The sequence below is a fragment of the Coloeus monedula genome, assembly GCF_965178545.1.
Source record: "Coloeus monedula genome assembly, chromosome: 2".
Lineage (NCBI taxonomy): Eukaryota > Metazoa > Chordata > Aves > Passeriformes > Corvidae > Coloeus > Coloeus monedula.
The window spans coordinates 94,058,073-94,202,251 of record NC_138782.1 but is presented as its reverse complement, the minus strand read 5'-3'; positions in this window follow the sequence as shown (position 1 = coordinate 94,202,251).

The window sequence follows — 144,179 nt, the reverse complement described above, 5'->3', positions numbered from 1 at the left end:
TTGGCATTTGGTAAGGTATTTGTTGAGCAGATTCCAATGTTGGTGGAAATTGTTCTGAATGTAGGAATCTTTTCATACAGTCCTGAGATTTTCAGTGTTTTGCATCAAGTCTACTTAGGACAGAGTATGATACAGTCTGAAATTACTGGCATTTCCCTTGGAGGCTCTTCTTTTTCTGAGGGAAGCTGTAATATCAAATGCCAGAAGGATGGAAAAACTTTTTCCTGTGTTGTCCTCCCACCTCCACACCTCTGCTGAGATGGTCTGACTACTACAAAAGTTACAAAACCAGGATAAAGAATATGAGGGTTATGGTTATCCATATAACTTTTAGTTTTTATACACAGAGACGTTATCTTTAATTACATAAGCAACGTTTGATGATTAAGGAAGTGGAGTGCTGTTTTGGAAAACTGGGTTTTTTTTTAATCCTGCTTCTATAAGAAAGCTGCTGTGTGGCACGGGGTCAGTGAAATTGTTGGGCCATGATGTGTTTCCAGTGTGTTACACTGAGGGACCAGTCTGCTTAAGTGGATAATATTTAACATCTTAACTGGGCATTGAGCTTGCATAAAATCTGAAGGATCACACTCCTCTTTGGCTAAACTTGGTGATCAGTGATTAATGAAAGCTTTTAGCAATTCTAACTTCACTATCTGTGCCTCAAGTCCCAACTATTCAGTGAAAAGAGCTTAGCATCCGTCTCACAACAACTGCCTTGTGGAGAGAAACTAATTAATGCTTCTAAAGTGTTCAAATGCAGTGCATCTCAAAGGAAAAATCTAGAAGGAAATAAACAATTTTGTGATCTGGGAAAAACCTTTGTATATATATTTAATAAAAAAAGAAGAAAAAAATCTGAATCACAAGCTGAACAAGAAGGTTAAAACAAAATACTGAATAACGACTGCTGTACTGAATGAAGTTGTGATCCCATGGAGAAAATGCAAAGAGGTAATGTAATTAAGGATTAGAAGAGAAGATCAAAGGAGAGCATGCTGAAGGTTTTTAGATGTGTGACAGGCTGATGCAAATCCCTGCTCTTCATGTTGGGATGAGAGTACAGGAAAAACACACAAAAATACGGCAAGAGAAAGACTGGTATGGAAAACTTCCAGGTGTGGAACATTTTCAAATGCAAACATGAGAAATATACAGATTTCCATTCTCCATGTTCTTTGCCAGTTTCTTTCCAGTTTGCTCCTCATTTTTTCTCTCTTCTTGTCATGATAAATTTTGATTTTTGTCTTGTCTAAGCTGAGCTTCTCACCATATCTGTATACATCCTCCTTGCATTTGAAATCTATAAATCTCCCATGGCTTAGTCACATCAATCTGTTGCCTGTACTTTTCTTTTGTCTGTAGGGGAATTGTTTGTGTATTAACCATTAAGAGTTTTTTTGAGGAACTCAGTCTCTTTAACAGGTTTCCTCATTCAAAGAGAAGACTATATCTTGATTTTTTTTTCAATATGTTGAAATCTGTCTTCCTAAATACTGTTTTTTTAGAATTTGCCAACTCTCCTTTCTTTTAAATGTGTCATTTCACTCTATTTTTCCCCAGATACCCTTCCCTTTGGCATTGCAATAACTTCCCCTCTGCTGTGTAGAAACTCCTGAAGATTTTTTGTGCTACTTACTTTCAAAAAAATTGTCTAAAGAATAATCAAAACGTACATTTTCAAAAGATATTATCTGATGGTTTGTCCTGGCTTGGCTCAGTGTGAAAAGCTCCACTGTTACAATATCTGTGGTCTTTTCCCCTTTGAAAGACACTTTCCAACAGGTCAGCTAGTTTTGTTGGTGACCTAGAGAGGTAACATATCCTCCTTGCCATCTTCCCTGATGACAAGGTAATATCTATGTTATATTAAGTAGTCCTGTGACTTCAATTAACCCACAAAATTTCTTATGTGAGTTAAATGATCTTTTAAATAGGCTTGAGCCCAGATTTGTCTTTCAATTTTTGGTGCAAACGTTTATTTTCTTTCTTAGCATAGGTACATTTTGTAATACTTTCCTGTTATCATGGTACCAAGTTTTGTTAACTTTCATGTTACCTATATACTAACAAAAAAAGAAAAAATATTAATTGTTCTCCGATTTCTTCCAAGTAAAAGAGAATAAGAATTAAAAAAAAAAAATAGGAAAAAATTGAGAGAATGAAAATGTGGCTGGCTGGGTGAAAAATGCAAGAGGAATAAGAAAATAGGGTTATGATTAGCCCTTGACCATAACAAGAACATACAGGATTACAGACAGAAATGTCTGTAATCTCCACCCAAATTATTATAAGGAAAACAGACTAAAACAGTGTCTCCGTAATCCTTCATTTGAGCTCACAGTTTGAAGAAGTACTCTGATATCTACAATATATGAAATGAGCCTGAACACAAAGTACTGTTCTCCAGAGGGAAGTATCAAACACAAACACGGAAATAAGTAGACAACAGCACTTCTGATAAAGGCAGGGGATTATAATGCAAGAGGTATATAAGACAGGCTAAGAAACGATGTTGTTGCCAGGAGCCTAATCTCATCCCAGAATTGTTATTATAAGGAAGAGATTATGTCAGACAGGGAAGGTAATTACTGAACTCCACTCCGTGCTAGCGAGGTTATCTGGAGAACCATGTCCATTGTTCTGTACTCAACCTCAGAGAAGTTGTAAACACACTGGATAGCATCCAGAAGAAAATCATTGGCAACTATGAGAAATTTATGAAGCCCAAGCAAGACAAAAAAAAAAAGGTTGAAAGAACTGCGGCTGTCATTTTGAAAGTCTGAAAGACAAAGGAGGGGCTGGGGAATTTTCTGAGATGCTGAAGAGTTTTATAAAGATACATGTGATCAACTATTCTGCATAGTCAGTGGGAAAAAGAAAAAAACCCCAGCAATTTAATTTGAAGGAGAGATGGCTGGAAAGTTTATATCAAAAATTCTTTCTCATTGTTGAAATTGTGGAACTCCAGAAGAGGCTGCTTTAAGGATCTGATGACATCAGAGATTTTGAAGAAGAGCTGAAACAAATGCTGGGGATGCACTAGGACTACTTCAAAATATCTCACCAGGCTTAGTCACCTTCCAGCCCTTCATTCTTATGATTTTTGACTGTCTGTTATCTGTAGTCACAATCTGTAAGTTTAAAAGAAGGCTATGATATCAAATAATTTGCCAAAGAGCCTCATTAAACCTAACATTGCAAGATTGACCATTTTACCATTGGATAAGCTCTGTATAGCCCCAGCTTATTTTTGAGAAAAACTACCTCAGTCATCTCTATCTGGATTACTCCTATTTTTTCATCCCAGAATGAGTATTTCTGCAAGCATGGGTTGGAATCAGAATCATGTTCCCCATGTGCCCTTCAGAATCAGAATTCCCCTCTCTTGCTCTCCGTATTGTTTCTCAGTTCTTCGCATTTTGCTGCAAATGAGACATGAAAAGTGCCTTTAGTTTTGCGTAGGTTTTTTCTTTCTTTTATAGATGCACATGCCTCCTCTCTGGAAGGGAGAGGAGCAGTGATCAGCTCCCCTTTAGGCTGAAAACTGTCAGAGGGGTGTCTCTTCTCTCTGCTTTTGGGAGGTATCCCAATGATAGAGCTGCAGCAAAAAGAAGGGAAGGCACCATTCCTTTCCTTTCATTGTTAGCCTGTTAGTAAGCCATTCTGCAGCAAAATGGAGGATAAAATTACTGGATGCTTGTTAGATCAAGTCTCTTTTGGGCTTGGATTCAAGGATATTTGCTTTGGAAGAAAATCCCAGCCCCCCCTCCTCCCCCCACCCCCCCAAGGTAGACTTCAGTTAATAACCTGTTCAGCCACAATGACAGAGTTTCTAAGCAGTAAAAGACATGGGCATCTGTGTGCAAGATTCTAGTCAGAAAATTTGAGGGGTTTATGGCATTTCAGGCATACAAATGCTATTTTGGATGACAAGCTTACTGACTTATTTTTCTTTTATTTTCTGTACTTTGCAGCAAAGACAGCATCTCCTGCCATGTTATGTGGAATGTCTGCTTATATCTGCAAGGCAAGGGCTGTTTGGATTTTCTCTTTCTTCACATTTATGTAGTAGCACACATATACCCATATTTCTAGAATATGGTACTTATGTCACCCTGTGTCAAGTTGCATAAATATGCTCTGCAGAGAAGGGAAGGTAAGAGATCCAAGCAGTCTTTTTGTATTGAAGTATGAAACACTCAGTCTATAGCCTTCAAAAACCTATTTTAGGGGCCTAGAAAGGATTCCCAGTTTTGCTTAAATTTTCAAGGTTAGTGAGCCTTTCATAATCATCATTGTATGTGTGTAATGAAATTATTATTTTAATCCTGGAATGATTCAAGCTATTATTTTATCTCATTCTTACCAAATTCTTGGGTTTGATTGTTCATTATTCATGTAGTTGAATTTATGAAAATTACTGTATTGTTTTATTTGACAAGAAAATTCATTAATAGCATAAAGAAGTTTTCTGTTTCAAACTGAACAAGAGAATTCAGTCCTAGATGAAAGATAGGCAAAATGAGATATCTGTGATCACTTGTCTTAATCTCTGAGAGCAGGGTTTAGATCTCTGAATGTTTAAAAAATGCATACCAACAATACTTCCTAAATAAAATGAATGGGAATCTAAATATGTATTACTGGGAAGCAGCAAACCTTTTCTGTGTTTAAAGAACAGCTTTCAGTTGCAAATCAAAGTAATAGCTACTGCAGAAGAAGGGAAAAATGCAAACATCTTGGAAAAATAAGTAAACCTAATAAAATAGATAGGACTTGTTTGACTGTTTGGGTAGTGTATAAAGAGTTAAATATTGCAAGTAAACCTCTATTGGCAGACAAAACCCCTGCAAAACTGTGAGGACCTGACCTACTAGCACTAAACTGTGATCCAGCATTCAGAATAGCTGGTTCTGGAAATATAGTTACATACAGAAATAACCTCTGTGATTTCTAGCTGTGAAATAGTCCTAAAATAAATTCTTACAAGATTAGACGGACCTCTGATATAGCATGTTATCAAATTAATACAATGACTATTGTTTCAGTTAAGGTATTGCATTATTTTCTTTGTTTCGCTCCCTAAAACTTCTTTCTCTCTGAAGGAAAGCTGAGCAGTGTGTTACATCAGTTACAACATGGCATGCACCGTGGTCTGGTGTCTGGGATTTGTTTATTGCCTTGTTTTTCAATACTTAACCTTATGAGTCAAGAGCCATTATGTGCCCAATTAACTTTGGTTTATATGCTCTGTGTGTTTTAAGTGTGCAGCGTTGTTTCTTGAGAAAAATTACTTTTCTACAAAACTGTGATAATTTCATCCAGCACAGGCCACACTGAGATGATTACCTTATCATGGGTCAAAAGAGAACAGATGTTGCTACTGAATATAGGGTCGGGAGGGACAGATTTGGTTACGGAAGGCAGTAATACCTTAGCTTCTTTAAAACTGTACCACGTACTTGAATGTTATTCAGGGGCCTCTACAAGATAGAAATAGTCTAAGTTATCTTGGCCTACCACCTTTATTAATTGGACCTACCTTTTAATGGTTGTCATGAAATTTGTAAAGTTGGCGCCTCTAATTTCTTTTGGTCAAGAAACTTGAGAAATCAACTTGGTTGAGAAATCAGACTACAGAAAAGTGCCTTGTATATAAAGTAATTTATTTTTGCATGTTCTTTGTGAAATTTCTTGCTAAGATGATAGCACTTGAAGAAATGTCTTTTAGGAATCTATAAATACAATTTTTATGTTTTTCAATTTCTGCTCTTTCAATGCAGTATTGTGATACAGTCATTAACTGACCATTACTAAGATTTTAGTGAGATGGTCATTACTTGGAATATAAATGCAACTTTTACATAGTACATTTGTTTTGAAACCTGCAGTTCCTTATATTGTCTGAATTTATGTATTTATTTAGATTTTTGGAACAGTAAACATTCATTTGAACCCAGAACTTTTGACATAATATAGAACTTATCATAAGTGCAGCACTGAAAGGCACTCCTGCTGAAAAATCATTCCTTTGAACATTTTCAGTCTCACCCATTCTACTGTGTACAAAGTTCTGAAAAAAATAAGGTTGGGCAATGTAATCTGGAGGTCATCAGAACCAGGCTATTTCAAGGTACAAGGAAAGTATGAATTTTAAAGGTGTGGAGCCTCCCCTAAGAATGGGCTGGATCCTCGTCCTTTACTTTCAGTTTTTGAAGCTACATTCTGATTTCTTCTACTATTTCCGGGTGAGCAAATGTGGCCTCAGAGAATAGACAGTCTCCTTGAGGAAGCCTACACTTGCCAATAAATTTGAGTGCCTAACAATCTAGCCAAATGCTCTACCTCTAGGCCACTCCATCACCATTCTTTTTGCTTTTGGCTACTTGTAATTAAAAGAATTACTCTGTGTATAGTGATGTTTCAGGATTCTTTCCAAATAGCTGCAAGACTAAATATCTTTCCTTTTGAGGGGAATGGTGTAAATGTAAAGATTGTCAGCACCAAAGTGAGTAGCCTGAAGACCTGAAGAACAGACTCATTCCAGTCATAGATAAACCAAAATTTTATTTCTTATCTGTAACAAGACATCCAGCTGAAAAAAATAGAAACAAAACTAGTTGCAAGACACCTTCAGACTCTTTTTCTCCTCTGTGAAATTTAGATGAGAAGTGTCAAAATTATATGTAATGAAACTCTCAGCTAAAAATATGATAATCTTTTTAATGCCACAAAGACTAAGCACATTAAATAGTGTAATAATTTGTCATCCCAAGAGAATGTGTGTGAAAACTCATGGAAATGTGATAATGGATACTGATGCTGATGTATGAACCTTTTCCAAAATTTCTCTTCCTCTGCCATGGAAAGAAACTAGTGAGCATTACATGTTCAGGAAACTGATATAATCCTTGACATAAACATGCTTTTTAAAATTTGGCTAACTCCTTTCTCTTTTTGTTTAACTGTTTTTGTATGTGCTGGGCAATGAAAATTGAGGACATGCCTCCTGAAGAGGAAGCATTTTTCCCCACTGTAGAGCTCTTTGTGCCAATTATAATGTCATACAACTGATCTGTACCTACAATTTGTAAGAAGCAATATATGTGCCTTGGGTATGTAAACAACTTCTCTCAATGAGACAATAGTGAACCTCCATGGTCTCTGCTCTTTTAAGGAAAAGTCACTGGAGAAGTGGTGTTTGTCTTCTCTTTATTGTAGCCAAGTAGCAACTGGGAAACAAGAACATATAGCCACTTCAGAAATACACCCATGAGTCCCAAATCAATGATGAACCAGAACCGTGAAATTTCTCTATGAGAGAAATGTCCTAAAACAAGTGATGAGACAAATTTATAGCTAGACTATAGGTCTAGAACTTGCCATATTGGGTCTTCAGTAAGAACCGTTGTTGCAGTGTGTAGTTTAAGCCTTGGACACTTGCTTAGCAATGGAAAGCTACCAGGCTCTCTAGGTGGATCCTTTCCTTTACCTAATGGAACAGCAATGAGCCATATCTTCAAAAAAAAAAAAAAAAGAAAATAGCACTAAACAAGTAAGGCTTTTGTGATATATGCTGAATTGTGAAGATTTTTAGATTTTTGCAGAATGTTTTACATTCTAACTGAATGCATAGGAAGGTATTTCCTAATCCTAAACAAATAAGCACTCTTGAATTTTAAGTATTTACAGTTATTAAAACCCAATTAGTAGTCAACAAAAATAAAACAAACAAGTATGAAGAAAGGGTAAGTAAGAGGTTTTGTACCACAATCATCCTACATGGCAGTGTTGGTTTACTGATCCTCAAGGACTGTCTAGTCCATAAAGATTTTCACAGTTGCAGAACACATATTAATAGTTACAGGTTTATTTGAAACTTAGCTCAGTGGTGGAACTTATGTTCCCAAAATGACTTTTTTTTTTCGCTGTTGTTTTGTTTTTAATAAAAAAAAAGTCTATAGGGTCTCCTTGTCCAAAATTACTATGGTGACAAAGCAGATCTCTGAGCATAAAAGTGTATCTGTAGCAACCCAACAGGACAGAAGGTTACGTGTTCAGCATTGAATTTCTATTCTAGGCTGACACCATGGGAATGAGTTAATATATTCACATGAAAGTATAAACTACTGTTAAGAGTAGCAGACAAGCCAAACCATGTGTGCTTGGCCTGTGGAGTCCTTAGCACTGCAGAAGGGAGAAGACATCTTATTAGCAATGCTTGTTAAAGTCTGCTGGAATGCAGAAATATAATAAAATACATTAATAACTATACCCAAAAAGAGAACGTGACTTAGCATATTTTATTTCCTTTTATTCCTCACCTTGGAGATGAAGACAAAGTGAAAACTATATCCATAGAGTCACATATTTTACCCTTAAATTGGTCTCTATCAGACATGAAATCTTTTTTACTACATAATCCAGAGCATACCTACCTGCAGTTGTTGTGGGGATGCTATTTTCTTACTTTGTGCCACTTTCAAAGAGAAGGTTTTTGAGCCTGTTGTCTTTGGCTGAATGTGTAAGTGATTTTGGAACCATGGAGAAAAGAGTAGAAAAACACACTTGGTGCAAATGAAACTATTTAACTGGGCCCCCACCTTGTGATTTCAGCTTTCCATTCTTGCTCTTTGCTAACAGACTCCTTTTTGCTTCTGCCTAGACTTGCCCAAACATCACTTCTTAGTACCACTGATTTTCATCATTTGCCTAAGAGTTGACTGGCAATTGCAGAATGTGGATAATTATGTCCTAGTCCCAGGAGTAGCTTAAAAATGTGGAGATGTGGAAGTTTCTATTTTTCTTCCCCTTTTCTTTTTGCTGAAAACTTTCTAAACTATGTCCATCCCTAGAGGGAATATTTCTCAAAAAATGTAATATACATAATTCATCAAGTTGAAATAGAATAGCATAATAAAACTGGGGGAAGAATATTCTCTAATAGAATGCAGGAAAAGCAGTGACATGGTGACATTATTCATATAGACAAGCACTAGTGAAATGGAAGTTTAAAAAGCTGCCTCTTGCTGTAGGCATGTTTTAGTTTGCTGTTCAGTACAGCTTTCCAGTGGTTTTGTTGTTGTTGCTGAAGAACAATAACAAAAATAGCCACTAGGATCATGGGATAGAAAGAAATCTTATATTTTGTCCCCTCTGAGAGACTTCTGATGCCTCACCTGGAGCAGGATCAGTCTGGCTGTGTACCCAACAAGGTGTCTCTCTGCTGCAATTGTGTTTTATTTTAGTAAAGGTGGGTTTTAGCAAAGGTGTCTGTGCATGTGCGTAGGCTGTAGTGACTTTAAAAAAACAAAAATAGTTTTTCATTCCTTCAGGTGTCTAGGTTCTGGCTTTAAGCTTGGCACTTGCAGTCCTGTACTGTTGTCCTCTCAGCCCCTTATTTTCAAGCAATGTTTCAAGTTCCTTTGTCAGGTTTTTGTCAATGTACAGTCTAGTATTTCCCCCAAAGGAGAGACTTTCCATCTTCTTTTGCTACTTTCATTAACTCTATGTGACAAATGTGGTAGGATCCAATGGGTGAAATAATCCTGTTTCCCCATCCCTTGCTCAACCTCCTATATTTGCACAGTGTAGATGCTTATGACTGCCAGACAGCCCACCTCTTGCTCCATTCATCCTTTCATCCATTTCATTATCTCCTGGATAAATGATGGCAGAAGACCTTGTCGCAGGTTCGGTTTGTAACCAGGCAGAAACACCAATTTAGTGTAGTGGTTTGGTCCAAAATACTCATTACTGTTTATCTGCTGTGAGATAAGAATTAGGAGAAATGCAAAGCAGGCACCAAACTTGAAAGAATATAAAGAAGTTTATTAACAGACCTAAAAGAGGAAAAAAAATTATACCACCTTCAGAACTCTCCTCCTCCCCCCACCTTCCTCCCTTCTCCCACTGACAATGTAAAAAAACAACCCTTGAGATGTTCAGTCTGTTTGCCACTTCCATAATAACCTTGTTTAGTCCATTTAGAAAGAGAAGTCTCTTCTTGCTCATGCTATGAAAACATTATCACAACGAGACAGCCGCCCACTTCCAAATATCGTTCAGTCCATTTAGGAAGAGGAGTCTCTCTGCCTGTATGTGAGTCCCTTCCCCTGACTTGCAGCTTTTCCCGCAACTGCTTTCGAGGGTCCACTCTTGAAGTTTTTGGGGTACAATTTTAAGGTTGAGCCGTTCAGAAACAAAAACAGAGGCCCTTCTCCTTCCCTGGGAGCAAAGGGTCTTCATCATCTTCATCTTTAGGACTATCTCTGGGAGCATCTCTAGGGACTGAGGTTTTCTCCTTTCCCATTTGGAGCAAAAGTCCTCATCTGGTTCATCTCTCCCTGTCCAAACTTCTCATGAAATTACAGCTGCGTCAGCATCTGCCTATCTCGGCGCAGGTGCTTTTGCTTACGAGTTGAACACTCCACCCCCCATATCTTCATGAAATTACAACAGGATACTCTGATATATCATAGCTTCACAACAGAATTTCAGCTTTAAGCATCTCCTCTCTCTCTTCCCTCAGGTTTTCAGCTCTTCACAGCACTAAAAGGGTTAATCTCACCTCGGCCTTGCAGCTTTGCAGCTGGAATGTTGAATTTTTCTTATCGCAGTGGAGAGGGGGGAGAGCCGAGCCGCTCCGGCTGCCCACGGCAAGGCAGTGGGGGGGGTTCCATGGCTGGAACAGGTCCATGGCTCCAGGATGGCCGTGGCCTGGCCTGGCCTGGCCCAAGCAGGGCCTGGCCGGGCCCGCTGGCCCCCACACGGGGCCCGCAGCCACCTGTGCCAGCGCCGGAAACGAGAGAGAGCTTGGAGGGGGAGTTTGCCTATTCTTAAATGTGGATCACAGACGCAGTCACAACTTTAAGTGGCTTAAAGAATTGTCCATATTCAAACTGGCCAGCTGATAGGTTCTATCAGGTCCCAGAGGAAACTGTAAGCACCCCTTAGCAAGGACATCCCTTCCAGGACTATGCTTGCTAACCTATGACAACCTCTAATTCCTTTTATTGCATTTATTCTTCCTCTCGTGTCCTCAGAATCATCTTTGAGGACAGAATATTAAGACATGCTTGTAAGTTTATATCTAAGCCATTTTAGAAACCACTGTGTTTGAATTTTCCTGTGTCTGTTACCACTAGTATTCTTGAACCTTCTTTTAACTTCTTCATTTTGCTAAGAAAGTTGGAAGATTTATCTTCCAAGCTTGAAGGGCTTCACTGCCATTTCTATGCCCATTTTTTTTTTTTTTTTTTTTTTGATATTGAGAATGAGGTAAAAGAGAACCAGAAAACAACACTTTAAAGTTTTGAGTGCCCTGTCCACCTCTCCAAAGAATCTGAGAACCCAGAGAGACAGCTGTGTTTTTTCTGTGGAGATTTGTTTTCCATTTGATCAGGCTAAATCCATCAGAGTGAGCAAAAGGTGTTTGAGAAGTAACCCAAAATTTAAACCATGCTTTTATGTGAGCTTGATTTTTTTCCTTGAGGATTTATTTTCTTTAATATTATGAAGGACCAGTAGCACTGTCAACTATAGAAGATTTGATCTTGTGGTGCAATGTGCCAGGTTTTATAGGATCAGGCAGGGCATGGTGAGGATTTTTCTGGTCGCATTTTATCTTCGCAAATTTATAGCATCAGCATTCTGTGCTTGGCTTGAGCAATGAGGGCTCCCAGTTTCCTCTGCATTCTCTCCAGCAGAAGAACAGTCTACCCCTGCAGTATCCTTCTTCTGCTTCCCAGTTCACAAGTTCAGGTGAAAGTCAAATCCTGAAAAACTCTGTGATCTCTGCTGGTTGTCTTTTCTTTAACGGAATTCAACACCAACAATTTGTCAACTTTGGTTTTGTTCACTTATGGAAAAGCAAAATTGGTTCCAGGTTCAATGTGATAACATTTTGCTGCTTGGAAATAATGCAATTTTGATCAATACCATGTTAAAGGAACTTGCCCTGACATAGTAGACTGGCTTCTACTGGTTTTGCTGAAGATTTGAAAACCAGAAAAGTTCAAACATAATACGTATAGAATCTGGGCACAGAACTGTGTCAGTAGATCAGTGACATACTATGTGTTATGGCATGATGGTACTCCTGTAGTGGGTTGACCCAGGCTGGGTGCCAGGACTGGGGAGAGAAAATATAATGGAGGGTTCATGCGTTGGGATAAGGACAGAGAGAGAACACTCACCAAATACTGTCAAAGGCAAAACAGAGCAGAATCAGAGATATTAATTGAATGTATTACTAACAAAATCAGAGCCAGATAATGAGAAGTAGAAACAGATCTAAAAAACATCTTAACTCCACCCCTCCCTCCTTCCCAGCTCTACCTCCTTCCCCAGTGGTGCAGGGAGACAGGGAATAGGGCTTACAACCCCAGTTCATCACAGGTTGTTTCTGCTGCTGCTGCTCAGGGAGAGGAGTCCTTCCCCTTCTCTGTCATGGGGTGCCTCCCATGGGTGACAGTTCTCCATGAATTCTCCAGTGTGAGTCCATCCCACAAGAGACAGTTCTCCGCAAACTACTGCAGCATGGGTCACTCTTCCATGGGGTGCAGTCCTTCAAGGACAGGCTGCTCCAGCATTGGTACCCCACGGGGTCTCAAGCCCTAGCAGGAAACTTGCTGCATCATGGGCTCCTCTCTCCATGGGTCCCCAGGTCCCTGCCAGGATCCTGCTCCAGCATGGGCTTCCCACAGGTTCACAGCCCCCTCTCAGGCATCCAGCTGCTCTGGCACGGGGCTCCTCCCTGGGCTGCAGGTGGATCTCTGCATCCCCTGGTCCTCCTTGGGCTGCAGGGGCAAAGCTGCCTCACCATAGGCTGCACCATGGGCTGCAGGGGAATCTCAGCTCTGGGACCTGGAGCACCTCCTGCCCATCCTTCTGCACTGACCTTGGTGTCTGCAGAGCTTTTCCTCTCATATGTTCTCACTCTGCTCTTCTCAGGATGCAATTATATCTGCATGATAACTTTTTCCCTTCTTCTTAAATATGTTATCACAGAGGCATTACCACAATTTTTGATTGGCCCAGCCTTGGCCAGCGGCACATCCATCTTGAAGCTGCCTGGGTTTGACATGAAGGAAACCTCTGGCAGCTTCTCACAGAAGCCACCTCTGTAAACCCCCTGCTACCAAAACCAATACAATTGGCCACACAAACCCAATAAAATTCTAATCTCAGCTCAGTCCATCTCTGTTATAAAGATGACACATAAATAACAATTATGGAAGAAGAAAGGAAGAAAATGCAGCAGATGCTCATGGTGTGGTAAGAAGAGAATGGAATGATTTGATATTTTTCAGTTAGAATCTGGGGTTCTGGAAATACTTCATGTGCTGGTGAGGGAGGAACAAGTTCATTCTTTTTGTATGGGGGAGATGCTTGAGTTAACTGGGTAAAATCAGCTTCATGATCTAAGGGATTTCTGCTTCCTGTTCCACAGGAGACAAATCTGGTGGCCATGGGGACTGGTTTGCCTTAGTTGCTGGAGGAAAGGAAGGAAAGCCAGATGCTTTAACAGGTTGTGGACTGAGCGGACTACAAAGCTCCTGTTTTTCTTGTCACAGAACTTATTCCAATCCCAAACTTTTATTTTTTCTGCCTTGTCAAGCAGGCTAGGAGCTAAGTGTTGTCACAGTGAATGCTGCTATTTCTGTCCTGTGTGTTAGCTGGGATAACTTTAGACCAATGTCCATTATATTACACAGCTGTCCAGGAGCAGTCATTCCAGTATGACCTTCAGATTGACCAAACTTCTTGTTGCTGGCAGAGTTCCTGTGGGACAAACTGTTGCTGTGTTTTGTGGAGTGTATCATAAGTCTTCCTTCTCTCTGCCTGCTCACCCTACCTGTACCCAGTGTGCTGTGCAGAAATGAACTTATGGGACTACTAGATGTTTCCCCATACATGGAGCATCTTCCACAGAGTCTTATTTCTGTAAAGGGAGCAGAATGAGGCTAAAGTCATGTTTTCTTAATCTATAACAGTCATCAAAATTAATCACGATATCAATGTATGGTGATAAAGTTCTATGGGGAGATAGGTTGCAAATGCTCTCCTCTATTTATCATGTAGTAATTACTCCATATGGACCTACAAGGCTAGGGAATGACCTAATGACACTGTAAACTAGAAGGCATCCATGCCTGTAAAACAATGTTCTTTTTCTCAGACATTTGCAAACATTAACTGGTAACCTCTCATGATGACCCTTTGAGATGCTTTCATCTGTGTTTGACAGAATGGGAAACAGATAAAAAAACTATGAAAGAATGGAAGAAAGGTCAGAGAGTAAAATTTGTGAAATCATGTACATCCCTATTCTATCTTTCTAAGTCAATGACCTTTCCTATGTCCTTCAAAGCAATCCATAGTAGTTTTACTTATATCTTTAATGTTTCATTCAACATAGTATAAGGCCATGAATAATGAAGTTTACACTATACAGGCAGGGTAGCTATTGATTTACACAAGGTATGTCTCATTTATTAATCTGTAAATACTATTCAAATATATGCATGACAAGAAATTAAATCAATACCTGTCACTTCTCTTTTCAGTCTGCATGCTTTCATGAGTGTAAATTTGACATTAATATTAGTTTACAGGAATGTACTTGCTGAGAAAGCAATGATTTACACTGGTGTGCAAATTGCTCATATGAGTGGAGAGTTTTTGAAAACTGTGTGTGTAACCTGGACCTGCTGTCCCATGAGTGCCATTTTACAGATGATCTTAGATCCATTCATTATACTGATTGTTAAAGTATAATGGGGGAAAGGGAAATCTCACTCAATTTTTAACATCTTGTGGATGGTCTCTATCTGAAAGGTAGAAGAATTAAACATCAGGGTTGGGTAGAAAACATGCTGAATAGAGAGTTTTGGCTGGAACTCAGGGACAAAAATAGAGTTTATGACCTTTGGAAGAAGAGGCAGGAAACTCAGGAGGACTACAAGGTTGTCAGGAGGTTATGTGGGAATAAAAATAGGAGGGTGAAAGCCCAACTAGAACTTAATCTGGCCACTGCTATAAAAGACAATAAATAATGTCTTATTAATAACTAATAAATATATCAGCAACAGAAGGAGCACTAAGGAGTATCTCTGTCTTTGATTGAACGTGGGGGGAAACAGTGAAAAAGGATGAGAAAAAGGCTGGGGTACTTAATGCCTTCCTTGCCTCAGTCTTTAATAGTCAGAGCTGGATACCAGCTGTCTGAGCTGGAAGACTGGGATGGGGAGAAGAAGGAAGCCCCCATGATCCACGTGGAAATGGTCAGTGACCTGCTACACCACCTAAATATACAGATGTCTGTGGGGCTGGATGGCATCCACCCAAAGGTACTGAGGAAGCTGACTGAAGTTCTCACTTATCCACTTTCCATCCTTTACCAGCAATCCTGGTTAACTGGGGAGGTTCTGAGTGATTGGAGGTTAGACAGTGTGACACCCATCCATAAGGTGAGTTGGAAGAAGCATCCCAGGAACTACAGGCCTGTCACCATGGCCTTGATGCAGGGGAAGGATATGGAGCAGATCATTCTGAGTGCCATCATGTGGCATGTACAGGACAACCAGGGGATCAGGGACAGCCAGCATGAATTCATACAAGACAGGTCCTTTTTTACTGACTTGATCTCCTTGTTTGACATGCTGGCCTGTTTAGTGGATGAGGGAAAGGCTATGGATGATGCCTGCTTGTACTTTAGTAAAGCCTTTAACGCCATTTCCCAGAGCATTCTTCTGTAGGAACTTATGGCTGCTCACGACTTGGACAGGTGCACTGTTGGTGATGGGAGGTAAACATCTGTAAAGAATTCTAGAAAAAAATATTTTGGGGGTTCTTCCTTGCTCTTTGCTATATAGCTTTGGGCATTTCACTGTTTACAGAATACCTGATAATTTCTTGATATAGAGTGGGACGCTGAGAATCAGTGTCTGAGTAATGACTATTTCGGTGGTAGTATTTATAGCTTTTACTTACTGATATATTAGGGAAGAGGCATTTTCCATATCTGAACATGTTTAAGTTCAAGCATGATCTGATACATGTTTTTTGTGAGAAAATGAATGGCTTTTTTTTTAGATAGTTGTATGTAATGGAATATCTGCTAAAGGAGGGTATTGAGTCATGTGATAGAAACACCATGAACAAATTCAAGATACTTGTTTTTAATAAATGTATGGTTTTATTTCTCTAAGTTGTTTTTTCTTCTTCCATTTTTAAATCAGGTTTTCATCTTAGCACCTTTAGATATTCTGAAACAAGAAAGATAAAAAATTACTGAACTGGAGATTACGGTCTGAGCATTTTCTGCATTACTATGAGATTGAAGTATTGTAAGAAAAAAATCCCCAAATATATTTTTAAAGCACAGCTTTGAGGACTCCAGAGGTTCAGTTAAGCATTCAACATGAACATCTGCAGGTTTGAATCTCAGACTTCCCTAATGTGATGACCTCATTTCTCTACAAATTGGTCTTTGTACTCAGCTGGTTGTAGGTTAGTTAAAATCAACCTCTCTCTGCTAAGAGTTGTACTTCAAAAATTCCGTTAGAAGTTTTCACACTGAATACATTTCCACCTGTCAGTTCACATGAACCCATCCCCATATTCCAGGAACAAAAAAAAATCTGAACTAACTGTTCATAGAGTTTTATGACTCATTGAAGCCCAGAGCTATGTGAAACTGGCTTTAATTTCTAAAAATCAATAATATGTTTAAGCTGTGTGTGCCTCTGATAATCCTACCCCAGTGAAGAAGCAAATGTACTCAATATAAGAGGTGAAAATAGATTTTCATTCAATTTTAGGCTGAAGTAGTGTTTCTGAATATAGCTCTGATAACAAAGCTCAGTTGTTAGGTTTAACTGAAACAGTTGTGTAACACATTGCAGGCAGCTGAGCTGCTGCAATGGAAGAGGAAGGCAAAACCCTTTCGGCAGGGTGTTCAAAATAAAAATTAAGACCTTCTGGAGGTGAATTACTTCCTGATGGGCCAATAATGCTATGAAATCTGTTTGTTTTAAATATTGCTGGTGATAGATGGAGCCCATTGTATGCCACAGCCATTTGATGGTGTGTGATTCACAACACAATTTCCTTCCCACTGCAAGCCTTTTGTGTCAGTCAGAGAAAAGAAATAACAATCTATCCCTGGGTCTGTATTGTCCTGTTTAGACCACTTTGGAAAGCTACAAAGTGTCCTGGATAATATAGACTGAGTGATAGGTTTTCATAGCTTTTTTTCAGATATTGTGAGCTTCTCTTGCAAATCCAGTATACAAAAATAAACATACCTATGTTATTGATATTCTACCATCCCTGCAATGAAAAATTCAGCAAGAACATATATATATCTATAAAAATGTAGACATGTCACATTTCAGAAGTCTGCATTTGCATTGTTCATTCCTCAGTTAAACATTGCAGCACATTTTTGGTGTACATCCCTTACTGGTTTCTTAAAACAGTGAGAATTAACATCCCTGTGGGCTGCACTCATAGAATGATTTTGTCCTTGGCTATCTCCACAGTAGTTTTCAACCCTTGGTCAGATGTCCCTTAAAGCATCCTTCTTGCTTTGATACCAAAAAGAGGTTCTCAATTTGCCACATCTGTCAGTATTTACTTTTTAGCCTGCCAATAACTTTAGCACTTTTAGTTGATTTACCATTGATTCTTCATTACCAGAGGAGTGACAAAAGATCACATGAGTGCACTCTACCAGAGAGTTGTGCCTCTCCTGTAGAATCACCTCTAGACATTGTGGAGGATCTCTGTCTGTCTGTAATGTGTGTTTTTGGTAATTAGAACAAGAATAAGGTTAATAGCAAAACATTGTGATACAACGTGAAAGCATCACTTTTCTGAGGTATTTTTTAGGATATGTTTAATTCTTCAGGCTAACTGACATGAAGTAATTGAAGAAGCAGTGAAAAAGGAGTGAAGCTAAGCATTGTATTGTTGTTTTTTACATTAGGTTTGACATTGTCTAATCTCCAGATGTCACAAAAAGAACAATGCTGCTACAGCAAGAAAGAACTTGTGTTTGCTATAGGGAAGATGATAAACAGTTTTGACTTGAATTCTGTGAATATATGTTTGCATAGGAGTCAAGGAAATTCAGAAACTGCTGGAAGAGTCAGAATATAAAGCTGGTTTGGAGCAGAGTTAATTTCATTACTCCATTAATCTTACTTCTGAGCTTGTTTAAAAGAAGCAGACTTGCAAATGACTTTGAGTTCTGCAGGAAGATAATTTTAATTTTATGGGCCACTTTTACTCAGAAGTAGGCGTTTTGCAGATGAAAGCATATGGTGTTGGAATTCTCCCTTTCTGTCGTGAGGACTGGATGATGCCAGCACACTCTCCTGCCTTCAAATGCTATGGCACTTTGTAGAGTTTCTGCCTGTTAATAATGTACTTTCTTAGAGAAGATCTCACTATAATACCCAGATACTGTGGAAAACTTGTTACTGGATCACAATGAGATTAATAACTACTGTCTAATACTCACCAGCCTCTATTAGCCACTACTGCTCAAGAGCTTTAACAAAGATTAACTGCTTTCTCACGGGCCTCTGAAAGCGCACAATCAAGAGCTGTATATAATTTCGTGGACACAAAATACTAAAGATGCTTCCTTTAGGATTTTAACATCTACCTAGAAACAAACATGCTAGAAAACAGAACTGTGTCTCTTCAAAAGCTCCAGACCTCCTGAGGTTCAAAGGCTGTGAAGGGTTTTGGCATCAGTTTCCCATCCTTTGCAAGAAGTAGCAATTTTAATCATGAATATACTTCATGGAGCCTTCAGGTCTGATCATTCAATGACATATTTTGCCTACTGGTTCAATCATGGGTTTTTACAGTAGTTAAAACTAAAACCAAAAAAGTTCCTCACAATCATGACCTTGCAATAATACCAGACCTTTCCTTTTTCAGTGAAATAGGAAAATGTGGGTAGTACATTGCTAGTACAGGAGCTATTGTAGCTTACTCAAGATATAGGGTTGCAAAGCAAATTTATTCTTGCTCATATTCTTTGTAAAAGTTGTGTTGGGTAGTTTGTTCTGCAGTTCTGTACACTATTTTAGTCTGTTCCAGGCTATGTGATGTTCACATGATATAGTGGCAAGTTTCTGCTATTCAGTTCCTTCAAATAAAATCAGAGGACTGACATGCATTAAGTGCATCTGAATTAATAAAAATAATGTTTTATGGATATACTTAATCCTTCATTTATCAATTAAGAATTCCAAGTGCTGGGATATCTGTAGTGTATCCAATTTAAACTTGTTCTTAAAGAGGAAAAGTTGTTTACTTCTTATATGGATATTTAATAATGGTAAACTGATTATGGAGTTCTTTTCTCTCTTTTCCAGTTAGCTAAATCTTGCCATTATTACTATCTCTCAAAATTGTAACCAAAGCTGCTCTTGCAGATCCTGCCATTCATGAGGAGAATTGATTTCACCTGTACCTTCTAAGTTTTAAAATCAGTATGCATTTTTTATTATCTGTTCTCTTCTATGCCAGTAAAACCTTTCGTTTATACCTTTTTTTAGAAATGCTACAGTAAGACAAATGACTGAGACTATGATTTAATTGGAAACACCAACTGTTTATCTAATATCCTGTTGAAAAAGCAAGACCTATACATTTTCCTTGATTCTTGAGGAACATACATCTGCTTGCTACAATGTCTGGTACATCGTATATTGTGATTGTCATTAGTTGTTTCAGTTGCTGATATCAGAATAACTCTTATAATTATCTGGAAGTACAGAGCTATTCAGTACTTGTACTAAACAGAGAGTATTTGAACACATTAATTTTCAACAAAATCTGTGAATTCATCAGTTTCCTTTATGAATTAGAATCATATATCAAGGAATATCAGTGCTGTTTTGTGGTTTAACTGCTATTATTTAAACAGCTCTTGTGCATTTTGTCTTGAAAACAACTCCAAATGCAAATACACTTTATAGAAAATGGTAAAAAATCCTCTTTGGTCCTGACATGAGGATTCAGCCACAATGAAAAGTAATCTACCTTCTGGGAGAGAATGATTTTTTCTGTATTTTTCTCTAACTTGCATTCTCCCTTCTTGTGCCTATTGAAACTGAGCTGAGTAACAAAGACACCATACACAGCATTCCAGTCATTACTGCTCCTGGTAAAACGTACAAGGCTAATTTATGACCATTTGCCTACATACTTCTGTCTTTAGTGATTTTAATTCCTCTTTAATCAAGTGAGATCTTTTATTCTGAGGAAATCTCTGTCATAAGATGTTGACATAGTTAAGGGGGCCATCACAACACCTTCATGCGATCCCTAAAGCAGTTTGTTCAGTGTTGCATTAGAGTGTGCCATAGCAAGGCAGGAGGTGGTTACACTGGGTGCCAACCCCTCAGGGGCCTGTTTTATTAAGGAGGGCCCTCAATACTCGGTTAACTGAGATCTCAAAATGTTAAGATACAAAGTGGCAGGTCACATGTCAGCAGCCAGAAGGATACACTGCTGTCACCTTTGCTGTTTCCTGCACATGCATATGCACCTGGGGGGTACCAAGTAAGTGCCTCAATAACAATAATAAGTAAGAGATCAGTAAAAATCTTCAGCAAAAACTCTGGCATATTTTTCAGCTCAGCTTTCCTAGGAATTCAAGAAACATTTTGTCTTAGAAAAATTGGCACCAGATTTTCCCCATTCAGCACTAATTCTCTCTCAGTTCTCTCACCTTGTCACCTGCCTTCCCTGCATTTTTACCTGACCATCACCTACACTTGATTAAGAAAAACTGTGGTATCTTAGGTACCATTTTATGGCTGATGATGGTAAGTGCTCCTGGTTTAATCAACATTGTTAACTATTTAGTTTCTTTGCTGGTCATTCTTTGAAGTTTGTGGTAAAGGTTTTAGTTACCAAGGAAACAAACTTTTGGTGAATAAAAAAATGATAATGCAAATATTGTCTTTAATGGGAAAGAAGAAAAGCTATTTTGTAATTTTTGTAGCAAAACTAATAGAAAAGGAGAAGTTATGTAATTATTGTCTCCTACTGTATTTCCACACTGGATAAAGTAGCCATGTTATGTTTCCAACTTTGTGGAAAACAGATGACTAAGTAAAATGGATCATTTTCCTCTTACACTGACTTAAGTGGCACTGCTTGCAAAAGACATTTTTAATCAGCATTAGAAAGGGTGACAGAACCAAGCAAAAAACTGTAGTGCCATGAAGCTATTAGATCATTTTGCATCTTGAAGAGAGAGATCTTCCATTCAAAGGAGGCTGGATTTTAAATTCTTTCTGTTATTTATAGTGACTCTTTCCACAGTATGGTGTGTTTGAAAAAAATTGCTTGTTTAAAAAAAATCATGGGGAGTCAGTACACAATCTGGCATAAGTAACTCCCAATTAAAATAAACAGAACCCTGAGTAGGAGGAAAAGAAATTCAAAGAGGAGAAACTTAAAAAATACATGAAATGAAATTTTAAGCAGTCAGACACTAGTGCAATTAAAATTACTAACCTGAAATTAGCATTCTGCTGAGGGAAATATAGTAATTTAGGGGACCAGATAATTTTTGGTCATGTTAATAGTGTCACATGGTCATGAACCATTCCCTTATCTAATATAGTAACACTCTTGCAATATGGAACACATTTGCCTTTTTAATTACTTAGCTGTTAAAAAAATTACACTTTTATTCCCAGTGGATAGTTAACAAATTGTGACTTTTGCTTTGCTTCATTAGAATTGGGTGAACGTGACCTTGACATACTTCTTGGAGCTTCATCAAATGCACTTATGGCGGAGGAAGGAGTTAATGACTGTGAATTGCTGTGTGAATTTTCCAGCATTCCCCAGAACCTTGTAAACTGGCAGATATTTTTTTTTCACTGTCTCTTCTACTGATGGCTTTTAACTTTCATACTTCTGCTTTTTATGGGACAACTTCAGTTTGGGCGTAATAAAGGGAAAGGTATTATGGAAATAAGATAAGTATGTTTAAAAAACTTAATCCATATCTGCCTTGTGACAAAATAAACCAAACACAAAGCATACTACTGAAATTTCTGCCTGGAGGTGGTACTTAAGAATACAAATTGGCAAAATAAAACCCCAAATGGCTTAGGATAAGCTGGTTTATGGCTTCCACAGTTTGCATAGCCATTTTCAATTGCAATCTGAATAGAAGAAGAATAAAAAAAGGAGTGCCATGCCCACCTACTATAGAACTATATATACCTAGAAAAAAATCCAGTTCATGTAATTAGTCTTTAAAATGCTGCTTAAGAATGAAGCTTTTAACTCTGCATAAACCAAGGCAGGGAGATCTATGATACCATCCCAACAGAATATGACTCTCGTAATTGTATGTGAATGTGCAGTGCTATGGGCTTTCCAGATTATTAAAAGAGCCTCTCTACTGCAACACAGATTCAGGTTATACTTTGACAGGATTAGAAAAAGTTCTCCTTGTCTTATGGCAAAGAACCATGCCCCAGCTGCCTTGCTCAGGCTCTCCTGCTGGTGTCAGAAAGGAGCATATAGGGTCAGTGGGGTGAGATTCAAGCTCTGTTCACCTCACATTGACATTAACAGCATATACGGATTTTGGGATGTGTCACAGGTTTGTCAGATCTGTCAGATCAAGGTTTTTCTCCCACGAGCATCCCCAGATCCCCAGGTGTTATCTGATGCTGAGAGTTTTGCACTCTGCCTCATTTTTTTTCCCCCCTCTGGTTTCATTATAAGTAGCCACATTTTCAAAATGGAGATTGCTCTATTTCTGTCTTCCAGTGTTTTCTGTGGGGGCATGCACACCACCTACTTGCTCCGTGTGATACTGAAAAGATGTAATGAAAGCACAACTCAGATTGGGGCACATAGTACAGGCTTAACGAGGTGGTTCTTCTTTAAAGATTGCTCCAGAAGGGCAGCCATATTTTGCCACAGTGAGTTAAGATAAAACAAAATAAGCAAATGCCTTGATTTCACCAAAAACCCATGTACTCTTGATTGCTGTTGGAACCAATTGGTGATCTTCTGTAAACATTTCAGGATTCAGCTGGAGGAACTTCTAGAAAAGAGACAGTGGTGCCCTAAGTAGTCTTAATTCAGTTTGACATCTAGTAATAGGCAACTACTCCTATCACAGGCATGTGATCAATTCATCCCTTTAGTCCTTCAATTCAGCTCAAACAAACCCCACTTGTGTAAATTCTGTGTTGGAGTTTGTGCTGGGCCATTATCCTCTGTACCTGTCAGCAGCTCAAATGCTGTTTGCCATTGGCTGCTTGTGGTCTCCTGCCCAACCAAAACGCCTCTGTATACAGCTTTTACTTTTTCTCATTGTGGGGGATGGACTTATCCTCTTAACCAGGTTGTTTTAGTGGTCTGTAGCACACCCTGTTATTAGACTGTCTTGACCTTCATTAACACATAGATTAATAAACCGATATGTGCAGAACCTGTTGCACAGTGCCCTCATTTACTCCACAAGAGATGCTTTCTCTTTCATGTAGCACACCATATCACCCACTGACACCTTTTTTCCTCAGACCTATCCCAATGATTTTACCATTCCAATCATTAAAATTGTTCTTTTTTAATTTTAGTGTTGCCAATTAAATCACATTTCTGCTTATCCACTGGATAATATCCATTTCACTCTTCTTGTTACCCTGGCATTTGGTATCCAAGAGACCAAACAATTTCTTGTGTTTGGGTTTGGTGTCTTTATAGTTCTGCTGGTCAGTAGTAAATTGATTGTGACTTTACGTCCCTTTGCAGCCCTCTCTACATGTGTTAGCTGTGTTCCAGCTAGTCTCCAGCTAGGGCTCTACTGCTTACATATATGATGCAAGCTTTGCAGTTCTCACAGGCCTACCATGCATGCTTTCTTTTCTGCTCTGAAAGGAAAATAAAACATAAAGAAGGCAAGTCACAGCAGCTGTCTCCCCAATGGCAATTTTTACTGACTGGTTTAGAGCTATTGCAGAGAAAAGATTAAAGTATCTTTTGCATCTCTCCTGGTGTCTCATTCATCTGCGTTAGGGACCCTCTGTATATTTCTCATCATTACCTTCTTGTGCATTAACAAACAGGGAATCAGATTCCCCAGATTATTTCTTAGTAAATTTATTGAATCCAAATAAAACACCTCCAAGTAATAATATTTGTTTTATATTTATATTTGGGGTTTCTAAAATGTTCAGGTTTTCTGAAACCTCACTTTCTAACTTTTCCTTGCAACAAAAAAAGCTAGAAATCTGTTCAGGCTTTTTTTTTTTTTTTTTTTTTAATGAAAACTGAGACTTTCATTTCAGGAACTGGAGCTTGAAGAAAAATACTATTATCAGGAGATAAATAGCAACAGTGGGGAAGCTGGCAATACTGTTATCTTGTGTGCATCTCAGGAGTCATGGCAATCACATCCCAGCTTCTTCTTCAGAAAAGTTTGCCTGTTGACCAGAACAGATCTTCAGTCTCAGTGTAGCACCTGGTAGCTTGGTGGAACCGATTCAGCTTGGTCAGTTCCCACCTGGGGTGGTCTGGAACCATGCACATACTGAATAAAATTATGAAATTTGGACATTTTCAAACTTGGAACAGCAGTTCTTAGTTCTGGATCTGAATTTCAGGCATGAAATCTGGATCTGAATTTCAGTTTGTATGTCCAAACTGGTTTAAGTCATAGTTCTTGTTATAAACAGATCTAAATCTATGGGGAAGAGAAAGACATATTTGAAATGCAAATGAAAATTCTGTCATTCTAACTCTCCCTAATGAAAATTCAGACCCTGCAGCAAACCCACACAGTTCCAATGCTGTTGAAGAGAGTTTCTTCATGGATCATTGGCAGCTATTCCCCGTAGAAGGATGTTGGTTCAGTGGCAAGAGAAAGTGACTGTCCAGCTTCTCCTTAATACTCCTTTTCATGATAGTACAACTTTATTGTCTCCTCCTTGCTCTTTCCTTGTCTACTGTAGTTTTAGGAAGTTCTTTGCTGTGACCAAACAAAATATGTTACCACTGCTGAATGCCTGGTTCGGATCCTAACGCACTGGCATGCATATTACTTGTGGAAATGTGAAAGCTGACTTGCTGAGAAAAACTAAAGCAGATTTTCTCTGCTCAGTGACAGTGCAAGTGAAGGAAACCAACATACAGAATATGGGAAGTAGGTTTTTTTTTATTGTGCTGGGGACCTGTACCTATGACTTTGACAGTTGAGGGTGCTCAGCTGCTCTGAAAATGAGCCCCAAATCTTCTGCCCTCAGCAAGATTTTATTGCTTTAGCTCTGATTGATGGGTTCAGGGAACTGGAGCCTAAAGATAAGTCTTTAATGGATCACTAAATTGTGACTGCCAAGCAAATTATTGTGTCTGGGTTTTAGAAATTGTGCTACCTAGAAGACAGCATATTTCAGGAGTGAAATTTTACGCTGCAGGGAAAACAAAACAACAGCATTTTCAGTAGTGGTTTTAATGGCTGATTTGCTCAGAATGTTTACTTGCTGCTGTCTCCTTTCTTTGTTCAGTCTTCAGCATCTCTCCTTTCTGCCATATACATGTTAGTGAGGCCATTTTATTACCTTTCTTATATTATTTTGCAACTTTAAGATTTTTTTCCCGTAGTCATTAACACTAAAAAGAGTACAGATAAATTTCTTATTGAAAGAAATATTCACATATGTCATATAAGGGAGTTGTTCTTTATGTGTATTTTGACAGCTTTATGAAGAAATAGCTTGGACACAGAAGTTGTGATCTCTTCTTTTGTCACTGTTATCTTCAGAAACATTTAATGTGCAAAATTTAAAGGCTTAAAATGGCTTTTCTACGCTGGGGTAACACTCACAAACCAAGGTTTTGCAGCACGCTCACAAATCCTTTATCTGGATATGGAAGTTATTTTTATAACAATATTAGTGTCCAATACCTCTTTTTGTGTTGAGCATGTGTTGAATTGCCTTTGACAAGGATTGGAAGCAATTAAGTTTAACAACTGTAATAACGTTTCAGGTATTGCTTGTCTATGAATCGTATCTATTGCTGTATAATAACAAACCTGGAAACAGTACATATCTAAAGAACTCACAGTCATTAATCTCTATATTGACAGGTCTGTTTAAAGGTTCAGAGGATGGCTGGTTGTGTTTTGAGCAATTTTATGTGTGTGTGTGAATTAGATTGCTTCTTTGTCATTATTTTTATGACCTAATTTGTATATCAAAGGTTTTTCCAGTTTTGTGTGATTTATTCCTGATGCAAACTTGTAGCCATAAGAAAACACACTCATTCACGGTTTAGAAATATGTAATGGTGCCCATTAATTGCAATACATAAGAGAAAATATTTTAAAAAATTTAAATTTTTAAAAACCTGAAACCGCAGTTAAATATGCAGGTAGAAAATGAATTTATGGAAGGATTTGAATAAGAAAAACCTGGTAAAAATGTGAAAATGTAAAAGAAAACTTTTCCTCAAAAACATTAGGAAATCAGAAATCAGCATTTGGTAATAAAGCAAAAATAAGAATTTGTAAACTAATTTCCATTTTGCAATAAAAAACAAAAGGCAGGTGTATGTAATGAAGCACATGACAAATTTTGCTACAGATTTTGGCTTAAAAATGGACATGAAGCTGACTTTGATTAGCTAGAGAAAGAGGAATATCTTGCTTCTGCAGTTGAAAATATAATTTTTGTGTTGCTAATGGTAGTATGAGTTTGGATGAGAGAGAAGAAAAAAGGTTGCACAGTCACATTTCATTAAGCCAACAAAATACTGTAAAGAATAACACACATTTTCAAGGGTAGTATAGTAGACTTCTGGGTACCTTAGATGACTTCCAGTTTTACTTTGCTTGGGTAAGCATTTTGTGATCATTACAAAGCCCTCATAGCAATGAAAAGTGCAGAGGAAAATGAGTGTCTGAAATGAAAATCATTAGTTTGCCTGGGATGTCTTCAAGAGAACACAGAGATACTGAGTTTTGCAATGTATTGTCCTCCAAACTATAAAATTTGTGCATAACAGAGGAGTAGTAAGTCCCACTTTTAGCCAGGAAAATGAATCAATTATTAAATGAACAGTGATGGACAGATACATCCTATAGTGGTCATTTTACTTCTGTATCTCGTGCTTTTATTATCAAACGTACTGGGTGATGTGTTGTCTTCTGTGTTAAACCCCCAAAATTATGAGACGCTGTTTTAACTGAGGCAAGGACTTTATAAAATAAAGGTTTAGCTTAACTTTGCTGATGACATGGAATGGTGCCAGACTTTGAAATCTCCATGTCCTTCAAATAGCCTTTTTGTGTTTGCTGGCTTCTGAGGTGGAATAAAAAATATTTTTAGTGCTAGGATTTCTGAATACAGCCTCATGTTCCATAAGGGCTCCTGAAGCATGGATAAAGAAAGAAACTCTTCTTAGACAGCCTTAGAGAGGGGAAAATGTTAGTGGTCTCTCAGCAACAGATGAATCTGACTATTGCAACACTGACTTACTCAGTCTAAGTTCTCCCCAGCTTCACATACAGTATATATAGGCAGATGGAAGAATAAAATTACATTAGAGTGAATACTGCAGAGTAAAAACTGGGAGTGCCAGAGAGGAACTTTTTGTGAAATTCTACTCCTTTATTTTCTCCCAAACCATTTAAACGATATTGTCTTTATAGCTTTAACACTGTTAGTACAGGCAGTTTCATTCCTGGAATGGGCAGGCAAGGTCTGTACGTGCCTAATCAGCAGATAATTTATGTACCCTTCTGAGGACACATAAACCTGAAATATGATACGTGTTGGATGCACACCTGGCTTCTTCAGACAACAGGAAAGAAAGCAAAACTCCTAATAATGCTTATCTAGAAAGTGCAGAGTAACACTGAGTGCAAATAACCCAGATGAAAGACTCCCTGGAAGGAGGTATCTTGACATCTGCTCTACATCCTCTGTCCTACAAGGAAGTTTAGGCTTACATGAAAACAATTAACAAAGACAGACAAGAAGGAGAGATGCACAAGTGAAACCTCACAAAATACAAGAGGAGGGTAAGATGATGGTACAGGCATCACAGCTGCCTTTTTCAAATACAGCTAACACAGATTTTGTTGGAAGAAGGAGAGTTGTCCTAAAAGGAGGTAGGTCACAGTCAAAGATTTTCAGAAGCAAGGAAATCTGTACTGAGATGGAGACCAAGCATGGCATAAGATGAACTACCTGAAAAATCAGTGTTTGCATATAGTATGGTAGCATGCAATAAGAACAAAGAAAGCAAGAAAGCTTCCAAGAATTTCAGTGACGTTTTGGAACATGTTATTACAAATATCTTAATCACATGTTGGAAAATGTTAAAAGACAAAAACCAGGTTGCCTTTAGGATGTCAAAAACTTTCTAAAGAGTTCATATATATTTTCCTGGCACCTGCTCATCACCTGCATGCCCCAAAATGTAAATTTGAAGTGTGTGGCTACGTGCAATCTAGTTTGTTACAGGAACAGTATTATGTCTGGATAAACATTCTACATTAAAGGATCCTGTCCTTTTCACAGCAGCTCCAGGTCTGGGCAGAACTATGTATTATAAAAGGTGCTCAATAGCCCGGGCCAGTCTCACACCAGCACATGGACACCAGAAGGGCCAACCATTAGGGGCATGCCCACTTGTTTCAGCTTGCACCGTTTTGCCGGACTGCTCTTGGGATACTCAAGGTAGCCAGGCCTCATCCATCCAGTCACACTTCCACTAAGTGGCATTGAACGTGGAGTATATAGGAATGTTTCCAGCCTGAGCTCAGGACTGAAAATGCCTAGAGACATCAGGCTGGGAGGTGTGATCAGCTCTAAATACTGCAGAACTAGAGGAGCAGAATGGATTGAGAAGGTCCAGTGCTGTCCATTTCCAAAGAGAAAACCAAATTGCTCCAAACTGTGTTTCTGTCAAATGTTTATGGCTTGGCTAGCCAGCACCTGCACAAAATTCAGCTATTTCTGTGCAGGGATGGGCAGCACCTTCTGCCTCAGAATCCTGTTAGCACTGTGACCTGCATGTAGTGTTAAGTTCTGAGGCAATATTCTGTATCCCAGTAAATACTCTGTTGATTGACTTCTGTGTGTTTGCATACAGGTGGTAAGCAATCCAAAATTAAAGCTATTCTCCACTCTTGCCTTTGACCAATAAAGAAACCTGGTCTCAAGGTGTGCCGGTTTGGTCAAATTTAGAAATATATCCTCTGAGAGAAGGCACAACCACCCCTCCCCCAGGAGGGTTGGGAAAAATAAATTTTCCTTGAAGGAAAGTGAAAGAGATAAAAACTATTTATTTAACACACAAACGGGACAAGGATAATAATGCTAAATAATAAAACCCCTTGCCTGCTGAGAGAAACCTGGGAAAATTTCTGAGTCCTTCCGTAGATCTCTCTCTCCCCCTCCTTGGAGCTGGGATGGGGTGGTGGGCCCACCTCCAGGGCCAAAGCCCCAGTGGAAAGTCCTCCCAATGTATTCTGACGTCGAAACAGTCCAGCAGAGAGAAAAGGAAAAAAAAATGAAGTCCCAGGAAAACAAAAGTTCAGCTCTCTGAAGGAAAAAGAGCTGAGGAAAAAAACCTGCCGAAAGCCGACTGGAAAGGAAGAGCAAGCCGGGTGCTTCCCTTCCCTCTCACTCTCCTGCTGCAGCTGGGAAAAAAGTCTCTATCTCTGTGTGACCTTGGACAAGCTGCAAACTGATTTGAAAAAGTTTTGCTCAGTTTTTCCTCCCCCCTCTCAGGCTCAGTTTAAAGGCATCGAAAGGTACAAAAATTAATTCCTGGGCATAGGGCAGCGATATAGGATACACATCATAAAGTTGTCCCAAGACACAAGGGCATCAGGAGAAGATTTGTTAATAGAACAGAAATGGGAATTATGTTTGTGCCTGTGGTTGTTCATACTCTTTCACAGTGGGCTTCTTTAGTTTCTGTGCTGCATACTGGGTACACAGAGGCCCATGGATGACTGGTCACTCAGCTTTGAAGAAGTTAGCTTTAGCTTGTTTGATCTGGTCCTCCATATGCATAGGGGACAGCCTTTCCAATGATGTAGTTCCACAGTAACAGGTTATTTTTATACTGAGTTATTTTTGAAAGATATTTGATAAGCTAAAACCCCATCACCTTTTGTTCGGAGTTTAGTAATATTCAGAACTTAAAGGGCTTATGTACTGTGCTAAAACCCCCTACTTTATGTTCTTATGAAATGTACAAATACCCCTTGAAGTGAGCCAAACAGCTGAAGGCCAACTGTTCTTTTCTCAGGAAAGATAATTACGTAAATCCATGTATATGTAAAAGAAGAGAGGATGCACATGTGAAAGACAAGGACGATGTCTTTCAACCTGTGATCATAATGGATTTAATAGAGTTAAATATTTATAGACTGTGTTACTTAATAGAGAAGAATAAAATTTGTGTTATTGGAAAGTATAGAAAAAAGGCACCTTTTTACACCACAGAAAGTGTACCTGAGCTGGTGTCTGATTTTGGGAGAGGAAGAGTAATGGGAAACACTGAATCCCAAGACCCTCACACAAGTTATGAATGTGATTTTCTTTCATGTAAAGCTCACAGAAAATTTGCTGCATTTAAGACTGAAAGTTTAAAAATCTACACCATCACCCTCCCCCCGGCAAACAACCGTGTATTAAGTATCACAGACATTTTGAAGTGCTACCAAACATCCTTGTGTAGTTGGCAGTTTCAAATGTCAGATCTTTGCTAGTCCATCATATTTTGAAGCTGGGAAACTCTTGATCAGCTCTTTTGTTCAAACAGTGAATCATTTAATTTTGAGAGTTTGAAAATAAATGAAAGCTGTCTTTAGATAAGACTGAATAAATGTCATCTTTGCACTTAGTAGAATCACCTCTTGCTGCTCAACATGTTGCCTGTCTTGGCTATGCAATGGCCTTTTCTTTTGTTCTCTTTTCATTAACAGCCTATTAGATGTTTTGTTTTTAATGCAATTAACACGGCAGTTGATTTTGGAGATGAAGAAGAAGAATCCAGCCAAGACGAAGGTCAGGCAACATATTGATAAAGATCTCAGTCTAGATTGTTTGTTTATTTCATTAGAAAAGCCTGCAGTATATCCTGGTTAAATCTAAATGTGAATTATAGTCTTCTCTCAGCAGATAGAAATTCTCCTTTGATGTCCAGTTGCTAATTTTTAGCAGAGTTAGCAGCATCAACTATGTCTGTTTGTGCCTCCTGGCTATGGGGGTTGCCCTAATTCTCATGTTAGCAATCAGTAGGTAGAACTGTTGAGATTATCTTCCTTTGGAGTAAATCCATTCTGCTTTTCTTTACTAAGGAAAATGATGTTCCTTGCCCTTGGAGTGGAGTGGAGTGGAGTTCACTTCTGTGCAATTCTGTCTTTAGCTGGATAAATTCAAGTGTTGGTTAAGGCTTAGAAACCTAATGCTTCCCATTGCCTGGACTCTTCACTGCTTTGCTGTTGATTTGTACTGTTATACTGGGTTTAGGCAATGTTAGAAAGATCAATTGAATATCTCTGGGAGTCCTTTACTGGTGTAGCAGCAACTTTTTCTTGGTAGTGAGCATCAAGATACAGCTGGCTGACTAGTTCCAGGTGATTTTAATATACTTTAACTATTTGCTTTAAAAAAAGAGGATTTTTTTCTTCTCATGGCATGAGAAATTAGAAATTTAGATATTAGATATTATTTAGATTTAGAAATTAGATAATAAATTTAGAAATTAGACAATTTAGAAAAGGTGTCTCAAACCAGGACTACTGTATTGGCTTTATTCATGGTCTACCTGGGGGAATTTAGACAGCAAGGGTGCCTACAGACACCTGAATCAGGTGTCTGTAATTAAGGCCAAAGAGAATCTTAACCATTCTATTTGTGGAAAGGCCAGAATCTGGACCATAAAGTCATACACCGAAGCTTCAAGGAAAGCTTGACCTGATATTCAGACTCATGCCTTAAAAAATCTGATCCCTTGGGAAGAAAGAGATAATATTTTTTAAAGTAGGTTTTTATCCTTATCAAAATGTATTTCTGCATTCTGGAGTTCTTATATGCTTGTTTCTAACACTTCTTTTCAGAAAGGACATATCAATTCTCTGCTTCTGGTTTGTTTTCCAGCAGAATTCAGGCTACATGGCTAGAATAATTATGAAGGGCGAGCTACAAAGTTTAATAAAAAAAACAGCTTGGGAAAAAATATTCCTATTGCCTTTGTTTTCTTTCCTGACTAAAAGGTTTTGCAGGTACTCATCATATGAAAGCTGAAGCATTAGACCAGAGGTCCACTGAGCATCAAATTCTCTTTCTGGCAGAAATTAGTTAGCAAATTTTGATACATGCAAAGAAAGGAGAGGAAAAAATGCACCACATCACAGTCAAATGTAATTAGTAGACTTCTGTTTTGGTTCCCATTAATCAACACCAAATTGAAATAAAGGTGATTGTGAAAGACAGTATAAAAGAGTAAAGCTTTAACATGGAAACAAAAGGCTTGATTCAGCACAGTTATCAGTGATTTCATTCTGTATTCTACCATACATCACCATCAGGTTTTGTTATTTGTAATGCAGTTTTGTTTCCTTGCAGTTTGAGCCGTCACTGAGAAGAAACCATTGATGGGCCCTTGAAATCTTTAGAAGAAATATATTACTTGCATTTGGAGAAATTATCAATGATTTAATTCTTAGAAGTGTTCTGTAGTATGGGTTAAAATTTTGTAAAAAGTGCTCACCGCACCCCTGGCAATCCATTATGTAGAGGGCCTGTTGCAGCGGGGATTTCTGCAACATGCATGACAGCGAGGCCCGTGGAAAAGAAATAGGGACCGATTCTTGATAGTTTTCAGAGATCTTTATTCTCCAGCCACATGGCCGGGGTCCAGCCCAAGAACCCTTAATCATGGGACCAGCAGGGTCCTCCCCCGGGCAGGGGAACACAAAAACAACCAAGGGGGAACGAGGCTGACCAGGGAGTAGGGAAACCCCGTGTCTCCACCCCAGGGTCCCCTCCCTCTGGACCCCACGCCAGGGGGGAGGAACCCCAACAAGGGTCCTTTGCAATTTTACTAGAGTTATTCTTTCCAAAATCCCTCAAACACTATTAGACTGAAATATTTTATTCTTGTGAAGAACCACGCCCTGTATATTCTTATAGTCCTATATATTCTGATAGCTGTTAGCTATTACATTAGCTGATCGTAGTTTAACTACAGTTTTCATAATCTAGTATTAATGAATATTTTATTTTATGTGCTATATTACTTTGCCAAATGAAACTGCATTGCAAACGAAACTGTGAAGTTAATTACTGTGCAGGTTTTCTTAAGGTGAAAATGAGAGAAATTGCTTTTGCAGAAAAATTTGTCTATAGAATTTGTTATGTGATTACAGGATAATGCCGACAGCATAATCCCTCAAGAAAGCAAAGCAGTTCTAAGCCTTGTCCTGTTGTTAGGGTGCCTGATTAAGCACTTGTAGAGAGGAATCCTGGCAGGGCAAAAATCCGCAGCTTTGTAATTTAGGCTTCATTCAATTGTAGAATGAATGGTAGACTTCCATAGTCTTTGAAATATCAAGACTTTTTTCATGTTTGTATTTCGACCTACTCAGGTACTAATGCTCATTTGAAAATATATTCTTTCCACACATCCAGCCACTCCAGGCTGCAGTGGCTTTCTGCAGGCAAAATTCAATGGAGGAGGCTCTTTTGCTCTCTACTGCACTCCAGGGATTACTGATGTTGGCAGCTGCTATGTTTTTGGAAACTTCAATCTGCTCATGATGCTGAAAGCAATTTGAGTCCAATTTAAAACATATATTTCTGCCATTACAATTGACATAGGTTTTAATTTCAGACTGAAAGAGCATCGATTTATCATTCGGCTTTTCATAGTGCTTTTATAAAGGCTATGTTCTGCCTGCCCTTCTAGGAGAAGGAGCACTTTGCGAGGCTTTGGGGAAGAATGATAGGTGACTTTGATTCTGAACTGGGACCTACCTGCTAAGAACCCCTCTGTCAGGATGTCTTATCCCTGCATAGCTGGAAGATGGGCTCAGCTGTATCTGGACAGGGAAGAATTTCTGGTCAAGGGATGGCTTCCTGAGAACTTTTTTCAGACTCTGTGTAGACTATTCTGTGTGTCAATTCACAATATCAACTCATCACAGCTGAAATGTTGCGTATTAGGAGGCCTCTCCTTTAGCTGTCTGGGCAGAAGTGAAAGCTTTCTGTCGTCATAGGTAACCCTCCTTCTTTCATGTTTTAATTATGTAGAAATTGAACCATCATTTAGATAATAATCCTTCATGATCAGTCCACCCATTTTTCTATTAAATGGTGAACAGTATTGGGTAAACGCCATTCTTGTATATCCATTGCTTTTGGTATTCAGGCAAAATTGCTAGATTTTTCTTGGTTAAGAGATACACTCAGTTGGTGTCATCCCAAATAGTATCTCCATCTTTCTCTTACATGAAAGTTTCTTTATTAATGACAAGAGACCACTTTTTAATCTTAAAAGGTGATTTTTTAATGAAGGAACTGTGTTCAGATTGATGCTTTCAATTGACAGAAGAATTTCAATAGTATTTTACTTATTCATCATGTAACAGATCTTCATAACAACAAAAAAAGGAAACATGAAGTGGATAAGACCATCGGGGAATTGTATGTTCAGGTGGCAAAAGGCAATGTAATTATTTCAGGCTCCTGATGACACTTTTCGAAAATACATGGGAGAATGTGGCTGGAGTCTTTCTGCTGACAAAGCCCGACTAAAAAAGCTTTGAGATTCTGGGTCCAAATTTCTTGCCTTATTTTTCTGCTTCATGTTAAATTATGAAAAAGAACAAGAATAATGGCCCCAGGCCCTCCAGTTGTGTTGCTGTCGTCTGCTCAGCATGGGAAATTAAGCTCGAATTGTTCAAAATCTGGACTATGTGAGGATATAATGGCAGAATTTGGATGTGCTTAGTCAAAGTTCCTCTCAATCATGCAGCATGCTCTCCCATTGGTTTGAAGTCAGAAAGCTTAAGTTGTTAAAAAAATTATATGCAAGCTCAATCAGTTCTTCAATCTAGATTTTGAATAGCCAACAGACCAGCTTCCAGTGATTTCAGACAATTGCTTGGCTCATGCTGGAACAGAATCACTGATAAATGTTTCCAATTGTACACTTCATTATGACTTTTCAATGCATCTTTAACTTCTTGGAGCTGGAATTCACTGTGTGCATTTGATTGCAGCCCACCGTCCGGTGCTGAAAACCCCTGTTTCTTGGTATTAAGACTCTCGGTATAATTAGAGACTATTCATGGCAGCTAGCAACACAAATCCTTTTCCAGATGTTGGAACTTTCACAGCATTGCTTGTAATTTTTTTAAAGCAATTTGTTGCATCTCTCAAAAAACTCAGAGACAGTCTATTACTGTTGCAGTCTTCACCTTATTATAGCCAACTTTTAAATTCTTTTGACTGAATTCTTAAATGGAAAATAATTAGGGAAGGTGGAGAAAATTCAGCTGAAAACATTTGCTTATGGCGTTGTGCATCTCGCTGCTTTTCTCTAACTAGAAAACGTGAAGAGAGACAGTACTGATGCATTAAGCAGGGTGAAATAGTATTTTTCAAATATTTATAAAAATTCTGCAAAGCTTTCTCCAGCTTAAAATATGGATTCTTTCAGCAATTAGTGCCCATATCCTGCTAGGTCTGCCATGACCTATTTTATTGTTTATAGAAGAAAGGTTCTGCAACAGACTGAGGCATGGGTAACCTTAGATACTTCACCTAAGACCTCTCCATTTGTGTGATGGATAACTGGGGATGATAAAAACGGGATCACCACTCTGAAAACTGACACAGGTCTGTTCCAGCTCTTGCAGGCCCAGAAAATAAAGCATCTCAAATTGGTTTCAGGCATTTCTGCTCTGCTGCAAACAGCAGCTTCTGACTGTGTGCCAAGAGTGTCACTGAGAATGGTTTTCCTGTACAGGGAAATTGTTACAGCATGGCACAACTTCCAAGTGCCACAGCTATCCTGTAGGAACTGTTGTCTAGATGCATGTCCTGCTTGGGGGGTGGAAAAGGATTTAGGGGGAGAGATGATACAGGGTTCTCTCTGGATGTCACCTTGATTTCATAAAGCACCAAATGGACACCAAATGGATTTTCCCATAGTGTGCCACACAGAACCCATCCACGGAGACATTCCCAGCATTTGAAGGGACATAAGATTTATTCTCATCTACATTCTTATATTTATTCTATTTAAGCATCTATTTTTAATATCATAAAATCACAGAATACCACATTGGAAGGGACCTCTAGGATCATATGATCCAACCTTTTCTGCCATAAGCACAGTCTAGACATGACCCAGCACTTGTCCAGCTATATATTAAAAGTGTCCAGTATTGGGGAATCTGACATTTCTCTGGGAAGATAATTCCAATAGGTGCTGTTTTTATTGTGAAAAATATTCCTACTTTGTCCAACTGGAATCATCCCATGAGTAAATGGTGCCCATTCCCCCATCTCTTTTCCAAGTGACTTCTTTTTAAAAGGCTTTTTAGCCACTCTTTAAATACTGGACCATGGTGATAAGGTCTCCCTTTCTCTTCTCAGTGTTGACCAAACCCAGTTCTCTCAGACTTTCCTCCTATGGCAGCCTTCCCAGTCCTTGGATCATCTTTCTCTGGAATCTCTCCAGGCCGGAGACTTTATCTGACAAATAAAAAAAAAGTGCTGATAGAATGAAAATACCTTGCATTTGTGCAGACATACGAGAAACTCTTGAGATTTCTACATCAAAACTTACTGCAAATGATTTCATAACCATCTCCTCAGTGATATAGCTTGACTCTCTTTTATGCTCACAATGAAGCAGATCCAGTATGATACAAAAGTCTTTAACTGGTCATCTCGGGGAAGACTCTTGTATGGGAGGAATGATATCACAAAATCAACCATCTGGGACAGGTGACCCAGGGTTTATGGAAAATAGACTGTTCTCATATCCTTTCAGATGCCAGGACCTGTCTGAAATTTGATCAGCACAACAAGCTGCTCAAACATACTTTCTGCTCATGAGGCTCTGCCAGGAGTCTTCCACATACTAAGTCAGTTCTATTTTCTGCATGTTTGGATCTCCATCAACAATTTGCTCTGCAAGGTGGTCTGCTGTTGAAGGCATGTCATTTAATCATTTCTGTGAGCATGCAGGGTGAAATTGCCTATGGGTTTTATGGCAGATGTAAGGATATTGAGTGTTGGGCTTGGGCTTGCCAGGTGCTCATCTGGTGGCAGTGATGTAGACTGATCACATCCCTAAAAGTCTAACTTCTGAGATGTAATGATGATGGTACTGAAGAGCAAATAAAACATTTTTCTTAGGGACATGTGGAGGTAGCCAGGAACACCACCATCCTGGCTCAGTAGAATGATCCCACACTGGCTAACCATGGGGGAGAGTTGTTCTCCAAGATCATGTATCACCAAGTAAGCCTATGGACTGCTACAGGAAGGCACAGTTTAGTAGTCCATACAGAGAAGTGAACAGGATTTTGGCAGGTTAGCAGCATTTAAAATATCACTTTACTTCTCTCTAACCATAAACTGAACCACTGGCAACTTGTTGGTAGAACCTCCTTACAGCCGGACTTTGCTTTAGATGGTGTCTGCTAGTCGGCTTTTGAAATAAGAGAGAAGTACAAGAGTTACAGAGCATTAACCCATAGGTTTCTGATTTTCTGTGGGAAGTACTGGAGTTCTCAGTGGGCCTTGCAGACAGTTCAGGCTGGCTAAGCACATTGTGGATGCATGCAGATTCCAGACCTTTGTGACTGAATTGTCTTTAAGCCAGGAAAACAGCAGTCTTTGCAGCATTGCTCTCAACATTGCACTCATAACCCTCACCCTTGTCCTTTGCTGACCAGCTCAGTTCTCAAATGGTGTCTGTGGAGGGACTGGACACCTTATTTTTACCACATATATTTTTCACTTCAACTTCCTTACAATGTCAGATATTCCTTAGGGATATCTCTAGAAGTGGTTGTGGCTTCTTCCTGGAAGTGTTTGCATCTTTCTTGGTGGTGGTACCTTGGCATATGCCAAGATAATTTATATAAAGTTCTGGAACTTTTCTGAAGAGTTTGGTTCCCCTCCTCTTACCCAATATGGCCCAATATAGTGGTATAAAGCACTGTGCTTTTGCCACAAGAAGAAATCCAACATCAGCTTGGCCCTGGGTGGGCTGACGTACTAAATACACTGACACAGTTGTTAATATCTGAATATGAAGGACAGTTGGGCTAGATGATTTCCAAAGGTCCTTTCCAACCCTACCAATTCTGTGGTTCTGTGGTATCAGCCTTACAGAGGTGTCAGAAGATGCTGTGTCTCTGTTGTCTTTAACTCTTTGTCCTTCTTAAAATAGGAGTGCTGCCTTGACAGCCAACATAAACCAGTTTGAATTGTGTAGTGCTCTGTGTGAATCTTTACTAGAGCAGTATGTCCCCAAGGAATAGACCAAATCTTCTTTTGGCTATAAGACATTACTAAAACATGACATGATTCCTTCCTTAGCTCAGAGCAGTATGGGGAGTGGGGTGTTACTGTGCTGCCACATCCACTCAGGTGAGGGATTGGCATACATGCCATACGATTGCTTCTCCAGAGAATGCATGTCAGACAGTGTGAATTTCTGCCTATTTGTAAGAAAATATGATTGGAGATTATGTAAATCTTAGTGTTTTAACTGTTTATGTAGCTGAACAGACAGAGGGATGTAAACAGACTGTCACTCTAAAATTGCAACATTAAATTACTCCCTAAAGCAATCATCGTTGTTTTTGATTTTTTAAAACTCATACGACACATTGAAAAAAGAGGAAAAAGCCAAATGCAGAATAAAACTGAAGCTATAAATCTGCTGAAGTTACCAGAGTTATTCTGAAACTAATTATAACTGTATGCAAAGCAAATGAAGTGAGAACTGAATTAATGGAGACTACTACCTCCCACAAGCTAATGAGGCATGCTTTATACCAATAGCTCTTCAAATTGAAAAATTAACCATGCTGAAGAAGGAAAGAAGAAAAGAAGGAAAGAAGGAAGGAAAGAAGGAAAGAAGGAAGGAAAGAAGGAAAGAAGGAAAGAAGGAAAGAAGGAAAGAAGGAAAGAAGGAAAGAAAGAAAGAAAGAAAGAAAGAAAGAAAGAAAGAAAGAAAGAAAGAAAGAAAGAAAAAGAAAGAAAGAGAAAGAAAGAAAGAAAGAAAGAAAGAAAGAAAGAAAAGAAAGAAAGAAAGAAAGAAAGAAAGAAAGAAAGAAAGAAAGAAAGAAAAAGAAAGAAAGAGAAAGAAAGAAAGAAAGAAAGAAAGAAAGAAAGAAAGAAAGAAAAGAAAGAAAGAAAGAAAGAAAGAAAGAAAGAAAGAAAGAAAGAAAGAAAGAAAAAGAAAGAAAGAGAAAGAAAGAAAGAAAGAAAGAAAGAAAGAAAAGAAAGAAAGAAAGAAAGAAAGAAAGAAAGAAAGAAAGAAAGAAAGAAAGAAAGAAAGAAAGAAAAAGAAAGAAAGAGAAAGAAAGAAAGAAAGAAAGAAAGAAAGAAAGAAAGAAAAGAAAGAAAGAAAGAAAGAAAGAAAGAAAGAAAGAAAGAAAGAAAGAAAGAAAGAAAGAAAGAAAGAAAAAGAATTCGAGGAAGTTGTTTAAGAATACTATAGAAGACCAGAAAAGCAGTAAGATCTCTGCTGTTCAATGTTCTCCCTTGACATGCTTTTCTAAGTATGTAGTTGGCTTTCAATTTTTTTTCTCTGCCTAGATAGGCACTTTTAGTGCCACTGGACTAAAGAAAACAAGAAAACTGTTGATCTGGGGCAATTTTTCCCCAGTCCTCCTTGGACATTTTCCACGGTATTTCATTTTAGAGCTATGTGCCCAGTACTCTGTAGTAGGAGAGGCAGTTGAGTTGGCTGAGGCTGCTTCTTTTCTTTCACGTATGTGACAGAACCTTTCACCCTGATACAGAAAAAGCTGATCTGTTTTCCCCCCATAGCTCTATCAAGCCAGAATCTTTTGCCTTGTGGTGAATTATCTCATCTGAAAAAGATCCTTATCCAGCAATAAACATCCTGCCCTGAATGCATGGGAAAGGATAAGCAAAATTTTGTGACTGAGACACAGTGCTTCTACAAACTATAAAAGACCACTATAATTTTCATAAAGTCAGAAATCTCTTACACACTCTCTGAGTGTTTGGGGAGTGCTCCTTGAAGTCAAGACATCAGCCTCGAGTTACTATTCTGGAAGTTGAGTGAAAGGAGACTTCTGTACACCACTATCATTTGTTGGTAGGTGACATTGGCTCCTAATCTATACTATTTCTTCACCAGCTGTAATATAGATATCTTTATTATCGTACACTGTCTTATGAACCTACTAGTAGTGTTTCTTTTGTTTATCCTGTGTAGTGAGAAGTTAAAGTCTCATGTCTGTTTTTCCTTGTATCTATTCAATAATTCAGGTTGTAATAGACCTGATCAGTCATTATTAAGAACTTGTGAATGAGAGACATTAGGGGTGCAGGCCACCACAGACAGAGTTACTGCCAGAAATCTGAGTCAACAGCAGACTTTTCTAAGCTCTCATCTCCATTCGTAATAAAGTATAACAAAAAATGATTGGTTTTGGCTTGTGTTCTGTGGTCCACTCCACCTGCTCCCCATCAGGCTTTAATTTCTTCCTTTTTTGTAATTTTCTATTTCATTTTATTTGTCTATTGTATTCTTTTTCTTTCATAAATCAAAATCCCCATCTTCTTTTCTGTGTTGCTGTGCATCTACAGCCATATTTTTGTCTGGTGAAATGGGATATCTTTGCCACTCACTAGAAAAAGTACTAATAACAAAGTGTTTGGATCAATATCTTATCTGTGCAGAAGATCTGTAAATCTGTGCTTTAAAGGGGTTATGTGCCCCTCTTTCATTGAACAGTATATATATCTACTAGATTTTATTTACACAGGGAAATCTAATTTCAAAAGCAATCAAAGTATTACACAGTCTTATTCAATAACACAAGCATATAAATTCGGGACATTTCCTTGAAATATATACTACTTTTAAAAGGTTCTTGAATTACCTGCAGCCAATAGTGTTGAGTTGTGTTTTTTGCTAAATCAAACTGGAAATTAAACATAAATGAAAAAATAGGAAGGTAACCAAAATTGACAAGAGGTATATAATAGTAGCAAGGAGGTGAAAAGAGTGTTCTTGACTACAAGCTACCACAACTCTCAATTTTCTTACTTTGAAAATATATATATATATGGTAGAGTCTAATAATTAGATTACTAAAACCATCTTTGGAACAGAAATCCATTTCACATCTCATCACCAGTGAAACAAATTTTAACAATTATAAGATGCCAAAGAATCACTTTTTTGATTTCAGTCCTTATATAATTGCTCAAAATGAAGAAAAACTATTTCTGGCATTAATTTCACGTAGAAAAGAGGGTTGGAAGGAAAATGGCAAATCCTTCTTATGGGCTAGAGCTGAACCAACTCTTTTTAAGCAATTCCTGACACACTTATATTTTACCTGTTTTTGAAAATGCTAAACTAAACAACCGACTAACCCCTAAAATTTCTGTTATGAAAATGTCCCTACTGAAATTACAAATCATACCAGTGTTTGATTAGTCTTACTTTTAGAAAGTTTCCCCAAGATTTAACATGTTAATAGTGGTTCAGGTGAAATGAGAAAGGATCTTTTAGTGCCAGATCTTCTTATAAAATATTAATAACATCTGAATAGTTGTTAAACATACCAGTTAGTTTCCCCTCCCCTCTGCTATACTGTGCTTATTTGCTCATCTGTGTCCATTACAAGCTTCTTTTATGTTGTACCCAAGGGTGTGAATCCCTGGAAATTGTAGAGAGAAAACTGGCCATCATCCCCTTGTTATGCCTTTCCAAGGAATCTGTCTTCAGACAAGTCATAGCTAATGTGAAATCAGATTCCCTTCAGAAGCTTCTTGTTTACAAAAAATAACAGTCCTTGGCTGGACATATTTACTTTGCGACTTATAAGATGGAGAGTTGTTTAGTTAGTTCTTTTAAATACAAGTGAAGTTAAGGGGAGGATTTAATTAGATTTATTGGTTCTTACTTCCTAATTGCCACATCTTCCAGAGCAAGACCAACAAAAGGGAGTTGCAAAGTCTTCATTGCTACATTGTAGAATTAGTTTAATTACAAATGTCACTTCTCTAGTCCTAGTGTATTGCATTTTTAGATTTAAAAAAATAATTTATGGCATTAAGGTCCACTTGAGACTGCTGTGTTAAAGTAGAACTGATTGGATAAAAGGTGTGAAAATAGCAGTATTATTTACACATGTTTGTGAGAGTGGTATTCTTGTAATTGAATCATGTCTTTGCAAGGTTCTTTATCACATTACTTCTGAATTCATGGACAGTGACATTATTTCAGTATAATACATGACTTACACGTGTTTATTTACTCCTTTTCATCCCTTCTGTCACACTTCTTACTAGGCTTTTGTGACATAATAAAAAAAAGGCTAAGTCATCTTTCTGATGGGGCTTTTAAACAGCAAATTTACCAGTGTTGGCTCTGACAACGGGGAGACGAACAAGAGTGTTCCTGTTCTTCCGCTTTTGAGTTGGTTCAAGCTCTCAGGCTCAAAGATTTCTACATTGCTAACTTCGCTTGGGGGAAAGCCTTGGCCGTAATGATAGAACTGAGAAAATCAGTTTTATATGAAGACAATCTTACGGCAAGAAAAAGGCATGGGTATACACAAGCAACTTTAATTAAGGGAAAGCATTATTTCTCCTCCACAGTAAGATTAGTTCTAGTTGCCCACTGTTTTAATGGAATCATAAAATAAATGTGTTATCAGTTTTACCAATTTTTAAAATTAATCTGAAATACTACTACAGCTTTTTCAGATGCTTATCCTCTCATTCACAGAAGCAAAACAGTTAGTCTTTAATAGTCCAGAGAACAACTTTTGAATAATATCCAGAGGATAAAGGCAGTTCTTTACTTTTCTACCTTACTGGTTGCAAAGATATCATTGATGTATCTGTTTATCAACACATACACATTATATAAGTAGACAAACAGTGTTACACTCCATTACACTTTCTCCCTGAACTTCTTCCTTACATTAAAACTTCTGTGAAAATATTTTGATCACTTACATATCAATTCTAAACAAACTCATTTAATAAGCTGCTGGTTCCATTTTCCCCACCCCAGCTATTTGCTTTAAATGCACTTTTTTGGGGGGGGGCAGTCCTTTGCTTCACAGAAGCCTTGGCTTATCTATGATTCAATGTATCTCTGATAAATAAGGCCATAAAGGTCTTTAACATTTGTAAGTGGCACATTTTTTTATTTATAGACCTGACAATCCCATTTTCTCCTCAAACAGCTACATAGACGATGTTCACCACAATATTTAAGGAGAAATAGCTTGAAAAGTATCTCTAAAAATACAAAAATTATCATTTTTTCAGATAGTAAATTCTTAAAAATTTGTTAGAAATAAGCAATTAATCTTGCATTTCCAAACCTAGGAAACTTCCATTGAGTTAATGTTAGTGGAATGCAGGTATTCAGAAAAATGAAGAAAAAAACCCCAAACATTCTGAAGACTGCTCATACCTTCTGCTGTCAGTCCAGTTCTAGATAAATCCTCTATTTGTTTTAAGTGTTGTCACACGGATGTCTCCCTAAACTTTACCTTGCTTGCTGTTAAACTTGGATGAAAAGAATAATATCATGTGTCTGTTGTGGTCTTGTCTTCTCTATTTATACCTTGGCCATCTCTTGAAAGGCATCACTGGAGAGGATTACCTAACCATAAACATATTGGAACAAGGTTTTAATAAATATGTTTATGCCTTTTGATATGCTGTACCTAAACCACTTTTAAATTTTTTTCCTTGCAACACAATTTCAAGTTTTTGAAGTGTGCCTTCTTATTTTAAATAACCTTCTTTACTGTGCTGTTTAGCCATGCTGGCTCTCTTCTTTGTGATGTTTCTACAAGCATTTTGGCAAATGATGCACATTTGTTTTGGATTTCTAATGTGTTATCTGCCAATGTTTTGCAGCTTTGGCTTTGCTATTTTTTGTTTGTTTTGTTTTTTTTTTCTCTAGAAGTCTTTCTCATTTTTAATGTAATTATTTTTGAAATTAAGCAGTGCTATGGTGTCTGCATATCTTTTCTTATTTCTTTGATAGATAATTGATACTTATTCGTCAGGGTTTTTGAAAGTAAATTTTAAATCAGGTCTGCAAAGCTGTGATTTTGCCTGAAAAACATTCTTGATTTCACACTTGAAAAGTTACATCTGTCCAGTCTATATTATAGTAGATGGAGTCTCATTACTGGGTTTTTCGCCTTAGTTTCTAATCACCTTCACCCTCTCTCAGTCACTATCACTGTCCTAGCTGAGCAATCTTGATACTATATTTTTCCTATTTTGTCCTTGAATTTTCTATGCCTATAAAGATTTTATGTTGCTTGTTATTCACCCATTTACCTGATTTGATGACTATTTACAGATTAAATTACCCCAATCCAGGATAAAGCATTTTAAAAATAAAATAGGCAGTAGAAAAGAAGTTAGTCAACCATCTCAAAATCCCATCATTTTTAGATGAAAGGCACTTTTGGTAAAAGCTAGAAGGCTCACAGAAGGGTGATATTAGAGTCAAATTGCTAATATAAATCGTAGCTATAAATATTAGTACCATATGCAAATTGTGGTAGTGTGATATGTAATTCTGTATATTGACATTTACTGTAATTATATCTGTGAGTTTCTTCAAAGCTTCTCCAATAGAAAATTATCTAAATATTCTTAAAAATGTCTCTGTTATGGGGAGATTCCAGGCTAAGGAGATGACAAAAATATCAGTGGGTAGACTGCAACAATAGTCTAGAAATCAAATAAAGCATGTAGGAGACATAACAAAGATATGAGAGTGGTTAGCAATAGATTTCCTGTGCCTCAATTCTCTTTAGTCCAGAAGGGAAATAGGAACAAGACTTTGAATCAATCCTGTTGCTCTAGTAACTGGAGAAACAGTTTCCCCATTTCTAAAAAAATCCCCAGAAACAAAGAAATGAAATACAGCAAAAAAAGGTAAGTAAAAGGGAGAAACTTGACCTAAGTTAGAAGAAGAGCAAGGCAGGAAAAAGTTAGCCCACCTCTGGGATAGCTGGAGAGTTTTACAAGCAAGAGTATGTTTAAAATCAAGGGAGGTAAGAGGAAAACTGAAAGGTTTAGAATACCTTGAGCTCTTTCCAACAGATAACGGTAATATTGCCTGCTGTTCCCTGCAAGGGAAATTTAAGTGCTTTCTTGCTTTTAAATTTAGCAGTATTAGTGTATTACTCTCAAGGAATTGAAGCTTGAATGAAAAATCCCAGTGTAATATGCTGCTTTCTGTTCCCCATTTATTGGAAAGGAAAAAAATATTTGTGTAAGGCATCTCCACTGAAGCTCTCTGATTTGTCATACAGCTCTTAATGGAGGATGTTTAACTCATCTTTAAGTTCTGCGTTATCTTCCTGTAACACAACAGATAGCTACAAAGAGAAATAGAGGAAAAGAAGCAATCTGGGACATATGGATTTGTTGACATTTGCAAGACTTAAAAGACTAACATTTTTGTCAGCCTTCCAGACCATGGACATACAGTCAGTCAAAACATTTATTGTGGGTGAAGACTGAATTTACCCATCTGGTATCACCTCATTAGTCTCACATCCAATCCTTTTTTCAGGTGAGTGCCACTCAGCAGCATCTCATTTGGTGCATTGGTTCCCTCCAGGGTCCTCAGTAGTTCAGTGGTGATGGCAACTGCTTGCTGGGGTTCTGGTAGTACACAAGGTAGTGAGCTTGCTAGCAAAGTGTGTCCTCTTCAGCTCTTCCACTTGTGGTGCTGTGTTAATTGGCATTTTCATTGATGTCTCCAGGTTACCAGAAACTGTTATGAACTTAGAATTGCTTACTTGTATTTGCCCTCATAGTCAACGTATACTGCCTAAACCTAAATTCCTATAGAATCTGTGCATTGGGCAAGTCTGTCAGTCCTAATGGGAAACAAAAGCTGGCATGAACTTCATGGAGCAAGGCATTAGCCTGTTCTATAGGTGGGCTGAAAAGTCCATTGCAGTGGATCTGCTATGCTGAGTTTGGTAAAGGATATTACAAAAAAGACACCAATTCATAAGAAAGTTTTATTGGTTTTTATCCCAAAATTTGGCTCTAGAAAATACAGGTATATTCAAATATCTGAGCAATAGTTTCATATTTCTTTTACAAATGGGCTAAGGACTGTATGTTTATAATGAAACCCAGTTTCCACTAAAAGAATCCCTCATCACGAATAAGTTTAACTTTTCCCATTCCAGTCCAGAAACACCAACTTTACTGGTCCTCTTAATTATAAGGATGAGCAATGATCCCCTGAAGCAAAAAGGAGTTTTACTGTATGACATTCAATGATATACCATATAATGTCTCAGAGGAAACTGTATGTCATTGTAATTCAGTGCTGCACATTTTCTGCCTATGCATTTTGAAGTGATGAAAATTCATTCTTCATTTTATCAGCAGAGGTAAAAATACTTTTGTTAAATTAGAAGAGAGAAAACATAAATAATTTAAAATCGATCTTCTTAATACTTGCCTAATTTTAATGAAATTTAAAGATAAGCACATTTTTATTGAAAGGATAAACTCATGAGGCAACACTCTTCTAGCCTGATTTTTCATCAAAATTTGCTATGTTCAATTAGTATAAAAATTAGTATAAATATTAGTATAAAAATGTATTATATATCTTTTTCATATATATATTCAACATGTTTATTAGGAGAGGTAAAGTAAAACTCTGCAATAATCTCAAGGATATAAAATATAAATAATTAAATAGCTGTCTTTCTAGACAGGATTAGCTATTAAGAAATTTAGAGATAGAGCAACTTAGTAAAACAAAGAAGGTTATTCATAGTATAAAATGTTTTTATTCTGCTTTGTCAATCAAAATTCCACTTCGTAATGTTCAGAAGCAAATGCATCATTATTTGGTTTCTGCTTGCATCAGTTGAAAAATCTTATCTTGGTACTCAAATACTAAAGGATCTAATTTAAACACAAATATTTGCATCTAAATAATTATTTTTAAATATTTTCAAAGCTCTTTTGTTGATCTCTGGCTTTTCCAAAGCAAGATTAAATAACATATTCCTTACAGAGACATCCTAATTGGGTGAGTGGCAAGGGAACAAAAGCACCAGAGTTCCATGAGTCTTAGAAAAAGCAATGTTCCAAAGTAACTTCTTCAGTCATTGAAAAAAAGGAGAGGAAGGCAACAGGCAGTCTCTACTTTGCAATTAGTCAGGCCTTACACAACAGGAGTTGCAACCACTGGGATGGCTGTAGTAGTTCAAAGCAAATACAGGCTACTTCTACACAAGTTGGGTTTACTTTGGTTATCTAACAAACTGTAAACTGTGCATCACACAGGAAAAACGTTTTTCTTAACTTTGAGGGCCTATGTACCCACTGTAGCCAAGATGGCAAAGTCAGAAAGGTATCCACAGCATGTGTTTAAACATGGTTCAAATGGAGAATGTCTGAAATCTTCTATCAACCTTCAGACTGTTTCATAACAGAGCAGACAATCCATGAAGACTCTTGCAGTCTCCCAGAGGCTGTCTTGCTACAGATTTCATTTTGGGATATCCACAGTCCAATGATGAAGCGGTGAATGTTTCTGTCAAAGAGATTCTAACAAAAACTATAACTGCTTTTCTCTACTTAATATTTCTTTTCTTCACATGCTAAGATGTAAAGATACTGAAATAAACTCTAAGATAATAATCAAAGAAATCAAAATTTTGGGCTTATTTCATTACCACCCCCGCGCCCCAACCACCTAGTAGGAAAAGTGTTTTATGATCTGAAAAGTATGGTTTCTACATACAATTAATATTTTCAGAAATTCTGTCAAAATTATAAGAATTACGAAGCTTTCCTTAATTTATAGGAGCTGCATAGGGGAGTGTTACAGCTCTATCAATGCAGCACAGTGTCCAGCTTAATTGGTCCCAGTGGCTGCATCTATGATATTAAGCTGTGAAGAGTTAGGGAATGCAGAGCACATGTACCCAGCTTCGCAGCACGCAGCCCCTGGCATGGTTTTGGCCTTGGGTCAGCCCGCAATCTTCCAGAAAACCCCAAACCATGTCTGAGCTTTTGCATGGGCAAAGGAGCATTCTCAGCAGGCAGTTTGGAAAATCTCCCATGTTCTGGTGGATAAGTAAGTCTAGCTGTGTGGATGCAATCCATGAGGTATCATTCCATTAGAGACATGTGGTGAGTCCCTACTGGGGGTGTACAGCTTCTGATGCCTAGCACAAAAGTTGTGGCTTCCTGCACTCTGTGGTTTTACTTCTTCTGATACTGCTTTCTGTAGTCCCACTGTGCTTGGCAGACCCAGGCTGACATTTCTAAATTCCTGTATTTGTCAGGCTGTAGGTCTCTCTCCCCGTCTCAGTTTCTTACTCACACATTGTGCGCTAGGGCCATTGCATTCTCCCACCCTAATTTATAGTGTTCATTTACAGTGTAGGTTGGTTTTAGACTGAAATTACCTACTAAAGAAAAAAAGGGTCATGTAATTTGGTGTCATTTTAGAAGATGGAAACATACACAGGACACACGGTAGTAGATGGGTCCTTTGTTCACTAAGGAGATCTCAAAGCAATCACAGGCAAGTATTTGTGTATTTCCTTTCATAAGTTTATCAAGCTAACAACTAATATAAAATTGGTTTGTGTTCTCTCTGCTCCAAGAGAAAGACTGCCTCAGAACTTCCCTTTCTGGTCCATTAAAACATTCAGATGCAAAGAGAGAATTTCACATTGCTATTTGCTCGCATGCCTGCAGTATTTTTTAGCTCATATAGTTCCTTGTTCCTCTCTTGATGTTTACTGCCTGCTGTAATTTTAAAGCCCATTTCCACAGGGTCTTATATTTTGTTGCCTAAGCAGATTGAACTGTACATTCACCTGGCCCCTGTGCGAACAAAGGAGAAGAATTTCCTCAGTTACTGGTTTAATTTTTTTTTCTATTTTAGATTTATTCACCACCAGCTTGCCACTCTTTCGACTTGCACAGTCTGCCTTTCAGCTTACATTTGCTCCTTCTTGACCTATGTCTTTGGTGTACGTAGTCATGCTGTGGAAGCACCTGGAAGTTCAAAATGTGTCTTGAAGGAAATTTAAAAATGCTTTTGGTAAAAGAGATCATACTGTTAACAAAGAATTATTTCTTGTCATCTGGTGTCCAGAACAATAAAATTTAGATCACCACTAAGTTGAAATTCTAGAAAGGAATGGGTATAGTAAAGCAGATGTTATACCTGCTTTGATATGGGTTGCAAGATATAATATGATGTTGATGGTGCTTAAACAAATTAGCCGGTAGTTGTTTACATTTATCATTTTTAGACCATAGGCAGTTGAATTGGCTTATCTGATTTTATCTTCTGAATTGTAGCTTAATTTCCCACAAACAGATTTCATTTCCTCTACTCAGTAATGCCCAGCAGAACTTTCTATTTGCTTTTGTTCCTCAACAAATTTTAGGACAGTGACAAGATATCTGAAGATTTCTTGGACAAAAAGACAAGATGATCTTACATTTAGGGTTCATTAAAGGTTACATTTTTTTAATAAGAAAATTATAAGTGATCTCATAGCCCTCCTTTTGGAAATGTAGTATGCTATATGGAAAATAAAGGCAGCATATTTTCTTATTTTCTGTCTTCTACTTTGCAAACAATTTTACAAATACCATTTTCCCATTGTAGTCCTCTTTAGCTATTACACTTCCATGTCATTCAGTGAAGGCTTAAGAAAATATCTTCTCTTTAATAACAGAGATTGAACCCAGCAAAAGTATAGTTGCAAATACAGCAGAAGACACAGCTAATGATAGTAAGCGACCCTTCTGTTTTTAGTGTTAGGCAAAATGCTGCAGCGTACTCCATGTTGGGTGTGCCCACATATACTCTCCAGAGGACTAGGAATTTAGAGATTATTTCTTTCTTTTGGGGTAAAAGAACTGAGAACAGCCTACTGAAAGTTCATGTGGCAAACTATGTTCTGGTTAGCCAACTGCTAACAAATTAGGTGTTAGCTGGTGCTCCTTACTAATTAAAGGATAAGGGATGGCAATAATTTTCCCTGTCTCATATGTTCTGTCTTGCAAATAGGGAAGTTAGTTCCTTGCTCTTTCATGGTCATAAAAAAAATCATATTTAGGGTACATCTACAAGGATTATTTTACACAATTATCACAAATTTGCTTTGCTTATTTGCCAAAATAGCAGGGTATTAGTGTGGTTCAATCAAGAGAGGTGTAGCTTTAATTAGAAATTAGTGCCATACTGAGTCAAACATGGAATTGCATATTAGTGTCTATCTGCAATTTGTTGTTTGATGTGTAGGCAGAACATGCTTCTGGTACTGTATGGACTCTACTTTCTTTATCGAGTCCTTAGTCTTTGGACAGACTATTATTATGTTACAGTGAATATTGCTGGAAGAATATTACAGCAGGTAACTGAAAAGAAACTGCTGTTGAAACATGAATTATTTTACCGAAAATTATCATTATATAAATATATGTATACAAAGACATAATAGACAAACAGTATACAATATAATTAGATGCTGAAACTGTCATTTTTACCACATGATTCTGGAAATAATGTTACCCCAAGACAAAGAGTGACTTTCAAAGATGCAGATGGAAACAATTTTTGAACATTTAGCAGATCTGTAATTTAAGTATTGTTTGATGTGGTAAATAGGTGAAATTAAATGACAGTTGTCCCTAAGAGTATAAAGAAAGAGATGATAATATCTATGTAGCATCATGACTACTTTTCATCTATGGCTCTCAAAGAGTTTGGAAAAGGAGGTCATGAAAACTTCAAAGGTGTTTGGAATTATTGAAATGTGACAGAATGGAAGATTTGCCATATTTATATTCTACAAAGTAGTTTCTGAAGTGCTGTAGAGGATAACACACCTAAGACTTGCCAGTGAAAAAAGTATTACAGCAGACAATACTCACAAAATTTAGTGGAGAAAAAGCATCTAATTTAACATTGTTTTTCACAGCACTTTTTGTGGACATGTTTTTTTTTAATTTAACAGAATATGCCTGTTCATGTATTTATCTATCTGCTAAGAGAGATTAAACTAGTTTTAAAATATAAATGAAAATAAATATTCTTTATAAATCAGGGTTTGATGCCAAAGAATATTAAATATATACTTAATTGATTCTTGTATTCTGAGGAAAGAGATATACTAGTGAAAAGTGAGTTCATTTTTTTCCCCCTCGTGCTTGCTGATTGCATTAGAAGTGGGGTCTGTTATCAGAAGTGACTAGAGTGGGGGGTTTCCTTCTTGTCAAAAATCTTGCTTTTCAAAAATTTTTTTCTGGCCCAAATAATTCTAAAAGAATGCCATTGATCCCTTACTCAGGTAAATTATCATTAACGATAGATGTGAGCTTCCCTGCCAAGTATTTCCACAGGCAACTTCTGAGGTGGGGTATCCTCAGGATTCCAGCTGCTTGGCATTACTGTTCTGTAAATTCTAATCAAGGTTTCTAGGATAACTAGAAATAGAGAGTTTATGTGAGATTATGTGTCACAAGATAGATGTTGCAGTTTGACTACAGATGTCCGTGTCTTCCTGTAGACAAAAGAAAGAAACAACAAACATTTGTTCTAAGATGGGTATATAAGGGGCAGAAGATCAAATTCCATGGCTGTTCTCATTTCTGTTTGCTGGATAGACAGGTTTAGACTCACATGCTCTTATTAATAAGTGAATACAAGCAAGATTACCCCTTTAATTTTTTTTTTCTGTATTCTGTGCAATTGTCTTGGCAGGGGGACTTGGTTCATTCTCTGGTCTTTAGCCATTTGTACTGTCGCACTTGTCCCAGTCACAGACTACATTTGATTAGGACTGGAGACCATATCCTACACCAAGCATATCACCATGCCATAAGGGTGGGTTTGATAAACTGCACTAGGGCAGTGGATCCTGAGGCCATTTTCATGGGATCCAGACTAGATGCTCTTGGACTCTTTTGTTAGATTTGTTAAACTGAGAGTGTTCCAGTCAGAGCAGTTCCTACAGCTCTAGTGAATGACATACATACATACAGAAAGGGACTAAAAGAGTTTCACGACTTTTGAAGTTTTAAAGTCTTTTCCAGGGTTAGATGCTGTCTTGTCAGTTTCCCCCGACTACCGTATATAGGTAGAAGTACCAAAAAATCTCTGCCCTTTTCAGCAGAAGTCAGTGCACAAGCAAAGTGCAGAATTTTAAGGCCTCAGAATGTAATAAAAATTGCTGACAGTAATGAGGATGCAAAAGTAAATGGAATAGTTAGCAATGGAATAATTGGTACATACCTCAGCTTCTTACACATCAGCTCCCTATTACTTGCAAATTTGCTTGACAGCCAACTAACTGTTAGTTTAGTGCAGTGAAAACCCATGCTACAAATACCAAACTGGTTCAAAGACCAAGATGTGTAGTTTTGAATTACAGCTGTGAGTTACTCTCTATCCTCTTACTCGGGTGATGGATGAACTAAGATATGTAAGCATTCTGCTTCAGAACGTCATGAAAAACCTGGTGCATTTTTGTAAGGGACTAAAGGTTGTTTCAAACCTATCAGCTGAGGGATGCTGTCAGTTTGTATTTACCACAGGGGTTTCTGGATTCTTAGCTCATTTTTTATGCTTGTCAAATAATTTGCTCTACATGCAAAACCTCACTACAGACGTATGCACTAAGGACAAAACCAGTTTGAATCCTTGGGTAGTTATTTCCCCTGGTAGTTTTCTCTCTTTCTATATATATTTTTTTTACATACAAGCCTTCTGATACTATTTTCTGATTGCCAAATTCCTATCCTTTCCTGCCTATGGACCTTGTAGGACTACAATATACAGCCAAAATCATCTCAGCCAGGGTTGCACTTCATTCCTCTTGGTCAGCTCAGATAAGTCCCCTTATTGCATGAGGCAAGCTCTCCTCTGCTTCAAAGCAGGTCTCCTTGTACTGATTCTCTGTGAAATCCCAGTATGCCTTTACTTATTTATTTAGCTGGCATTAGTCGTCATGTTGGGTGCATTCAAAACATGAAAAAATATTCTGTATTCCCTTCTTTTCCATTCTTTGCTATCACTCAGACAAGGACTGAAATAACTATGCAAGGATTAGCAATGGGTTGCAGTGCTGTTAAACATGTTACTTAATTTTAAATGGAGACCTGCAGTCAGACCTTGCTCTGATGACCAGAAAGAATATCCTTGTCTTAACTGAAAGCATAGAGAACTTGGGAATTTACACTATAGGGACTGCCTCACAAAGCACCTATAAATAGTAGTCCATCTCCTATTGTTTTTGTGTACAGCTGAAGCTCTAGACCTTAAAAAAAAAAAAAAAAAAAAAAAAGTGAACTTCTTCTTACATCTTACACTGGAATATGATTAAAATATATTTTAAAACTGAAGCCAGCAAGTCTTAGATTTGTGAGGTCAGAAAACTTCTGAACAACAACCCATACCTTCACTTCCCAAAAGTTCTTTGAAAATCCTTAGGTTGTCATGGCTTTGTTCATACTTAAACTGAGACTTTTTTGCACTTTTCATTTAATTAAAAAAAGTTATGTTCACTAATATAAGATACATACTTATTAACACTGAAATAGTGTTTGGGTTACACATAAAGAATATCTTTGGATATTAAATGATTTTATATACAATTCAGTAGCATAGGACACTGTACCCATACAGCAGTTGCTATGGGAAAAATGTGAATATTGAAAAATATGAATATAGAATATTAATATAAAACCTGCATTATGCATTAGTCAGTCTGCTATACAATATTGCTATTCATAAGAATGGACCTTTTAGATTAAATACTTGATGTAAAAAATTGAGCAAAAGAGAAAAAGCCAGAAAAGATAATTTGTCTTTGAGTTTCTCCGATAGTACATATCTACACAGTTTCTCAGTTGACTAATTCAAATCCATTGAATTAACAGGAGCCAGGACAATGATCTCATTAATTCTGGTAACAGTCACCAACTTAGACTGTGCCCAGGATATGAACACAATCGAGAAAAAAATGCAGAATTTTTTTGCACCAAACCTTTAGTGTATATTTAAGCACGTGCTTAGCTCCTTTCCTAAGCAGAGAAGGTCTTAGATTGTTCTCTGTCGAGTCTTATGACCCTTTGGTATTGACATCTGTCTTTTGACAATTTTAGTGTTTAGGAGTTGATTGAAAATTTCAATTTCAATGTTTCTTACTAACTGGAAAATTACACAGTCAAGATGGGATGAACCTACTGCTTTCTTCTGACTGCCTTGACAAAGTTAAGCATAAATGCTTTGTTTAACAGGGTTTCTAACTTGGGTGAAATCTCCTGGGGTCAAGCAAGGAAAATGTCCACAATAATTAAATCTTTCTGTAACAACACCATTTTTATGAGTTCCTAACTAATGTGGAGAAATGAAAAGTCACTCTCTCATATAGAATTTTACAGGCAAGAATTTACACTTTTAAACTTTACACAATACCAGGTACCGTTCATATCTGACATTGACTGGCCTGACATAAGCTTGCAAACAACTGCAGTCTGATTAAGATTGTTTCCCTTTAGAAACCTTCAGGGTTTTTCGGTTGTTTTCTTTTTTTCTTTTCTTTTTTTTTTTTTTTTCCAGCTTCTGGTGCATTAGAATGTATGCCCAACCCTATTGAATTTGTAAAACTTTTTTTTCACAGGTGTGAAAGCAGCAGTAAGATGGCCCCTGGCTCACAGACCCTGCTGTGCTACTTCTCCATGGGGCGTCTCCACAGATCCTGGCACCTGACCCGAGGGAGCCTATGGCTCATGCTGTCCCCTTGGACAATGCTCCTCTCCCTCCAAAGCAACCTAGTTCTTCTCTGATGCTGTAACCAAATCCTGAATGCTGTCTCAGGATCTTACAGAAGAGAAGTTTACACCTTTTTTAGAATCTGAATTTTAAATCTAATCATTAGCTCTTTATCTCTTCAAAGAGAAAAATAAATGACACCAATGTTTGGTACATCCCTAAATGGATTTCATGCGTATCCACATTTATAATAGCATTTTAAATATTCTGGCACATCTTTTTTTAATGAACCATATCAATTGTTTAGTTTTAAATCCCTCTTTTTGCATAAAGGGCTGGAAATGTTTTTCCATCTTCAAATTCATATTTCTGGAGTAAACCCCCTAACTGGGTAGTCTGTCAGGTAGATAGCACTCAAGAAATTGTTCATCGATTTTTTCTTCAATGTAGCATGTCACTTTGCTGGTTTTTTTTAGGGATCATTTTTAACTTTGAGAAAGATAGTATTTGTATGTCATCTCTGTTCTTTAGTTAACTGTCTGGAATTAGTACCAAAAATCTCATTTCACATTTCTTAGTTTATTTAAAAAACCAAAATGCCATCCATCAAGTGACGAATGTTCATTGTTTGGGGTCATAAAACATCACTCTGTGTTAGCTTCTAAGATGAACAGAGAGAACTAACTCAAAACATAGTGCTGCAGAGGTTAGAAGCTGTGAGATGTCCACACTGACAGAAAGACTGAAAATAGTAAAGAAGATTAGAAAGGAAGAAAAACTTCCTAAAAGTCTTTGACAAAAGCATATATACCTTGTTCTCAGGTTTCATGTAGTATTCCTGTAAGAAACAGGACTGAAGAGGGCAGAAACCCCCTCAGAAGGGATTGTTGCTCTTTCTTACAGAAGCTGCTCAAGGATAGAAGGTCACAGGAATGGCTTGACATGAGAAAGAGATGTAATCAGAGAGGCACAGCAATGAGGTGGGTGCTTGCACTTAGTACAGACACTGACAGGCTACTGGAAAGTGAAGGAGGGGACAGAAGGGCTTCAGGAGTCATGGAGGGTGGAAAACGTATCCCATGGATCAGAGAAGATTGGGCAGATTTTGTTGCATCTCAGAAATTCTGTCAGTTAGGCAGCTGAAGCAAAGTCAGCAAATAGAGGTTCATGGGGCAAGCCTATAGTATCCAAGAACAGCATGGTATAAAATAACAAGCTATTCATATTTTACCTGATACAATTCCTTAGAGTATTTTTCACTTAAGAGTGACCTATGCTAGTTTATATTCTAAAATATAACTCAGTCTTTTTTGAATTCGAAAACCATTCTGGTCTTCCAGGATATCACTGTAAGAAAAAAGTCCATACAGAGTTGTCTCTCAAACCTATGGGTTTCTAGCCCCCATCAGAGATAGGGACAGCTCAAGTCTTTCAGAAAGGGTCATCCTGGAGAGTTGAGATGAATATTGCTCTGAGCTTGGCAAAGCACAAATCACTTCTTTCAGGAGGACTCACAGATACCTGGCCTGCATTTAAGTGTGTATTGGGTTTATAGGGCAAGTTTTTGATAGTGGAAAAGTGTGGGAGGGGAAAGAGCTGCAAGTGTGACTTCTGTTAGAAGATTCCAGAAGCTGCCCATGTTGGACAGAGCCAGTGCCTGTCAGTTCCAGCTGCTGGCCAAAGCTGAGCCAAACAGTGATGTTGGGATCAACTTAATAACACATTTAAGAAAGGGGGAAAAAAAAGGTTCACCACAGCAGCTGTTAGAGAGAAGTGAGAATGTGTGAGAGGAACAAATCTGGAAACACCAAGGTGAGTGAACAGTGAGGGGAGAAGATGCTCCAGGTGCTGGAGCAGAGATTCCGCTGCAGCCCGTAGTTGGACCTGTGGCCCTATGGAGCGAGGAGCCGTGCTGCAGCAGACTGTTCCTGAAGGACTGTCTCTGATAGAAAGGGCCTGTGCTGAAGCATTCATGAAGAACTGCCTCCTGTGGGAAGGTCTCACACTGGAGAAGTTCATGAAAGACTGTCTTCCTCAGGAGAGACCCCATGCTGGAGCACAGAAAGAGCTTGAGGAGGAACGAGCAGCAGAGATGATGTGTAATGAACTGATTGAAACACCTGCTCACCATGCTGCTAGGCCACTCAGTGTGAGGAGGCAGAGAAATTGAGTGGAAAGTTGAACAGGGAAAGAAGGGAAGGGTGGGGGATATTTGGGTTTTTTTAGAATTTTTTAACTTGTTCTTATTTCTTGTTTTCCTACTCCATTATTGACAATAAACTAATTTGCCCAAGGTGAGTTTGTTTTGCCTGTAATATAATTTCCTTGACCCATGAGCTTCTTGTATTTTTTTTTTCTCCCCTTGCATTGTTAATAGAGGGGGAGTGATAGAGCAGCTTGGTGGGAACGTGGCAGCTAGCCGAGGTCAGAGCACTACACAGCATGAGAATGTCAATACTTATCATCCTCTTAAGAGAAAGGAAGAGAGTCATGAAGGCATTGAAGCAGGCAGCAGCAAGGGTGGTAATGTGGAGAGCTTTATTAACTTACAAGACTACATGGTTTTTTTTGTCAGGTTGCTATTCTAAGAAGATTGAGGAAATTATGCTTAGTGCAGGTGGTTTTATACAACTTCCAGTTGGTACAGATGAGTAAGGAATCTCTCAGATTGCTCAAAAGAGAAAGTTTTTAAGTATTCTTTATGCTGAGGACATACGGATTGTCAAAAAGCTGGCAAGTCAGTCAAATTTTGGAATAACATTTATGACCTTTGTTGAAACCATATTTGAAATTGAGTAATCAGAAAAAAACCCCTGAGAAACAAGTAGTGGTTGTTGTGATAGGGAGGGGACAGCTTCAACAATTGAGGCCCATCAGTTCCACTAAAGAGGCCTGTCTGCTAAAAAATGTAACCTCAAATAGGGTGCCAGACCAGGGGACTTAATGGAGTACAAGAAGGGGCTCAGTGGAGCGGTATAAAATGAGTTGGATTCTATTCAAGGTTATGATGATTAAAATGAAACTCCTACTTGTGTGTAAAAATTCAGTGGAGTCTAGTTAGTTCTGGAATTCGTGAAATTGATCCTGTTGTCCACTGCAGGAACCTAAAAAGCACCCATTTTTGCTACCTCACTCTAAAATGTCTTGTGTAATTGCTATTGGAAATAGCTGCTCTCTCTCTCATGACCAGAAATGTGATTTGCATAGTGAAATCCCAGCCTATGAAGTGAAAATGTCCAGGAGATATCATTCTAGCTGAAATAGGCAACAGACATTGATTTTCTATCTATCTCAAATTTGCCAACAGAGTAGATTCCATGAATCTTTCTGATTCTTCATAATCACACAGCTTCTGTGTAGCAAATCTTTTTACAGTGGATATAACTTTGTGCTTTGAATAAGGTACAAAGGGCTTTGCAATTTTGCAGATTTTGAATTTTAATTTATGACAGTTATGTTTCCCCTATATATTTCCCAAAATTTTTATTTATTTCACATAGAACTAGTTCAATTTTTTCTAGTAGTCATTAAAAAAAAGACTATGTGCATTAAAAATGTGATGAAGATGGTAAAATATTTATTTGTTTATGGTGAGGTTTTATTTTAAGATTATCTAATAAGATGCTCCCTATTATTTTGTAAGGTGCTCTTGAATCTCATTTGAATGGCTACTGTAAGGGTATATTTTAAATGGTAATAGAAACTAGGCACAAATGTCCACAACTGAGCCTGCTAAGCTGAGAAAGTAACAGATCTGTTGCACTGTAGAAATAGGGCTAATGCTAATCTTGCTCTTATGTAACCCCCATACATAATGCATCCCTCTAAATATTCAAATAAATTGGTCTGGAATAACCTGGACCTCTAAAATGAAAATGGGTTTCTTAATATTTTACTATTTACTGTTTATTTTTTTCATGGGTTATACTTATTAGAAAAATTCTGAGCTGAGAAGAATAAGTAGAATTAAGTGATACTTAATTTGGTTTTGGCATTACTTTGTCTTCAGAATGAGCAACTTATTTTTATGGAAAAAAGGTGATTTCATTCTATATGGTGGACTACTTCAGTTTACCATATGAAATACTGGTGAACTCATTGCATCTCTGTAGACTATTACAACTTTAAATTAGGTCTTAAAGACTTCATAGTACTTATTAATTTAAATAAGCCTAACAAGATCAGGCTTAATTTTATTTTAAGTGTATTAGTTGGTTATCCACAGCTGACAGGGACAAATGAGTTACACTCAAGGCACTCTTTCATCTCATTGATCCATGCTAAAAAGACTACTAAAAGTTCTACTTAAATATGTTGTGGGCCTAAAAACAACAAGTAAGTATATGATAAGGAGATTAGATAAGAACTGCAACCATTGCTTTGTTTAGACATTTTTTAAAGATGTGAACACTAGAAACAAACAAATAGTAAAATTGCTCATGGCATATGTAGTAAAATGTTTATGTTTTCCTCCACTTAAAGAGATTTTGCATCACATGGTTCAGCATCTTGAAGTGTCAGTAGCCAGTTTAGATGAAGAGATAACAAGCAAAACCCATAAATTAAATTTGCTTCCTTAAATGTTCCTTTGCAGGAACATGGAGAAACTTTAGGAATAATTGATAGTGACAGGATGAGAGAGATAAAAAGAGATGGACTGGGAAGTATTTAATGACTCTTTGTGGTATTACATCTGTCACACTTTTTGTGCTACATTAAAGTTTCATTATTTTCATATTTCTTGTGTTCATATTTTCCCATCCTCTTCTTTCTGCTAAATTTACCAAGTAATACAATGTGGATAATAGAGAGCTATTGCTGCAAATGTCATTGAATCTGTTACTGGACTGGATAAAGTACCTCAGCCATGCATTCCTTTTCATAATGCATTTTCAATTAGTGGTTTTGGAATTCTATACAAAGTAGACTCACACTTTTTTTTTTTTTTTAAAATAATTGTGTATTTCTAAAAAGACGTATCGAGACTTCCATTATGCAACTGTTAATAACATGAATCAATTTCATTTGGCCAAAGAAAATTATTGCCCCAGCCTGTTTACTGAAGGTGTTTATTACTCTAAGGACTTGGTTTCTACAAGCTCTTAAAACAAATGGTTTACCTTTGCTCATCTCAAAGATAGCAGACATAATCTGAGAGATTCAGGTTTCCCTTCTTTCAATCTTGTTTCTTCCATCTATGTTTTCACCTTTGCAGCCTGCACACATAGCTCAGTGTTTTAGTTGTTTAGAATAACATAATGTCTTTTGCCTGAAGATGTTTTCCTAAGATTTTAAAATTTTTTAAGAAGATATCTATAATTTCTAACAGCGTTTCTCTTAGATTCTTGAGATTCTAATAAAATTCTGTTCATTAGTGAACATATTGTTTATGTTTTAAGCTTGGAAAGCAAAATCTGATTTATTAGTAAGTAATATTATTTGTAGATTATGGATTTGTTGTATGGATGTAGATAAGGATTTGTTGTGAAACTGGAATGCATATTAAGTACATGGAGATAATAAATGGAATACTGTGCTTCACTGCCAACAGAACCCATAGTAATGCAGAATTCTTCACTCAGCTAAGATAAGTAGAAGGTTGACTGAGATAATAGCACTGGAGGCAGAAATCCAGACTGATGCTCTCCTGGTAAAGCTTTTTTACTTTTTATGTAACAAGACTAAAAAGGGCTCTTTTCTTGTTGATAATTATGCAGTATGATTCTTTCAGTGACAGACTGCAGTTTGCTATGATCTCAAATATTTTATCTGGAGAGCCTCTGAAATGTTAAAATACACCCCATATTTAAGTGCCCTTTAGAACAGAGAATTGAAAACAGCACCCAGAATTCATGAAAGCTGTATGAGTCATACTCAGCCATGGGAGCTTCATAGTTACCTACACACACTTCATGACTTTTGGATTATAGCTTTCTCCTTGCTCCATTGTCCACAGAATACAAAATTTCACTATGCATTTTTAAATCATCATATCTCAAGTCATTCCTCTGTCAATACAATAATGTAATTCACTAAGAAAATAATTTACAGTGCTCTGTGATTTTGAATTATCTCAACCTGCACTCACACAAGCATGAATAACAGATAAAACTGTTTCGAGGATTGCAAGATTACATCTCCTGATAATTTAGAGAGCTCCTGATAATTTAGCTGCAAGCTCTCTAAATTACAGCCTCAGGATCAGGCGAAAACGGGAGGCAAACACCCTTCTGCACAATAGGTAGCATTTTAGATTGCAATTTATGTAAAGTACATTAATTCAGTTAAAAGGTGCTGAAATACAGAGACTGCTTTTGCAGTTATTTTCATAGATATAATACAGAAGTGTTTCTGCATTATTTTTTGCAGACATAACCATTGAAATGTTGCAGTAGCATTATTGTCTTTGAAAACTGTGTTTTAAAATTATGTTTTACTGAGAAAAAAAGAAACATGTGGCCTTTGCAATTTACAGGGACCTGGTTATAGAAACCCTTCTGTTCAGCAGAACAAACTCGTCCTTAGAAATGTACCTTTTCTCTTGACATTTGATTTCTCTCCTATTTTACTGTTCTTTCCAACTGCCTTGTGTGACAAACATTGAGGATACTGGCTCCAGAGAAACAACTTTGTTGCAAATATGATTCTATGCACTGCATATGGAGCTGTTTTGTATGCAGGGTAGGTAGAAGCACTGGTTCTTTACAGTCACACGGAGACATTATGTATAAAAGATTTTCACACTGATTTTTTTTTCCCCTTGAAATTAACCTTCTGTATTTTTCTTACACCTATTTCCATGATTCATGCCAGATCAGACTGAAGATTAAAATTTCCTTCTCACCATGAGCCCAACAGTGCATCTGATTTTCAGTGATTATAATTTCATTTCTCTCAGTAATAATTTTTTAGTTATTCAGCCTATTTTTAACAACTGCAGATGGAAACAAAATGGATCTGTAGAAGAGACATTCATTAGCAAGTAAGAATTCAGGGACTGGAAAAGTCTGTCTGATTCACAAAGCAGAAATGGCATTTAGTATCCAAGTCCCCTCCTAGACAAAATTAGCAAAGACTGCAGTGAAGTTAAAGCCTGCTGGTTGCAAAATTGGAAATTGGTTTCCTGGGGCTCTCTGTAAACTCTTCATTACTTTACTCAATCATGGTTCATTAGTAAGTTAACAGACAGAAGACCAGCACACGTTGCGATATGTTTAGAGTCAGGACTTCCATCTCCTTGAACATCACTTAAAACTTGAATGTCACAGCAAATTAGATACTGTGTCAAACTGCATCTTCTTCTCAGCTGCAGTACAGACAGTGCATAGATCATGGCCACTTAACCTCTTGAAATTGTCAGGTGCTTTTTATCACACATTTCATGGAGTACCTCTTGTGTTTTAATTCAAAGTGACTCTGATGGAACAAACAAAAGACCTCAAAAGGTGCCCAAAATAGAAACAAGTTAAAAAACCCTTGTTAACAGTTTCATGTAAAATGGATTTAATGTCTCTTATTAACCAAAACCTAACCTCCTAGAAGAAAACATCCATAGGTGATATTATTCCAGTTAAATGGAAAGCTAAAAATAATTATTAGGTTCCTAGGAAAAGTTCAAATTTTATTCACAATATAATTTTGAATTACAGCTGAGTGCCAATTATCTAGAACTCCACCTGAGTGCCTGAGTCTCTATTTTTTATTAACCACCATTCATTCTTCTATGATGCTGCCTGACTTTCCAGAAAAATATTTACTCTAAATAGTTCTAGTCATTGAAATGAACTGTATAGAAATTTTTAAAGACTTTAAATGCTTCTTTGCAGCTGCTATTTGGTAATCTTTTAATGCTATAATTTTCACGAGGTATCATTAATTGTGAAAAGAAAATGGAGGCCGGGTGTTAATTGAGGCAAATATACAATTGGTTCATGGTTTGTAGGGTTAATGGGTATAACAAGTGACACTCTTGGTTTTGTCCCATTGCATCAGGTGCAGATAACTGCAATGGCCAGCATGACAGCCACCTTGTGATGATGTTTATGATTTGGACTGTTTGCTAGCCAGAGGTGCTAGACCCTCATTCCCTATGCAGTTAAGGAATAAATTCATTATGGTGTCCAAAACAGGAAGAGTAGCTACCATAATTGCGCAGTCGGAGGGGCTCCATAGGGAGCCAGCACACAGCAGTGCATTTCCTCGTTGCTCTCTTGAATGTTAGTGCTGTTTCAGTCTTAGTACCTAAGTTAGGCACCCATTTTAGGTCATGATATGGCTACAAAAGTATGTAAGCTGAATTTTTAATTATCCATAATAGTGATGCGTAATATTTGGCAGTGTCTGGAGAGCGATTGAATACTTCTGAAGTCCCTTTGTGGGAGCCTCGTGTTTTTTGACTTTTCTGGGCCTACTCAAAGGGATTACTCTATTTGCTGTTTAGAAGTGCTTTCTGTGTTCAATGGGCCCCGTGGCTCATAGCTGGGTGTTCAGTTGGTTCTTTCTGTCTACTAATAAACAAGGTACTTTTGGGAATCTGAGGATCAGACTAGAACTACATAAAGTAGTGTGAGTGGTGAGTGCCATGGTACACCCCAGAAACATGATCTTTCAGCCATTTGTGTCCCAGCCAGGACACACCACAGCTCTTTTCCAGCCTGGGTCTTGGATCCCCTTTATGTGGGGATCAGAGAGAAAATTCATGGGTGCTTGGATGTCTCTCTGGGAGTGCACAAAAGGATGAAGGTGACATAAGACTTGAATTTCAAAACCTGATTTCTTCAGTTGGTCCTTGGCTTGCCTTTGCCTTATCTTGGCAAATGCTGTCATTATCACAAGAAGTGAATATGCTGTACTTCCATTGCCACTGGTATGCCACTTACAGATAATGTTATTTATTATCACAAATTCAGTAAAATATGGCAAACAGCAATTTAGAAAATATGTTTCATACATGGTGCCTAAGGGAAGAATTAAATATTCTCATGAAAATCTGTATGATTTTCACATAATGAATTTGTCAGTGTACACATATGCTCCTATCTTTATGGGGTTCTGACATCTGTTTGATGGATTATAACCTAATTTACTCGGGAAGCAACTGACCTGCTGAGGGTTGGCCTTTCATTATAAATGTTAACAAAAGAAATAATCCCTCTCTAATTTATTGCCAGGATTTCAGTTGTTCACAAGCCTGTCACAGAGAAATATGTAGAAACTAGAAAAATTGCACAAAATAAACCTTATTGAAAAGGCAGATTACCACAGCACAAGTAGGGATGAAGTAGCTGGCAACTAAGCTGAAAACTTGAAAACTCAAGGTCTGATGACTATTAGCATTGTTTCATGCTGATTTCATGTTTCACTTCAGATAACATGCAGAATCAGACAACGCATACAAAGCCAGCATAAGGGACAAATGAGTGAGAGTCAGAGCAGATATGGTGTCAGACATCATGCTGTGGGAAATCACGTTGCTGAGAAGTCCCTGGCAGAAAAGCAGCCACCAGTGAAGATGTCAGATTCACAGAAATAAATGGAAGGCATAAGAAAAGGGATGAGATACATTTCCTTTTGTAGCTCAGGTATTTGGGCTGAATTAAAGTCTTTCTTTTACTGCTAATCTACGCATAATGTACCTGTAAACTTATTATATAAGTTCACTAATTTTTTTTTGTACAAGTCCTGCTTAACAGTTTTGGTTAATAGCATTTTACCTAATGTAATTATCAAGCAGTACATTGGAAAGTATTTGATGTGGGGATTATGAATGTACAGACATCAATAAGATTTAAAATAAGTAGTTCTGAAAATCACAGATTTGTCTTTTTCTTTCCCCTAGAATTGTGATTTTTCTGCTCGTCATACTGATATTACTGGTCCAATAGTGCATTATTATTAAAAAAAGCATTCTCTTTTAATTATCAATTAACCTTGATTAGAATGAAAACTCAGATGCCAGGAAGTCTACATTAGAAGTTCATTTCTGTATTGGATTAGGTATAAAATTCCCATATTGGTTTCTCCTGAAGTAGTGTGTAAGCACTTATCAATTCTTTATCAGTAACTGTAAGGAAAATTAATACGTAGTTATACTTAGATGTTTGGATAAGGATCCAGGACCTGCATCATTCTCTGGGGTATGGGTGACAACAGCCTGAGAAGACTACAGGCATCCTCATTAAAACCTGAGGATATTACTTCTTTGATTGGCAATGTAACATGTCTGTTTTCAGAGTCCCATGATCCCCTACAAAGGCTAAGGCTGTGTCTCCATTTGCAAGTCATCTGGCTGAGTAGGGGCAGAGCATAGGTTGAAATCATTGCTGCCAGGGCCGCCACATTAGCTCTATCCTGAGCCTTTTATTTTTGATTGAATTCAGTCTAGTCGCCTCAACTGGATGTCCTTATCAGGTATGTGGTTTAAAATTGCCAAAGGGATAAACACTGTTTTGGACCATTATGTTTTCCACTCCCAGAAGGTGATGGAGCATGTTTGTTATGTACCTAAAGTAGAGGCTTCCAAAACAAACCTTGTTTGTGAGCACCACACCTGCTCTGGGAAGTGAACCGTTCAATGTGTTAAGTGTGGATGGTGAGTGATAAGTGCATGTTTCAATTCAAATCCTACAATTGCTCTAAATCAAATGCTAAAAGATTTGCAGCCTGAGGGGTACAGTAAGATCTGATAGGCATGGATAACTCTGCTTTCTGTATTTATTTCAATGTTTTTCAAACTGCAAATAATGAATATCGGAACTTTTCCTGGTAATCCATAGAGTTTTCTACCTGAGCATCTCCCAGGATTAAAAGTATTGGGAGTTCCCATGATTTCTGCTTTTGAAAAACAGCATAATACTTCAAAGTTTCACTGTCAGCTGTCAATAATTAGTGTAGCACTGAGGGGAAATTACAGTAAACTTAAATTTGCAACCTTTTGTGTCAGTATTAAAGTGAAGCCAAACTTCCTGTAGGCCTTAAAATAATATCCCTGACGTCCTACAGGCAAGGTTCTCTGCTAATGCTAGCACAGATTAATCTGTGTTACTAAAAGCATTGGATGCAGAGATATTCAGCTGATCAGTGATTACAATCACTGCACTATGGGTACAGTGTGTAATTTATACCTGTGGGAAGTACTTCTGCAATAAAGCATAAAACTATTAAAGTTTGCTTGAGTAGGTGTTACCATTGCGTGGAGAGCAATGATTCTGTAGGCTGGTCATGTTTCACACATCAGAGCAGCAGCCTGGTCCTGGTAGTACCTGAATTATTTGCTGAACCTGAAAGAACCTATTTACATAATGAAGTCTTACACTGTGAGTCCAGGTTTTAGAACTCAGTATCAGCCTTATGGTCAATCATTTCTGAGGTTTTTATTTCACAATTTGCTAGCTTATGTTTTGAAGAAATGAACAATTAAAGTCCTAACGGGAAATTCCATTTCTATCCCTGTATTACTTAAAGCAATCAGTTTCTTTGCAGCTTGTTGCTTTTAAAAATTAAGATGCTGAATATGAAAACAGGTGGCAAAATAAATATTTTGTTATTAGGGAAACTTGTATTGAAGAAAATAGAATAAATTTGTAGCTAAACGATGTGTGGAGTGTGAAAGGCAGAGCAGCCTCATACAGGATGAATACTTCTATAATGCTAGTAATAAAATTATATTCTGAGTAATGTAATTTTCTTTTCTGTTGAAGACTGACAAGGACACCAAAAGTACAGTATTTTAAAAAAGAAAAAAGATAAAAACTTTCCTTAATCACATTATACTTAACAGAAATCATGTTAACCTGAAAACCCAAGATTGCTTATTACAATTACAATTATAGCTTTTCTTCTGACATTAATTTCTTCTGACATAATATTTACATCTACAGAAGGATTTGAAGCCACAATTATCACCAGAGCAGGATACTAGAAAGCTATTATTAGGTAACTCATTTTCAGCAAGTTCAGTTTATAGCAGGACCCTGATAGTTACTGTAACAGTTGTCTTTGCCAAAAATTTCACAGAATAACATGGTAAATTAGAGATATCTGTAACCTCTTTTCCAATGGAGCTCCTAAGCCACTATATGTGAGCTCATGACAACTTTTTTTTGTCAACTTCATTGTCTCTTATGTAACAAGGTTTGCTCTTTTCTATACAACAATTTCATATAAATTGGCTCAAAGATCCAAATTCAAATAAGAAATGGTATCTCACTGGGTGATGAGGTCAGCAACATCACTGTGCCTACCTACCTGCTATTATACAGAGCAAGAAAATATTTTGAAGATAATATTTGTCTGTGTTCACATAGCTGTTGTCTCTCTATTAGAGCAAAGAAAAAAAAATTAATTTTCATATATTCCCTGCTATTTCCCAGTTGCTTCTTTTGTATACTGTGTTGTTGCACTTTGAATGAACAGAGTGCTGGCAGCCTGATGGACATGGTAACCACTGCTGAAAAGGGACACTTCTCTGATCTTCCACTTGGTCAGAGGCTCCCATTTCTTCCCTGGTAACACTGCTGCAAATCATATCTCAAGAGTGAGAAGTTTCAGAAAATTCTTCACCTTTTTTTTGGTATTAGTTAAGTGAAGACTCAGATTATTTTTGTCGCTAGGCCAAGAGATCAAGGTCATGGCTACAGGTAGAGAGAGGGAAGGGCAAGGAAGACAACTTCCATAGTGCAAACACTTAAAGAATGACCTTTCCTTCAGCCTGAGGTTGTGTTCTTCAGCTTGGTCATGAAAGGGGAGCAACCTGTGCTCAAAATTTAAGATCTGTTTGGTTTAAATCTCTGTGATTTGAAATGTCTGAGTCTCGGAAAACAGAAAGTGGGACAGTGTATTAGTCAGGAATGTGACCCTGGCCTGCAGCTAATTCACAGCACAGACAATTGGTTGTCATGCTAATCTGCATTTTTTTAACAATTGGTTACTTGTCATATGCAAGACAATTGTCTATAGCGTATCTTGTAATAATTATGAAAGAAAATATTCTTTGCAATATTAGTTGCCTTTCATAGTTGAAGTAGTCTTTCAATGCCATTTGCTTTGGTTGAAACATTAAAGGGTAATACACGACATGAGAGTTACCATATTAAAGTCACCTCTAAGCCCTCCAAAAATCACTTTCACATCTTATCTTAAGTAAGAAAATATAATTTCAAACACATAGTAAACAATTTGGCCTTTGAGAGTAAGTTAAAAATCAATTTGCTGAAAAGATTCCATCTTAGCAAGGAGATATTTTCTATTCAATATTTTCAGAGATGACATTTCATCTGCTGTTTCTTTATGAGTGTGAATGAATACTAAAACTTGAGAGACAAGTTTTGAAGGGAGGCTTTTTTTGCTCATGTTGAAGGAATTTTGCTATCAGATAAAAGGAAACATGGCATAAATATAAAGAAAAAAAAAAAAGAAGGAAAAATATCCCTTTGCTTGAAAAAGAACTTTTGTATGTGAAGAAGTACACAGCCAAGCTTTGAAATGTATGATGCAACTGGAAGCAAGGCATTATGCGATGGTAACTCATGAAGTTTAAATATAGGGCTACTACAGTAAAACTTCCTTGTATATTACTGCTCTGCGATGTTCTGTTTCCTGAGAGTATCTGAAAGTCAAATTCACTCTAAAGAGATCTTAAACCGTCATCTCTGTTTATATAATTTTCTGCTGAAGCTTTCTGCAATGCAGATTGCTTCTCAGAGCCTTGCTTCTAAATGAACATGGGTTAGTTGGCAGAACACTGTATTCACTAATATTTGAGGGGTAGGAATAAAACATGGTCCCTCTTGACATGTGCCTTGTATAACTACACACTGAATTTTTATTTGATGCATACTAGCATTATGTGAAATACTCATAAGGAAATCTGAAATTACGTGGAAATGAACAGATTTCAGTTATCACAGTAAATCTGCTCCCAAAAGTGAAAGATCTGGCAGAGTAAGTTTATGCATGTTTTTTTTTTTTTCCATGTAATCAGGCAAAACATATGTTAATAGGGCTCAAATGGGTTTGATCACAAACCTCAAAGAAAAACACACCAAAAGCTATTCCATGAAAAATGAAATAAAAGTTTCTCATTTTTACCTTACCCTTGTACATTTTGATTTTCTGAATTTGTGTGTAGAGATTTTATATGGTAAAAGTGTGGATATACAGTCAGATAATTCAATAATTTAATTTTTAATTTACAAACAAAGGCAAAAAGATATTGTCCCTTATATGGAAACACATTAATATATTTGTGTGAAGAAATTCTTAAAAATTTCAGTAGGTTCTGGACTCAAATATCTCCTTTGTAATGTTTATAACTATAATTTATGACAATACAAATAACTATATTTATGAAAATAATGCATGTAAATGTGCATGCTCACAGTCAGAAATTAACATTATAGGAAAATTTGCTGGCTTCACTGTGTTTGTGGCTGCTCTGCTCTGTTATAAATGCAAAAAATACTCTGAGACAAGACATGCTTAGTCATAACCAACACTACATAATAAAAATATCAAAGATGTAAGAACCAAACTTTTCATGAACTAAGTATCTGTGGTAGGAATCTGGGAAGGACTTAAGAGGTACAGTAAATATACCTGTCTGACAGCTGACAGCTCAGTGCTTCAGCATCCTTTATGTGGGAATAGCAGCTGAAAACTGACAATGTGTGACTTGTACCAGTCCTGAGAACTTTTTTCTGTACCATGGCTGGTGCTAACCTAGTGTTTGGAGTTACATCACAGGTTGACATGACCTATTGAGCACAAGCTCTGAAAGGAGCTGAAAAGCTACATGTAGACATGTAACGATTGGAATCATCATGTTGCTAATTTTAATCAAGAGCCCCGGGAAGATACTCTTGTAGAAGGATTTGAATGTGTCTGGGGAAGAAGGGAGACATGGAAATTTGTTCTATCTGCTTACCCAAGGACAGAACAGTTTTGCTAAAATTGTCAATGGAGTACTATATTTATGAAATCTTTGCCATTTCTTCTATTACTTCAATCTGCATCTGCCCAAAGACCTAGCAAAAGTTAAAGAGCATTGAGTTAATCAAATTGCACCAGATTCATTTTTATTCCAAGGCTGTGAGTAATAAAAGATGGCATAACCTTCCCTGGGGCTTTTCTCTGTTTATAAAAAGGACAAAAGGTAAAGACATATGTCACAGCTTTGTGCTTTTGGAACTATCCAGGTCAGTCTCTAAGTTCTGAGATGCACAAAGTAACAGAAATAATATACATTGCTGATTTGTAGTTTCTATAGCAATACAATTCCTTAAAATGTCTTCTGAAATCTGCAAAGGTTTTGCTGAACAGGATATAGAAGGTCTTACTATTCTTTCACACAGGAATTATCAGTGATACATTTTTACACTCTACAGGGTATTTGTTTGCTGGTGAATCATAAATTAGAGAGAATATGTTCAGAATATTTTTGAAGCAACTCTTAAGACGTATTAGACATTAAATGGTGAATTTATGTTGAGGCGACATAAACCATTTACTAAAATTTGTTTTGAACGTGAAACTACATTTTATATCTTGAAACATAAAAGATGACTGGAAGAATAAGCATGAATATCCATTTTTTTTCTATATAGATTGTTCTCAAAATGCAAAATAATTCACTCCTTGTTAATACCATTTTTTTGTCCATACCTTGCAAAATAAAAGGTGCCTTTGACTATACCAGGAAATACACATCACCTTTTTCACATCATAGAGAAGACTGGTTGTAGAGAGGATCTATACCTTGATTTATCTCCTGTTGATTAGCGTGCCTAGATGTAAACATGAGTGTTACTGTAGATGGAGGACTATTAAATAGCATGCATATCCTACTCAGTCTTGAGGTAATTGGAAAAGAGCAGGTCTTTAGCAGAAATGAAAAATATATTCATAAAAGAATAATCACAATAAATCCAGAACAATTTCACAACTATGTCTGGAAACATTCTCTCTCACTGCTAAGAAGTCAGAGATGCTTGCTAAAAATCTTTATGCTGAGTACCTTTGTATGAGCTCTTTTTCCTTCATGCTGGGCATGTAGAAGCTCTTAATTTGCAGCAGTTGCATCAAAATTCACTGAAGTCAGCCAAGAGCTTAGCCATTAAGTTCAATGGAGTTTGGACTTGGTCTGTAATTTTAAGTAGTTCAGTGTTAATGTCCCTACTTTTGGTCTGTTGATGTTCTTACTAATTCTAAGAAAAGAAGTCTACATTTTGTATTGAATGAAGTCATGTTTGTTCTTTTCTCTGGGACAGTGGTAATTGGCAGTCTTGTCCATCTCACCCTGGGGATACTGCTCTGTAATATTCCCTTTTTTATGACCTTCAGAAGTGGTAATGTACTTTGGGACTGAGGTACAGTGTAAGTGGAAATTCAAAGTGGGTAGACCTATGTGATAAAAGTACTAGTGATGGGAGAATAAGGCAAGAACTAGCTGGCACTGATGCCTAAGAAATTTTTAAGTACCTAGTGAGGAAGACAAACTATTGACTCTGAAAAGAAAAGCTGAAACTCTTGGAGGTGAGAAAGAATGTAAAAACCTTGCCTGTGAACACTGGTCATTGTGGTGTGGTAGTAGTGGAGTCTTTAAATAGAGAGATTGAAGGCAGTTCTTTCTTTTAAAGAAAAGTGATTTCTAGCACTAACAAGTTTTACAGCTCTCCCTGAAGTAGATCTTACATGCTGAATTCAAAGTAAAAATAAATTGTCATTGGTGTCAGTGATAAACTCAATTAGAGTAGTAGCTTTGCTTTCTTGTGAGAACGCTCTTTACAAAATAGTGCTTTTAACTGTAGCAGAGTTACAAGCAGCAGCCTTCTCCTTCTGTCAATTACTGAGTCATAGCAGCTGGGTTAAAATGAACCAGTTTTGAAATTTGGATCACTGTTCTGATATATGTCAGTAGCAAAGAAACGGAAAAGAGAGAGGGTTTCAAACATGATCTCGAAACTGTACCATGTATTCAGTGAAATCCTTTTACTCTGTCTCAGCCATCAAGTAACAAGAGACACTATAAACAAAAAGTGAGAAGCAAGGAGTGCTGACTCAATTACTATTGTGTTAGAAAAGCCTCCTCCAGAGTATGAAATACCTCACGTCATGGTCACCCCAGTCAGTTGTTCTTTATGCCAGTCATAATCCAAGCTATGTCTGCCCTGATTCTTTGCTACTTTTAGTTTGATAAATATTATTTTTCACTGAGATCTAAAATTAAAATCCAACCAAAAGAAGAAAAGCTGGAACATTGTTTTTTAATGCGGTCCTGTGCCCTGAAGTTGAAAAAGTGGCAAAGTACCAATTAATTACTACCTTTGCTGCTGTTAGCTACAGAGAGGAGTAGATGCATAGAACCACCTGGTGCTCAGGATTCAGCAGCTAGTGAAAATAGTTGCTTTTTCTATTCTCATTAGCACCTGAAAGAGAATGGCTTGACAACCAGAGAAAAATAAATTGGAGTTAAAGCCACTTTAAATGACATTTTCTCCACAGCTATAGTAGTACAAGATAGTGAATGCTCTCTAACTAGACAGATGGTGAGAATAAATTCTCCAATTCATTTCTGAATGGAGTTAGGAAGACAGTGAAATCCTGAACAATGCATAAGAAAAGAAGTTACATTGTATGGTATTCACAGATGGATGGAGCATTGCTGCCAGTGGAATAAGGAATGATACTTTATCAGGAAAAGGCAACAATAAAACTTTTCCTCCATCCCACCTCATAGGTCTCAGAAAAAAAGACTTCCCTCTTCTGCCAAGGAAAACTATAAAGCATTCAAATTCTTCAATTCTTTCTTCAGTGATAAGGAACAAATGAACATCCATGTGCATGGACAAGCTATTCTGAAGCCAGAGCTGGTGGGCTGACATGCTGAGGAAACAACTACCACAGAAGAAGGTATGAATGAAGAAAAGTTACATGAACATAACTTTTCCATATTTCATCCTGTTGATCACTGGGAAATTCATATATTTGGTATATTTTCTTGTTATTTAAACTGTAAAATATAATATAAATTTTTTTCTCTGCAGTTTCATGGGAATGTTTCATCCTCAGTAAGAGTGCTTCAAGATATTTCATTAGTGAGTCAGGATCCTTGTTTTTCAGGTCAGTGTCATTCAGCAGGGATTTTGATTAAAGCTCTTGCCTAGAAAGGCAAAGTAAAGTAGTTGCTTCTGTCTTACTGGTACAAAAAGCACAGGACAGCTCTGGCCTAATGGAAGCTATGGTAAGAGCTTTCTTGTGTGCAGAAATGAGGAAGAAGACAAAGGGATTGAAGAAGGAAGAGAAAGATTCTTTTTTACTTCAATCCAAGAATTTATGATGCTTGGGCTATAAAATAGCCTTAAGGTAAACAATTTCCTTAGTTTGGGAAAAAACAAGCTTAAACTTGGGCTAACCAAGTTCCAGATTGTCAACAACCCTCACAGAGAGGCTCTGGTTTTGAGAGAGTAATGTATGTTCATTCACATTAACTGAGATTTGGACTGGTTTACATTTCTCATCAAAATCTTAGATGGGAAACTCCCAATAGGATATACTGGAGAAATAGATATTCTTATTAATAAAACATACTCAGTAAATGAAGAGAAGTCTGTGCCTATGAAAACTGTCAAGAGAAAACCCATTCTTCTCAACATCAGTTCTTCTATGACACGTAAAACGGACTCAGGGATTGATTTCCATTTAAGATACTCTCCATTGAGAATAACTGGAATTGTTAGCACAGCCATGTCATGAAAGGGTACCTTTGGCAGGCAAAGAAAAAGGACAAAAAAGATAGCACTGACAACAGGGAAGATGAAAGCGTAAAAGAAGCAAACAGGGCAGATTAGGAGAGTGGGTGGAGAGGAGAAAGATGGGGAAAGTTAAGTGCTTATTATGGGTACAAGTGTCTGAGAGATCTGTCTAGGGAAAGAACAGAGCTGAGGGTTCAGAAACAGGAAGGAAATTGAGGAAGAGTAAAGAATTATTTAACCTCTTGGATAGAAATGGGAAACTAAAGAAAATATATTAATACTGTTGTGGTTTCACAATGGATAGCTATAGGATATATCTTATAAAATAGATGGCACTTATAAATAAAAAAAAAATGAAAAGGGCTGGGCTGTGTTTGCATGGCCTTAGCAATGTAATGGGAGTGTCAGTCAACAGACCACTCAAAATACCAATGCGTTTTTTATAGCCCAGAGTGTCTTTTAAGTTCAGAGTCTCTTTTCAATGCAGTTCCATGAATAACTGTCAAGGTTATTTGTCAAATAAAGGTGAGGTGAGTATTCACAGTGCATCTATGAGGCTTTGTCTTTAAAAAAAACCCCAAACAAGCAGATAGAAAAATGCACAAAAGACAAGCTGCTGTTGAAAGTCCTGTTTTGTTCTTTTAGAACTAGATTGTAGTTTCTCCAATAAAGACAATTATATGCTAATACATTTTTTTCCCTGCTTTTTGGCTAAGAGCAAGCTATTAGTTTAATATCTGATCTTTCACCTTGTCAGTAGAAAGTATGCTGCTTTTGATGGCAGATGGACTTGAAAATCTAATAACATTTTCTGGTTATTAGCTAAAATAATTGTCACAAATAAATATTTCTATAAACCTACAGCAGTTTAAGATAATGAAACATAATGACCATAAATTAAATAGATTTAATGTTAGAAATATGAAATCATTGACTGAAATGAAATTTCTGTTAGGTTCTTTGTGGGTTTTCTGTTGATCTACATCAGATTCTTTGCTACTGCTTTCAGGAAAGTAAGTAATGTGCTAATCGCATGTCTATAATTGCCTTATTTTGAGTGATTGCTTAAAAAATTCTTATTTCTATAATCTAAGTCTAAAAATTATTTGTGGATGTTTAAAGTGTTAATTTTTTTAAAAACTCTGATATCAATATGAATGCATATTCTTCAATATTTCTTAGAACACAGCTTTATACTAGCCGTTTTATCTTAGTGGGGATTTGCCAGTAAAACAGTTGAAATAAATTTAAAAAAATTAAGAATTAGTTTTGTTTTGATTAACAAAACACGAAACACCATATTCTAGAGAACTAGATGTTCCAAATGATCTAGAACTTCTTAACTCAGGCCTGGTTAGAGTTCATAAGCTGTCAGCCCTCACCAATCTACCTGACTGTGACAATGTCCTCCTTCAAGATGTGACCCATCTGTCCTGCACTCAGTGGGGCTAATGCAATCCTGAGTAGCATGAGCTGGGTTGGAAACTTTGTGGTCAGATGGCAAGAAGTTCCCAAGGGACTTCTGCAGACAGCAGCTCCAGTGGCACAGTGGCTGCTGTATTCACTAACCCCAAAGCTGTGGGACTTCTGTGGTTCCCTGTGCCCAGGTTCAGCAGCAAGGCTGAGTTCATTACTATGGATAGTCGTGCACCTAGACAACAGATGTATGGGTCTTGTGTAAACATCAACAGCGTGGGCTGTCAGTGCTGCTCCTCCCCTCCTGCTGGTCAGGATTGAAGTCTGCTAGTGGTGTGTATACATATACACACACATAAACATATATTTATACACACTCCAACTGCTGACCTTAGCCACCCAATCATCCCAGCAGCTGGCCTCAGATCCCTGGTCTTCCAGTGGTTTGCATCTGCCCATTTGAATGCTCTGAGCTTTGCAGCCTCACTCCTGGGGTTGGTACTCTGACCTCCACACACACATGCAGAGTCATACCGGTGTTTCCGGTAAATTGTCCCAGTTCTGTTGGAGTAGAAGCAATGGAGTTTCTTTTCCTTTAGGATAGGGCCAAGTGAATAATTTTTTATATAGCTAGACAGACAAAAAAAGTTGATAAGCCCCAGGATTCAGTGTGAATAATTCCCTTGAGCCATGAAATATACCAGAATACATACTTCTCCACTTTCCCAGAAATGAAATCCTGACAATGTGTTGAAAAAGGTTTCTTCTAACATGGAACCATACCTTGCTAAAGGGCTGTGAAGCTGTGTATTCTGAAAAGCTGAAAAAAGATTATAGACATGACCCTATTATTTAAGTATCAGAATCTGACATTCAACAGAATGTCCTATAGGTCCTTGTCTAAAATGGACACACCAACCATATTTCTGAAATTAGAAATCCCTATTCTACTGGAGAATTTGATTACACTTTAAAATGTGCTTGTGTGTCTCTTGTTTGCTAGTCTGGATCTTTCCTCTCACAAACACTGTGAAATAAACTCATCTTGAATTTACAGAGTGTCTCACAGAAAAATGTAGAGTGAATGCTAGTGAGAAAGCAATAAACTCAAAGTGGCAACTTGATTTTAGGAGTATGTTTTGTATTGGGAAGTTTTATATGCCATCAGTGTACATGCCTACGTATTCTTTGTCTCCCCTTAAAATGGATTTTACCTCAGCAAATAGGATTATGGCAGCATATAATTGCTAAGAAGGACATACCTTGTTTAGCTATAAACTGCCTTTGTACATAATTTCAGGAACAAAATGCAGAAATAGTGTATGCTCAGCAGGCCCATTTTATGTTTTCCTTCAGCAAATAGTTTACAAGCTGATAACATTTCACAGCTCTTTTTTTTTTCTTTCTACATAAAGCAGTTTTAGAGAATCTGCAATTGGTTAAGACTAAGCAACAACAAATGACAAGACCAAGGCCTCTTGAATGAAAATGGGTATTGCCACATTTCATTCAGACTAAAGTATCAAGATTTCTTCAGTTCAGATTGCAGTCATTAATTGTCCCATGTTGACACAAATTTTAATTCAACTATCTAGGAAGCTGATTTAATAGAAATAGTGTAAACAATAGGATCTCAAATTAGAGTATGTGTCTCCTCTTGGCTCATTTTGTTACAATAACAACATTTTCATGTCATATTGCAGCTGGATATTGTATTGTAGGAAAGAATTTAAAAATACAGCGATTGATTATTTTATGATTCTGTATGTGTATACATCTTTGTGTGACAGAAATAGATTACTCTGACAATTTCCATATAAGATCTCATATTCAGTTTCTTCTGTTTTTGCTGAATTTTGTCTATTTGGACTGAATTTTGCCATGCTGGACATCACAAGCAAGACTTCTCCCTTGCCAGAATGACTGACTACAGCATAAACTGTTATTTAAATTAACATAATCTATTTTAAATTGAGGAAGGTTAGTTTCACAAATTTTATGTGTTGCTGGGAAGAAATTCATAGACTCATAGAATGATTTGGGTTGGGAGAGACCTTAAAAATCATCTCGTTCCAAACCCCCTGATGTGTGCAGGGAACCTTTCACTAGGTCAGATTGCTCAGAGCCCCATCCTACCTGGTCTTGAAGACCTCCAAGGGATGGGGAGCCCACAATCTCTCTGGGCAACCTGTTCCAGTGCCTCACTACCCTCATAGTAAAGAATTTCTTCCTAATATCTAATCTAAACCTGCCCTCCTTCATCTTAAGACCATTCTGCCTTGTCCTACAGCTACTTGTCCTTGATGAAAAGTCTCTCTCCAGCCTTCTCTTAAGTCCCCTTCAGGTACTGGAAGGCTGCCATAAGGTCTCCCCAGAGCTTTCTGTTCTCCAGGCTCAACAGCCCCAATTATCTCAGCCCATCCTCATAGCAGAGGTTTTCCAGCCCTGAGATCGACTTACCCTGGACTCATTCCAACAGTCTTTTATGTACGGGGATCCCCACACACAGTATTCCAGTTAGAGTCTTGCAAGAGAAGAGGAGAGGGGGATAATCACCTCCCTTGACCTGCTGGTCACACTTCTTTTGATGCAGTCCGGGATGAGGTTGGCTACCTGGGCTGTGAGGACACATTGTTTTGCGAGTCAAAATTGAGCTGCACCAGGACAGTCAGTTTTTTTGCTGTAGCAATGTAGATTTCTCACTAATAAGGAAAATAATATAGTTATAGAGGGATTTTTTTTTATAAGTTTAATTAAGATAAAGCAATGCAAGGCTCTTAAAGCCAATTGAAGGATAACATTTTTTTACTTCAACCTAAAGAAGAAATTCTTTAACAGTCAAGTAAAAAAATGTTTAAGGTTGCTAGAAGGTGAACATAAATGTGAACCAGATTACTGCAGATTTGATTAGTCTTTGATAATGACATCTGCCTACAAAGTGATGTCTTGCTATTGTGTATGAAGGAGAAATTTGATCTATCCAGTATAAAATCAGATTCAATTAGTGGAGCTAGCATATAGCATATAGACCAGGGATCCAGGAATAGTCCTTTGGCATGTTTTGATGTGAGAGTAAGGTGCAAGAACAGTTAGCAAGCTGATATTTGCAGGCTTCCTAATCTTTCATCTTCTTTTTTTTCTCCCTGGTGGGATACAATAGAAATCTGCCTTAATGCCAGTGGTGCCCAGCCTGGCAAAGAGATGTGGTCCCTCCACTTTGGAATCTGTGCATTTTAAGTTTACTATAGACTTACTCCAGGTAAAGCTGAAATTACTACAGGGAAGCTGAAATGACTTCAAGTTCCCTTGTGTTATAGAGGTTGGTGGTAAGAACTGAAAGCAGGACAAAGATAATTTTCTCCCAGGAAAGGTTTTTCACAGAATGTAACTGAGCCACTCCTTTGCCTGGGTGATTTTCAGCCTTGAAAAGAGACAATAATTTATTTGGGTAGCTGATATTGCCCTCACATAGTTTTTCAGACAATTTTCTTATTTTCGTTATCTTAGCAGAATTTGTTCATTAGCGTTTTTCTTAACAGATAGGAAACTGTAGTATAGTCTCAATAACATTTGTTTCAGTCTTACAGTATTGTGACATCTGGGTACATGTACCTTTTAAAGACTGCAGAGATATTGGAAATAGCTTTCAGTGAACTAGAGTGCTTTGATAAGCAAGCAGCAAGCAAACTCCTTAGAAGAAAGCCACCCATAGAAGCAGAGCTGTACTTGCCCTTGCAGAATAAATACTGCAGCATAGCATAGCATTTACATTGCTTCCAGTACCTGAGCTAACTCATTTAAAATTAGGTCAAGTTGTTCCAACATTACACTGCAATCTAGAGTGAGAACATATGTCTTTCTTTATATCAATATATAACACAGATTTTGCTGGCTGGACAGTGTTTTTCAGGGTGAATATCTCACTGGACTTTTTGATCTTTTTAGCTGCTGAACTGCTTTTCTTCCACCTCTGCAGTCTAAACTGTTTCACGGAGAATGTTGTTGACCCTCAGTAAACCTTCTAGGCAGGTTCCAGCTACCTGTTGCATTATTTAATCTAGTTTTTTTGGTATTTCTTCTGTCAAAGGTTTTGACACACTCTACATCACAATATTCTTTGTCCAGGCTTTCATTTCAATAATAAATCTACAAACAGGCTCTAGCCTGTTTATAAACTTGTTTATAGTTTTTTCTCTCCCATCGAATCATCAGTGCATATCTCACCTTCCTCTTTTTATTCTGTCTTGTAGTTCAAACAATTTATCAACCCTGCAGTCTCTGGAGGTCCTGTATTTCCATCTTTTCTTTAATATACTCAATTTTTTTCTCTTTGTCACTGTCTGTGTGATGTCTACAGCATCACCATGTAATTTTTAGAAATGTATCCAAATATGTAATGGTAAATGTATCTAAATTTCATGAAACACCTTTGCAATTGCTGTAAAAGAAGTTGCAAAACTCCTTCTGTGTCATTAATTGTCTATTTAATATTTCCAGTAATCAAAACCTAATGTAGCCCTAGCCTGTCCAATCCTCACAACTTTTAGTTCACAGAATGACCTTCCTGCTCTTCAGGAAGAAATTGGTCTCCTGAGCCTTTATCATTCAGAGATGGAAAAAAAAGCAAGCTGCAATGCAACTGATATTTTTCATTGTAACAAGGAGATAGTCTATTAGCTAGTAAGTTTTTCATAATATTTATGTCAGGACAATTTATTTTTATTTGGCAGACTGGTGTTTGGGGGATTGTCATAGAACTTATGTGGTCTGGCTAAGAAGTCAGTGGCTCAAGGAACTTTCACTGTCAGACTATTGAAGGTGCAAGACTAAAGCAAGTAAATTAGCTTCAGAACTACAGAGTCACCAAGATGCAGCACAAGGACAAAGTTGCCTGTGAACAGAGACCTGTAAAGAACCACATCGGACCTAGCAGTTCCCTATAATGCAAAGGACTTTACAAACTTGGGGTAAGAGACCTGGAAGAGCATATGGTGTGTTTATTCTCATCTTGTTCATACATACATGTTCATACATACATGTGTAGTATTTTTTAGGTAAAAAAAGTCTTGGGCTCTAAAGCAGAGAAGAACAGGCAGCAGTTCTGGCAGTCGCCTGCTCTCTTGGCCAAATTCTCTGTCTGGAGGAGGTACTTTTCATTGCTAGGCAAAGCCTGAACATGCACTGCAAGAGCTGATGCCTGGAGACGCAGGTGCAGTGGACAACGGGGGGAGAAGGTACCCTGGAGCAGAGAAGGGACCTTGCCTGTACTTGTAGGTAGTTATCTTGGGAGTGCACAGCAGCTTTCCCAGCTTTTTTTATTGTGGCTTGGGGAAACTCTAAAATTTCCTAGATTAGAAAGAGATTTCCTAGACTAGAAAGAAAGGCTGGAAGAGTTTATCCTGCAGACCCTTGGTGCGTAGAAGAGTGATTCTGTGTTTTAGCTTGTCTCACCCAGTAGATGGGTGTTTTCCCTCTATAAGAGTAACCACTTTTGTTTACTGCAGCCTAGTTTTAACATTGAAAGCTTGAGAGACAAGCCTATAATAATGGCTGTAAAATGTTTAAAAGAATGTTTTTCACATATAATATGGAATATATATACATGTGCACAGAATACATTTAGCTATGATTTTTACTGTTTTGTAGATAGAATCTAGAAATTCAGAAAGCTGAAGGACACAAGTTAAAGATAAAGAAACAATATTAATATTTCCCAGTTTTAATGTTATTTCTCATGCTTCAAAGACATCTTGTATTGTTATGTTGAACTGGTCATTTTATTTCCATGAGAAAAAAGTTATTAAAGATTAATTATAGGAGCACAGGGAAGACATAACTTTGAATAAACCAACTACCAAAGCAAATTATAGAACACGGAAAATGTAAAGGACATCTAAAATGGGGAAGGTCATCTAGTGGCTTATGCATTAGACTTTACTTGGAAAGGACATATCTTTGGCCTGTAATATATTCAGTCCAGAGCAGAAGCAGAAACCCACCTAGACAGAGATATTACTGAATGGAAGAGAAAAGGAGACAAGGGCACATATGTGATGTAGAGCGAGGCCAAACCTTTCACAGTTTATTGAGCCGGGTACAATGCCTCACTCATGTAGCTGTTTGAACTTTTGGAACCCATCTAGCAATAAAAATAAGTCCTCAACCTGAATTAGGTGCCATATCTGATTGGAAAAACAGATTAAGACCTTGCAACTGCTCAGAATTCTGACTAGTCACCAACATATGAATGGATTAATATTTGGAGATAAATTGTCTAAGTTAAAGGTTTTAATAATAACCTGTAAGCATTTTAAAGCATTATAGATTATCCCAGATAAATTTTCTACATGATTAAAGCATTGAACTAATATTTTTAGTCCAAGGTGTGAGACATTTATTGAACCGAACAGATAAAAACATATAGTACCCACATCTCTATATATAATGCATTTTTTTTTTTAAAGGAAAAAGCCTATTACATGGCCAAAATATAAATGTTTTTGTCACTATTCTCTGTGGGTTGTTAAACTGAAATTGCAGACTTATAGTGAAATAAATATGTACTTTGAAAAGCTTTCCATTAAAAATTGGAAAATAACCATATGAGCTTTGGCCCACAGTGAAATTTGTCACTGATGATAATCTAGGTTCAGTGCATTTAACTTTTAATGAATAGTTATGTATGTAGTTAGTTATTCTATATGATTTTCTGTGTTGGATTCAGTTAACAAGCAGATCCATTTACATAGTGATAAATGAATTCCGTAATTATTTTATGAAAAAAACACCAGAGGTTTAGAAGGCATGGACCTGCTTGTGCTGACTTCATGTCAGAAAGTATGAGCATGAGAGCATTTTCCATGCATTTTTGTACTCTTTTGCATTTTGACGACTAGCTTTTTTCAAGTTTTAGTACTGACAGTTGCTTTTCAAAGGCATCTTCATATAAACATTTAGGTTTTCTTAATGTTTTTAATAATCATTAAAAAAACCAAAACACTAATACGAGGTTTTAGTTCCAAGAGACAAGGAATGTGAGTCTGTTAAAAAATTCCTTCTACTTGAATGCACTGGCCATCAGCCCTCTGGTATGAAATGACCCTGCCTTGTCGAGAATTCAAAACAGATAATAACCACAGTGAATTTTCAAGTCTGTAAACCTATTCATTTTGATCCATAGTTTAGAGAAGTTCTGAGAGTGAGACATCCTAGGAATCAAATAAGAAGTAGGGCCTAGATAAAAGGCTGAATGAAATTTTATTTTTTTACTAAAAACATGATGGGATTGAGGTTTTGATTAGATTTTTTGTTGTTGGTATTCTTTGTTAGAAAATTGATTTGATTGTGTATACAAATTTCTCATCCATAGAGCAGGAAATATTTTCAGCTAATGTTAACTATGGGTGACTTTCCAAGGATCCTTGATGAGCTGAACCAGAAGAGCATTTTTTGGTGGCTGTCCCTTGGGAGCAACATAAATATAGACTGAATTAGGGCTGCTGGTTTTCAGAAAGCCAGACCCTATCTGAAGTCTAAGTGCCTGAGTAGGGTTCTCGAGGAGGTACCTCCTTCAGCTGAGAAACTGCATTTGGAATTCTGGGTCTGTGCATTGGGTTTGTGCAACAGGGTCCTGACAGTGGCCTGCAGACCCATGGAGACAGGAGCCCATGCTGGAGCAGGTTTCCTGCTATGGCTTGTGACCCCATGGGTACCCACACTGGAGCAGCCTGTCCTTGAAGGACTGCACCCCATGGAAGAGTGACCCACCCTGCAGCAGTTTGTGGAGAACTGTCTCTTGTGGGATGGATTCACATTGGAGAAGTTCATGGAGAACTGTCTCCCATGGGAAGGCCTCACACTGGAGCAAGGAAGGACTCCTCTCTCCGAGCAGCAGCAGAAACAATGTGTGATGAATTGAGCATAATCCCCATTCCCTGTCTCCCTCCATTGCTGCAGGGGATGAATTGGAGCTGGAAAGGAGGGAGGGTGGGGTAAGGTGTTTTTAAGGCCTTATTTTATTTCTCATTATTCTGCTCTGATTTTGTTAGTAATTCAATTAACATCATTAATTCTAGTCTGTTTTGCCCATGATATTTGGTGTGTGATCTCTCCTGTCCTTATCTTCACTCATGAACCCTTTGTTACATTTTCTCTCCCCTGTCCAGCTGCAGAGGGGAGTGATAGAGCAGCTTTGGTGGGTGTCTGGAATCTAGCCAGGGTCAACCCACTGCAGTCTGCCAGCAGTTTTTCAAACTTCCACTATGTTTTTCTCAGGAGGGATCTGCTTTCTGCCTTCATGTTCTCAGACAACCTAACTGATGAAAATTTATCTTCAAACCAGACACTGTGTCTTTATACCAACATGATGGTTTGCCTGAGCTTCGGTTGCAAAACTGGTATGTGAATTCTGTTCATTTTCCTGGACTTTCAGATCCTTCCTACATGATAGGATCTTCATTCTCCCTTTTGATTATTGATTTTCCTTGTACTTGAAATTCTTATTTCAGATCATCTCACTCCAGCATTTTCAATCCCACTACTCATGCTATAATATATTAATGGAAAGACACATTTAGCTTCCCAGAGTTGTGGATTGGAAAAGTCTTGCTAGACTTTGCATCATTTCAGGCACAGGAGTAGAAGGTACAATCTGGACACCTGAACAGGGCCACTTAATAATCCACACTTTCTTTTGCCTTTTTATCACTCAATTTAAAGAAAAGGAAGCTGCCAATTACTTCTGTTCTTATATTCCTTGTGATATAATAGCAGTTATCTAACTGTCGTTATTGCAAGATTTGTAACATTCAGTATTTTTGTTGTTTTAACTACCAGTTATTCATTGCAAGGGAGTAGATTAGTTCATTAGTTTAATTTCTATGTATGGTTTTTGGTTTAAATTATTATAGAAATAATTTCTATTAACTAATAGCTTTATTCCTTCCAGGGAAAATCTAGGATTTTAATTGGAAATTTGGAAGCCTACGGTCTGCTATCTTGTATGAGAACATTTATTAACTGCAAAGCTTTCAGGTCTGATATCTGACCAGTTTGATTGTCACTGTAATTGATTTTACCTTTGTCTTGGCATGGTGATTGCTTTGTAATTTGTTGATTAATGGCTGTCCCCTGGTTACCCTGCTTATCTAGGCCTAAGATATAAACCAGGTTTGCTTTGACTCTGACTTGTCCTAAAAAATGTCAAAAACTATTTAGTTCAGATTTATCATATGGGGAAAAAGGAGACTCAGCACATTTATGTCATCCTCAGCCTCTCAGCTCAGCAGATGGAGAACTACAACTGGCTTTGCAGAATGCCTGTTTTCTTTTTTAAACAGATGCATGGGGACTTGGCTTTCCCTGCTTCTTGGGTGGCCTACATCATTTACCTTGCATTTACCTTTGGCATGGTGGTAAAAAAAAACTTTTATGCACAAGCCACAGGCAAAAATTTGTGCCCTTATATATTTACTGAATATTCCTTTTCTTGCCTAAAGCTGAGATGTCAAAGTTGGCAGTGTAAGATGTGAGGCTAATTTTGAGTTTAAACTGAGATTTATCTGAGATTATGATTTTGTTTGGATTTTTTTGTTTGTTTGTTTTGGTTTTTTTGGTTTTTTTTGTTTGGTTGGTTTTGTTTTGTTTTGAAATTTTTTACTTTGTCTTTGTTTTTGTTTTCTTTTCATTTTTTGGTTTGGTTTTGGTTTCTTTCTTTGGTTTTTTTTTTTTTTTTTGTTTTAACTGCAAGCCCTCTCCCCATGTCTGTTTGCAGGAGACTTGGAAATTGTGTCCCACACCTCTGTTTTTTCTCCACCTCAAATTGCCTGCTCTTTCAGAGCTCTGTATCTTCCTCCAGCACAGAAAATCACTTGGGCTTTCCATTGCCATTTGAGCATCCTGCTTCTGTAATTGGTGGGGCAGGGAGCAGAGGAGTTGTGTTGTTAATCAAATATGGCCAAGCAAATGTTGAAAAGCACAGATAGGTAATTGGACCTATTTCTGTGTTGATCATTTCAAAACACAGAGGAGCAACTCCAACACAGTAATTGAGAAAAGCTAGTATGAAACATATGAAAATGGTGAATCGTGGTATTCAGTGATTTTAGGAAATGGTTATAAAAGGGAAAATCAAATTTCCCCTTACGAAATAAGAAAAATAATGCACTTTATAAAACCTGGAATTTTCTTTTAAACCTGCATTTTAACGATGTTGAAATCTTTAATGCCAAATGTCATATCTGCAAAAGTGGTAAATTTCAAGACTGTATTAAAAACTTAAGGGACATTTACTTTGGAAATGATGTATGACATGACCTTCAACTCTTCATAATTTAATAAGGATGCAAGGCTAACTAATTAGACTTCAAAATGACAGATAAGTGCTAATTATAATACCTTTTGAATAGACAACAGAAGGTCTTAAAAATTAATGTTTTAGACAAGTGGCAGGATTTTGCTACTGCTAGCAGAAATACAGACAATGTCTGCTAAAAAAAGAAGTATTTTTCTCTTGGTTAATGCCGTGTATGCATGTTCGTGAAGGGTTCCGCTTTGCTTTTCCCTGAAACGTCCCTGGCAAGGAATCGTTCTGGTGGGTGCAGTACAGCACTCCAGCAAGCTTACTCCTTTCACCTGCGTGGCTGTTAGGCGTGGATCTCACACACACACTCAAGCCAGATGGCTCAGCATTACCAGAGGCAAAGAGTCAGAAGGGCTCTCCCACATGGCATTTCCATGGACAAGGTTTATTGTATCCTGCTGCGAAGGGAGACCAGAGACGAAAGAGAGAGGACCATGCAAGGTCCAGGGTTTTTATAAAGGAGTGGGGAGAGCATCAGAACCAATGATCTGAGTGCACAGAGGCAGTACAAAGGCAGGGCTAGGAAAAGGGACCCAATGGGGAAGGTCTGGGGGCGTGTAGGGGTACGAGTCAGTCAAACAGACTAAGTCTGTATAGTGCCACAAAGCCGGCCAGGAGAGGCTTTTCCCTTCTCTCCATGAGGTCAGGGGGATGTTCTCAAACCTCAGAATCGGTCCACCAGCTGACCCTTGCTATTTCGGGGCTCTTTGGTCCCTCTGCCACCATAGCTGCTGGCTCAGTGACCTCAACACTTGGTCCCACTGATGCCATGATGATTTTTTGCCTTTTCTTTTATATACCTTTTCTATACCCTTTTAGATAGCTTTTATGTATCCTCAGTGCTTTTAGCATGCATACTTGCAATTCCTTAAGTCTGATAACTTAGCACAGTCCTAATATTCTGTTAAGCTATGAGATCAAACATCCTGGAGGCCTTGCAGTTGGAGGCCAGAAAGCCCTATGCTACTCTGCGAAACCAAGGTCCTCTCCAGAACACATCCTGTAAACTAAGATAGGCCCATCCAGGGGGGAATTCCTCAGGATGGGGGGATATAATGCTAATCATTCAAGCCTCTCATTGGGGAATCTTTGATAGATATGCTAATTTGCAAGGTCTGTATATTGTATATGTGATCTATCGTGTGTGTGCATTTCAGCTCATTCCACCTGGACCAAGTGGTGCACCTTAAGGATACTTAAACAAATACCAAGGTAGAAAACCCTTCTCCCTTAACTGTGTTTGGCTCTTAATTTTATGAGCAGGGAAAGGCAACACCACCCAGAAATCATCCTCAAGATGCAACTCAGTCTGAGTCCAAGACTCAGTTCTAAAAGATACTACAATGAGAAGAAAATAATCTTCATGATTTCTTGATTCCCAGTTAAAATCTTACAGAAAACTTTGGGTTTATATTGTTATTAAACTTAATAGAATTGGATTCCAAATATGAGGAATCTGATTTTTCAAAGTAATTTCTTTTTCAGAATAAAATTTCCTTAAGAACAATTAGCTTATTCTGCAGTTCATGTTTCTACAGGTAAACTTACAAGGTGATCATTCAGGTATTCACTATGATAAGTGAGTTTCTTGGTTTTATCATATAACAAGGCCTTATGTTCAGAAATGTATTTGTCAAATTTGGATAAGTGTGCATTTGGATTAAATTAAACAAAAACCATAAACTCAAAAAGAGACGCTATCGGAAAAACCCCACCAAAAACCCAACCAACCAACCATGTTACAACCTCTCACATTTATGGAGGCATATGAAGCAAGGAGAAAACTAATGAAAGATATAACATAATATTCTTCAATGCTACCCTGTCTTTGTTTGAAAGACAGGTGTCTGCTAAGGAAGGCAGGAGCCTCCCTTGGAATGGAAAATGCAACCCCCTTCCCTCCAAAATATTATAATTTTCAGGCAAAGATATGAGGAATAGGAATAACAATTCTTTTCTTATATATATATATATATATGTATATATGTAAAAAAAGGCAAACAAGCAACAATAACTATGACAGTAACAGCACACACGAACCCAGTGCCAGCCTTCTCGGCGGTCGGGCCCTTTCCCCTCGGGTGCAGTTCCGCTCGCAGCCGGCAGGGGCGCTGGCGGCTCCCGGTGAGCAGGGCAGGTGCGATGGTTCCCCCGCGGCTGCAGGGGGCGCTCCGGAGCGAGCTCGGGGAGCACGCGGCAATGGTGGATGAAAAGTTTGCTTCACAAACCCCCTGGGGCAGCCGATCCCGGTGCCCCAGGCAGGACCTCCAGGAAGAGCAGGGACAAACATGAAATCCTGGGGGATAGATGAGATGTATCAATCTCCGCAGCTGCAGTGGAAACCCGGGTTGTCTCGTCAAGCAGCGGGTGCGGGGCTACAGTGTGGCGAAACTCAGAGTGTTGCAAAAATTGGGGGTACAGGGCAGCCCGGCTCCCAGTGGGGCAGGGAAAGGCGGGCTTGGGATCCCGGGGTTTTCCCTGAGGCACCGGAGCAGATGGTGAAAAGGTCCCTCTTTTAGAGAGGTAGGGTGCTAGAGTCCCTGTGCAACAGCCGCTCCAGCGAGCAAGCTCCACTCATGGTAGAAGGAAGGCAGCAGAGAGCAGAAACCCGCAGCAGCGACAAATTCTCTCCACAATGACAGCGGCCTTTCTCCCCCTCCAAACACTGGGAGAACAAGAGAGCTAGGGGCTGTAACCAACTCCTTTTTACCAGTTCAAATCTCACAGCATCTCTGCCCTACACAAGAAAACCCCAGGTGAGAGAGGGTCGCCAGCTGGACCCCTCCCCCTGTGGCCAGGTCTTTTTGTCTCTTTTAAGTACCCAGTAATTTGTCTTTTAGCAACACATACGGGGAAAATTCTTTTGAGAGAAACAAAAAACAAAAGGAGAACTCCTAAAGCCCCAACATACCCTTTTGTAAAATATTCTAGTTTAGTATTAGGTTTGAATGGCAGGTTTTGGTATTGGGGAGGGAATGAAGGGTTGGCTTCTCTGAGACACTGCCAGAAGCTTCCTCCATGTGTGACAGAGCCAATCCCAGGCAGCTCCAACAGGCACCTGCTGCTGGCCAAGGCTGTGCCCATCAGCCATGGTGGTGGGATAACATAGGAAGGGGGAAAAGCTATGGTGCATGAGAAATTGCAGCCAAAGGAGAGTGGGGTAAGAGCATGTGCGAGGAACAGCTCTGCAGACACCAAGGTCAGTGAAGAAGACCGGAAGGACGTGCTCTGGGCACTGGAGCTGAGATTCCTCTGCAGATCATGGAGATCCACGAGGATTCAGAGGTTCACCTGAAGCCCAGAGAGCCCCACACCAGAGCAGGTGGATGCCCAAAGAAGGCTGTGATCCCATGAGAGCAGGCTTATGGCAGGAGCTGTGTATCCATGGAGAGAGAGGAGCCCATGTTGGAGCAGGTTTGCTGGCAGGACTTGTGACCCCATGGGGACCACAATGGAGCAGACTGATCCTGAAGGACTGCACACCATGGAAGGGACCACCCTGGAGCAGTTTGTGAAGAACTGCAGTCTGTGAGAAGGATTCAATTTGGAGAAATTTCTGCAAGACTATCTCCTATGGGTGGGATCCCACACTGCAGTAAGGGGAGAGTGTGAGGAGTTCCCTTGAGAAGGAAGAGGTGGCAGTGTGTGATGAACTGACTGCAACGTCCATTCCCTGTCCCACTGGGCCACTAGGCTAAGGTAGAGAATTCGAGAGTGAATTTCAGACCAAGAAGAAGGGAGGACTGGGGGAAAGGTGTTTTAAATATTTGGGCTTTTTTAAATTTTCTCATTACCCTACTCTGATTTGTTAATAAATTAAATTAATTTTTCCCCTAATCAAGCCTGATTTGCCTGTGACAGTAACTGGTGAGGGATCTCACCCTGCTCTTAACTTGACCCACGAGTGTTTTGTTATATTTTCTCTCCCCTTGTCCAGCTGAGGAGGGGAGGGGTAGAACAGTTTTGGTGGGAACCTGGCATCCAGTCAGTGTCAAACCACCACAGGGGTCAAGAGTTGTCCCAAAACTTTTAGACTGTTTTCTCCAGTGAACAAAATACTGTTCTCCTGTCTTGGTTTACCACCCTGAAATCCTGTGATGATGAATAACGCTTGTCTAAGCTCTTTATGAACAGAACAAAGGTTTATCAAAGAGCAGAGACCACCAATTTTTGGGGTTTTTGCTGTTGTTTTTTTAGAGGTTTTATTTGTTGTTTTTTATTTATTTTGTTGTTTTTGAGTTTTTGGGTTGTTTGAAAGAGTGATTTGTATTTACCTTTTATTTTGCCTTTCATTCTTCTAACGGGCAATTTCTGAATTTTTCTTTCCTGTGCCTTGCTCCACACAGGAATTTGTCAGACTGGACTGTTTGGATAGATATTTGCTATTCCACTATATTTTTAGTTTTAGCATGACCTCCAATGCATATAAGAGGAGCAAAAAGGAAATAAATCAGAACGGAGTTTGGGAATTGGCAAGTGGTGGGTTTGCTACCACTTACTAGATTGACAGCCAGAGAGGAATTGGCTATCTTGCTTTTTTTGAAATTTGTTATTTTGCTATAGTGCTGAAACTAGACAAAAATGTATATACAGGAAATGTCTATACAGGAACAGTAGAGTAAGATAATATGATAATACTCCACAGTGCACACAGGTTCCTCTATACTTTTATATATTCTGTAGGAACATAAACCCACAAACCCATAACCCACTAATGTCATATCTGATTTAGTTTTCTCTTGTAAACAAACTCAGTTTGAAGAGACCACTATAAGTTTCTGTAAATATTTTCAAAATTCTTGCTCCTATTGTACTCTTCTCCTACAGTGCCCATGCAAACCTTTTTTTCATTTACCTTCACATTTGCTACTATCCTTTTCCTCTTGTCCAAATCTGTGCCACAAAGTATACTATGCACTACTTGCATCTTCTGATTTATTCCCAAAATACCAAGTTTTTGCATGAAAAGGCCCTCATTGGAAACCCCTGAGTCTCTTTGAGAACTCACTGATTATATGTACACTGTAAAAGAATTTACTTCCTTGTTTTTCCACTAATTATCCGAATCTCATACATACTGTGTTCATTCCTGTACTGCCCTTTGCTGTGAATCATAGAATCACAAAGTATTCTGAGTTTGAGGGGACCCACAAGGATCAAGTCCAGCTCTTAAGTGAATGGCCTGTATGGGGACTGAACCATCAACCTTGGTGTTATTAGCACCGTGCCTTCACCAGCCAAGTGTGTTTCTGGAGGTACGTCCCAGAACTGTGTCCTGTAGAGGTGTTTTCTGACAGAGACCCTAAATGCCCCACAGTCCTCTATTTGTAGCCTAATACTAGACGAACTCTGGTTTAGAGCCCTGAAAAGTAAACCTCAGGTGATTTCAAATTATTTTATCTTCAAAATCTCACAGAAATTATTATTAAAAGCATTGGGTGACTACCTTAGGAAAAGAGACTCAAGCCAAGTACTAGGCTGTGTGGAAGTGGTCAGTCCTGTGGTGGTTCGTCCCCCTTCCCTTCTTCCCCCATTGTCGGGCCTGATCTCAGAAGCTCCTGATAAGCCTTGACAGAACTGTATAACCAGTGAAGTGTCCCTAGACTGTACCATGAGCCATGAACCTTGCCATCAAACAATGTAAAGCCACATTTTCACAAATTCCTATTAATCCCTGCTTTTGCCAATACCTTTGACAGTGTTTCTTTAAATGGCTTAAACACTCATTCAGTGACAAATCTCTCCAAAAAGGTCCAACCCCCAGTCTGTACGTGATTGATTCTGTAAAAGTTGGTCAAAAATGCAGATAACATAATAGAGGAAGTGTCTTTATCTGTGTAATAAAAGGCATTGCATCCAGCAGAGATTAATAAAGAATATGTAGTGTGAACAAATAAAAACTAATGCAAAGTTAATTACCCCCCCAAGTTTATACAAACTTCTTTTGTGTGACTTCTTATTCTCCAGGCCATTTCTTCATGTCACCATCATCATACCAAACACATCATGTTCTTGTCACTAATTATTTACTTTTTTCTCTAAGTTGTGCCATAAACTTTGATCTACAGCACAATACCTGGTTACAATTAACTAAATTCTTCTACACACATAAAATTTTGCAAGAAGAGTGTGCTAATTTGTAAACTTTAATAACACATATCTTAAATATCTTCACTGAAGAAGATATTTAAACCAGTTTCTGCAATTAAATACATTTAACCTTATTATTATCCCAAACAATCAGAAGTAAAAGGAAAAAAACCATAAAATAATCTCTAAAACCATCAAAAAATGTTATAAGTATTTATTTTTAATTGGCCTGTAAGAACAAAACAGCACTTGGCATCTTTAAGGGTAATTTCTACAAAAAATTCAAGAATGCTGTAGAGTCCCACTGGAAACATACAAAAATACTTAATCCTCATTTGTTCATACAGAAAAAAATATATTGGTGTTTGCACATAGGTTATTGCAACAGTTTTATGCTTATGGACTTAAAGTCACTTATGGACTAAAGAACAAAAGAAGGAAGATTTAAGATGAGTGAGCAAAATGAGATCACCATGGCAGAACAAATAACAAAGCAATACCTCTGAAATTTGCAGGAAATGGACAGAAAGGAACAAAATATTGGGAGAGTGATGAGCTAGATATGAAGGGAATGAACAGCCTATAAGCCATCTTGAATACCAGCAGAGAAACCTAGAATTAGAACTGCAGGTAGATGACTTCTGTAAAATATAGTAAATTGTGCAGAGAAATGAAAAAGCCACCCCAACCATTTATATCTGGTCTTCTCAGTTTATGAGTTATTACATAAAATTATATTATGGTCTGTAACCTAAATTTCTAAATATAGAAACTATATCAAGCTTAGAGACCCCCTCCAGCAGGGATTAGTGAGATGGGACAGCATTCAGGGGAATACTCTGCTCTTGTTCCAGTCTTACAGTTCTTCATCCAGATCTGCTAACAGCTGGTGCTGGAGATGTGGTGCTAGGATGGATGGGCCTTTAAAAAACCCAGTATGCTCATTCTCATGCATTCAAGGGGTGCAATTTTATGAGAGTGTGTATTTGGTTATACTGCTCTGAAGGTAGCTTGCACTGGAATGGCTACTTGCCACTTGAGAGTGAGAGAGGTATATAAGCATAAAGGTGTGTTTTTACACCAGTATAACTGCATCAAGTGGAGAGGAGAGTGGTGAGAGCATGGTTTTACAGTGTATTTAAACTACCAGCAATAGATTTTTTTTTTCTGTTTGCAATCCAGGTTTAGACAAATGGAAATTGTTTCTGCAAACAATAATTTAACCAGGAAATGTAACATGTGATGTATCACGAACAACAGCTTTCGCAGCTCACTAAGCCCACCCGCCTCAGTTCCTGCTCTTGCATGTCAATTAAATCACCTGTGCTCTTTTGGGAGGTAGTATTTATCACCTCTGATGGGCATCTACAATCACTAGAGAAGCAGTAGTGATTCTTACAGCAAGAATCATAATAAGAGGCTTTTGGAGGCTAACAAAAGCCAGTAACGTGCAATTTACTCCAATCTCATACTGCTCTTGGCTTTTGATGTCTGTAAGTCACAGCAGATCCTGCCTTTAATCTCTACACATGTAGCTTTAGCAGCACTTCTCAGGGGAATATAAATTGAAAGGGTAGAAATGCAACACGGGCAGGGGAAAGAATCTGTGATTTACAGGCTCTCAGAATCCCAGGAGTACTAAGCAGGTTGTTTTACATGAAGAAACAGTGCATGGGAACATCTGGACCACTAAAGGGAGACCCAGATAAGAATTACAACATGGGTGATGTGTGAGCTGGCATGGGCAGGACGTTGGGATAACAACAAAACTGCATATGAAATGCAAAGAATAAACTCATTCCTTGCCAACTGTGGGATGCCTGAAGCAGGATGTGGACAGAGGCACACAAGCAGGGATGCAGGCACCATGGTCCAATGTAGAGATCCCACAAACTGCTGGTTCCTCCTGTATGTCAGGGATCCACACAGGTGTAATGTTCCATTGTACTTTGATCCTTCCCACGGCAAGGCAGGAACCTCAAGCACGTTCGATAGGGTACCTCTACATCTATCACAGGCCTATGTTATCTAAAACCAGCAATGTTGTACTTGTCAAATATGTAAGACTAAACAACAATTAGTATGATGTATGTGTTTTTCTATACCCCAGCTGCAAGTCATTTGAGTGTGTTTACAATCCTCCTTGTCAATCTGCTGTTATTTTCCCACAGGTGGGAACCTGTTTTACCTGCATGGGTGAAGTGGCACTACAAAGGCAAGCAGGGGTTGAACTCAATTATTATTGCCTGTGTCAGCATAGGACCTAAAGCTACTCCAGAAGTGAGGTGGCAGGCCACAAACATATTCAAAATGGATATTCAGCCATTCCCAAGCTTCACTGTGAATGCTGTCATCCAGAGGCAGTGGGATAGTTTGGGGTAAAACTCATGCTTGCTTGGCAGATGGTTTCTTAATAGTACCAACACAATCTGTTGCAGTAGTGGCTGAAAAAGATGAGGGTCAAATGGAATTGCTGTCCTGTAAAAATAGCAGTGTCATGTACCAGTTTGTTAGGATGCTTTACTAGTGTACACATATAAAATTAAGATTTTTTTTTCCCCCTACAGAGCAGTATGGGACTATCTGGTGAAATAACAAAATGACATTTTGGGCCAAGTCAAGAACCAAAAAACCAAAATTGAAATTTCAGAATAATATGATATTCCATATTGAACGAAGGAAAAGTAAGTTCATTGTTTGCACATCCTTTCCCTTGGCATAATGTGCCAAGTTCAAAAATCACCTTCATATCTTTGCTTCAAAATAAGTGTTAAAAATATTCTTTTACAAAAAAAAAAAAAAAGGAAAACAAATGACACAGTTTTGCCAGTTGCACAATTTTGTCCTCTGTGCTGCTGGAGGCTGCACCCTATTGTGCTGGTACAGGGGGTCAGCAACGCTCTCAGTGGAAACACCATGTCCTCTGGCTCAGTGTGTGTTTCTTGGGCTCATAAATTTAATCTACCCAAGTGGCCTAACCTTTACCAATACAAGCATTCTTTCTCAGAAATAAGAAAACTGGTTTTAATAAGAGAGGTTTCTGATTTTCACCACATAGGTCTCCAACAGAACTGTGATGATAAAATTTAGTCACTGAGGACCTAATTTCTAGTTTGGCTGGTTTGATTCTGTGATCTCTCATCATAAATATTATACATATTTCAAAGAACATTGAATACACCTTTTTTTTTTTTTTTTTGTTAGAAATATTTTACATATTTCAGTGTTTGCTTCTTTGGTCTGTGATGTGGTGACAAATTTTTTCTGCATTCTCCAGCTGATGTTTATTGAAAAAACAGTTATGTGCGGTGGCTATTGCAAAGTTAATGTCATATTACCATGTATTTAATTTCCAAAAAAATAGGTTTTGTTTAATTGCATTTTTTAATTTATTCAGATGACATTGATGAAGTATTTACATTAGGAAATTCTTGTAGGATACCTTCCAATCGTATTTATGAGTAGCTTGTCCTTCATAAACAACCTTAAAGGGTGGATGTTAGTTTACAATGGTGTTTTGATTGCATTATTATACTGTCAACAATGTAAGCTGGAATGCCAAATTTGTTATTTTTACATTTCTTAGCGGCTACAAGAATCAATGTATATATCTTATTGCAGCTGAAGTGTCAGTCGCTAGTCTTGTGTTTAAAAACTTTCCTTTATGGATCGTTCAAATGCTCCTAATTTGGGGAAAAAGCAGCATTTGCTTCTGCAGCTCTTCTCTGCCCTGCTGAAAGATTCAGTGATATTAATGTTTTCTGTCATGAAGGGACAAGCAGGAAATAGCACCCAAAGTACGCAAATTTTATTCATCATAGCATGAAATCCATAGTGCTGTCTCAAAGAGCTATAATGGACTCTATTTTTCCAAAGAGTATCTATTTGATAACTTAATAACCAAATTACAAAACATATCTAATGGCAGAGCTATTAGTGAGAATGTCAAGTTGTCAACAGTCCTTAGCATGAGGTTATAAACTTTCAGATTAGGTTAAAAAAACCCTCTCTTAAAACTGTCTTAAAATACTTCAACCAAATCCCCCAGGGTGCTGAGCATCCTGACAGGTGTAGCTTGTAGAATTCAGCTGAGTCGTGTAGCTTTTCAGACCCTTGCCTTTCATCGATTTACAGGGGAATATCATCCATATTTTAAAAAAATGATTTAACCCATTACATTGTTCTGCTGAGGCATTCTCTCTGTCATAATCATGACCTGAAAATAGAAGGGTGTAAGATCTTGCCATGCGATCTGCCTCTGCTCCTTTTCTAAATAATGAATAATCGCAAAAGTAGTCTCATTCCCATTGACTAAGACAAGTGGCTGAACAGATGAAAATAGACTGGTGGTAATATTCTAGTTTAATTTTTGAAGCTGCTGCTAGCTGGACTTCCATTGTCCTTTTAGAGACAAATAAATGTACACACATAAGTAAGTGTTATAAAAAGGTACCCCAGTACTGATGAGTGATAGCAACAGCTCCTCTGGCATTACTGGATTGTGTGGTTTTCTGTTGTATCACATCACCCTGTACAGGTTTGCAATGCTGCTGAGCAGAGAAATGTCTGTGAGCCTCCTGCTCCTCACCATAAGCCTCCACCTCTGTCTCCCAAGATACTGGTAGCAGGGAGGAGTAACTGCCGGTTTTTGTCCCTGCATCACTATGGAAACTCATGAAGATATAATGAAATAGAATTACAATTTCTTCTCTGTCCTGACTGCTGTGACAGCACAGAAATGCCCCACACAAACCTTCAAGTTCTGAGGGTGTTGGCAGGCTCTGGTGCTCATGTTGACCTCCACCTTCTGGCACTTGGAGCATTGATCCTGGTTTGTGGTGAAAGAGGACACTGTTTCCAGATCAAGCTGCTGCCTGGCCTATGTAGTGATCTAACTGACATTTACATTCCGAGGGAGCACATAAGGAACACGGCTGTTCTGAGAATAACTCCAGGGAATCTTCTGCAGCTGATTTGCATTCAAATACTGGCAGGTGGAAGATAAGGCAAAAACCATTAAGGTTTACACGTATTTAATACCTCCAGAAAGTGTGACCATAACACAATCATGCCACGGAAAATTGATACAGTGTTGACATTCAAGTGGCACTGCAGTAATTGCTCTCCATCCTAATTGTTCATAAAACTGTCAAGTAGCCAAGCCACTGTGCATCACTTCGCATTGATGCCAATTCACATGCACTGAAATTTTACTGTAGAAATTAGTGAAAAGTCTAATTTTGCTATATTTTTAGCCTCAGAACTTGAATACCAACTAGAATCAGTGATTCAAGGAAATCAAGCATGAATGCCTAATGTGTTCAGAGTTCATTCACTCCTGAATGAGGTAACTGAAGTTGTCTTTTCTAACACTGCATTAAACTCATGTGGGAGCAGGAGAAAAAACAGTGAAAATGGGTGCCCTTGAAGTGTCTGCTTTCCTGTAAGTTTATATGAACCTGTTAAGCTGGAATAGCGTTTTTGCATTTTAAGCTGTTCTTAATGGATATATTGTTTCTGCTGAGACCCTTTGAAACACATAAATCAAACACTATAGAAATGAAGCTTTACCCTCAACAAATAGAGATCTCAGAAGTTTTGTTAGGTTCTCAATAATGTATTCCCAATAAATAAAAAAAAATCGGGAAAATTATGCTGATTTTTTTCTCATACTGCTGAAGTGTCCCTATTCCTTGTTTTGTCCTTGTACAGCTCAGGATGAGTACACCCAAGCAGTACCTGATCTGAAAGTATACTTTTACTCTAAAACTCTCTTTATAACTTGTCTGAATCTGTTAAAAGTCTTATTCTTCATGTTTCAGGGTTTTTTTGCCTAGAAACCGCCAATGAGTTTCATATCTGTTGTTGCCTGAATTAGTAAGGTAGCCTTGTAGACTGACACAGCAGCTGTGCTTTGCCAGTCACCGAATATCACTTCTGCTCAAAAGCTCAAAGGATTGTACTTCTTATGCTTTGTTCACACTTGTCCTTCTAGCTATTTACAGCTCAGCAGTTATGCTGTCTGCACCACCAACTCTCCTCTTCTGATCTACATCAATGCTCCTTCTGCCTCCTTTTTCTGCTGGCCCCATAGTGCTCTCCTCCCTTCTGCCTTGAAAGCTGTCTTGTCCTTCCAGCGTGCCTGGACTGTTTGGATCTGTATGGTCAGCAGGGATTAGCACTTTGTCAAAATGTTCCTTCTATCCTCCTGGCTTTTCCTTAGCACTTGATTTCAGTTAGCCTTTTTTTACTGATTGTATCCTTGGTTTGTCTATGCTTCCAAGTAGCTTAATCTTATGCATGTCATTTATATAGGGGTTTTTTTCCTAATTTTTAACTGAGCCTTTTATTTTCCAAAAACATTCTGCCTTTTTTTTTTAATGATTTCTTTCATGCTTTGTGCTGTCCCATTTTTTCCCCAGTGAAATGCTTCTTTCATTATTTGCCCTGTTTGTAAGAACTGTTTGTAACTTGACTGTGTTTCTTCCTCAAATACTGCTACTTATCTCTAGAGAGGTTCCTGTAAAGAGCTTGGTTCTGCAAGGCACCATTGGAACTGTCGGAACAGTTCTCATACAGCTTGTCAGAATTACAAGAATTTCTTGTTACATCCATTTTTTTGTTGGAGTTTAGTATGAAATTCCTATTTTTCCATATGTAGCACACAGTGTTAGTTATATTAAGCAATTCTACAGACAGTACCATCTGACATCTGTGTCACATCTGTCACATCCGTGACTCTGCCTTGCATGCGTTTGACTAAGTTGTCTGATGAGCTTTTCATATTGACCAGTAATCTCACCATGGTTTCTTGACTTTCCCACTTATTGTTTCCATGACTGGCTGTAATGTCACCTGTAAGGTTCATATTTTCAGTAATTTTCATACTTAGACAGGCAACTTCCAGGTTTTGGAGGCAATCCTGGATCCCAAGGCACCTTGATGACAATTTGAACATCCAAATAGGTAAGAGAGTGATCTGATTGAAATTCCAATGAGTAACATTTTGTGGGGGAGAGGAAGACACTCGAGAGTGCTAAAAAGGATGCAGTTTGAAAACAGAGAATATTTCTAACTGTAGCAGTCTTTTAGAAAACAGGAAGTGATGTGCTATGAGAATGGATGAAAAGTTGGTTTTTTTGAGAAATACTGCACAGGCTATATTCATAATTAGCAGTAAATGGAACAAAAATTACCCCTTAAACATAGCGTTCTGTTTCTTCTCACCAGAGAAAACTAAGAGGGACAGGTTTAACATGCTTCATGTCAAATATTTTAAAGCAAGAGAAGAATGCTGTAGTTGACAGAGGCAAGGTCTTGTGGGCATTTGTATGTGCAGGCTGCATGCAATGAGACACGGGAGCATATTCCAGAAAATGGAACAACAGGGGACCAAAACTGCATTTGCCTCCTTTAATCAGGCTTGGAAACAGAGCCTTGCTCATTAAACCATTCTGTATATCCATAAGAGACGTGCTGTGAACAGAGATGTGTCTTAGAAATATCCCTCTCACCTTAGTTGTCTTCACTTTTGCCAGTTGTCACTGTCTCCCTGTCCTGTTCCATAAAGGATTTCTTGCAGTTCCCTGACATTGTACTCTCCTTACAGCTTACTGTAATCTATAAAGGACGAATTTGTTCTAAGGAGAATGAAATGTTGAAAGCCAGCTGTGTTTGCAATGTTTCTTTTTTTCCCCCTTCAATAAATGACCTTAATGTTTACCTTCTGTTTACAGAGCTGCACTTCCCTGTGTGCTACTGCTTCCACCTACCTAAGACCATTTTGAAGTACAGTCAGTACTTACTTGCCAGTGTTATTGAGTATATTCAATTAAATGCCAAGAGAGAATTTCAGCATTGACTCTTCTATGTTGCTGAGCTATTACCACTGTTGTACTTTAGATAGTTCTATGGCCGGCTGTTATAGGAGTGAAAGGATTTCTCAGGAAGAACCCTCTTCTCATGGAACAAGGAAGATAATAACATATGATGGTCTTGCAGTCATGAATGCTCATCATCAATATGAGCAAATTGCAGTTATTATTTTTGTGTATAAGAACAGTTAGGAATATGCACAAAGTATATAACATTCACCAGTGATTATGTTCAAAAATAAAAATGTACACAAGGTTCTTTAAATTAGGAAACATTTCCATGCAGAGTACTGTCGCGGTCTCCGGCTTGGTGGTGCCGGATGGTGACGTGCCGCGACCTTCCTAAAAGTGTCTCCAAGGCAAAGCTGCTCGGCAGGACCACCACCCACACACGGATAGCTCCAGAAAATGGGTTGATGGCAAAGAGATGGGAAGGGTCTTTGTATGGGGTTCCACAGGAGTAGTTTAATGCAGCCACACTCATGAAGGGTTCCAGGGACTAACACAAAGAACACAGGGGGTTCCAGGTTTATGTACAGGAGTGGAGGGAGCATCAGAGACCAGTGATCAGAGGACATGTGAGTGGTACACAGGCAGGGCTAGGGTATGGGAGCCAATGGGCAAGCTCTGAGGGAGTGATGGGGCAAGGGCCAATGGGGAAACAGGGAGTGGAGAACTTTCTAGGGTGGGGACACATAAGGTATAAAGGGGCTGGGAGGTCAACAGCCAACCAGGGAAGCAGAACTGGGGTACATTAACATAGCAAAACAAAGCGTCCTGGGGGAAGTCTTTTCTGTCACCCTAATCTGGGGAGGAATCTTTGGTACTAGGGACTGTCACACCAATGGACTCTCTTTGTCCCTTGTACCACAGGCCCACCGGCCTCCACAGAGTACTTCATTCTTACCTAAAAACAGAATGACAGCTTTAAAAAACAATGAAGCTGTCTGGAAAATCAGCCTACAGTATTTTAGCTTCAAGCTGCTGGTTTTCTTTTCTTTCAATCTGGGCAACTATTTACTTCACAGGTGTTTCCAGAAACATACACGAAGCTTCAAATACTTCATGTTAAGATGATAAGAAACACCTCTGTAGAGAGAGCTATATTTTGGAGGAAGTTGTTTGGTTTATCTGGATCAGACTCCTTGAAGCAGTCCAAAAAGTCATGCACATATGTAAGTAGAAGAAGGACAGACTAGTTTCACTGTTTTCATGTGCTCTACTTCAAAACAGTTTGTCCATTTTTTTAATGTATTGGTTTTTTAGGGTACTGTGTTGATGGAGATTTATCTAGAAACCATTCTCAGAGCCATCCTGTGATGCTGCTCCTTACATGCATGTATTAACCTTTTGGGAAATAAATTTTCTTCCTTGTCTCCCTCCATTCCTTTCTTCCTGCCTTTCCTCTTTCCTGCCTTTCATGTTTTCCTATAAATCCACTGGTAATCATTTAGATCATTATTTTTGAGTGAAGTAATACTATTGTAGGGAATAGATAGAAACTTCTCCTGAGGGCAATGATATTTCCATAGAGCGGGTTTATGCAAAGTCTTCATTTGAAGCTAAAATTATATAATATTGTAAATGTTCTGCTTTGAAATACTAATTTTAGCATAGATTCTTCTAGAAGTAAATCATCAGAGATGAATGCACCATCTGCGTTTATCTCCCAGTAAGAGAAGTACTCCAGTAGATTGGGAAAGGGCAGATATCATAGTACCTATCTGTAGAGAAGTAGATTCCAGAGAATTATACAGCAGGAACAATTTATTAAGCAATCAATTTGAAGGTACCTGGAGAACAATAAGGTGGTAAGAGACAGCCAATATGAATTTGTTAAGAGGAAATAACAACAAACCAGACTAATTTCCTTCTTTGACAGGATAACTGGTTTAGAGGACGAAAGGAGAAGCAGAAGATGTGATAATTCTTGACTTGAGTAAGGCTTTTGATGATATCCCCTATGACACTTTCAGGGAAATATGATGAAATTGCGCATGATGAAATTACAGTAAAGTTGCCTCACAAGTGGTTGAAAAACTGTAGTGGGATAGTAGTTATCAATTGCTGCCTGTCAAACTGGAAAAGTTTATCACATGCAATATGACAAAATCCTAATCTGAGCTACAATGTGAGTCAATATTTTCACCAATATTTTTAGAGTGCTGGAATAAAGAGAAACCATTTATTTCAGCATCCTGGAGGGCCTTACAAATGTCTTCAGAGGCATGAGTAGAAGTTAGCTGAACTGAGTAGTATGAATGATGCCACCTCCTTCTCCAACTTTCCTCCACGTCCTCTGCCATTCAGTGCCTGTGATGGCAATGTATATTGAAAATTAAGGTCTTCATTTAGTGATATTTTTCATCTTTCACACTCTTTCTCAATAGTCTTCACTAGTTCTGTACATTTAAGTCCATTCACAACTCTATTTAAAAGGAAACCTGGAGCAAGCTGTTTTTCTTCTTTTCCAATGCTTTTCTTTACCTTTAGATTTGAGATGTGAATTGACATCAGCAAGATGAAATTTAACTGCAAAATAAAAAAAATTTAAGGTGGAAATTGAATGAATGGAGAAGGTCCTTCTATGCCAGAGCTCCAGTCCTGTATGTTATGATGCAAACCAGTCAACAAACATGGCTGGTACTTTTCCAAACAGCAGGAAGATCATGTTCTAAAATATTAATAACAGTATCATATGCAGGGAGATAATTATTTTGTATTAGCAGTGAAAAGACCCCTTACATGCTAGATAAATAATTTCTGATAAATGTAAAATAGCTTTCTATTTTATGTATCATGTCAGAAGTAAATCTGTCACTCCTATTGTTTCATGTACACTGACAGCCAGTCACATTGTAGTCTCAGATAAAGTTCTGTGCCAATTTTATGCACCGTATTTTGAGATGGATGCATGCAGGCTGGAAAGAGTTGGGAGAACAGCTAAATTTAAAAAATATGGCTACCAAGGAAAGATGGAAAACCTTTGGTTTGATGAGTCTGTACAAAAGAAGACTTTAAAGAGAAGATAGATGGGATCATGTGTAAAACATTTCTTATGAAAAGACAGTGTCTATTGGTCTCCACATCTTTTGAGAGCAGGAAGAAGAAGTAATTTGATTTAATTGACAGTAATGAGAATTTACATCAGAATCTTTTCTTGAGAAAAAACCATTACTCTTTTGAAAACCATACAAAGGAAATTTGGGAAATCCACAGAGCTGTATATCTTTAAGTATGCACAGTGGGAGCCCGCACCAGCCACAGGAATCAGGATGCACTCTTGACTTCAGTGAGTGAATAAAAATTACTGTTTGGGTTACAACTTGCCATGGTACTCTTTACTAAACACAAACTAGAACTAGGAATTATAAGTGAGGAATGCTTAGATCTGCCAGATGAAATAAAAGAGTTTTCAATTTTCTTTCCATTTCCCTCTGCCCACACTGTGGTGGTGGAGGGGGGGGGGGGGGGGGGGGGGGGAGCTTTCCTCTGGTCTTGTTTCCAGGCTAGAAACTTCCAGTAGATGCCTGCTTAGCAACCTGTTTTCTATGGTCCCTTCTGGGTCTCCTGGAAAGTGTCCTAGTTGCTTCTCCTTCTAAGGCCCAGCTGTGGTCTTTTAAACCAGATACTGTCTGGAATCCCTCGTGTTGTGCTCATGCTGCAGTCTCTCTAACGGCTATGCCTTTCAATCCCCATGTGCTCCATGCTACACTCAGACAGTTCTCCTATCTGATCATACCAAATTTTTCCAGGGAAAGGACTTCCCCTCCAGACACTCTCAGCTGACCTATTTTATTGTAATATAACACACAGTGAACTCTGAATAATGAAATTGCCTTCAAATGACAACAACTGAATAGATAAGTAGCTGTAGGAAGGCTTTAGATACAGTCGATTCTGCCAGAAAAGAGGTGGCAAATTCAGTGATCTCTCCCAGAGCTCCATTTCTGAGTGTTTCTGGCCGAAAGAGTTTAGGAAGCTGCAGCCCTCTGTCTGAAAGCAGAGCATGTTTGTGTGCAGCTGCGATTCTCTTTTTGGGCTCACAGGCATGGTGCCACATTACCAAAACTCTTAGACTGCAAGGTGGACTCTGCTCAGATAATGTTCAGGGCTATGCATATTGATCTGATGAGATTTTTCACTTGGTATCTGTAACCACAGCTTGCAATTTCTATGTCAGCTTTGTATGAAATCTCTGAGACTGTCTCTCATTTGCTTCTTGTTGGTGTCAACGAGTGCTTTTAACAAATATGAAAGCTATTAGCTTTCTGATGTATTTTCTCTCATTCCCTCATTAAGAAAGTCATTAGAAAGCCTTTTGGTGATCTGTGGCTTGCTGGTGAAGCCATCCTACCTTCCATGACTATATTGTATAGGCAATAACGGTCTTGACAACATTTTGAAAATTAAGCTTCCTATGAAAGGAGATTATCTTAATGACAGCATTTAGTGTATAGTTCAGATGAAAAAAGTCAAACTCTGAGTTTAGATGGTTTGACCAATGCTACCGAACACGTTTTAATGTTGTTGTCCTTGTTTACACTAGGGTCTCATGCTACTTAAATGAGTAAGGCAAAATTAAACCAGTGTCATTTCCTAAAGTAGATGAGGAATTTATACTTCTGCTTTTGTTATGTGTTCTGCCTTTTCATGCACATGCTAGGTAAGTCTATATTGAGCTATTAAAGTAGTAAGAGAGAGTGAAAGAGACAGGTATTATAAGCATTTTGAGAGTGTTACATGATCGGGGCTTTTAAAGAACAGAAATGGTTTAAAGTTTAGAATATGAGCACATTGCTAAGTGCCAGTTGCTGTGTGGAAGCCCTTCATGTGCAGATGCTCAGCCTTCAGTTACTGGGAGGCAACCCAAGCCATGGTAGCTTGCTTTAGGTTTTTGACATTTGGCATGTGTCTGGGAGCAGATACCACTGACTGCTCAACATGCGATTCCTTGCACAGCAAGTTGTGCAGGAAATTCACCCAGACCTGCTGTGTCTGTGTAGAAGCTTGATAGCGTGGTCCAAATCAGTTGTGAGACAAAACAGATGAACAACAAGAATTTTGTAAAACTACTCAGCAAAACTGTCCTTAGAACATGGAGCCTTATAACAGAATAAAAATGCTCTTCCTGACACCTCTTCAGAAATACTACTGGTCCTCAGAATGATCAGCTAAAGCCAGAACTTGTCCTCTCTCGCTCTCATTTTATAAATGCAAAGGCCTCTTACTTACACTACTCTTTGTGCCTAGTAAGATTGTTTTAGAAGTAATAGTGTATGAATACCAAAGACTACATAAGTGGTGATGTTATCTCGAGGAAGACTGAGTTCACAAGCCCTTGAGCAACCAAGTCCAGGTTGCTGCCGAAATTCTCTTGCACACTTTTTATTGTCACCTGTTGAACACATTTTATTTCTTGTCTATTGAATTATTTGCTTTCAATGGTCTTTGTACACTGCATCTTTCCTAGAACAGAGAAGAATATTCACATCATGGACTTGAGTTTATATCTGTAGCTCCTGGAGCTAAGAGTATCTGATTGTGCATCTGAGTATGCGTTACTCACTCTGGAAACCAAGAAGTAACTCAATTATAGTAGGAGTGTTTGTTCTTCAAATGCCCTCCCAAAACTCATCTCCAGAATGGATTGGTCAATTCCCTGTTGTGATCTGCAGAGAATCCATGGCCTCAAAGTCTGAGGGAACAATGATCTTCAGGGCTTTTTTTCTTTTGTGCAGTAATTGCTAAACATGAGCTGTTAAAGTTATGTCTAAATGTTCAACTATGGTTTTATGAAGTATTTATGATGTTTAGCAATTATGAATAAACTATGATGAACACACTTTTAACTGATCAAGTCCTTTTAAAGAAAATATTTTAAATTATTTCCCATAACTGTTTAACCCTTTTCACAAAGGAAAAATTGGTTAACAAATCTTGAATATTTTCTAGGTGAAATTTTCATTTTACATTTGTATTAGACAGTTGCATTTTTAACCTGACAGCAGGAAACAGGTTTGAAATCATACTTTAGTTTACAGGTAGGTGCACAGTAGGTAGAATATTAGTGTGTTGATACATCTATCATTCATCAAAATCTTACAGAAGTATAATGTCACCATTGTTTTGTAAAACAACAGTCTTTGTAGGAGGTATCTACTGTAAGTGGTTTGGATAAATTGTATGAATTTATACTTTTCTCTCTACAGCAACCTCCTTATAAGCATGAATTCTGTATTCTCTTTCACAGTCCCTAACTTACAGTATAGGTCTGCTCATCTGTGTGACAGCCTGTCTGCCTACTTATCTTAACATTTATGTGGGGAGAAACATTTTTGTTGAAAATATGTATTTTGCAGATGTTTTCCAAAGTTACCCTTTCTGTGTTAACAGCACTATGGGGATCTGTGGTGGGTGTTTCTTTATATTTACTTTAGCAGTCCTTTCCTGGAGCATGAACTTTTGTACGACAGTGCTTTTGCCTAAGACAAAATAGACATAGATAGGAGATTTCTGAAGTCCTGCAACATCATTGTATGTCTCCATATCACCAAAAATGTTTTCTGTTCCTCTTTGGCTACAAAATCAGCAAACCTGATTTCATACTGGATATGGAGTGCTGACTTGCAGGTGTCAAGTGAAAGTCCCAGGGTCTGTGGTGGTTCCTGGAACAGAAACCTTAAGACAAACAGAATAAATACACCAAAAGGCATACAACTAGTCTGACCTCTGCAACTGACAGTCTGCATCTTAGAAAATTTCTACTGTTTTAAAAGGCACCTAATAATGGATTGCCTACTCTCACCTTCCACCTTCTGAAAATCTCCTTTAAAAGAATTTTTCTGTGTGTTTATATGAAAAATGTGTGTATACATTTTATATTGTATGAAAGCAGTGGTACTTACACTAGACACTGGAAAGTCACAATTTCTTTTATAGTGCATAATTTCCATAGTGGCGGCTCGGAGTGACTATTGTGCATTTCCAGTTGTGTCCTTGAAGAGTAAAGTTGTTGTAGGTCTGGATGTCTGATAGCTTTATAATCATCCTTGCTGCTGAATCTGTGCTTTTACATGGCCTTTGTTGTTTCATACTATGATAAAGTAAGTTTTATGTAGAAAAATTGTAATTGTAAGCAAATTATAAGATTGTATTTGGTCTCCTCTAAGAAAAGTATAATAGTGATTAAAGATTTCCACTGATTTTACAGAAACTGATATTGATTGCCTAGAATATGAAGGCACTTTTTTATCATTCCAGTTTCGGTGCATTTTTAGAAGGGAATCATACCAGGTTTCCTTGATGGTTGTAGTGCCTGTGTGTGGTATGTTGTAGACAGTATCTGATTCTTCACCACTTTCTACTATAAGAAGTCCTTTCCTTAGAGTATTTTCCAGTCCTGACTAAATAAGTGAAGTGAAAAAATATTTTGGACACTTTGGTATATTTAACTGCTTGTCGGAAGAAAATTTAGAGGACTTCAATACTGAGATATTCAGAGTTCTGTCTAAAGACAGGTTGATAGAGAACAGTCAGATTAGTTACTATTCATCCAGAAAGGAGGAGTACTTCTAGTTGTAGGCCATTGTGAAAGTATGATATTTATACTAAGTAACTTAGAAATGAAATTCATTGTGTAGCCATTCTTTGGACCTTGCCTGTTAACCACTGAACTGCATCACCCAGTTCAATATTATACATACATCCCTCACTCCATATTTATCAACTTTCTGAGTGATTTAATGTTTTGTGCCTTGGGGTAAACTCCCAGTTCTCTGTGGAACTTTTTGCCCTCTAAGTTTAACTGAGATCAATGTTCTGAACATTATTATAATCCTCCCACTCAAGATAAAATTATTTGCAGGAAATATTTCAAATATCAAGATATAACTCAAGCTAGGTTAGAAGTGTGGGAGGATGAGCTGCAGAAAGGATTAGATCCATGTCAAATATGCAAGAACAGGCTGAAAAACAAGCACAAATCATAGTAGACAAAATCACAGCACACTCCACACATAAATAAAACACCAGACACTATCTGAAGAAATACAACAGGGAGTTTAGTTGAGCTCAGAGTTAACATTTTTCCAATTAGATGCCAGATTTTAGCAAAACTCTATTCTGACCTTTACCTTTTGATTTGATCATTTATACAGCACAGATTTCCAAAGCCACTGCAGTGGTGGTGTTGATTTTTTATTTTTACTGTTTAGATATACTGAGAGCCAAAACCAACTTAAGATAGGAAGAACAGCTTCCTGGGAAAGAGAGAGATGAGCTGAGGATTGGATTTTTTTTTTATTGAGGCTTCTCTGATTTGATAGTTTTATTTGGAGTACCAAATAAGGTCACCAGATGATGGATGTATCACTTCTTAGTTAAATTTCCATATTTATCCCATGTAACTACTTTATAGGTGTATGTTTGCACTGATCTCCCAGAAATATCTCAGATCTTTGTGTGTATTTGAATACAGTCTGACCTAGGAGATTCCCTCCACTGCAAGGGGACTTCTCTAATATGCCCCCTGTCTGCATAATTTCTCCTTGTACTGCTGCTGAGCCTAGTGTGCCATGAATAATTCAACCTTCCACACCTTAGTCCTAAGGAGGGGAGAAATTAATAATACTTCTGAAAGTTTTGCACCTCCTACCACTATCACTTCTCAGGTTTCAAGTCTCTTCTAGATGCTCACACCACGATTTTCTGCTGACAACCCAAGGATGTTTGTAAACTGCTCTCTCAATTGTGGCCTGCAGAGTCCCTCAGCAGCTGAAGATGTCATCAAAAGTGGGAAGGAACTGGTTTCAGCCCATTGCTGAGGTGAATGAGGTAGCAGTGGTGGCAGCTCTTAGCTCTTTGCCCTGAGAAAAGCAGTGTGTAGCGGTTGCCATCAGGCACTGTCCCTGCCATGTTGGTGCATACTGATTGTACCCCAGTCCATTTTAATCCTTTTTTTTCGTTGACATGCAGATGATACACGGAATACAAAACTGGTGCTTCTATAACCCTCATGTATTATGACCACTTGACAGCATCTTTTTGGTTCTCTTTCATTTAGAATAAGACTTTTTTTGTTTTGCATAAAAATTTCAGTGGTGATGTGTTTCACAGGGACCTGTTTGTTGACCAGGGGTTTCAAGTTTTTCTGTCATTGAAACAGTTTTGAGAACCATAGCTAAGGAATGAAGAGGCCTAGACACAGAATAAGCTTTGCTGCAACAAAGCAGAAATTGATAAGTTCTATCACTGAAAAAATAAGTACATCATAAAATACATGACAACTGCTTGAAAATTGTTCAGGACTGCATGATTTTTATTCTTTTGTGTTTTTTCACAATTAAAATGCAGGCAGGTATTGATTTGTGTGTATGTGTGTGAATATTTCTCCTCTCTTACAAACACCTTCTTTAAACAGGTTCTTTAAGCAGGTTTCTATCATGTAAATAAGTGGCTGTCCTCTGTGTAAGACTGCAACTTCCCCAGAAGTCTTTCCATTCAATTGTTTAACCTTGGTAAAGAGAAAAGGTTGACATAGTTAAGGTTAATGAGCCAATTATTTAAAAATACCAGCCATCAAAATGCTTTATACTAGTTAACTATGTACATTCATTATAGTCATCCCAGCCTTCTGTTTTATTGCTGTTCTTGTCAACGAGCTATTATCAATAACGGTCCTAATTGCTCAAGAATCAAGATATCCCAGACCACCTAAAATATCTGGGTTATGAAGTAGTTCAGAATGTGTCCTTTTGCCATCCAGCTACCTAGTCAGCTAACTAATTGTGATCTCCTCAAGCAGAGAAGAAACAAAGACTTTATAATGGGAAGGTGTTCAGTTTCTCAGGTTGTGGGAGCAGTTTTTGTCTCACGTGCCCCTGGCTGCTATTGCCATGTCATAGCTCTCCCCTCATTCTCCCTCTTTATTGCTCCTTGCTAACTCTTACATCTACACACAAATCCCTCCTGCCTCTTCTGCCTAGGCAAGCAGCCTTGTGTGCCATGGAGAGTTTGCAAGGTGAGAAAGGTAAAGAGAGATGTTCCAGCCTTTTCCATTCCCTGTTTTTCACTCGGTTGCTAATTTTCATGACTTTTAGGAATCTCACAGGCTTTAAAATTCCTATGACTCTTTCATCTTAAGTTGAAAGTGGCTGCACACTGAAAGTTACTGACAGACACAGAAACCAACAAAAGATGTATCTGCACACATGTACGTATGTTCACACATACTGGGTCATATACAAATGTGATTGCATAAGCCTCAGAAGAAAAGAAAAGCCACTGGTGAAATCTTTGGGTTACTGGAAAGCAAACATAACCTAGGAAGACTATATTGTCACTTTCCAAGTCTCAGATGTGAAAAGACAATTAGTCTCTTTGCCCTTATACAATTTCAGCATCTCTGCATGAAGCAAAAGACTAAAATAAGACATAAGTAACACCTAATAGACATAATTGAGTAGAAAATAATGACTAGAATGACAAGGAGTTTTCATAAGGATGCTGTCTAGATGCTGGCCTTTGTCACGGAAGTACAAAACACTTCAGAGGAAATAGAAAGAAGGAGTATGATGGTGGAGCTTGCTTCAGTGCTGATGCATAAAGCGGATGGATCCTTGAATAGTCAGAAAATCCATTTTTCAGCAGAAGTGTTTCTCAGACGTGTTGTGAACTAAAGAATGTTGGTGTAGAGGTAGGTGCCAATTTTTCAAATTCATGTTTACTAAAGTCTTACAAATTAATCACAAAACATGAAGTACCAAAAGTCTGCAGACACTTGCTGACAGCCAAATGAAAATTGGTTTTAATTAAATTCTACTAAACATCACTAGTTATATTAATACTTTCTTACAAGCTACAAACCTTATAGTTTTTTCAGTGAAGGTTACTAGGTTTTGCTGTCCAAGATTTTTTTTAAAAATGAAAGTAACCCCATACATATGTTTTGAACTTTTTCTAAATTGTGAAAGTGTTAGTCTCAGCTGATTCAAGCCACAAATGGAATAGCTAAAATACAAATTCATATTTATCCTCTGTTTGTTTACTTCACAGAAATGAAAACACCAGACTAGACAAATTCAAAGGGACTTTTGTACAAATAGCTTTATTGATTGCCAAAAAGCAAATAAACTGGAGAGTAGAATTCCCTTCACCAAATGACAAATGCATTATAAATCTCAAAGACATTTTTCATCTTGAAAGACTGCAATGTAGCTCCTAGAAAATATCAGAGAATATTGATCAAAGTGTTTTATCCAGTAGCATGTTATTTAGCAACAAGTAAATTCTAATCTGAAATACTTTTAAAGCAAAATTTAAAAAGCCTTTATTGAGGTTGCATTTATATTCCATGTCTTTCCTGTTTTTCTCATGATTATAATTATTATTGTTTCATAAGGATTACCTCATTACTGTTTTGCAGTTTGGTTACTTCAGATTTCAATCATTCATTATGTTGTTAATTTTCAGCTATAAAGTCCTATAGTATTATTACTCTGTAAATTGGTAAATTGCTTAATACATTTATAATAAGTGTATTACTGAAGAAACAATTGGATTTTAATTAAAAAATGAACCTGCACAAAACCCCACCCCAAACAAACACAAACAAATGAAAGAATTTTTGGTTTTGTTTAATGGGATTTTTCTTAACAATATTTACTCCAGATCCTTTTCAAGGACAGATTCCATATCCTTTAGATATCTTTCAAAGAGGAGCTCAATTTTACATCCATGTCACCATTTGTGATGACTATCTGGATAGTCTAGTAATTTTCAAGCTTTCTTGGTCTGTAATATCTTCTACCTAGAGGCAAACATAGCTAAGAATAGCCTTGACAGAAAATACAAGTAGGGAAGGAATTTTAAAACAAAATTTGGATTTCTAAATATAAATATCATATTTCAAAATACAGGCAAAATTTGTATTGCACTTAAAAAGTCTCAGCTTACCATAGCAGATTCATATGACCCCAGTCATGGCATTGCCTATAGACAGCAGGTATCCTACTCTGTCTCAGCACGGGAGCCATTTGCACTTTTCAGTTGAACTGGTTTAAAACGAAATATTATGCATGGTTTCTTAAACCTGATCTTGAGAAAGCATCAAAAGCAGACAAAAGAAGTAAAGAATCTCACAATAATGACCTTTTCTTTGCTGTGGTTACTGTTTTAGTGCTTTTGACAGAGGAAATCAAGCCAGCCAGTCATGCTTTTTTGGGCCTCTAATACTGCCCGAAAATCGGACACACAGACATAAGATCACCTTTACTGGCTTCATATTTTTACTCCCTCTGTCTCACTGCATGAATCTCAGCTGCTTGTGAAACTATGTTTACCTTGAATTGAAATTAAAATTCTTTGCCTTTGGCTCACATATTTATTTCTGCAGATGACAAATAGAACCAGTTCACAAGTTCCAGTCTGATGTATTTTTTAAGGAGTTTGAAGTGCAGGTTCTTGACTCAATATAGTGTACAAGAGCATTGTCAGGGAAGCAGTTTTTTCAAAGAAAGTCCTAATCCTTCAGCTGACAGTTGAAAGAAATGTACCAATAGAACGATTTACCTTTTTATGCACACCTTCAATTTCTCTTGTAGTAAGCAAGAAAGGGTGCAGTTTTTCACTGAGATCCCAAACGCAGCAATACATTTTACATGCAACTAACAAGATTTTACTTACAATTGATTTGGGAATAATTAGGAAATGCAATTGAATTTAAAACTGCTGACTGACAGGGAAAATAGAAATGTGCCCTAAAAGTCTATAACAAAATAGCCAGACTTGGCATTCATGCTAATTGCAGTCTACTCACTGAATTATCTTCCTGAATATGCCATGATTTCAGTGAGATACGACAGGGTAAAGATTGCTAGGCCAGACAAATGCACACATTTAGAATCATATTCTACCAATCTCCCCTAACTACTATCTAGAAGGTGTGTATGTTTATTGCTTTATTATGAAAGCTGCACATCATAATCACTGATACACCTCAATACCAGAAATGGTTAATTCTGAAGTATTTAACAACTCTTTGTTATTTGCCAATTTTATTTAAAAGTAGATGTGAAATTACTGAAAATCTAAAAAGACATTTTCTTCTTTCAATAGTACTTATCCCATGATTAACAACCCATAAAGCCAAGTTTACTTTTGCTTGTAAGGAGGGCTTTTTTTCTAGGATTTTCACTATGTTGGATATATTAGAAACTTTTTTGAATATAATAAAAATCTGTTTGATTTTAAAAAAGTAAATGAAGAATGCATTAGCTGATGTAGAGTATATATTTCTGGCACAAATGCAGCATTCTAAGGACTTTAATGACAGCATTCCACAATATTTTATTCCTGTGTTGTGTATCTGACATTAGTTACACAGATGTTGCTCCAGCTCTTTTAACAGGAGCAACAAAAGGGTATGAAGGTGCTAATCTGATAAAAAGATTCCCACAAGGAAATAAAGAAAAGCTGAAAAAAATAAAATACTGATAATCAGTAGTGTCCACTGAAGATGTGAGATCAATTTCTTCTGAAAATCCAAGTGAGGAGGATGAAGTACATTCTGTTCTCCTGTATCCTGTTGTTATTTCTATGTGAGAGAAGTCAGCAAGGAGAAACAAGTCTCAAATGCCACATGTTCATGAGATGATCATAGATTTTGCCCTGGATTTGCTGAGGAAGGTCATTACCTGTGAAACAATTTAAAACTAATATTTTCTATGTACCTTTCTTATGGAGAATTCTTATTCCTGGAAGTATTACTTTTCTCATCCCTTAATATTAAATACTTGTCTTGTTCTGCAGACTGGGTGCTCTAGGAAAAAGAAAGAACAGTCTTGCATTGACCTTAACTCCCTTCTCTTTCATGCCTGGATGATGGATTGCTCTCAGTGATTCCCAGATTGTTCTCACTTTTTCACAGAACAACAACTCCGACCAGACTCTGAGAAAAAATACCTATATGGCAGAACTACCTAGTAAAGCAGAGGAGTTTTGTTTTGTTTTGTTTTGTTTTGTTTTGTTTTGTCTGCTTCAAAGCCTCTAATACCATGAGAACCATACATAATTCTCCTGCTGTCTGGGTCTCAAAGAGAACAAACTGTCGTTAGACTTGGTTAATGTGAATGGAATGTGTCCTCATGTCTACCTAACCAGCAAATGTTGTTTTCTCATCCTACAAGGCTGACTAAAGTGTTACTACCCACACGGGTTGTCAGTCCCAGTTTTGCAGCTCACTTTCTTGGTACAAAGTGTTTTGGTTTCTACTACTTTAACCAACAGTTTGCTTTCCTATCTACTTAAGACATGGCCAAATTTAAATATGGATCTACTTAAACTAATTTTCAGTATGGATGAATTTCTCTAAACAAGAAGTAGTCCTTGCTCTTCCAGCCCAAGCTCATGTCATCTAAAATTCCTGTCACATGACACAGTGAAGGTAAGAGACAGATATGTTATATGTAGCCCTTATGTGTAGAGATGATGTTTTAAACATCTCCCCCCCAATATTTGATGTGTGTACCAGTTTTGCCCTTAGAGAAAGAATAGTGGTTTTGCAAGGTGACCTAATTAGGAGCTATTTCTTGGCTGTAGGTTTATGAAGAATTTTGGAATTTGAGTTAGGTTTTCAGTTTTCTGAATTAGCAGAGAAGGTAAAAGTCATGACAATTTCCTACCAGCAGCTTCCCAGTCACATCACATACAGACAGGTTATGAGGTGGCAAGGTAGTGTTCTCTGCCTGTTAATGGCTGCTAAGAACATATCTATGAAATGACCTTATACAGCTCTATTCACAAAACTGTAAAACCTTTACAGCAGAAATTATGTCAAAAAAATTCAGGCCCTATCCCCTTAAAAAGTAGGTCATGGGCTGCCTAACTATCTAGTGCTATTTTAGATGAGAAAAGATTAGGATATGCCTGTGCTCCAGGTGCTACTTTTAAAAATGAAAAAATTTCTTGTAGACCCAGTGTCATGTCTCCAACCCCATGTCAGTGTTCTGGATGCTCTATGGCCTCCTGCATCTAATCTTCTGTGTACACATTACCTTGGGCCACTAGTAATGAACGGGCACATGGAAAATCACTGGAGGAAGAAAGAAAAGTCCTTTAGCAGTATGAATTACACTCTTTCAGATATTCACCAATATATGCCATGAGCTGTGTTCCTTTCCCCATACCCCATCATAGAATCATAGTATCATAGAATGGTTTGAGTTGGAAGGAACCTTATAGATCATGTAGTTCCAATGCCTCAATGGACAGGAGCACCTTTCACCAGACCATGTTGCTCAGACCTCCATCCAGCCTGGTCTTGAACACTTCCAGGGGTGGGGCATCCACAACTTCTCTGCACAACCTGTTCCAGTGCCTCACCACCCTCACAATAAAGAATTTCTTCCTAATTTCTAATTGAAACCTCTTCTCTTTTGGTCTGAAGCCATTTTACCTTGTCCTATCACTACATGGTCTTGTAAAAAGTCCCTCTCCATCTTTCTTGTAGGCCCCCTCTAGGTACTGCAAGGGCACAATTAGGTCAGCTCTAAGCCTTCTCTTCTCCAGGTTGAACAAATCCAATTCTTGTGGCTTTTTCTCATAGAAAGACACTCCATTCCTGTAATTATCTTGGTGACCCTCCAAAAGATTGATGTCCTTCCTGTGCTGAGAACCCCAGAGCTGGATGTAGCACTGCAGGTAGCATCTCATGAGACTGGGGTAGAGGGACAGAATCATCTTCCTTGACCACTGTCTCATTTCCAAAATTCCTGGGGGTTTATGACACTGGTGCAAAGCTTTTTGCCTCATTTTTCCCCCATTGTTTCCTAAAAGATTTCAATTTTTGTAGACTTGCTTGTGTGTCATATTTATAAAAGTCTCTTTGTCTAAAGAAAGGCATGTCCAATCTACCCTGAATTCTCCCTTCAGTCTTCCCTTCTTCTCTTTTAGCATTGAACTAGCTGATATTTTATTTATAAAATAAATAATTTTATTTATTTATATTCACATCATATTAACTGTTTTTTTTTGTATACTGTTCTGTTACCTTTACTCTCTTTTGTCATATGTCTTCCTATTTTTTCTCGCTGTTGCACCTATCCCTTTCATTTAATTTCTTTGTTTTAGTATACCACGTCAAACAACCTTTATTTCTCATTTTTGCAGCCTAGGTTTTTTCCTTAGCACATTGTCCTATTTTTCTTGTTTCTCCTTTTCTTCCCCCTGAGCATTTTTACAGTGTCCTTTGTCTGTCTTTTTCTGTCACATTATCCTGCTTCTGCTCTCTGTTTTCTCTAGAGTGTCATTTTGGTGTAAAATGTATTGCATGCTATTTATTCTCTACAATTGGGGGTGAATAGACCTGCCTGTATATAGAGACACATTTACACATAGCATCCCTCAATTACTTCCAAATTGTCACTATAATTTCAAGAGTACACTATATTTATAGTGGTTGAATTCTCCAATGTTTAATGTACTATAAATCTTTCATTCTTGTTTATTTATACTCTGTCACAAAGAGGCAGTATTTGAATTTTCTCTCCCTCATGTGCATTATTTTAATGCCACAGGGCCAGACTGCAGCTGGGTGAGGATGTGCAGGTGTGTAAATTGGGGGCAATTGAGTTCTTAATCGTGGAGCTCCCAGAGTCCCTGGACAGGAGGAGTGCTTGGCTAGTGCAGCCAGCAGCACCAACACATGGGAGGTGCAACAGTGGTCATCACTCTTCTCCATGAGCTAGCAAGCTGCAGCTGGCACCAGAAAAGGATATGCAATGTGTGTCTATCCTAACCCTGCTTCAGTTGCCATTGCTTCCACAGGACAGGTTAGAAAGATCTTAAGCATCCCTCAAAGCCTTTGGTTGGTGCTGTGCTCTGCAGGGAGTCTGGAGTCTGTGCCCCTGGGGTCTGGCATTTGTCAGGCATGACAGTGACTCAGAAAGGCACAAAAAATGTATGTCTGGTGTAAAAATGAAGACAGTTTTCATGTTGCTTGGTTGAATGGCTTTGAAATACAGAGAAACCTACTATATTCTGATGCTGTAAGAAAAATTAAATTTTATTGCCCTGCTTCATTGCTGAAGATGTGTAAGATGAAAGTGGTTGGTGCAAAGCCAAAATTTCCTTGAAAATATATGAGATGAAAATATGTGGGAGTGAGGTGATAGAATGGGCACAGGGTTTAGTGTATTCACAAAAGGGCATAACTTAAAAATTTGCCATACCTTGAAAAGTTCATTGGAAAGGGACCTTAGGAGGTCACCTAATCAACTGCCTTACCCTAAGGTAACCTATTTTTTTTTCCATTTCTTGTTTTCTAAGATCTGCTCAACTTTATGCTAAAGACCTCAAGCAATGAAGATGCTGCAGACTCAAGGTGATCTATTAAAGTATTTCACTTCTGGTCATAAAATGTTTTACTAATGTCTTACCTCTATTATTGTTCTTTGTAACTTCAGATATTTTCTTTTCATATCAGCTAAGCATTTTGAGTAGAGATCAATTTCTTCCTTATTGCTGCAGCCTTTAGGGAACTGGAGAAAAATTTCAGAATTCTTTTCTCAAACATTCCTGCTTTATGCCAAACATCAGGTTTAAGATTTGTTTTGGTTTGGGGGTTTTTTGTTTGTTTGTGTGTTTGCTTGTTTTGATTGTTTGGTTTTTTCCCTTGATTTTGTTTTGTTTATTTTAACAGATTGTTCTTTATGCATCCGATATTTTGAAGTTTTTCTAATTGTTCTGTTTCCTAAAACTGAACTCATGCTCTTGCTGTACAGAGCAGGTATGATACAGCAAAGAAAGTATTTCCAAAGAACCAACAAGTTGTTCTGCAGCCTGTGGTTAGCTATTTCCATTTTCACATGCTAGATTATTTTCTGGGCTATTTGTCTACTCTGTCAAGACCGTTTTGAATTGAACCCCAGCCTCCAAAATAAACACATTCCCATCAGCCTCCCGTTAGTTAAAAAAACCCCCAGTCTATTCTGTCATTTTTGGTCACAAATGGAATTGTTGAATAAGGCTGGATGCAAAGCAGAAGTCTGAGGACCTCCTCTTCAAGTGGCATTCTCACAGCAGACCTATTCCAGAATGATTTAATCTTGCTCATGTTTTCTTACCTTGTTAAAAAAAATCCATATGAGAATCATGATATACAGGATAAACTACTTATTTTGATTCCACAAGATATGACAATGTTTTACAACAATATTAGGTTGTTTTCTTTTCTTAAAAATAAATTGTAATCTTAGATTTTCAGTTGATTTGGGTTTTTTTTTATGTGAAAATTCTCATTATACTAATTGGGCTAAAGCTCCCTACTCACTGTTTTCTCCCTTTATCTCCTCTGTTATTCCCCTGCCATACACAAAGTCTTACAAATGAATGCTGTAAGTATGAGATTGTTTTTACTGCATCTTTATCCTTGGATGAAGTTCTGTTCAATTTTTTTTTTTTTTTAAAGTTAGGATAACTTTTAAGTATCTAAATTACCACAGTCATTTGTAAACTCTTAGTTTCATGTTCTAGGATCATTAGTATATTCTTTTGTCAACAGTGTGATGAGGACTTTTTTCACTGGACTCAGTTGTGAATTCCTCCAGGTTATGAGAATCTGCAGCTACTGGGGATGTTGTGCTGGCTACATTTCTCTTGTGTGCTGTTGGAAAGAACACTGTACTTTATTTGCACTGACCACCTTCACCTGATGATCTGAGGTGGCTTGAAACAGACTTTGGGTAAATTTGCAAACATCAGGGCTCCTGTTTCCCAGGAGAATTGTCAACTACTGGCTATTTTTCTATAACATGGGACACTTGATTTCCTTTTGCCACTACCCTTAAATCCAACACTGATGTCAGGAATTGCCACAGCAATAGCTAAACCATCCGACAAATCAAAGTACATTCGCCTGGTTTAAAAGTGTTCATGGGTAACTTCATTATCTGAAGTCCTAAATATCTTGCAGGCATCTTCTTTTGCTGTGCAGTGTGTCCATAAAGTGTGACAAGATCAACTAAAAGATTATTTCAAGATCATGTGCATGGTGAAGTTTGAGTCAAAATCTACCAAATTCAAAAGAAATAGACCCCAAAGCAATAAACACTATCTCAAGCATTTTGTTTTCTAAAACTTCAATTACAGAAGGATATTGTATTATCTCACTTTCTTAAGGATATAGACTTCAGAGATACTGGCTTCTATTTATTTATTTATCTGTCTATAACTTTACATAACCCATTAGGATTTCAAGTATTTTTACGTTTAAAAATTGAAATATATTTAAAATAAGCATATAATTTCTATCATCAGGAATACTTACAAAAGCTAGAAGATGGATGTCATGGTTTAAATCCTGCCAGCAATTAAGTATCACACAGCCACTTGCTCACTCTTTTCTCCTCTCCATGGGATAGAGAGGAGAATTGAAAAATGATAAAACCAACAGGTGGAGATAAGAACAGTTTAATAAATGACACAAAGTAAATAATAATGATAAAAGTAAAAAGAGAAAGAGGAACAAAACCCGAGAAAGACAGGTGGTGCACAATACAGTTGCTCACCACCGCTGACTGATGCCATTCCCAAGCAGTGGCCAGCAGCTCCCAGCCGTCTCCCCGGTTTATGTGCTGAGCATGACATTGCCTGGTATGGAATATCCCTTTGGCCAGTCCAGATCAGCCCTCCCACCTGTGCTCCTCACAGCTTCTTGTGCGCCTCTTCACTGGCAGAGCATGGGAAACTGAAAAAGTCTTGAATTAGAGTAAGCTCTGCTTAGCAACAACTGAAATATCAGTGTGGTTTTACCACTGTTATTCTAAATCTGAAATCCTAAATCCAAAACACAGTACCGTACCAGCAAGGAAGAAAGTCAACTGCACCCCAGCTGAAAACAGGACAATGGAGCAGCATGATCTAATACTGCATTTGGAGCAATGCTTGCTGTGTTATTTTCTGCAGGTATTTCCTTCATCACTTTGTCCTGTGACCTGCATGTTCCAGTCTTCCTTTATACCTACTTTATGCTCCTTATACAAAGATGGTGTGATCTGATCCTTGGGGTGGTCCTGTGCAGGGCCAGGAGTTGAACTTAGATGATCTTTGTAGATCACTCCAACTCCGGGCATTCTGTGATTCTTTGATTCTGTCTTATGACCTTATTCTCAGCAGATTTAAATTTTGGTAATATTGATACCTGATATTGAACGCCTTTGTTTTTTTCAGCTGCTGCAATCTAGAAAATAGAATTGCAGTGATATGGAAAAATGAGATGAAGTAGCAATTATTGGATTTTGATTTGCTTACTAAAATGTGATATTTCTATGCTCTTGTGTAAATTTTTATCTCTTCTTTGAAGCCTGAACACTTAAAAAATAGCTATTATTTCATTTAATGCAAAGTGTTTCACATAACCTGTGAAAAATTTTCGGGGAAGATACCAGAGTCTACCACGTATAAACATTTGCATTCAGGATACATATTCTACTGGAATCACTATGAAACAGTCCTTTGTGCCAAGCTATGACTGCATTTACAGTGTAAAGCGGCATGGGAGAACTTTTAATGGAGAGAAAAGGAAGTTAAATCAGGAAATAATTCAATCCAGCTTTGTTTCATCTTCTTGTGTCTGTTGCTTTAGGGAAGTGGAAAGCACAACCTTATGGAGACTTGTACATACTCAGAAGTCTGAACCAGATATGTACTAAAGGGGCACAGTTCAAAGGCTCATATAAGAAGAGCAAGCCTACCGCATAAGCCTCTTAATAGATTGCAGCTCCTTTGTGTGTTGCTAGTCTTCTCACATACTTGTTTCTGTGTGTTTGTTTCTTTAATGTACTTCTATTTACCAGTAGACTGATAAAAACTTCTAGCTCCTCACTTCTATCTTAGACCAATATTTTATTTGGCTTCATAAAGTAGATATTATGGACAGATTTAGTTTGTAATAAGGCTACGAGCTGAGAAAAATGTGACCATTTACAGTATCCAGAGACCAAAAGAATCAATCTTTGAGCATATGTGACAATCAAAGGTCTATTTACTGCATTTACTGTACAGTGTACTGTACTGTACAAATGTGACCGTTGTGTCAACATTTATACTGATGAGCCACGTAATCCCCACAAGATGTTTGCTCCAGGGTGTGGGGCCTCCATAAGACAGCTTTTAAGCAAGTGGAAAAAGCTCTGATATCATTCATTACAGCATAGGACACATGATCATGTCATGGGTTTATGATTATAATATTGTCACCTTAACTATTCCAAAGACAGTTCCATAAGAAAAAGTTTCATAATATTAATAATGGGTAATTCATTACATCATAAAAAAGGACCCACACAGCCCACAAAGTGTTAACAGAAATGAGCAAGTTGAACACTATTTAACTAAAAATGGAAGCTTTACTAAGTAGCCATGAATTTATTGCATCAGTTGTTTATTTAAGGTCATCCAGAAATAATGGTAACATTTCAGTAGACTAAATAATTTTGTTTCAGTCAAAAAAGTGAGCAGTGAGATGAATTTAAGCCCTCTAAATCAAGACTTTGATGAGGTTGAATTGCTTGTACATGTACAGCAGCATCAAGAACTGGGAGACCATAATCTTAAATCTGTCTGAAGGAAGAATGATTTGCAAGATGTTTTTGTTTGCTTGTTTTAGCAATTCCCAATTTAATCATCAGACTGCATACGTTCTGAGCCTTTTCTGTCATAGCATGAAGATCTTTCTATGCAAATGTATTAAATCCATGATGTTTTCTGCCTTTACTACATGACTCTGACATTTCATCGTAGTAAGGAGAATGACAATATTCATTAAGAATATATAAGACATTAAATGGTGATGATAACCTATTGTGATAAACATCACATAAAGATCAGGAAATGACTGTCAATCCAGGCCTGAGGAAATCTTAAGGCTGCAGAGCGAGCAAATCTCTCTTGTCTCCCCTCCCTCATACTATTCATCTCTTCTCTTTTCAGTGAATGCAATGAAAGTAAGAATGGTACAAAAATAATCAGTTCTTCTGGCATATTTAAAAGTGTGATTTCAAGGACCTTTTCAGAAAACCTTATTGCCCTATTCAGGCCCTGAATATTACCTTCATGTTCATGCTTTTGAATTTTTTTTTTTTTTTTTTAAGGACTGGGGATTTTACATATCCAAATGCAAGCTCTGTTTAAGCACATATCCAAAAACCTGGATCCAAAAATTAGGACACGTCACTGTAATTCCTTAATGATTCACCATCTTTGCTTCTCCAGGTAAAGATGTTTAAAAGTCGTTGTTGTGGGAAGACTGTAGATTTGTTGCCTGCAAGTCTTCATGTTTTCTTTGTAAAGTGCATTAGAAAGAGATTTTGCTTGTTCATGGCTTCTTGCTTTGGTAAGTGATTGCTCTAAAGTCAATCATCTCTATTGCCCTATACTATTCCCATAATGTGACTATCATGATGGCATCTCCTTTAGCTCCAAATGCAATTTTAATGCTGTTATCTAGTTTGCTTGTTAGACACAAAGCTTCAATGGGTATTTTTCAGGGAGGGAAACCATGTCCAGGCTTCTATGAGCAGGAGGGAAATATACAGAGCCTGACTGGCCTCGTGCCTCTTCTTGCAATTATAAGACTAGTGCTTTCAACTCTCTATTGCCACAGTGTTTGTTTTTTACAGAGAACAAAAAGCTCTCAGCTGAAGTTGAATATTGTAAGTGCTAACAAATGCAAATAATAATTGCAGGTTTTTTTCAAAACAGGAACCCTTCCTTGATAATGTGACTCTGTGTTAAGTGGATGTAGATTGATGAGGCTGTAACCTATTCATTATTATTACTGCCAGAGAACAATGCATGCTGCCTAATACATCAGAGAACAAAAACTGTGCTATGTGGATAGCCTCTCCCTCCCAAATACATACTCTTTCCCAGTCAAAGTATTACAGCAGAATCAGCCCTTGTGTTAGGTGCTACATGAATGCCTAAAAAAAGTCAAGATTGATTTTTCCAGAGTTGCCAGTAGAAAAGTGATGGTTCAGCTGATGTGAAGAGTACATTGTTCTAATATGCTCTTCGACAGTATTTCTGGCGATAAATTCTACAGACCTTAAAGATGCAACTGAGGGATACTCTTCAATGCTTCAAGACACTGTCTAATTTAAATTTATTTTGGTTGATGGAATTTCTTTCTCAGTACATGTGAACCCTCAATAGGAGTTAAAAAGGATACACCCTCCCTGCCCTTGAATATGAGAAAAACAGCTCATGTCATTTGCTGCAGTCAATTGTTTTGTGTTCCAGAGCAAGTTATATACAAGCTAATGAAGAGAAAAGTAGTTAAAGATTTTTATATACCTTACAAGCAAAAAATATCAAGTAATTTTGGAATATACTTCAACAGAGCGATGTATATTCAATAGGTTTTGCTCGCAGTTGGTACAAAGGTTGATGCAATTGCACATTTCACCTGCAAATGATAAGTGATTGCTGCCAAAAAACCCATGACTGTTTTTTTAAACAAGAAAACCAGTCCTAAATCAAAGTTTCTTTTTCCCAAATCTTGGTAATTGCAAGCAGTTTCCTTACTGACAACTGAGAGGAATTTTCTCTTTAATGGGAAAAGAGGTTATGTTTTTCAAATAATATTTAATTTCCTTATCTAATTCCTTTGGCATAAACAAGATACAAAAGCTTTTGCTGCCCAAAAACTCCTAGCAATTTCTTTTTTACATCAAATTATAGTAGCTTTGAAAGGAAATAATGCATCTGCAGATGGTGCTGAATTGCATGAAATTAATTACTACATGTGCAAGTTCTCAGTAATTAATTCCATTGAGGCCTGTAAAATCCATTGTGAGCTGAATTACATGCTTTTTAGCCTTTCCTTTTCTACCTGAAAGTTGCTGTATCATCTTTTAAGCCAAGTTTAAAAGTGATAAGGAAAATATATTAACTTCATCCAAGAAAATGCATTCAATTTTTTTTTGTCACACTCACAATGTAAAGAAATCAAACTGTTACAGATCTTGTGTTAATACAGTGACCAAATATTTCTAAATGTCTTCCTGGGAAGTAACTATCTGCTACTGATGTACATTCTGATGTGGTGGACATTCAAAGTTCCTGGGATCGGTGTTCAGTACCCAGTCCGTGCAGAGGTTTTAATATCGTAAACACAAAGATTGTAGACTTCAGCACTTATGACCACTTGTACCAAGCTTTTCATGCTTTTTTTAAGAAGTTGGGATGAGAGGATGTTTTCAGGACATATACCCTCCAGATCTGATGCTACAGGTAAGGCAGACACAACAGTCCTTAGACTGTGAATCCTGGCAGTACCCAGATTTAAGCCAAGTGCTTGACTGATCCAGTCAGTAACAGACCTTACACAGATAGAGGAGACATTAGGGAGCTGTGTAGAAATACCAAGGGGGTTTGGAACAAGTGCAGGGGATTTAATAGGATTTTTAAGGATGAAAATTTTAGGATGATAAGACTAACCTCATGGTTAGACCTCAACCTGATTTAGGAAGGAGGATATAGACTGCATGCAGAAATTCTGACAGTGATGGACTTCGCACCTGAAGGAGGCTGTAAAATAGCAAAAAAGGGTTAAGAACTCCACCAGTTGATTATGATCTGTCTCCCAGTCTGATGAATTCTGACTAGTCTGGACTCTGGAAGGACAAAACTCACAATTAATCCCATGCTATATAAAACCCCTGAAGCCAAAGCCACCCTACTATTTCCAACCAGCCATTTTGTCTGGATTCAGTCCTGTGAAAAACTTCAGTGTCATGTCAGACTTGTTGCTCTGGTGGGGTCTGTACAGGTAGGAATTCTGCTGGTCTAATCTGACTTCACTGTTTGCGACAGCTGAGCTAATTTGCCTGGGATACGCTGCATGCAATTGCCAGAGGCTGTGCTTGAGCAGACATACATAGATGTATATTGTTTTTTGCAGTAGTTTGAGCCAAAGGACTAGTTTACCATTCAGACTTATGGAATTTTGAGTCTCACAAAAATAGAAGATGCTGGGACTGTGATCTAATTTTTTTTTCCCCACTGACAGTGTAGGAGAGCCCTGTTACAAACTGAGCAATAACGTTTTCAGCACATTTGTTTCCTGATTGTTTGTTGTGTTATTTTATCAGGGAGGTTCCTGAAAATCAAAACATTTCTGATTAATGTATGACTAGAGAATATGGTCTCATTGAAAAAAAATTAATCCAAACAATTAACTTTATCAGTTTGAATTGAATTTTAGCTCGTCTCAAGCTTTAATATTTTTTGCATTTTATGAAAATCGAATAGAAAGGTGGGGCTAGGTTTCCAGGTGGAAATTCTGGTACACATAGTAGGTAAGAAGTATCTCATATGCTGTCTGATACATTGCACTTAAGAGTCTGACAAAGAAAATGAATAAAACTGTCAATCTCCAAAGTTGCTAATGTACGTGTATACCTTATGTCTGACACTCCCTCAGAAGACTGAAGGTGGAAAGAAGCTCGGAGAAGGGAACAGTATTTTCTCTTCCTCAGGCACTGAGAATATGTGACTTGCTGGCCTTTCTAATTTTTGCAGAGCCATGTGTGCTTCTGTAACCTTTCAGTCCAGACAGCAACTGGGTAAATGCCAAGGAAAGCATGATCTGCTTTCTAATCAGCAAACTGGCTACTGCATGAACAAGGACAGTGAAAAACAGAAGGCTTTTTTCTTCTATAACCCCAGTATGGTGATTATGGTAACAGAGAGCATATTGATTCAAGTTTGGTATTTTTCTGTTTATCAGATACAAAGCTCACAAAAATAATTCCATTTTTGTTAGCTGAATAAAAGGGTAATGATGTGATTGACAGAGATTTAGAAGAACATCATAAAACTGTTTTAATAATCATAATGAAATACCGTTTGGATATTAGGATTTTGCAGAGACTTCTAGCAGTGGATTTCACTTTTTTTTTATTGTGTACTTGATAAAGAAAGTATTTTTGCTATATGGGAAACATTTGGTTAAAGAGCTATTTATATTAGTTTCTGTATTGTTAAAGGCATCTATATGTCACTGCTGAGTTATGAGAGAATGATAAACTGGGATGTGGGGGTCAGGATTGCCTAAATACAAGTATGTAGTCCTATTTGAGATGGTCTGGAATATATAGAATAATTATACAAGGCTGGCAAACATGGCAGTGGACCAAAAGGGACAATTTTGCTCTGTTGGAGTTGTAGCTGGAGGCCGAGCATTCTCTCTCTCTCTCTCCCCCACCACCTCTTTTTTTTTTTTTTTTTTTTTTTTTGTGTTTCTTTTATGAGTGTGCTGTGAGTTTCCCTTGAGACCTCAGGCCTTGCCATGTAGCAAACGCCAAATACCTAATTTAAAAACCTCCCACTCCTGTTTGAAGTATAGCTCCTAGTTTTGTGTTCTAATACTGATGTTAGAGTTGCTTCGTCTCTGTCTACCTGTAGGAACATAAATGTTTGCAGCACACAGATTGCATACGCCAGTGATGATGATGCTGGGACATAAATCTTGGTGTTAGCTTCTCAGTCTCCTTACAGGATGTGTCCTAAGGACACATGCTTGAACAATGCTTTTAAAAAGGTCATTTCGTACCTTGATATACTTTCATTTTTCCCCCCTAAAGATTTAATGAGTTAAATATTGAGTAATGGTTTGCTTATTTTAATTAAAATGTCAAAATATTTGTGACAATACAAATAATTTTTCTAGCTAATATCTTGGAATTGAAAATGATCTAACAATTCTAACAACCTAACTTCTTTTTACCCGTAAATCTTCTTGTTTGTCTCCAATATGACGTTGAGCAAGTCATCTAGGCTTCCTGTATTTTGACTTCCCTACCCAAAAAATATTGATAGGCATATTTGTCTCAATGATTAATTTGTCTTAATTAAAAATTATCTTTGTTCATATTGGAAAAGTGCTTTGAGATTCATGAATGGAAACTAGGATATAAATACAAAGTGTTTTCTGCTGCTAAGAAATTTTTTTGCCAGAATGACAAAGATGCAAAAAGAGAGATGAATGCAGATATATGTCTGTATAACAGCTATCCTGGCCTCCTGGGAGCAAGTTAACATTTTTTCCTGAGAGGACTGATCTGCTCATAGATTAGATAATCAAACACAGACCAGCAAGGTGTTTTAAAGGAGAGCCTTGCCTAAAAATAAAGATTCTCTTTGGCTATTCTGTAAACATCAGCATGACATGTGAAAGGCCTTGATAAAGCCGAGGATTAAGAAAAAGGCAGGGATGACTGTAATGAATCACATTTTGGTCTCAGTAGCACTCATATAAAGCCAGAAGAGCTACATATTAAATAAAAAGTCTTCACTGAGGACAACCTTCACCTTGATTAAAATGCGTTTCCTAGATGAACTGTCTTTGGGTTTATACCCCATGAATTTGAAAACAGAATTGGGGGGAGATATAGAATCTCTTAAATGCTCTAAATTTTTTGTTAGGTATCATAGAATAATACAACTGCTGAAGTTGGAAAAGATCTTTCAAGATCATTGGGTCCAATGGAAACCTAGCACTGCCAAGTCCACCACTGAACAATGTTCCTAAGTGCCACACCTACACGTGTTTTAAATACCTCCAGGGATGGTGACTCAACCACTTCCCTGAGTGGCCTATTCCAATGCTTGACAACCTTCCAGAGAAGAAATGTTTCCTAATATCCAAACTAAACCTCCCCTAGCACAACTTGAGACTGCTTCCTGTTGTGTTATTTTTTGTTATATGAGAGAAGAGACCGTGAAGAGGGAAAGGCCACAGCTGTTTTTTCCAACAGGTGATATTTTTCTGAAAGTGAAATCTATCCCCTTAATGAATCCTTAAACAAAGCATTTAAAGAAATCCCCATAAAAATACATTCACATTTCTTATTTTCCCCTTTTCTGCATTGCTGCTAACTGATTCCCCTGCTGCTCATCCATGTGGTCACCAGCAATCTGGCCAGGGGAGATCCTGAGGATGTTGGGAGGGGCTGCAGGGTCCTGGGCTGATCCTATGGGCAATGGGAGCCCTGGAGGTGCTACCTTGATCTAAGGGAAGGGTTTGGGGCACAGCTGGGGGAGGAGAGGGTAGGCAGGGAATAGGCTAATCCTGTAGAAGTTGTGTCTTAGATGGGGTGCTGGTTTTTATAAACATAAGAAGCCCTAAAGCCTGAGAATGAGAGCAACAGGATCCACCTGACAAAATGTGGTGAGTGCCTGTTTGCCAACAGAAATGCAAAGGAGAACTGAGACATGCTTGAACAGCTTGCAGCTGGATACCTGCAATGGACAGGTACAAGCTCTTCAGGAAATATTGTTAGGGAAGATAGAAACAGGGGGGCTGGAGGAGGTGCTCTCTGCATTAAATAGCAGCTCAGTTATGGGGAGCTCTTGTATAGGACAGACAAGAGGCTGAGGGAGAGCTCATGGGTCAAGACCAGAGGAGAGGTAAGCAATGGTGGCATTGTGGTAGGAGTCTGTGGTCAGAAATCCGATGTTCTCTGTGGGTCAGCAGACAAATCCTTCTTTAAATAACTCAGGTAAGTTTCTGGATTGCCCTCAATGATAGAGCTGTCATTTGGGGGGTACCAGACAGGGTGGAGCAGTGGGCCACAAGAAACTCATATGATTAAAGGAAAAATGGAAAGCATTTCACCTGAGAAGGAAGAGCCTTCTGCAATGGCACAGCTGGGTCTGCTTGGGGAGCAGCTCTGCTTAAAACTGTTTAGCTCTTGAATGGTGATACACGAGCCAGCAGTATGCCCTGGTGGCAAAGATGGCCAACAGCTTCACAACATACATAAGAGAATCATGACCAGTAGACAGAGGGAAGAGACTATCCTCCTCTTGGCATTTGTTAAACCTTGTTCTACTCTGCACTGGTGTGGCCACAACTTGTATACTGTGTGCAGTTTTGGTCACCACAATACAAGAAAGACATTAAGCTATTAGAGAGTCTCCAAAGGAGGCCACAAGGATGATGAAGGGTCTGGAGGTGAAGCTGTATGAGGAGCAGCTGAGATCACTTGGTCTGTTTAGCCTGGAGAAGAGATTGAGGGGAGACCTCATTGGGGTCTTTAACATTCTCATATGGAGAAGTGTAGGTGCAAGTACCGATGTCTTCTCTCTCATGACCAATGACAGGATTCAAGGAAATGACAGGAAGCTGAGTCAGGCGAGGTTTAGGTTGGATATCAGGAAAAGGTTTTTCACCCAGAGGCTGGTTGGGCACTGGAACAGGCTCCCCAGGGAAGTGATAATAGCACCAAGCCTGACAGAGTTTGAGAAGTGTTTGGACAATGCTCTCAAGCACATGGTGTGACTCTTGGGGTGTCCTGTGCAGGGCCAGGAGCTGGACTTGATGATCCTGATGAGTATCTTCCAACTTAGTATGTTCTATGATCCTATAACACAGCTTCCAATTTTAGGCCCTCAGTATGAGAAAGACCTCAACAAACTTGGATGAATCAGCTGAGGCTGCCAAAATGTTTGGGGCCTGAACACTCACCCTGTGAGGAAAGGCTGAGGAAGATGGGATTGGTCAACCTGGAGAAGAGATGGCTGCAGGGGAACAAAAGAGCGGACCCTAGTGCTTACATGGAGGCTGTTGAAGCTGCAGGCTCTCCACAGTGCTTCCTGGTGGGAGGATGAGAGGTAAAACTGTAAGTTGAAAGATAGGCTTAAGTTGTTTGTAAGGAGAAGGTTTTTCCCCGTGAGGATAGCCCAGCGGTGTAGCAAGTTGCCCAGCAATGTTACGTAACCTCTTTCCTTGGTGATTTTCAAGACCAGACTAGGTAAATCCCTAAACAACCTGGTCTGATCCCATGTCTGGCCCTGCTTTGAGTAGAAGGTTAAACTGGAGACCTACTTAGATCCTTTCACACCCAAATTACACTACAAGTCTATGATTCTAATAGAGAAATAGTGAGAATGCCACTTTTGAAGCTTTAATTCTCATTCTGGAAAGGCTTAAAGTGACTTCAATTTGTGCCAGGCAGGCATCATCTCCAGTGATTCAAATACCTAATTTCCACTGATTTCTAAGTGAGGCAGGCACTTTGATAGGTTTGAGGAATTTGAACTAAGGGTGTTTCCTTTAAAAAAACCCAACAACTTAATTGTACCTATGGCAGTTCTCCTTTACTCATCTTTTCTAAGAAAAGAAGTCGCTGGTGTGAGGAAAATCAGCTTCCTGAACCTGCAGAACTCTTGAAATAGAAAAAAAGAGATAAATCTCAATACCTCTCCCCAGCACTGTATGTTCATTGTACGTCTACTCTCAACCAAGCATTCTGAAAAACTGGTTACCTATAAGAAACAGAAAGTTTTCTACTGATTTTATGTCACAGCATCACGTGCAGAAAGAAGAACCATTCACAAATATGGGTATTTGAAAAAATGCACTCCATCCATTTGCTGGTCTTTCTCCTACAGGCAAAGCAAACCAGACTTTTACTAGGGAAAACAGTTTTCTTTTTGTCATCAATATTAACAGGAACGCTTTAAACTATATCTGCCACTTTGTGGGAGATCAATGTATGGAAAATAAGGCCAGCAGGAAAATTGGAAGACAGCAGTAGGAAAGGAGAATTTTTTTTCTCGTTACTGCCATCCAATTACCTTAGATACATTTTATTCAGAATCTAGGGAGTAACTCTGTTAGGCTCAGAGGTCATCATAGGTGAAAGGGTATAAGGAATATTTTTGACTTCTGAGCCAACAGGAAACTGACACTTTAAGAAATATTGCCATTTTGCCTAAATCTTTCAGTTTCTTGCCATTATCCATGGCTTAAATACACTTAAAAGTGGGGACATGGCATGGGGAAGGGTGTGTGTATGGGTTTAAGCATATCAAAGTTGTAGAAAACTGTTTTTCTAGAAGACAGTATAAGGTTCCACATCAAAATGTAGGTAGGTATATGTCATGGCTGAACATAAAGGTGAATAAAGACAGTAGTAGAGGGAAGATTCTGCTTTTTCTGCTTCGGGCAGGCAAAATAGGAGTAGTTTAAAACCCCCCCAAAAGATTAAAAAAATCTTTAAGAGAGAGGTTGAAGGACACATCCTGTTTTAAGAGTACTACATGGCCTTAAGAAAAAGCACAAAAAGGAAGGTGACTGCACTGAGTGAAAACCTTGGAATGAATGTCAGGTTTATTATTCTCTGGAAGCTGACTCTTGTATCTAGGGGGTTTGCAAATTCTCCATAAAAGTAGCAGAACACATCAAATAAATCAAAATGAATCAACTACTAACTTGGGCTTCTAATTGCCTTGCTGTGAGCAAGCTGGTCAAAAAGGTTAATTAACATCACAAACTCGCCCATGATTTTGGTAAAATGATTTAGATGTGGGAAATCTTGTTCTCTGTATTCAGGTGTGGGCAAGGACAGTTAAGCTCTATTCAGTCAGTGAATGAACTTGCTCCTGACGCCTGAGAACAAAACTCTGACTTGTTTACATTGTCTTGAAGGTTAAAGCATTGGAGAAGATAAGGTGAAAACATTAATGTCTTGAAAGGCTCTTAGCAACCTACCAAACTGGAAGACAGGGAAGAATCTGGAGCAATTCAATTAGACAATAAACATCTGTATCTGCAACCGTCTGTAGACCTTTGAAGTTTGTAGTCATATTTTGGGGCTGCCCTATCAGTTTGTCTGAGATGTAAAAAGGTTCTCAGTCATTTCTTTGCTGCACTTATAAGCCTCAAACATTTAGTAAGATCACTACTGAAATCACAAGCATGCTGAAGACTGCAGTATTAATAGGCTCTGTATAGTTTATGTGAAAAAAATTACCACCCATAGCTGACAGGGACTAAGACTGTAGTTGCGTTTGATTAGATAATTATTGAATTATAGCTTTTGTTATGTGCAATTTCAAATACTTGAACAAGTGATGTATAATAATCCTTATTATGATATTATATAATAATTATATTATTCTATATAATAATGATATATTATAATCATATATAATTAGTATATAATCAATATATTATATATTTAATATACTATTATATAATAAATTAATTATATATTATATAATTAATATATTATATTATATATAATATATCTAATAATTATATATTATAATCATGTTATTATATAATAATTATATATTATATTATATTATATTATATTATATTATATTATAATATATTATTAAGCTCTTATAATAATCTAATAAGAGCTGACCAGGAAAGTACCCAGCACCATATATATTGTAGTAATACGAAAACTTGAAGGAAGTGAGGTTTCCTCTACTGATGTATATATAAAACCTATTCCTAAAGCATAAAAATAAGCTATTCATGTGCCTCGTGATTGTATCAAGTTAATTTAATTATGTTGTTCTTATATAGCTTTATTAGGAGTATGCCATGACATATTTATGTTTGTTACCAAACCCCAACACAATAGAACTGCAAAAGTCCTCTCCAAGAGATCTGACTTGGAGATCTCTAAGCCCATTTTCTACTAGTATGAATCTCCACTATAATGCTGATAGGAAGTGGTGCAGTTCAAGGAACCCTGGAAACAAACCAATAAAGACGGCTTCTTTCAAGCATGGTACTTTCTGCTTCCTTTTTGAGTCACTTTTTGCATGTGCTGAATTTTCACAAATATGCAAAAGACAATCATAATATGATATGAATAGGTCAAAAAGAGTGTGGTTACTTTGGGCAAGAAAGGCTGAACAAATATTTTTTCATGAACAGTGGTCTGCACTATTTTGCAACAGTAGAAGTCAGGAAAGGACACACTCTTCTAAAACATTTGTAGTGAAAGATGGATTTCTCCCCTCTCTGTAAGGAATGGTTTTCTTTCTTCCATACTATTCCTTCTTCAGCTTATCATGCTTACCATCAGATCTGTGTGGGTTTAAAAACCCTATTCTTTCATCTAACCCAGCATCATCTGTGTTAAATAAAAATATATCAGCAGGTTGCATTTCCTCTAATTGTTTTTGGTATTGAAGTTCAGAGTGTCCAGCTATCCCACTGCTACTTAGCCATCTCTCCTCAGTATTCTCCTTAATTAAGACTATTGCAGAACATTTGAGGCACCTGGTAAAATATTGAAAACCTTTAATGACTTTTTCTTCTTCCACACCTCCCTTCTGGATTCATCCAGTTCAGTAGGGCTGTAATTTTTAATAGCTGTACTTAGATGAAAAGCAGAATGACCTTTGTCCTTCTCTGGGAGAAGATTAGGACAGGCAGATTAACTACTGCCTTGGCCAGTCTGGTTTACAGAGAGTAATGAGGGAGATACTATAGAACTGGAGCCTCCTGTGATGGTTTCTTGAACTAACAGCTGATTGCTTGAAGGAAGGATAAGAGGTATAATGACTTACACCAGCAAACACCCCTGAATAGTTCATATTAGCCAGGGGGGCATTTGTCCAGCTTCTAGGCCATATGTTCAGTCAGTGCATGCTATTACACAGAAATGAAAGAAAATATGAAAGACAGTGATGTGACAGATGGCTGCTTATGGCAGAGAATGGCTTGAATGTTCTGCCACAGCTTAAAGAAAACAAATATATGAAGTGACTTTACTAAAGGAATACAGTAAAATACTGCCATCTTATATCATACCCTCAATAAGCCTTTTAACCTTGTTTGTTTCTTTACTTCAGGTTTTCTGAAGTTATTACATAGAACTACTTTGAATTCAACCATTTCAGAATTGAGTGGCAAAATAACCACTGTCAACAGAATATTCCTTGCAGGATTTATGTTTAGAAATAGCTTTTTCTTTCAGAACCACTGGTCTGAAATAGTCCTAGCTTTTACTTTACAAAGCAACTATTTCAGAATCCAGTTAGGTAGAAGAAAATTATTTCCATACCTAAATTCATCCTGTGACTGTCATGGGAATTTCTGGAATATCTGAAAGAGGAAAGCATTTTATAGTTGGATTGCAAGATACAAATCTGTGTCCAAAAGACCATTGGTCTTTGCAGTGATTTCACTTGTGCACTTGCTCTTGTACCTGATTCAAACTGATTGGCTTTATTGACACTCATAATCGTTCTTCCTCAACTGATAGAGCACATGTGAGCACATGTGAATAAAGGCCTGTTCTTGGGGCTCAGGAGAAATAGAATAGATCATAATAGCAATCTTAAAAGAGAAGGGGTAAAAATTGTGCAGAGGTTAAATTTACAATTACTGCGCATTTGTGGTATGCCTCTTTGCCTTCTTTGGTATGCTTGCTGTCCTGTCTCCAAATATAATGTATTTTTGTTTTTCTCATATTTCCATGTAGGTGATATCCAACAGATCATTTTCCAAAGAGATGGCAATTTCAAAAAATACTGCTATTTGAAAAATTACCTGCTGGATCTCTGTTTATGCACCATAGTGGAACCACACATTTACTATTGAGACTCTACTTGCATGTTTTTTCCTTCCATGTTTTACAAATAGAAGACCAGAACCCACCCTAACTGCACTGTAAGTGGATTTATTTAGAATTCAGTCTTTCTGGCAATAACTGATATTCAGTTATTAAACTACTGTTCCCTGTTGGATTAATTATATCAGAGTGCTCGTGAAATTTGCTTGATTAACCCACAGAAAATGTAAGCACATGAGCAGCAGTATGGCTTATTTTGAATTCAGACAAGTTCATAGTCTTTTTTTCTAGATTAAAATATGATCACGTTTCAATGAATCATTGACAGTGACTAAAAGCTTAAAATGGAAAAAGAATTATAGTACTGTATGGAACAACTGTACAATTCAGAGACCATATGCGAACTGTGACATTGACAGATGTGTTCCCCCAGTCTATTATAAGGATAACTTAATTGGGAAAATAAAGATACACTTTATTTCCCTCATGACTTGCCATATTTCCATAATGTAAGAAACTTCTTAAAAATAAATTAACAATACTAATAATTGCAAAAATAACACCAAAAAGTAACTTATTCTGTATTTGCCATTCTTAGGCCCTGTTCCAAAGACTTGGAATGGAGTTTCTGGAGACATTGTTCATGTTTTTCTCAGCAGTTTGCTAATTTATGCTGTACACCCTCTGATGTTTTTGTTCATCAGATTGACTACAAGCATGTCTGCCAGAAGTGTAGTCTGAGCATTATTTGCTTAAGCATAACCAATGATGACTTCACCTGAATACAGATTTTTATCTTATCCAGTTATCTGAACTTAAAATCATTTAAATATGACCATTGGTCATTAAATATGACCAATGCAAAAATAAAAAATATTGCCTGTGTTTGCAGAGCTATTACTGTGTCTGAGGGCCCTAGGGCTTCTACATAATGTTCTGCTTTCATAACTTGGTTCCTTTCCCCATGAATCAATATTGGCACAGTAATTTTAAATTTCAAAGGTGTAATTGAAGGTCCATGGTAAGGAGTGTCACTGGTGCCAACCTTTCTAAAGGTGGGGTACAATAGAGGAAAGGGACAGATAACTTTTACTGTGTAATTCTAGCATTCAGTCATGTTTGAAGTCTCTCCTAAGAATTAATTCATGTTTGGAAACAGTATTCCCAATATGTTTTCATATTTCTTTGTGGGTCTATCACAACTGAGATTTGTTTTAAATAGGAAATTTGGAGATATTTCCCCTGAGATATGAGACAAGCTTTGCACCCAGATTTTTTGAAACAAAATTGCAGGAGCTGATCAGATAAAGGATGAAACCTATCACAACTAGATGTTTTGTGGAAGTGCATGCACTCCCAGAACCCTACTAAATGTCCCCTAGCCTTCAGCCTGTTTCAGGAGATCCCACACTAAAGTTAGCCTTACATGTTGTTAAATTACTCACTAATAAATTAACTCAAATTTGATTTTTGTTTTGGTTATGTTATGTTATGGTATGTAGTTGTAATTGAGAGTTTAAGGACGTGAGCAAAGAAAGACTTGTCAGAAAGATCTTGTACTAGAGAAACAGGTATAGCTGCAATAAAACAGGCTTCCCTATGGTCTTCAAAACATGAGTCACAGGACAAAAGTTAATAGTTTTATTTTTCATAATAATTATTTTTAATTTCTATTGGATGTTACATGTAATGAACTCAATAGAAATTGTAATTTGTTAGCACATGACAAATTTTACCACATTATATCTAAGGCTAATTTTACAGTGTCTCATAAGCAATTGTTTCTGTGTCATTCTAGGGTTAATAGAATCCTCCTCTTCCTCTCTTTCCTCCCTCTTCTCCCCATGTTCCAATCAGCTCTTTCTCTCAAGCTGTCTAATTACTTAAGATAATCAAGCTAACCTCAGACCAACTCAACTGTAAGGCTTCTGCCTTTTTCCCAACTACGTGCTGTAAAGCTGTCCTTTTTCCCCAATTATGAAAGCTTTTTTTTTGTCAGTAAAGCCAAAACTTTTCCACAAAGCCTTGTATCTCATGTTTTTACAACTGTACTGAAAATTCAAAAATTATAACAAAATAATAAAACAAAAGTAATTTATCAATAATTTAATAATATATATAAAAAAATTCTGGTTTCTTTCTATGTTTTACTAGATATTTCTTGACCAAAAATTGCTTTCCTTTCAAAATTAAATAGTCTGTATCCTTTCAAATTAAAATTTTGCCTCCATTTTACTTCCACTCCACTCCTAATTTTTAATTTTCCTTTGCTTTGTATGCTTTTTTGATTATTCTTTGAGGACAAGGTATTTTGTGAGAAAACCTCAAAATGGTATCTCAGTCTAGAGGTAAAATAATCTTTAGCAAGGCCACAGAAACACCTTAATACTAACTTTCTCTAGCACTGGACAGAGTGTATAATGATCTTTGAAAATGTCACCATTCTAATTGGTGTTTGTCCAGTGAGGAAGTGGGGGAAATGCGAAAAACAGAGTGCTTTGATATGGTTTTGGTTAAACTGTTTGTTGTAGTAAAGAGAACAACACTAAAAAGCACAAATATTTTAAAATAATTAATGATGAATTGCTAATAAATCCATTTTCAAATATTTTTATTACTCTGCTTAGTGTACACCAGTGTTATTTTGGACATTGATAGCAAATATATTCCTTTCTTATTGACAAGACTGTTTTTAGAACTGTAAATACCTTCTTTACTCTTTAACAAAATGCAACATTTGCCTTTCAAAAGAAAGTGTCACTTGGCCCTTATGGGTTATGACTCTATTGGGCATGATGAAAACTTTATTTCCTTGTAATTCCCCTTTGACAATAAATTACATCACCAAGCTATTCACAAAAAAAATATGATTTTAGATGATAATTCCACTGTAGGATTTAGGATATTTTGGATACTGTAGAGAGTCTTGGCTTGGACCTTGTGCCTCTGAAGGCAACAGTGATTTCATCACTGTCTCAGTTTAGAGATAAGTTTAAGACAAAACCACTCTAGAATAAGTGTTTTCTCTAAAGAAAAAGGTTTCAGCAATCCCTACCTGCCAATAAGAAATGCATATTAGTGGATGAAAGTGGAAAAAACCCAACCATTTATTGACAAACAGAGTAACTGCACAGCATGGGAAAAAGTGAGTAAATGCTAGATATAGAATTGTCAGAGCTGAAGCTGAGGTGGCCATAACATGGCTATAGCCAAAGAGACAGGTGTGGAGAGAGCAATGTGGAAGCAGAGCTGTGTAAACATTGGAATGGGTTTTCTAGTGGCAGAGTCCCAGAAGCTCTAGGCTTTGAGGGTTTCAGAACACTAACCATAACCCAAACCTTAACTGTAACATCTAAACCCTAAAATAAACCGAAAACCTAAACCCAAAATATAATGCTAGCCCCACGCCTAAAACTAACCCTATCCCTAAACCCTATCTTACCCTAACGCTAAACCTGAACCTAACCCTAAACCTAACCCTAACACTAACCTTAAACGTAACCCTAACCCTAACCCCAAACATTAACCCTAACCTAAACCCTAAACCGTAACTCTAAACTCTAATAGTAATTCTAACCCAAACCCCAAACATTAACCCTAATATTAACCCTAAACCCTAACCCTAGGGAGAGCAGTAAGAGCAGCCTTTTGCTGAAGTTGAGGCGGCCATGACATGGCTAGTGGCAAGGAGTAAGGTGTGGAGGGAGCAATGTTGGGGCAGTTCCGTGCTACCCTTGGCATTCCTTTTGTGGTTCCAGTGTCCCTGGAGCTCTAGGCTTATGGGTTTGTTAACCCTAAGCGTAAGCATAACCCTAGCCCTCAGAGGAGCAGTAAAAACAGCCTTTGGCTGAGGCTGGTTCAAAGCAGAAATGTGGGGAGGGAGTAATGTTGGGGAAAGGCCTGGTGCCCTTGGCATGCTACTGGTAGTTGCAGTATCCCTGGAGCTCTAGGCTTCATGGATTTCTTGACCCTAATCCTAACCTTAAGTGTAACCGTAATTCTAAGCAGAAAAGTAAAAGCAGCCTTAGCTGAGACTGCTTTCAAGCAGAAAGGTTTGGAGGGAACAATGTTGGGCCTTGCTGCCCTTGCCATGCCTTCTGTACCAAGACTGTCCCTGGATCTGTAGGATTTGCGGTTTACCCAAACCAAACCCTAAGCGTAACCCTAACCCTAAGTGGAGCATTAATAGTAGCCTTTTGATGAGGTGGAGGTGGCTATTAAATGGCCGCTGCCAAGGAGATAAGCATGGAGGTAGCAATGTTGGGGCAGTGCCGTGCTGCCCTTGGCATGTATTTTGTAGTTTTTGTGTCCCTGGAGCTACAGGATTTGGGGTTTTTCTAACCCTAACCCTAGGCGGAGGGGTAAAAGCAGCCTTTTGCTGAGGCTGAGGCTTCCAGTGCATTGGTGGTGACAAAGAGGACATGTGTGAAGGGAGCATTGTTGTGTCACTGCCATGTAGTCCTTGGCTTGCCTTTTGTAGTTGCAGTGGCCCTGGAACTCTAGGCTTTCTGTTATTTTTACCCCTAACCCTAAGCGTAACCCTAACCCTAAGTGGAGTAGCAAAAGCAGCCATTTTCTGAGGCTGATACAGGAAACACTTTGCTGGTGCCAAGGAGGAAGTTATGGAGCGAATGATGTTGTGGAAGTGCCATGCTCCCTTTGGCATTTTATTTTGTAGCTGCAGTGTCTTTGGAGCTGTAGACTTTGTGGATTTTTGAAGCCTAACCCTAAGAAGAGCAGTAGAAGCAGCCTTTCTCTGAAAATGAGGAGGCCATTTTTCGTTGTTTAGAAACTAGTTTAGGAGAAGAACACTCTGGAATGAATGTTTCCTTTAACAATAAATGCCTCCAGCAATCCCTTTCTACCAATGAGATATTAACACTAGTGTATGAAATAGAAAAACACCCCAACCATTTATGGACAGAGTGCCAACACGGCATGGGGAAAAATGGTGAATAAATGCTAGATATTTAATTGTCAACCTCCCCATCTCCCCCAACCCCCCTCCCCTTACACACAGACACACAAGAATAAGAAACCCCAAAATGCCAGAGAAAGAGAAAAATAAAACCACAATGGCTGCAATTTGGTGTGGAGGAGCAAAAAAAATAGTGCCAGCTTTTGTCACAGGGAAGGAAAAAACCAAAGGGTCCTCACAGCAGCTCGGGCAAAACCAGATGGGAATCTGGTGAATCTCTGATGTTTGTCTCCTCTTCACAGCAGATGAGGCTGGTAGATTTAGTGTCCCTTATTTTGCTGGGTTGGCTTTTCTGAGGTCTGGGGCCAGGATGGAGCGGCTCCTTGGCTCCCCACTGGTCCCCCAATTCTCCCGTCGATAGTTCTCTCATGCCTTGGACTAAACAAAACTGAACAGTTCAGGAAAAAGCAAAAGCAGCTGAAGAATTGCTGCTGCAGTCTCCAGGGTGAGGGAAAGGAAAGTAACTTCTTGCCTAAGCTAACAAAAAACCCAAGCTAGCTAAGGGACAGTGATGCTGTCCACAGGGCACCACAGATGCCTCAGAGTGAGCCTTTGAAAAAGCCTGGGCAATAGTCCCAAGGCTCCCCGCCCCCCCGACCCACCTTAGAGCTACAGCAACCATTTCTGGGCATAAGGCAGACAATCAGGGAATAGAAACCACTCTCCTCTCCCCCCCCCCCCCCCCCCCCCCCCCCCCGACAATTATTGATTTTCAAGATGAGAGCATTGTTATCTGTGAGTGTATTACTTGAACCTCTTTCCTGTTAAGAAACGAATACTTGGAATTGTTTTCCTTATCTCTCTTTAGGCCTGCAACCTAAATGAATATGTCACATGTATTGTCATTCTTATTTTAATGCCTGGTTCTTGAATGATCATCTAGCTGTGAATCATTTGGTAAGCATTAGATATGAATCTTCCCTGAATTTTTGTAATATAGTCATCTCAGTGATGCTACTGAGTATTTTGTGGGTACCATCTGTCTGGAAGAATGATAAAGCAATGAGGTTTCTTTTTTTTCCCTAATGTGTCCTATGAAATAATTGGATGAAACTGCAGCTTCTAAAAGCAAGACAATTAAACACTTACCAAAAAAATTTTACCAAGAAATACTGTGATGAAGCATGAGGAACAGTAAAGTTCAATGTCTGGAGATTTGCTAAAAGTTGTCCAAAAGGCATTCATCTCATAAAGTCATTTAAAGAGTTAACAGGGTCCCATTTTTTAAAAAATTAAACGCTGTGGTCTCTCTCCTAATTACTTGAAACAGTCAATTAGTTCCTTCTTCTACATCTCGATTTTAATTTTGAATTATCTGGTTTTGTTAAATATCTGTGTTTTGAAGTCAGAGGCTGAAAATATCCAGTGGTACAATCACCTGGCTGATGATGCACAGTAATAGTGACATTATGGGATTTGTCTTCACCTGTTTTGTTAACACTATTACATAAATGGGCTTGTTCTAAATCCAAGCCATCAAAGTTTTTTAAAGAATAAAACCAGCTGATTACACTGTATTTATTCCTGTAACTTGATCTAAAGATGATTTTGCTGAGCACGCAAAATATTAAGCAATAGAACGAGAAGGAGCCTGAAACCTTTTGCTGGACAATAAACAATAATGAAAAAAAAAAAAAAAATCCACCCTGGCTTCTGACCTTAGAGTGCTTCTTTCATGGTAATATAATATTCCATTAATAGCAATAGAGCAGATAGATAAATGGAATCTTTTCATGTTGCTCAAATAATAGTTCTTATAAAAATGCAGTCTGAGCTAGTGAAACATTTGCAATACAGAGGAAGATCACACATAGAAAAAAAGAAAAAGACCTTAAATGAGAGTTTTTTACTGCTGGGCAGGGAAATGCTAATGACAGTGTTTTTACTAACTAAACAAATCCTTCTTATTTTATTGCAGATAATGCATATTAATATTTAGGAAGATAAACTTAGTAGTATCTATAAAAAGAAGGGAACAGAGAAAGTCTGAAGATACAGGAATGAAACTGGGATGCTGCTTCTTTCATGACATACACCTGAAGGTCAATAAGGGAGAAAAGTATCCTACAGTTTTCAGTTAAGGTCCTGGTTTCCCTCTCTTATCCATAACACTTAGGCAGTTTAATTTGTCATAGCAGGGCTCTAGAAGTGATCCTTGAAAATGTGGCATGCTAGTTTGCTCATACTGAGCTTGTTTCAGCATATTTGAAAAAATATTTCCATCTTGCTAAGTGCCAAGGAGGGTCAATTTTAGTTCAGTGGATAATTGAAGGTTCACTGAGGAGCAGTTTGAAGATATGCATCTTTTGGTTATGCAAGAGTTTATGTGTGCTTGTCAGAGAAAGTAAAATTAAGGAAGTAAGCAATGGCACTGAATGTCTCAATTCTTATGGCAGGACTAATTCTGTATGTTAAGTTACATTATTGCTCAACAGAAAGAAAAATTTCTGTCAATCACTGGGGTTAAAGCTAGATGCTGAAAGAAGAATTTCTGGATAGAGAGAAATAAGGAGTAAAGAAACGAGATATATTCTGAGTAAATCAACTAATATGAACAGGCTACTTGGAAATGTCCTAGTTTTCAGTGTTAGTTTTCAACAACTTGAAAAAATAAGTTTTCAGTAACTTGAACTAATTATTTTTTAATGGTGAGATTGTGATGGCTATGATTGTTCAACCCTATAACATTAGCTTAATGAAATTTACTTTCTTATTTCTTATTTACTTGAGATACTGTACTTAAGAACTGTATATCTATTGAAGTAATGCATCCTTGTACTTACATCTGATGCACAAATAAAAGCACAAACACTAGAATTTATATTAATGAGGATTTACACTTTTAGCAATGAAAATAGAATCTCTTTGCACGGACTGAAAACTTATGACTCCTAAGTAAAGTTAAATTGACAACACCAGTATTTTCATTTTTTTTCTACATATAGCATTTGGCGTTGTGGAGCAATAGAAAGTCATATATCACATGCTGAAATTGGGAAAAAATTGAGTTAAACCACTTAAAAAAATACTTAAATACATTTCATCTCTTTCACAAAAAGACCCCAACCTGAAAAACATACAAACAGAAAACTCCAAACTAACAAAAAAACTCCAAATCAAACCAAAAAAACCAACACGCCACAACTATTTCATTCAAAATAAATGAGAAATTCTTAGGAACTCAGGTGCTATTCTGTGCATTTTTCTCCTTTGGAGTTGTAAAAATGCATGCAGAAATAGAATCTGACAATTCTTCTGTTTAGAAAATTAATAATGTCTGTCTTCTACCTTTGATAACACAGTGACTTAGATGTGAATTAACCCTGTTTTATCTTGCTGTGTCATATAAACATGTATATACTCTTGTTCCCATGTGCATATACACTTCTGTTTGCTCTTCTACAAACTCTCTTTAGTCCTCTAGTAATCTTATTCAGTTTTTTCCAATGCTCATTGAAGTTTTGTTACTTGTTTTTAGAAGTTTTCATGGAAATATCCTTAGAACCTGGGAAAATTCTTGGTCACCAGGAATCCAGAGGGAGCAGACGTGGGTCTTTTTAAAAGCATAGCCAGCTATCTGAAACATAACCCTGTAACTATACCACAGATTTCTGATTATTTTCAGTCTCCCATGAGCACTACTAGCTTGTAAACAGTTCATAATCTCATTATAAAGCAGGGTTAGCAGGAGACCAGGAAGATCTGACACTTAAATCCGAATTCCCATTCACATGCTGATCCACATGCATTTCTTTGCAGAGGAGGTTTCTCTAGTGCTGCAAAGCAGGTTCTCTGGCTGCCTTTTAGGACACTTTCCCTTGTTGAGTATGCAGGCAACATTTTCCTGTTCGTCAGAAGAATGAAGCAAACCCGATTAGATTTGTTCTCAGTCTGGGAGCAGGAAATTAACTTTGAAAATGATTTAAATGTCTTGCCTGGGGAGGGCCCTTTGCCACTTTGAGTTCAATAGTTCAATTTGACAGAGCTCTCTGCCAGATTTCTAATGTATAATAGGTAGGTGTAAGGGATGAAAATTAGGTGGTGCTTTTGGATTTATATTAGCTGAACTTTTATATTTAGTTTGCTGTGTGTTTTTGTTCTACTATTATCAGAAAATCCTGCTCTTAAGGGCAATTCTGGTAAAGAGGCTTATGGCTACATTAGTTTGCAGTCAAGCATACTTGAAGAAGAACACCTGACTGAAGACCTGATGCCCCACAGGCTTGTCACTTTTGACAACCTTTAGTCTGGTTGTATGGACTGAATGCTTTTTCCCGTGTTTCTGTATTTCCATCATAGGCAGAGGCAGACAGCATTCAGAACTACTTTGTCTATGTTCAGGCACAGAAATATTTGTTTAATTCCATTCACTATATTCCCATACAACATGCCAGTTGTGATTAACAAGCAGTACCCAAAGCAAAAGGAAGTATAATCATAGAATCATAGAATAGTTTGGGTTGGAAGGGACCTTTAGAGGTCGTCTAATCCAACACTTATGTACATTCAGGTTCTTCACCTGATCACAAACCTGATCTAGTCTTAGAGGGGGAAGCACTTTGTTCCCCCAGCTCCCATCCTGCTGTCCATCCTCTTGAGAGGTGTGGAAAGAGGTTGCTATTGAAGAGTGAGGCAAAAAAGCTCACCTCAGCCTTCTTGTTTGCACTTTGTCAGTCTTGCTGATCTGATGGGCTATACTTACTTTGACCTTCCTTTTCTATCTGACATACCTATAGAAGTCCTTCTTATTACTCTTTGCATCCCTTGCCAAGTTCAGCTCTGTCCACATCTTGGCCTTCCTGACCTCATCCCTACATAACCAGGCAGCATTCCTATACTATTCCCAGAATAATTATCCTTGCTTTCTCTGTCTGTGTATTTCCTTCTTGCCCTTTGATTTGACCAGCAAGTCTCAACTCAGCCATGCCAGTCTCTTGCCTTTCTTGTCTGATTTCTTGTAGCTGAGGGTCCAGAGCTTTTGTACTCTATGGAAAGCATCATTGAAGATCAGCCAGCTCTGTTCTGCTCCCTTATCCTGAGGACAGTTTCCCATTAGTGTCTATTCACTAAGTCCTTGAACACATGGAATTTTGCTTCTAAAATTCAGGGTCATGACTTTGTTCTTCACGTGGCCCATATCCCTCAGGACTGTGAACTCCACCACTGCATGATCTCTGTGGCCCAGGCTGCCTCCAGTCTTGTGAGTGAGTCCCAGTT